General features: G+C 41.4%; 1 protein-coding gene across 2 annotated transcripts; it reads right to left on the bottom strand.

Annotated features, from left to right (window-relative positions):
- Nucleotides 1–37,289: 37,289 nt before the first annotated feature.
- On the bottom strand, nucleotides 37,290–110,227 carry SHISAL1 (shisa like 1). 2 transcript variants are annotated; one of them, XM_059472488.1, is made up of 5 exons: nucleotides 110,034–110,227; nucleotides 76,056–76,154; nucleotides 69,418–69,631; nucleotides 62,456–62,773; nucleotides 37,290–40,940 (listed from the first exon to the last, which is right to left on the bottom strand). In XM_059472488.1, coding segments are annotated over exons 2-5 (600 nt in total). In that variant the 5' UTR covers nucleotides 76,123–76,154; nucleotides 110,034–110,227; the 3' UTR covers nucleotides 37,290–40,939. The 2 variants fall into 2 exon arrangements, with proteins under 2 accessions (XP_059328471.1, XP_059328470.1); XM_059472487.1 differs by lacking the exon at nucleotides 37,290–40,940 and adding an exon at nucleotides 59,010–59,205.
- Between the last annotated feature and the right edge of the window lie 33,952 nt (nucleotides 110,228–144,179).

The following is a 144,179-nucleotide window of genomic DNA, read 5'->3' as shown; positions in this document are numbered from 1 at the left end:
GTTTGCATGAAATGCTTACCTAGGTCAAGAAGGCTTATGAGAATTTCTTCTCTGAGCATGTCTGGCATTTCCCCTGACAGGGAGAGGTGAGTATTCAAGTGCATCAGGCTGCATATTATGCAGACTGTATCTTCTGGTGTTGACAGTCCTCCTACTCCCTTCTGTCTTCTGCCCTGTCCTGTTCATGTGCTACAGCTCACTGTGGAGACAGGATGTGCTGTGAAACACCTACAGCCTTTGTGGCTTTCTCCCATGGCTCTTCTGCAGCAACTCTTCTTGTACTTCAGTAAGTGTTTCTAGGATTTTCTTCTAGTCACAAAGCCATCTGCTGCATTTTTTATGTCCTATTGTCTTTGGATTTCATTGCTTTTATGTGACAATGATGTCATTATGTTCTGGCTCTGTAGTGGAGGTGTGCTGCCTGTGGAGTGACAAATACCACTGGCCCCCAAAGAGTTTGCTTGAAAATAATAAAAATTAAAGAGCTGAGATTTGATGTGGGTCATCCCTCAAGGGACATTGAGGGATCAGGACCTATTTCTCACCTCCAGCCCAAGGTACCTTGTCAAGTCTCACAGAAGCTCTCTTCCACTGGGCTGAAGTCTGTAGGGGCCCAGTTTTTGTAACCTGCCTGGTTTGTCCTCGTTCCTACTATATCTTCACAAAAAGTCAAATTAATTTTCCTTGACAGTAGCTTTTCATTTACTCATGTGATCAGAAAATGGAACAGTGGTTGCAGTGCAATCTTCAGTCTCTGCTTCAGGTTTAACTGTGCTACTTTCCCCTCTGCTTCTCTGGGGATGCTTCCCTCTGCCTCATCTCAAAGGCACTTTTAAATATTCTTTCTTTTCCTTTATCCTTGGCTATCCTTTGCTTTTTTTATTTTTCCAAATTGACCATGGTATAGAGCCACCCGCCACTGTTGGTCTATACCCATTCATCGCCATTTAGCAATGGAAAAGTAAATGTCAAACATGATCCTTTACCAAGGCAGCAGGCTAGTGCTGTTGTCAGTGGTTGTATTTAGAAGTAGATCTGAGAATTTTTTCAAAGGAAGAAAGTGTCTCTTGAAGCTGGGCACCCTGTCTCTCCTCTGTAAATACCTGAGCCCATTAATCTATTACCACAAAATATCTTCTTGTCAGTGAATCTCTGCGCTCTTTGTTATCTGCATTTCCATGGCAAAGTCCTTCTGCCCTGTTGTGGTTAATTTGAAGCTCAGTAACAGAATTCAGGTCTTTTGGATCTAAATCTGCAGAGAACCAGTGGCCCTTAGCTTGCTGAAGCTCCTTAGCTTGCAGATTAGGAGGCATGTTTAGTCTGGCAAATACCATCAACAATAGTGATGTAGGAAAGAGAAACAAGTAGAATCACAATTGAAAATTATTCTAAATATGCTTGGGAAAAAACTCAGCAATGTGTTTTATGTGATTAAAATAAAAAGAGGAGGATGTCATGAGAGTAAGATCTGACTATACAGTCCTCCTAGGAAAAGCAGGCTCTGGTGGAAGGACAGGAGGATTTCAAATGGTGTCTGGACACCAGAGCAGTGTGACTGCACAGACTGTTTGCAGGACCTGCAGTGGGTGCTTAAAGCTGGGAACGCTATGAGTTACACAGTGGTTTCAGTGCCCACAGAGACAGGCTGCACCTTGGCTTATTCCAGACACAGCTGGGTGAGGATTGGCAGATGTAGTTTTATTGTAGTACCATCAGAACATTACAGATTTTGCAATTCTGCTGGAGCATAAATGGAGATAAGGGCTTCTGTTCTCATGATGCTCTTTGCTGTTATGTCGAATGTCTCTAATCTCGTCAGAAATCAGATTGCCTTATGATTGTGGACATTCTCTCCATGGGTTTGGGTGGTTGTTTTTTAACCTAACCTTGAATTATCATCAACCTTTTTTTTTTCCCTTATTTTTTGAGGGGGAGGGATGAGGCTGAAAATTAGCATGGATTTTGAAGCCCAGCTTCATATAAAGCTAAATTTTTCCCTGCCACCTGCTTGAACACTTACAGCTCCCATAGGGGCTTATTTTATCCAATTACCACAACTGCTGGGCAAAGCTAATTGTGAGACAGACTCTTGGACTGGGGAGAAAATGCCTCCCATTGAGTCCTTGAAAACCTCTTGGAACATCAAGACTGATAGTTCTGCCAGACCTTGTCTCAGTCCTGATTAGACCCTGCCTCGCTTTATCATCTTGTTTACAGTGAGATATTCCTTAGAAGGAAGACAAAATCAAACAGCTGCTTTTCTATCAATTCTCATTTGGAAAAGGTAGTGCTGGATACAGATATTTTCAAAATTAAGACCAGAAGATCTGCTTTCTGCTTTCAATTCCCAGTTCTGCTTTTCATTCCTTCTGAACTTAGGCAAATTACACATCCTACTTTTTTTTTTTTTACCTTTTTTTCTGGTTCAGTTTCTGATCTTATCTTTCCCCAGCTTTCTCTTTTATCTATTTAGGTGCTGTCTTAAACAGTGTGCAGTCAGTCCTGTTTTGCAGGGAAAGGGCTGAAGCACTGATGCTTCCCAAGTCAGGGATTCTAAAGCAATTCCATTCCCAGTATGATTGAGAGGTGTTTCAAGATGTGTCAAGGCAGCGGGTTCCTCGTGTAATCAGGGGAACATGTTGGTAACCTCTTCTAATGGGAGCTGAAGAATGACAGTGTGTGAATTGGGTAGAAAGATGTATTCCCAAAGCCTAATACCTCAATTCAAAATTACCTTCAAGGCAGCATGATGAATTGCCAGCAGAATTTAATCTTTAATGAGCTTTTGTCTCTGACTTCTTAAAACTCAATGTGGCTTAATAATTTTTATCATCTTTGGTTAAAGCACAGCAACCCTTTGAATGAAATTAATATTCAAGATAAGAAGCTAAGGTTTTTTAATTCAAAATGGTAAAGAAAAGCAGGGTTTTTTGTTTTGGTTTTTTTTTTAATTCACTCGAGGTGTAAAACAATACATGAAACAAATTATTCTTAAAGCCATAATTTTTATTGCAATGTACTTTCTGCAAATTTGGTTCAAATCATCCCGCAACTACCACATAAATTTCTATGACTCTTACATTTGCTGATCTACTAGATGATCAATGTTACTTAAAATCAAATGAATATGACATTCTGACCTGCTGGATTGGAAACTATTTTCCCACCTTTTAAATTCTTTCAACTTCTAGAATTTGTAGAAGGGACTTGTGCTTATGAAGGGAACAAAGAAATTGCCATCAATTAACCAGGCAATAGAGTGTTTCCCAAAATTCCTCTAAAAATGCTAATTAGCCATTTTGAAAGGTCTCTGAGAGGAGAAATATTAATCAGTGACTTAAAGGATCAGTCATATACTGCAAACTGCAAATAGCCTTCAGAATGTGATGCACCACAGCAGTGGTTCGTGAGAGTGAGGGGTGTCTGTGTGGAAATATCTAACACAAAGAAAACTAGCAAAGCCCTGTGTGACACAGATTATATTCAGCATATTCAGGACTCAGAGTATCAGTGCAGTTGTGAGGAGAGGTAATTTGTCTTGCAGACAAAGAGATATTTTTTTGAAAGCTTTGCTGCTTACAGTATGTTCAACAGCTTATATTATATTCATAAGCTGCTGTTCTAATCAGAGTACCTGGTCTGTGAGCTGTTTTGTTATGCCTAATGGAGAACTGTGACAGAAGGACAGAGAATTGTAAAGCTAACACATTTTCAATAAGTATTGTAATTAAATTCTCTTCTATCCCTGTCTTTGTAATGAGGAAATTTCACTGAAATACTTTTGCCCCTAATTAAATATTGGAATGTGCATGTTTTTTTCATTATAATTTTCTTTTAAAAGATGAGTAATATTTGGGTTTTGATGGAAATGGAAACTCTCTTCTGAAGTCCAGTCCTTTGCTCTTCAAATTTCATTAAACTTTGTCTCCTAGGGAGTGGATGACATCCTGACTGTTGCTGATGTGCTACAAGGCACAGAGACAATTTAGGTGGTGACCTTTTAGCCATTCATGCTTTGCAGGACCAGCCATTTCAGACTAACACACATTTGTCACTTTGATGCTAATTTGAATACTATCAGAGATAATTTGGGCTGATCAGTAGCTTTTTTTATAACATCTGATGGATGTTAGTCTAATGTTTCATACCCACAAACTGTTGAGTAAATTAATCTTTTAGATGGGAAAAGAAGAATGAGAGCATGTATGAACATACTAAAAAGGGAGAGAGTGCTTTTTTTGTGTGAACATACTTTGTAAACAAGTAAAGGGAAAGAGAATTAATTATTCTGCATGTCATTTCTCTCTCTAAGGCAATCTTCTTTCTGATCCAGCTTTACCAAAAGCAGCTGGTGGAAGCAGACCAGATAGGTACATCTGATTTGTATAAATATATCAGTGTGTGAATGATTCAGTTAGGGTTTTTCACTCTAATTCTCATTAGTTCTGTAAGAATGATGATCATTCCAAGTGGTTCATTAGTGCTGTGTCACTCTGCTACCAGTGCTGGTATTGTGAGGGCTTGCCTCATTGCTAGACATCTCCAGAAAAACAGAGCACGTGCAGAAAAGGCCAGGAAAAAGGAAATCACTGAGCTTTAGTGCCTCACTTGACACCTTCTGCACCAGCCCCATAGGGGCAGCTTGCCCACCTGAGCAGGTAGGGAAGGAAGCCTGCCTCCATCACCTTCTCCAATACCATTTGCAAAGAGAGTGACAGTGGTAGAGATTGTTTGCAAACTGGCAAACCTGTTGCATCACAACTACAATTTGTGATGCAAGATATTTCATGAAATGTAGTAAAATTTCCTATATGGGAGCCTAAGGGAGCAAATGATTCTTCATTAACAGTGACAGAGTAGATGCTGGTGAATTCATTTAGAGGAATTACTATGAGGTTTTTGAGATGCTGCTCTCATGCCAAAGATTTCAGAAGGCCCCATTGACACCATCCCTTTGATCAAACTCATTGTAATCCTGCTGATAATAAAATGACATAATTTACTTCACCCATTGCACCTCACAGGAGCCCAGATTTGACAAGTGTTCTGTTAAGTGCCTGCAAAGTGTGTGGTGAAGATGGATAGAACAGTTTGGTACAGAAGAAGCTATCTGTGTTTTTATTGATGTGAATGAATTTTAACTAATGAAAATTTCAATGGTGAATGTTGAGCGTATTGAAGCAATACTCAGTGTGATTAGATTTTATGTAATAAAATAAAAAGAGAGGTGTAAAATCCTGCACAGATCATGTTTCTTGAGGTGCAGTTGAGTAGTGGTCTTTTTTTCCTGCCTTAAGTTCTGATTGATATTAGCAAAATTTTTAGATAAGTTTTGCAGAAACGAGCAAATGTGCTTGAAGGTATGGGTGGTCATATCCTTGCTAGAAATGATCTGTGATAATTAAGGCTAAGATTGGCAATTATGTCCTCAAAATCTAACAACCTAGATTTCTTTATACCGTGATGTTTACAGGAGCCTGTTCTAAAAATATAAATAAATAAATGTGGACAAAGGAAATCCTAATGGTGATTCTCCAGTATTTGAATAACTGTTCTGGGATGCTTTGAGGGAAAGAACCCAAAACATCAGGAAAAGTTTGGGTTTAATAATCTTCATTTTCTATGAAGGGGAAGATGTTTGGATGGATTAGACCATATATTGGAGATTCTAGTTCTTCAAATAGATTGGGCTCACTTTCCAAACACAGCGTTTGTGGAAATATCTGCCAGGTGCTGACAACCTGTGCCCACAGCCTGGAAAGCTCCCCAGGTGGGACCTCAGCTAGGTTAGGGACCCTGAGTATGCACAGCCTTGAGCTACTCAGTGAGGACAGAAAGGACTCTTCTGCAGGAAATGCATCTCTGCCTTCTCCTGTGGGCACACAAAATTCTGCCAGGACACCCCAGACTGTAACCCCCAATTTCCCTGCATTAACTGTCTAAGGATGTGGGTGTTAGACCAGAATCCCATCTTGCCTCCCTACCCCCAGTGTGGGATGATCTGTCTGCCTTTATCTTCCGGGAAATGTAAAAGGAGATCCTTTAATTCTTTTCTTAACCTGGATGCAATTTGACAGGAGAGATTAGAGGAAGTTATTTCCCCACCCCCTCCCCACCATGACATTATTTAATCTCATCTATGATGGCTCAACACTGTAGAAATAGTAGCAAGTGTCTATAACTAATTTCTATTTGTTCATGCTGTGTTATTTTGGTTCCTGATTATGTGACCACAATGAACTCTTCTTCTTGCTCTATGTAACCTTCTGTAATTTATTGTTTTATATAAAAAAGAACCCAAACTAACTGGTCTGTTCAGTGTGGATTTGGATAACTGCTGCTTGTCTGAATATAAGGTAGAAAGGAGTGAAATAAATGTGATTTTTCAGCCCTGAACACTTGGAAAATGTTGGATGATTAAGAAACAAATATCAGGAACTCTTGATTCTTCCTCTGAGCTTTTGAATATGTGCATTATTCTAATTTTTCTTTTTGGGGTGATAATAGAGGGAAATATGAGATGCCTTTTTTTCCCATTTGAAGGAATGCAATTCTAAGACATGGCATTTAGGAAAGACATCAGATATACAAAGAGAGCTACATGAGGGTGCAGGTTTGCTCCATCACATGAAAAATGTCTGGGATCCAACCCATTTGCTCACAGCTTTGTTGCACTGTTTTTCTTCTGAGATGCTGACCATGATCAGAGCAGCCAAGAATTGCATCTCTTTTCATGGCAACTGGGTATCCTGAATGTCTTAATTTTCAGTGTGCAAGTATATATTTAATTGGTATGACAAATTCACAGTCTTTCTACTCTTTGAATTTGCCTGCAGCTGCTGTTTTCTCCCACACAAATTTGATGTGGTCCTTCACAGGAGACCTTTTCTGAAAGAAGACCAAAATAAAGCTGGAAGGGGGAAGAAGGCCAGCAGATACAGCTTTTACTTTCCTTGGCTCTAAATAATAGGGGAAGATGTGTGGAGAGGAAAGAAGTCAATATGTTGAATTAAAATGAGTGTGCTTGCACAGGGACCTGGCCACTGATATCTAAACCCCAGCACTTGAATACTTCAGACTATGGGTTTGAGTAAACACAATTACCTCCACAAGGCTTACAAATTAATAGCATTTTGCAGAGGGATTATAACACATCATTAAAGATGAAAGGTTATTTTCAGAGCTAAGTTTTAAATTGCATCCTTAGAGACCAAGAATGACCTTTTAGTAAGCTTTGGGCAGGCAATGGTATCCAAAAGGTGGATCAGCATGAGGCTGCTGAGCAATGATGCCTCTCACAGAGGGGCAATAGATCATTACAGGGGTCACTTAGAGTTCCATGTTATTCAACTTTGAAATGGTTTTCAGTACTCTCATCTTATAAGAGTATGGCTTGTTCTTCAAAAAGAAAGAAGTGCAAAAAAGCTTCTGTTATAAAATATTATGAAATTGTTAGAGACTGAATATACACACTTGTGTTAAGCTGGGTATTTGGTCTGAAGGAACCTGTGCAGCTAATTCTAAACAGTGCCCAGAGCTCTTGGTTTAATTAAATGGCATTTGCATTTCTAGCACTTGTTTTATTACTTTTTCTCCTTGGCAGGAGGAATCTCCTGCCAGTACTATTGCCGCCAGTAAATCTTTCAGCTTTTCAATTGGCAAACACCCTTTGCATAACTACGAAAATCTACAGATACCTTGCTTCTGTGTAACTACACAGCTCCCCGACTTACTCAAACACTTCAGCCCTTCCTCTACACCTTTGCCCACTGCTGCTGGCACTTCTCCTGTGTGAGAGACATGGGCTGTGTGTGGGTCCCACTGGTGCTGCTGAGCACCAAGCGTGGCTCCCAGCCACACGAAGGAGGCATGGAATTCGTGCCTTCTGACTCCTAACTTGCACTCAAAATGTTTTATCCTACCTCACAGCATCGAGTTCCTTCCAGGGAAAGCTGGGCTAACTGCATCTGTCTGTGCTGTTCTGCACTCTTCATACACCTAAAGGGTGTCAGGGTTCTGTGACCTAATAAATTCCATGTCATTTCCATCATTACAGCTGTTGGCTCACTCACCACTGTAATTCTGTTGTAGAAATATTTTGCAGGATAATGGAAATTTAGAAGATGGCTAGGAAACAGAGCTACCCTCTTCTAATATTTTGTCATGCAAGTATGATTTCCTAGGCCTTGAACTTGGAGGGATTTTCAATAACTCTTTTTCTAATTCTGCATTTATGAATGGCTAAGTTTTCTCCTGTTATAAATTGCCAGAACTTTGGAGAAGACAATGGCATACTATAAATTCTCATGAAGAGCCTATCCCTCACAATTCAGGAGCAGAATGATAAATAATTATGGGGAAAATTATGCTTTATAGGGTAAAGGTACTACAGTTTTTCTAGCTTTTCAAGCATTTTATACTGAATTTTACAAAGAAAGGGCATTTCTGGGAAGGGGAACCTCCTTACTCATGTATTAGGATGTTCTGAACTGAAAGCATTGCATTGTAAAACGTTATCTTTATTTTGTGACTTGTGGTTTTAAGATGGAAATTGTTAATGTGAACAGAATTGTTGACTTAAAAAGTCCTCACAGGTTCATTTTCAGAGCTGGTGCTCTGCACTGGCTGAGCTTTGCCTCTAGAGCTTTAGGGCAGTACCTTGACATTTTCAAAGAGGCATCATGAGTATGGTGAATACGCCTTCCCCACGTGAACTCTGCATCTATAAGCATCTCTGTGTGCAGACCACTTAGCTGGCTGTTGAACTGTCTTGTTTGTGCCCAGTAATGGTGCTTATAATTAGGAGGCATAAATAGAGATGCCCTTTGAAAATTGTGCTTTTCAAAATCAAAGCAATGTGACAAATTGATCCTTTTTTTTGCTGTTGGAGAAATGAGCCCGAATCTGGTTATGGTTCCTTATGTCATGATACTTTTTGAGTGCATGTTGCCCACCTGTGTGTGTGGCACCTGAATTCCTGGAACCGAGGAGATGTGATACATGCCAATATGCTGCAATGCTACAGGAAAATAAAGACATGGACCAAAGGTGTCTTTCCATACTGAAGTTGTATAAAATGATTCCTGAGGGGCAGTGGAGGGAGGAAGTAGTCAAATTAGAAGCAAATCAAAAAGCTGGATAGTCCTGCTTGAAGAAGGTTGCCAGGGCATCTTAACTACCCTAACTACAAGAGGACAGGATCTTGATTTTTCTGTCTTGAACAAAACGATTCCCTATCACTGTGGCCTGTACCAGAGGGATTTTTGGTTTTTTTCTCTGGTGATTACAGGCCAGGATTTAGAAATGCTGACTCTTTCTGAAAGCCTCTATATGGGTCTGTTGAATGTGAGCAGTTTCACAACATTTTACTTGCATCCACCTGATTTCAGCATCTGGTTTCTCATGGGCTCCTACAGTTAAAGATTAACCCTCTGTGTTTTTTTCCAAGGATTGGCTTTTCTTGTATTTTTCAAAAGAAAAAAGCCTTAATTTTCCATACTTAGGAAATACTAAATCCTAAAAGTGTCATAACAGAGTGTTTAGAAAGGCCTAGTACAATCAAAATAAAATTGTAAGGCTTACTATTTTTTAGGATGTCAGAACTAGAATACAAGTGGCGGCTTTTTTAAAGTGGTGATTAAATTTCTTTTTCCTTTCTGATAGATCTGAGTTTTTTCAGATATTAGGAATTTAAAGTGACCTTGTTTCTAAGATAAATATGTTAATTTTGATCTTTAACTGAACCAAATAGAGTGAGTCTCAGAATTTGGACCATTCAAGAATACAATCATATTTTTCTGGTAACTTTGATTTATGGGGCAATGTTCATGTTTTATAGAACTGTTCAAGGCTAGGCTGGATGGGGCTTGGAGCAACCTGGGATAATGGAAGGTACCCCTGCCCATGGCAGGGGGTTGGAAGGAGGCAGCCATGGTTAAATTTATTCACTCTGTGATTGAATCCTGCTTGGGAAAAGGAGGTCAGTTCCTCATTTGTAACCATCTTCATTTTTGCGTTATCCTGGGATGCGCTGTAGCTGTGCAGTCCAAGGGGTTCTGTTGCAGCCCTGCCTGGTTTCCATGATTGGAAGGGATCAAAACATTTGCTGGCATGTGTTGCTGGAAAACCATGTGAGATAGTCACCGAGGGGAGTAATTTATTCAAATACAGAACATACAAGGGAAAAGAAATTTCCAAGGTCACTTACATGTCTGCAAAAGAGAAAAATGCTCATCATCTAGTATTATGGGCCAAATTTAATTGAATAATAGAATAGGCTGAGTTGGAAGGCACCAACTCAGGATCATCAAGTTCAAATCCTGGCCCTGCCCAGGACACCCCAACAATCCCACCCTGTGCCTGAGAGCATTATCCAAAAACTCCTCGATCTCTGGCAGCCTTGGGGATATGACCATTCCTGGAGAGCCTGTTCAGTGCCCAACCACCCTCTCAGGGCAGAAAATTTCCTAAAAGCCAGCCTAATCCTCCCCTGACACTGCTCCAGCCATGATTTTTATGCTGTGGCACCAAAACTGCCCCCAGGACTGGGGGTGAGGCTGCCCCAGCCCAGAGCAGAGCGGGAGAATCCCCTCCCAGGCCTGGCTGGCCATGCTGGGTCTGGTGCCCCAGGACAGGGCTGTCCCTCCTGGCACCAGGCCACTGCTGGCCCGTGTCCAGCTGGCCACAACCTGGAACTCCCAGGTCCCTTCCCAGTCTGTCCATACAGCCAGGGGTGCCCCATCCCAGGGGCAGAATTCCCTTGGAACCTCACAGAGTGGGAACTGCCCGGCCCCATCATTTGTCCAGGGCTCTCTGCAGGGCTTCTCTGCCCGCGATGGAGTCAACAACTCCTCCCAGTTTGGTGTCATTGGCAAAATTACTTAATATTCCTTCAGATCATTAATGAGGATGTTTAGGAGCACAGGGCTGAGGATGAAGCCTTGTGGGACCCCACCAGTGACTGCTGCCAGCCTGGTGTCACCCCAGGCACTGTCACCCTGTGTGCCTGACCCCTGAGCCAGTTGCTCACCCATCACAGGATGTGTTTATCCAGCTGTGGGCCAGAAAGTTTGTCCAGAAGGATCCTGGGAAAGGCAGTACTGAAAGCTTTGCTGAGGTCCAAAAAAGTGACATCAATCAGCTTCCCTTGATCAACAGGGTTGTAGAAGAAAACCAGGTTTGCTGGTGTCTTTGCAGTAAGCTTTGCACAAGTTATGTGGGGAAAAGGTCTGTTCTGCAACTTCAAAATCCACTTCTCTTCCTTTGGTAGGTGTTGGAAGGATTGGTCCATGCTCTGAAGACTTGTCCATCAGATTCAAAAGAATTGTAGAAAAATTATTAAATATAACTCTGACAGTAATGCTTTTGCCTCACGTTTGTCCTCTTCCTTAGGTAAATGGTGGACCCATTTGTTCTCCAGATCACAGGCAGTATCTCTTCATTGTGAAAGCTGCTATTTTCTGCCTGTGCCTGACTGAACCTTTGACAGCACATCTGCCTGCATGATCTTGCTCCCTGCTTCCTAATTTCCGCCCCGTGTACAAGTTAATTTCATCCAAGTGATCTTCTGTCCTTTCCAGTTGACTTTATTTTCCATTCCTAAATCCCTTTGCCTCTTTAGACTGACACTAAATTTATCAGGTAGCTTCAAATACAGCTTAAATTTGTATCTCAGTGTTAGCCATACTGCTTTGCTTCTCACACTTGTGACTGGACTTCTACAGCCAGAGACTCTGTAGGAGTGATTAATTCATCCTTTATGCATGGTCATGCTGAGTCATTTCCAAATTAATGCTAATTCCCACTACTATTCCCACAACAATAATTAGTTGTATGATGCTGATGTGCTCCAGTTGGCTAAAAGATCTTATTTGAGAAGCAAAGCTCTAGGTTTTCTACCTCCTAATAGTTATGTTCTGTGTCTTCTTAGACCATATTTTAACATGTGCAGTTTTCCCAGCAACTGGAAAGAACAGGAGTTTTCTTGGTTGACCTTTCTTTATTCTAAGATATTAATATTTCAATATACTCCTATGAGGCCAGGGGCTGAGCCTTTGAGCAACGTTTCTGACCTCTGCATACTACAATACAGTGCTCCCCAATTTTGGTGCCTGTTTCTGGAATGTTTCAGAAGTGCACAAATAACCCTGTGACTTCCTTGGTACCCTTTCCCCTTCATCCTTTGACTGTGGAAAAAATGCCTTTATGATTTATTCATTTCATTTATTGATCTCTTTCCCTTTCTTCTACAAACGTTGTGCTAAAGTGTGTCTTTAAAAAGAAACAAAGTACATCCAGCACATTCAAGTAGAAGAATACTTGCTTTCACTGGAAAAGAAATATTTTCTGCAGGAAAGTTTACCTACTTGTCTAGTGACTAAAATAAGGTGCAGGAGATGTCACCACCTGGACAGCCAAGACAGGAGAAAGGAAAGGGAATGGAGTAGTTGCTCCCTACAGTAAACAGAACTTACACGAAGGCTGGGGCTGCTGAGAAGAGACAGCCGTATGAGGAAAGAAAAACAACTGTTTATTGGGACACCTAAAGGAAGGATAAAAGGATAAATTACAAACCCACAGTGCTTGGGAAGGGTTAGGGGAGCGACAAAATAGATTAAGATTGGCTGTGGCTCTCAGGAGAGACACTGCCATTTGTTCCTTTTACACTGAGCAACAGACTAATGCTACCTCACACAGAATTGCTGTGTAATCCTGACAGAAAAAAAATTTTCTCCAGTTTCACTAGACAAATGCTAAAAAAAAAAAAAAATGCTGCTGCCTGGCACAGAAATGCTCTGACAAGGCCTCCCTGAGTGAAACACCTGGTGCAGGGGTGAAGTCTGAAGAGCTGTAGGATCCAAGGTGCAAGGTGTAGTGCTGTGATAAAATCCAGATGCTACCACAAGGAAGTTCTTGTGTTGAAAACAAGGCAAGTCTTTTGTTGGTGTTCACAAGGCATGGTTGAACTTGAAGGCTTCAGAAGCAAAGCTGAGGATTCTTGCACCCCATGGACCGTTTAGTGTTGCCAACCAGACAATACCTGCAGGCTGTTCTCACTTGAAGCTGTGAAGGTGCTGTCCCAGCTTCTTCCCTGTCCTGGGAAACATGTTGTCACACTGTGCTCCCAACAATCCCTGTGCCAAGGGCTCTGCAGGGACAGTTCTAATGTTGTTTGGATACTGAGACTCAGCCTCCAGTCCTGGTGCTGGTACTGTTGAGTGGGGTTATGGGGAGCAAAAGAGCTTAAGAAGTGGTGCTTAGCTGTGCAATAACTTCCTGAGAGTCAGTGCTCAGATCTCCAGCAGATTAATTTTTGTACCCACCAACGTCATATTTGTTTGTGAATAAAGTTCCCAATCTAATTGCTGTCACTGGAGCTGCATTTAACTTGCACATTGGTGACCTTTTTTTGTCACCAGACAGATGGGGAAGAATAGGACAAAATATGTCTGATAAATATTTTACATGACAAAACTGATCTCAGAAAGCTGTGGTTAAACGTGGCTGTCATTGACTCAGACATTCTGGAGGTTATTTTCGTTACAAGAAAATTACAGGAGTTACAAACAGAGAGAAACTAATGAAGTAATTTTGCCCCTTCCCTGGGAGCACAATGCTCATATATCACTCTTTCCTGGTTCTCTGCACGTCCACAAGCACTTAGCCATGGGCTATTACTTAGCTAAACTTAATCCTCAGCTTTATCCAAACCTTCTGAATGAGGATAAACAACATTTACCTTTCTAATAGTTTTGGAAATAGATAGAGTCTGATATTACAGAGGGTGGAGGTAATCTGGTATCAAAAAAGGAGGGAGTTTTGCCATCACAAATGATGGAGGGAATATGGCACCATAGCAGAAGAAAGGAGTCTGGAATCAAAGAGTTTGGAGGCAATCTCACATCACAGAGGAAAGATGGAATCTAGCTTCATAGAGGATGAAGGTAATCAAAGAGGATGGAGGCAGTCTGGCATTGTTGGGGAAGGGAGAAAGGATTCTCTCCCCACAGAGGTAAGAGGGTTTCTGCCATCCTGGATGTTCAAGGGAGTGTGGCACCACAGAGGAGGAAAAGAGTCTGGCATCATAGAAGTAGTAGCAATTCTGGAATCACCAAGGAAGGAAGGAGTCTCATCACAGAAGTAAGAGGGAGGCTGGCATCATAAATGAGATGGAAATTGTAGAGTGTAATTGTTTTTTGATTTTTTGTTTTTTGGGGTTTTTTTGTGCACACATTCCCTGGAGACAGTAGGAAACTGAGCCATTATTTTGTTAAAAAAAACCAAACACCTGCAATCCTCTCCTGCAGGTGGTGGTGATCAATGGATTTTAAATGTTTTTTCTCTTCCTGAAAGGGATTGAGTGGCTATCCAGGAGGCTCTGCTGTAAGTTCCTGCCTGAATTTAGGGGAGAGAGCAGGTGAAGAAGAGGGTTGCCAGAAAGGCCAGACCTGTGCTCTAGGAGCCTAGGAGGCATCCCTGCAGCCTGGGAAGTGGAGCAGGCATGGAGGCTGTTTGAGTCCATGAAGACACAAAGACAGTCACTCACTTTGTGTTCATGCCCCATCTTTGCACAGCTGATGTCCTGTGGGACCCAGGAGTCTTTCTGCAGTGTTTTTGGATAGACAGGATGGGCTCTTCATAGGCATTGAAAAGCAGGGAGCCAGGGGAAATTTTTGTTCTCTCTCTGCCTTGCCTTCTCCTTCTCTCTGCCTCCTATTTCTCCTGTTAATTCTTTGTTTTTCCTGCTCCTAACACAGTGAAACAAAATTGGATTTCCTTTTGTTTCTGGTGGTTTTATCTCTATTCTTCTCATGAATTAGCACAATGCTGCAAAATCTGGACTGCAAATCAAGCAGGGATTGGGCTTTGTAGAAGGGAAATCAGATCAATTTTGCTTTAAAAAAGTGATAACTCTGACCTAAAAAAATTCTTAGATAAAATTCTCTGAGACTAATGCTTTTAGTAGACAGTGATTTCAACTTTCAAGAGTGCTCTTCATCCCAAGTATGGGCTAAAGTACAGATGAAAGACTTTTATAAATATATTTGAATTCATACATTCATTTCCTATTTTTTAACTGGTGCTCGCACAAAACTTGGTAAACTACTTTAGCACTAGATTTTCCAATCACTTTTTACGTAAAACCTTTACCAGGGAGTATTATTTAGCACAAACTGGCTTTACAGAACATGAGTTTAATTCTTATACGTTTGCTTTCAGTAGACAAACACAGATGACCTGTGACACAGTAATTTTTATTAACACAGTTAAATAAACAGATTTATCATTTGTAGCTTCTCCTGCATATCAGGTTGACATGAGGAAAAGAAAAAAAGCTTGAATAGAGAGAAAGCCTTAGTGAAGGAGAAGATCTGCCAGGCTTCAGGCTGGCTTGACTGAAGGATGGTGCCCATGTAGGCAACCAAAAATTGAGCCCAGCTTCATGCTGGAATGCAACTCTCCCAAGCTTGCATGGAGATGTCATCTCTGAGCTGTCAGTGCTTCAGTGGCAGGTTTGCATGGCTGCCAGGATTTGTGCTTTGCAGTCCCTCAGGACTCTTTGATGGGAGGGGAGATAAAGAGAATAATTCTGGGAGAAGTGAGCTCTGCTGAGGCAATGGTGACAACTCAGAGGTGCTGTGCTTCCCCCACCACTCACCTTGGCAGTGGCTGCTGGCTAATTAGCAAATCCTCTTGGTGCTTGTCTGCCAGCTCTTGTGCCTTTCCTACTCACCCTCACAGTTTCCTCTTAATATATGCCATTATTCCCTTTTCACATGCATACCCTCTTCCTAAAATGAGTGAGGAGCTTGTCTCCCCTTGCCAAGCTTCTATACCATGGGAGGAGCAGTGCACAACCAGCTGTGTGTCCCTGCCTTTGCAGGCCTTCCTCTGGGCAAAGTCACAGCCCCAAAGGTTTGCTTCCTCAGCCAGCCATAAGAGGATGTTTGGAATTTACTGAACCTCTCTGGTACCTACACAGCACAACAGGGGACAGTTTCTTGCTTGCTTTATAAATAGTTTCATTTAAAAAGATGATAGGATGGTGCATCTGAGTGTATTGGTTCACCAGAGGTTGATGTAGTTGATTCTACTGAAAAAGATACAGGGAACAGAAAAGTGTTGACATTTCCCTTTAGGACTGTGCTTTTTTTTTTCTGGGATAGAGTTAATATTCTTCATAGTAGCTAGTATGGGGCTTTATTTTAGATTTCTGCTGGAAACTGTGTTGACAACACAGAGATATTTCAGTTTCTGGGGTTATTATAAGAATTTCAAATTTCACCTTTTTTTTTTTTTAACATTTACAGCTGACTTTTAAGGCTTTTGGCTCCTTAGTACGCGATTGGTTAAATTTCTACTATTTGCAGTAGTCAGTCAATGAGTCATACACAGTTTTATAGCTGTGCTTGCCTCTTATGGTACTTGTACCACTTTGTTTTGATCCTCCTGATCAAGTGGTTTTGATGTGTTTTAGTTTAGGGAGTGGCTGTACTTGGGATTCTGCTGCTTGTTCCAGTTTTCTTTACTGGCCACCACCCATCTGGAATTTTAAGATTACTACAGGCTGCTGAATTTAAAAAGTAACAATTGAAGGGGGACTACTGGCATAGAAGGAACTGCTTCGATTCACACACCACCAATTTGCAGGGTGGAAGTCTCCAGCCATCTCAAAGATGAAGTTCAAGGGAGCTGGGGACACAGAACACAGCCCTGCAAATTTCAGAGGAAAAGGACTTTAAATCTATGGTAGAACTTCATAAAATTATAGAAGGGATTTTATAACACAACAGAATAATCCATGTAAATAGCAAATAGAACTTGTGGCTCATGCATTCAGTATCGTGTATTACCCATGTATCATGGGTAAGTATTTTTGAGGGGCTGCAGAAGCAGACTGGTTTGCTGTTTGCATCATATTGATATTGTCCTAATCCATGCCTTAGGCTCCAGCTGGTTGCTTGCTGAAACTAAAAAGGAATTAATTTTTCTTTGGGATATAACTTAACCCAGGAGATAGTGGTGCTTGTGTGTCCTACCCACACTGACTCAGAGTGAAAGACATCACCTCATTTGAAGACCAAAACCAGTTTCCTCAGGTGAGACTGGCAAAAACTACCCCAATTCCCTTCTGGCTTTCTGTACTAAAATGCAGTGTGGCTAGTCTAAGTTGTTCTGTGCATTAAAATCAAACATGTTCCTACTATTATAGACACTCAGGACCCTGGCAATGTTCTTGAGATCCCCTAATCTCCTTCTCTTGTTGAGATCCCCTAATTCCCCCTTCTCCTTATAGATTGGTGGCTTTAACCTTCCACTAAAGCTGGCTGTTGGCTGCCAAGTACTGGGCATGCTGTTGTGGTGTGGTGGGTTGGCCCTGGCTGCATTCCAGCATCCACCAAAGCCCCTCTCTCACTGCCTTCCACAGCTGGGCAGGGGAAAGGAAATACAACCAAGGGCTCATGAGTTAAGGACTGGAGAGAGATCTCTCATAAATACTGTCATAGGCAAAACAGGCTTGAGGTAGAGATGTTAATTGAATTTATTACACTGATGCAATCAGAGCAGAATAATGAGAAGTAAAATAAAACCTTAGAAACCCCTTCTCTCCACCCCTCCCTCCTTCCCAGCTCTATCTCCTACCCCAGTGGTACCAGGAGACAAGGAATGGGATCTGGAATACTCAGCATTAAAGATCTAGACCTACACTGAGGATTTTTGCAAGGAACAAAAAGGTGACTGTGAAAGTCCAGATTCTCTCTGCTCTCAAAACATGATGATCTTTTTTTTTATAATCATCCAATTGTATGATTTTCAAAAGGAAAACTCTACTGATCAACACAGAAACTTTCTGAAAAGCTTTGAGGCAGACACAGATGCAGAGCAAGGATTTGACAAAGGAAAAATATGCTAGTGCATAAGGTTTGTCATCTGTTGCTGATATGCAAAACAGAAGTAATTAACTCTCCATGAATAGTTAAATTTGAGGAGTTAAGAAGTGACTCTGTTCCATAGCCAGCTTAGCAAAATGACTGCATCCTGTGGGCTTTGTCATGAATTTGGAAATTTTATTTGAATTTGGAAAGCTGGTCCCATAGTTCTAGTCAAGCTGTGCAAATACTCTGAGCACATTTAATATATGTAAATTAAATTAATGGTAAATCACCGTGTCTCTGTGGTAGTGAATAATACAGAAAAAGCAAATGGGACACACAGCAAAAAGAAGTGATTCAGCTGTCAGACTGTATGTATGGATATTTCTCCAAACTCTTTGAATGGAGAGATTACAAAAGTACAATTTTGCTTTAAAGAGCAAATATTTAATAAATTTTAAAATGGTGACATTTTTGTGTCTCTGCTTAATCCTGTACTGCTCCAGATTTAGATTTAATGTTAAAACTTGATAATCTAGTTTTCTAAAATTAGCTCTCCAGGATATGCCTTACATTTTGCAATTTTATGAATACTTCTTTAGACACTCCAGGCCATAAAAATCAGCCCCCAAACTCACACTGTAAGCAAATATTGTTCCTTCATTGGGCAAATGAATTACTAATTGAGGTTGGACTATTTTGGTGCAGGAAGCTCCAAAGAGTTTCGTTTTGCAACAAGGATTATAATCTTGTATCTCCAAAGTCTTAGAGTGGCAGGCAGATATAAAACTGAGGAATTGTAAATGCTGTTATGCTGTCAAATCCCAGGTTAAGGGGAAGTGTGGCATTTCAGAAGGATAGATGGTCTCGGGTCCCTCAGAGTTTGTTGCACAGGTCAAATTGGCTGCTGGGTGGGGGCTGCAACTCTGCTCAGATTGCTGTCAGCAATAGAAAGTGGCTCAGTTTCTGTTTTTGGTTTCTGTAAAGTTTTATTTTCTGTTTTTTTCTTAAAACCAGTGGCTCCAACATTGACACTCATGGACTTTTTATAGGAGCAGGTAAAGAGACAAGACCATGAATAAAAATAATTCTCTTTTGCTGCTTCTTAGAGAAAGTACATTAAACTTGTGTTGAATGAAACAAAGAAAGTTGTGTCTAGGACAATTTTTTAAAATAATGTCTCTTACCAATATTTTACATGAGTTGGGAGGGAATTATTGAAGTGTGCAAATGTTGTTCTAACAGAAGGGCCTCAATAATCAAGCACTTCTTTCTCTAGAAGAAAGAGGGACTTTCTCTAGATACCTATTTTTGGTGGTATTCTCTGTTTTAAAGAAAAACTGACAACAAAACACCTAGATAAGAATAAAAACATTTTCAATAAATCAGGATGTTTAGTTTAAAACGTTCATTAGTAGAAAGACGTGCTGTGAAGTACAAACATTTTTTGTTAAAGGAAAAATGAGTGCCTTGTATTTCAGCACACAGAAAAGGGAAAAATGAGGGCTCTATTTTTTCTTTATTCCATCTCCCACCTTCTGCCTCCATATTGTCCTTTCTCCAGCATAAACCCTGTCCCATCTCACAATGTCTTCTCTCTGCTTGAGCTTGAACAGTATTTTCTCTTCAATCCTATCAAGTATGGAATGATTTTTTAAAATATTATCTTACAGCAGTAACTGTAGTCTGCCACAGGACACAAACCACAAACCTGAGCAGAACCATCAACCTGGGTACCAGGAGTCATTTGTTGCTTGCCAATTATTTATCAGGTACAATAATGTAATAATCAGGACCAATGTACATAAAGGAAGCACTTATGAAAACATATCCAGTCCAAATTTATGCTGCAGTGATTGATGTGACAGTAATTAACAAGGGGCTTGTATGGAGGTGGGAGCTCCCCTGAAGTCAAGTACAACCTCAAAAACTAGCAGATACCTCAGAGTGGTTTATTTAAATGGGTAAGAGATAATATATGAGGGAAGAAGAGCTAAAATAAAGTGTTTCATCTGGTAGCACAGCAGAGATTGTCAGAGGGGCTATTTTCTCTCTGGAGGTGCAGCATCAAGAAGTTCAGGTTTCTGTGGTGATGCCTTGGCCATTGTCAGCAGGAACAGAGGGACTAATTCCAATGGTTCTGCTACATTTCCCTTTAACGTGATTCCTAACAATCACCTTCTGTTCAGGAACAATCACAACAAAAACTCTTGGCATGCAACCATCAAATTACATGGAAATTTCTGTTCCCCAAGGACATTCTGTGTATTTCAAAGCTGACTCTGAAAACCAAAATAGAATCTAAAATCTTCCACCTTTTCTCTTGGATTTTGAAAGTTTTCTGCACATTGAGTTGTTGGTACAACAAAAGTATGAGCCCAGGTCTTGCAAAGATTGGTCCTTCTCATGGGAACACAAAGGCTTTGAATGCTCAGCTTTTCAGAGTGCCCATCAGTCATTGCTGATATCAGGCTGATGCACTTCTCTGTGCAAAATCTCCCTGCTCAGGTGTGCTGGGAGGCCATCCATTTCAGCAGGAAATGCCGTAACATTCTTCTGACTCTGCACAAGACATCTGCACGCGCCGAGGAAGGTGGTGTTGGCACTGCTTCTGTCATTAACCCCTCCTGAAGTTGGGAGATGGGCCTGGACCCATTTCTGGCATGGGGTAGAGGGAGAGGGGAAAAATCAGCATGTGTCACAGAAACTCTGCTGCTTCCTGGTCTTTGGTATGGGAGTGTCCAAAGTGTTGTGTGGCCTTAATAAATAAGATGGTAGGTAAATGGTGTTTGAGACTTTGAAAGTTGAAGTGAAATTTCTAGGTATTCCTTTTGATTTGCCTTTGTCTGAATAGTAAAATAATATTTTTTTTCAAGCAGTGAAAAGGTTTCCTTTTCCCTGGGGCCCAAAAGTCCATTCCTAAGTGGAGGTGCTGCGGGAGCTGTGGGGGGATCTCTTTTTCTCACCTGAGCATAAGCAGCAGACCTGGAGGCAGCTTTCTCAATGCAGACCTGATCATGTCTCAGAGGGAGAGAAGCTTGAGGCCCTTTTCCTTTCTCAGGCTTTGAGGTGAGTTTGTATGGGTGGAAAACCATTTCTTTCCATGTGCTTCCACCACCTCCTCATCAAACCCCCTCTGAGCCTCTTGCTCCAGCTCAACTCAAAGGACCAGGAAGCCCCATGGGGTGGGTTCTGCCTTCCCTGGGAGATGGTGGTGGGATACACGTGTCTCACAAATCCACTTTGTGACTGTGGAGGTGAAATCTGTGGGGCATGCAGTGCTGATCTGTCTGCTAAGGACTCTGCTTTGAACTGGTAATGGTCAGGAGACCTTGTTTTGACACTTACCTTGTTTAGGTGGAAGGGAAAATGCTCTGGGGTTTGATTATTTATTTTGTGGATTATACATAACATGAATGGGAAAGCAGTGAGGTCCCAGGAAACCCTCTTTCATGATGAATAAAGCAAAATAGACAAAATTGTAGGTGCTCTGTTACTTTTTTTTTCCTTTCAGCTACCTAAGTATATCTGCACTTGAAAGGATTGGGCGATATGAAGGCAAGCAATGAATTCTTCCTTTCAGAAATGGGGGGAGATACTTCTTTATATAGTTGGGGCCAGATTCATTCCTTTGATCATGAATTGCAGCTTGTCTGTTACCAGCATTATTTCATACTTCATCTTTTCTCATGTAGTTTCTTTTCCTTTTGATCTCACTCTGTTACTTCTGCCAGTTGTGCTACGTGAGAAGAATAAGCAAACTTAAGACCTGATTTTGCACTGGAAAAATGCATCCCTCTAGCTGGTAAATTGCTCTTGTTGGATGCCTTGCAAGTTTGACCAGGAAGCAAAAGCTTAGTGGCTGTCCTGGACAGTAAAATGAAGAGTTTGTCTGGCATCCATCTTGCACCATCTGCAGAGCATGACCCTTGCACTTGGCTCCTTGTCATGTAGTGCAAACCAGGCACAAACCCCTGCAGTTTCCAAGCTCTCAGGAGCAAATCCCACGGAAGACTGGCAAACTCAGTGGCCTTTTTTTCCATCAGGAGCTCTGGAAGGCTTGAGGCTGCAGTGTAGATTTTCTTTTAACTTAGAGGTTAGGGCAAAAAGATTAAATATACTCTTTGTGAAACCCCAGGGGCCAAGAAGCTACAGAGACTTCTCTTCCTCCAGGCTGCTGTGGCAGGTAAACCAAAATACAGTGATGTTCCATTGTTTTCCTATTTTTTACATCTGTGGCTGGCTACATTGCTGGTTCAGATCCCATCTTTTGGCTGTAATAATCTCCTTTTTAATTTTTTTCCAATAAAGATGAATTCCAGGACACAGAGATACAAAGCCTTCCCAGCTGTATATGTAAGTATACTGAACACATTGATTTTTAGAATTTTAAACCTTTTTTTTGCCTTCCCCTTTCTTTTTGTCTCAAAACCACTGAAAATCCTGTCTGGAGAGGACTTCTTTCCTTCCTACCAGTTGTATTTTACCTCTGTTTGTGACATCAGTAATTTCATTCTACCAAAGAGTCTTTGTTTTGGTCAGCTCATTGAAATGCAGCAGTTACCCTGTGTCTGTTGTGAACTTCTGTCCCCTGACTGTGTCCCTTTGCTTTTACAGCTGTGTGATGCCCCATGGCTGCTGGTAATCTTGTGTGACAATATTTTGTAACAGAACATTGGGAAAACACTGACTGTCATTGCAGCTGCAGGTGACCCTGAGGAGGCACCAGACTGTGACCAAAGTGTTCCAAGGGCCCTTGAGGGAAGCCTTCAAGAAATTTTCTCGCTGGCATTTGGCCCTTTTTTGTCTTCAAACTTCAGGTTAGGCTTAGCTTCCAAGCAACTTATTCCCAGCTTCGTAGTTTTGCACCTTTGAGAAAAATTCTGTATATCTTGCCCATTCTCGTGTATGTTTCAGCTTCATGGCTGTCTCTTCTCTCTGTGATAGTGGCTTTCAAGAGGCATCTCCTCCCCCGTAATGAGAATTTATGGACAGCACCAGGTCTGGGCAGCACAGTGGGGATATGAGGAGCTGTTGGGAAGAGTAGAGCAGGTTGGCAGATACAGCATCAGCCACCTGCAAACACAAATGGGTTTTCTGAAAATAGCAGGGCATTTGAATTGAGGCTCCTCTTTAATGTGAATTTATACTTCTAGACAAAGCCAGTATGGGATGACATTTCCCGACGATTCCATTGATTATTTGGCTTGGCACAGATGTTGTTTGGTGTCTGCTGGGGGAAACTTCCATCCCCTATGCTGAACGTTTCCCTCCTGTTTTGTGAATGGCTGATAAACATGGATGGGTGGGTGGATTCTCTGCACCTGGGCAGAGGGATTAAGTGGTGTGGAAAGATGGGATGTGCCAGGATTTCACTTCTCGAAAAGTGAGTCCTGGGTGGTGGCTGCTCAGTGATATTGAAAAGCTATTTAGTGAGACTACATAAAGAGCCAGTGTTAGATATGTAATATCTTATATATGTAGACTATTGTTCTCTTTTTTCTGCATAAGCCTTGTGAACATCCTGAGTGAAAACGCAATCATTTCCTTGATGGTGAGGTGTCAGGCAGTGGGGATTGTATCATCCCCAGCTGGCAGGGGATCAGCTGAGTGATGTTGTATAAAAAAAGGAATAAGTTAGCCATCCTTTCTTATCCCAGGTACTGAGCTGGGCAGTGGTAAATGATGTTCTGAAGAATCTCACAGTCTCTAAAGAACATCCCTGGGCAGTGTGTGCTGGGCTGGGGGAGCACAGGAGCAGCTGCCCTTGGGAGACAGAGGCTTCTCCCTGGCTGGGGTTTGGTCTGTATGGGTCAGGCCAGTCTATTGGGCTGGCCTGGTCCAGTTGTGTGCCCTGGGCGTAGATGAGGTGACCCACCAAGATTCCTGCCATCACTGTGGCTCTGGAACTGCCTGCATTTACACTTCAACTTGTCTGCTGCATGGGGAAGTATTTCAGTCCAAGCCACTGGCTTTATCTGTTCTGTTTTGCTTTCTGTACACTGGTGGAAAACTGTAAGAAGGGCTTTTTTTTTTGTTTGTTTGCTTTTTTGTTCTTGTATTTATTTCCCTTTGGAAGTGAAATGCTATTTAAAGGTGATATGCTGCTTTCCACAAGTACTATACTTGCATTAAACTTTGGAAAGTAAGGGCAGAAGTGTGTTTGACTTTGAGCTGTATTTAATAAATTCCTCCATAGCCCTCATGAAGTTATGCTATTTCAGCAAGACCTGAGCTGACAACTCACTAATGCTCCAGGTAATCTGGGTATGCATAGTGGATGGACAGAGGGACTGAGCAGAGGGTTTTGTCTGTGGCCCTTTGGGTACACAAGCTTGTTGGGCTCTGTGTTACAGTGGAAACAGAAGAAAGCAAACAGGCTGCAATGGGGACAAGAAATTCTCCTTTAATGCTGGTAGAGGAAAAACCCATTCTTTTTTTGGAAAATGTTTTAGAAGCTGCAGCTGATCTGTATTTTACTGTTATCGTGAGGCAACAGTAATTGATATATCTTTAACCTGCTGCCTTGCTTTTCTTTATATAATTTAATCTTAAAGGAGCTTTAAGTATTGATGCAGTTACACAGTTGAGAAAAGAAGGCAATAAAAGGAAGAAGAAAAAGACTAAGTAAAAATAAATCAAAGTAAGTGTAAAATGCAGTGGGTAGCAAATAGAGATTAACATTTCCTAATATTGTCAGCAATCTGTTATGAAAAGATGAAGAAGCTAAGAAGGTAGCCATGATAATGAGTCTGTCTCAAATGGAAATCCTGGAGCCACAGGAAGCATGCTGGACAGCAGCAGACTGCCGGGCATCTCTGCATCAATCCCAGGTTTTGGGAATCCCACTGGACGGGGGTGCTGCTTCCCACCCAAGTGATTCCAGTGTACTTCCATGCCACCAGTAGCCCCTTAATGGGTAGACATGATGGAACCATACGCTGTCAGCTCTGAAGATGTGGACAGTCTCAACCCCTTACTTGCTTGCCCGCATCTTATTTTCATGATTTGTTGTTTTAACTGTGCAAGTGAGCCACAGAAGGCTCTGTATGTTGCTGGGAAAAAAGCCTGATAAAATGAGACAGATACTGTCAAAAATAATAAAGCAGGAAGTCTGTTCAATAGAATTTCCCTTGAAGAAAAGGCGAGTATCTCATGCAGCATATATTGAATTTTCTGTGGTTTATTGTGTTTATTTTGACCAGTGAAGCTGCTGGAGCCTCATCTGGGTGTGCATTTGCCATGATGTCACATGTTAACCCAACGCTGAGAAACAGCAGAAGCTGAATTTTTGAAGCAATACCTCAACATCTGCGCTCTGACTTTTCAGAGGAGCCAGTTATTGAGTTTTCCATGCAAAGAAAAACAGTTGAGGAGTATTTTCTTGAACTCAAAGGACCCCAACTATTTTTTTACATGCATGTGTTTTAGGAGAACAAGTCTAGTTCTTGCAGTCTGCTTCTTTGCAGAAAACCTGCCAAGACAAAATTGCTAGAAGATGTTGTGAGGAGTAGGCCAGTTGCAGGGGAGGGTGCTGCAGTGGAAATCCCACAGCTTCAGAGTAGGCTCAGATTTCTGGAAGTAAGAAAAGATGAACCATCAGCCTGGAATCCTTCCTGAGGATAAATTTTACAGCGCTTCAGAGGGTGCAGAAGAGCCTTGACAGATTTGGGAGCAGTGTCTTGAGGGAGGCTAGAAGATCGTGAATACCTGTTTATTAGTAGTCTTCTGATAGTTGGCCAGACTTTGGCATTACTGAAAGGACATTCAGTGATTTAACCCATATAAAACCCTCAGGTTTTTGGATACACATCAGATATGTCTGATATGTTTCTGAATTTCTGCTCTTAATAGTTGCTGTTGCTTTTGCACTCTCAAGCAAAAGCAACAGCAACTATTAAGAGCAGCAAAGGAGGAAGTAGAAGTGGTATTGTAGGAGTGATCCAGGAATAGCACCAATATCTGAGCCTCTTTTTAACCTGGGTGTCTGTGAGAAAGGGCTTTTTTATGTTTGCTTTTTGTTTCTTGTATTTACTTCCCTTTAGAAGTGAAATGCTATTTAGAGGTGACATGCTGCTTTCCACATGCACTGTACCTTCATTGAAATTCAAACAATAACATGTCATTACTAGTTTTGACTATATTGACATGTTATTTTGTCCAAGACATTTACATTTTAAAGTCCTTTACTCTATTGTTGTTTTTTTTTTAAATTGGATTTTTTGGTGTAGTCTAAAACACATCTGTTATCACTTAGCCCTGGTACCTTTACCAGGCCATTTGGAGGATATTGCAGTGCCCTGGCGCATTTGGGAATGTTTCCCTACAATTTTTCAATTGTTCCTTAGGGCTGTTGGTTTGGATTTGGCAAGGCTTGTGCTTTCAGAGGAAAACACCACCAGGCCCCCAAAAAAGTACACAGATTCATATTTTCGGGTTCCTCTTATAACTGTTTTTACACAGTAGGGGAATATTTCCACAGCTTCTATGAAGTTTGAATTTCCTGTTCCTTGTCAGCCTTTACATGTCTTTAGAATGGATCATCCTGAAGAATTTTCCTTGTAAGTTGATGTCGAAAAAAAATATCAATCTTTATTTAGAAAAAACACTAGTAAAAGTTTTGTGTGTGGTAACATTTAAGACTGATCTTTTTACAGCCCCACAAAGGAAGGTGGTGGAAAGCACTCATTCATCCCAGCACTAGCTGCTGACATGAGGAACACCCAGCCTGAAAACTAGAGCTTCTTCTGCTCCAATTAAACTTCCCTTTTGCTGTAACAGATGCACATTTTCTGTGGATCACCAGACAAGGAGTTGAGTAGTATCTAAAGTTATATATCCTCTAGCAGTGCTCATCAGAGAACAGCTTGGTTTAATCTGAAAAAAAGCTGAGATCTGGGGAGAGCTCCTGCTCCTCACACCAAGTTCAGTATTTGCACAGACTGTGTGCAAGAATCTATTTTCTTTCCATTTTAAGCTCTAGAGGAAAATTTAATGTGCTGCATACAGCCTGAAAGATTCGAGGCTTTTTTAAAAAAATCCATTTTGGAATGTGTCTTTCTGAAACATTTGTGATAGAACAAGGCCCAGTTTCATTTTCATGAGATTTTTTTCCTTCCAATTTTGGTAGAATTGGAGCAGTATTTTTCTCTGAAAAAACTCAGTTAAAAAGTTTCATTCCCTTTTGTCCCTATTGGCTTGACTTTATCCCTACTACTCAGGCTGGCCAGCATTTCTGCACAGCCTTCATTTAACCTCTCACCACATCACAGACTTTCTGCATTATTCTGTGGTGCTCTTCTGGAAAGTTAACCTTGCCTCTGGTTGTATTTTTCCAAAGAGTTGGAAACAAGTCCTTCATAATCTCAGAAAGAAAAACATCCCAGGGCCTCTTGTTGGTGGTTAATTAAACATAGAGCAACAGTTATTATTATTATTATTATTATTATTATTATTATTGTTATTGTTATTGTTATTGTTATTGTTATTGTTATTGTTATTGTTATTGTTATTGTTATTGTTATTAATATTGTGTTGTTTGGTTTGGTTTGGTTTTCTGGGTTTTTTTTTTGTTTTTGTTTTGTTTTTTTTTAAGGAAGGGTGATAGTCACAGTGTCAGCTGTGAAATGACAAAATGACAGCAACTTAGCCCTGAATAAAATTCCATATGATGACTAAGTAAATGGAAAGCTACAAGTAAAAAATAGTAAGCCAAATACACACAGGCTGTATTTGACAGTGAATCAAGGAATCCAGCAGGGCTTGAAAGGTACCTTAAAAACTGGCATGTTGAGGCCAGATCAAGGTATGCTCATTGGTGCAGTTTGGTCAGCTGTTTGTCTCTGCTCTGGTTACAGATGTTCATGCTGAACTTCTCAGCTTTGAAAGTTCCATGATGTTTTATTTTTTGTTCTGAGGTGTTTTGGTGAAGCAATTCTTTAGCAAAACTGGCTGCTAAGGGGGTCATAATCCATCAATGACTCCCAAAGCACCCCCTAGACCGATTCCTGAGGCCTTGCAGCAGGAGACTGCACACGATGCAAAGTGATGCAACAGATCCAGAGTCGTGCAAGACAGTGTCAAACCTGACTCCCCAGGGGAGGTATCTGGGTCTTCCCACCTGGCCCAAATGTATATTAATCCATGAACTCTATGGTTTTTTTGGGGGACCCTCACCACTAAGAAGACAAGATGGAGAGGATCAATGGGATGCCACAGAGTGGTGATATTTTCTGCTTAATCTGTCTCTGTCACTATCTCTCTCTCCCCCTACTCTTTTCTATTTCTCTCTCTCAGGCTTACTGTTAAATAAAATCCATACTATTGACTTTGGCATATAGTCTTATTTGCACTAATTCAGGCAGAGGCATCTCCAAAAATTTTAATAACCGGATCTTAACAGCTACATGAGGGCAAACAGTTGCCTAATTAACATCCTATGCAGGAGAACAGGAATTGGCTGGGGCAACAAGGAGTGATTGAGCACATTGAAGTGAAGTTTGTGTTCTCCTGCAGAAGGTTTTAAGGGGTTTGCTGGTATGAGGTAAAGCCATTGTGGCATTGGTAGCCCCAGTTTCCCCACTGGCAGTATCTCCACACGTACCATGCAGGCAACCAGCAATTTTATACTCCCAGCTCTTAAACCTTTTAATCTCCTTATCTTCTGAGCAATGCTATAAATTAGCAGAGTACCTTTTTACACCCCATCTCAATTTTTTTTCCTTTAGAAAACAAATTCAATTGGCTTTATTCTTTCAGAGTGAAAGGCAATGTTGTAGGAATTAATTGGAATGTTCTTTTTCTTGTTAATATGTTATTGCCAGTATTTGTTTGTTTGTTTGCTGTGTGTTAATTTTTGGATAGAACAGAAAAATCCAGAGACAGCTGGATATACATTAATCTTAGCTAAAAGCTTTTCAGCAGATTAACCCTGGGGGGCAAAAAGGATGTGAACACAGCTGAAATAAATAATTGTTTTCTATTTCAAAGAATAAAGCTCTTTATTTTGGGGATTCACACTGAGAATTACAAAATTATCTCCTCCTGCTTTTTTTCAGACTTGCCTTTATAAGTGTCATGAGAGTAACTTTATACCTCTATTTCTGTCGAACTGATGAAATATATTGCCCAAATCCCTCCTGTCCCTCTCCTGGACTACCATTGGTAGCTCTGATTTCTTAGGGATTTTATCTGTTTATGGCAAATTTGCTGGGAATTCATTAGACCTAAGACAATCAAGGAGTGTGGGATGTTTGTATAGTTTGGTGTTTGTGCCACACAATGTTCTTGCTGTGTCCTGTAGATTCCATCTATTACTGTTCGATCCTGGAGCGCAGCCAAAACCCTCATGGAGATATGAGGGGTAACTACTGAGCATCCAGCACGTAAAGAACGAGAAATAAAGAGTCAGAGTTTCATTTTTGAGGCAGAAACTGAAAACTTGAAGAGTAAAATGTGTAAAAAACCTTTTAATTTAGGACTCAAAACAGTCTTTTGCTCTCATGGTGTTGTGCGGGTGTGCCAGTAGTTCATCTGCCACAGAAGAGCTATTTTGGGCACAAATCCTTTGAGCATTTCACACTGCTGACTCTGGCACAGAAACTTGCAGCATGGCCAGGGCTAATAATGAGCAGAGCCCAGTGTGGGACAGGTGAACAACTTGCTCGAGTAAAATCCATGGGCAAAAAGGAGTTTGCAGCTCTGCCATGACTGCCACGTGCTCTGACCGCCCCCTCTCCTGGCACTTGGGACCTTTGCCAACTCTTTTGCTTTTGAACCACGTTGGACAGACCCCACTGTCCCTGTGCTGCTCAAAAACCACTGCAAAACAAAACAAAACCCCAAGGACAGCCCCCAACTCTAAACTTAAAATCAAACAACCCCCCTCCGCCCATTGCTTTGATCCAGTGTTTCCACCTCCTCTTTTATATATTTGTGACTTCACTTCAGACAGCCTCGTTGCAGAGGAGGCTGCTACAGCAATTCCAGCTGTCTAGAGAAGGCAGTTTTCACATGCCAGCTAAGGATTCCATGTTCCAGCTGCTGTGGTGCAAGCAAGGAGCAGTGTCCACAGTGACTGATGGATGCAGCACAGGAATGTCTCAGCTGGGCTTGGGGGATTTTGCCTGTGGAAAGGAAGCTGACACTCAAAAAGGACACATCAAATACAGAGATGACTTAATGACTCCTCTCAAAACTTCCTGATGTGGTGCAAGGGGGAGATTTGTATCCATAGTGTGTGGAAGAGAGGTCTGGACAAACATATTTAAATTACTGCAATCTTTTTGTCTGTTTTTAAACCAGTGTCTGACTGCAAATCCATATGCACTCTGTCTTTGTCATCTTCATCAGAGCACTTGAAAACTTCATAAAGGTTTCCAGGTTGTTTCCTTGCAATGTCAGACTTGGACATATGCCTGTTTTTAGGGACCAGTTAGTTTCCTTCCCAGGGGCTAGAATAGGGCTGTGGTTTGGATCTGTGCTGCACACAGGGCTGATAACACAGAGGTGTTGTTGTTATTGCTGAGCAGGGATTGCACAGGGCCAAGGCCTTTCCTGCCCCTCAAAGGCCATGCTGGGGAGGGGCTGGGGTGTCTGGGAGTTTGGGAGGAGACGCAGCCAGGACAGGTGACCCTGACTGACCCAAGGGATGCTCCAGGCCCTGTGACATCATGCTCAGAATGTAAAGGGGGAGGAAGAAGGAGGAAGATCAGGGATATTTGGGGTGATGGTGTTTGCCTTCCCAAGTCACCATTCCACGGGACAGGGCCCTGCTTTCCTGGAGGTGCTGAACACCTGCCTGCCCATGGGAAGCAGGGAATTAACTCCTTGTTTTGCTTTGGGTTTGTGTCTGGCTTTTGCTTTCCCTATTAAACTGCCCTTATTTCCACCCACGAGTATCCTGGCTTTTATCCTTCCTATTCTCTCCCTCATCCCACTGGTGGGAGTGACTCTGTGGTGTTCGGTTGCTGTCTGGGGCTAGACCATAACAAGACCTGAGATGGTGAGAGCTGAACTGTGCAGCCCAAGGGCACAGAGAAAGCTTCTGGCAGCCAAAAACCCACACGACCTCCAGTTGTGGTCTGGCGCTGAGGTCGTAACATGTGTCTGGCACATTCTCGATGACAGATTGATTCCTCAGAATATATTGCCAAGGAGATTTGGAGAGAGGATATTTTAGGTAAAAGAAGAATTCCAAGAACATCCAGGAGTCTTCTGTAGCTTGTTTTCCAACAGTTTATTGAAACACAAAGGATAATGAAAAGAAATTAAAACTTTTACTGCCCATATGACATTGTATTTCCTGTTGAGCTAAATGTTTTGGGGAGAAATATTACAACTGAATTTTAGCAAATTCTTTAGCATGTTTTGGTAGGGACTAACTGCTGCTGCTAACTGAGGCTTCATGTGCCTGAGCTCCCACTGCTTTCTGTTGGAGCTGCAGCCACAGAGACCGGCAGGGGAGGAAATCTTCCTCTGCTTGACAGACAGTTTATAAAAACTGGATAAGTCTCCACTGGTTTAGAAGTCTTCCCCATTGTTCCTCTATCACCATTATAAGAAATCACTTGAGCTCCCTGGGGAGGGGCATCTCAAGACATTCCTGTAATAACATAAGCTCACAGCAAAATTTTGGCTTTGGTTTCACCATAGGCATTTATTTCCTTTGTATTTTTCAGTTTATGGGAAACAGAGAAGAAAAATTTAGACCATCCATTTTATTCTTTCCTGGAGTTTATTAATCACCAGACAGCAAGCAATACTTCCTGTAGAGAGTGGTTGTTATTGCTTTGTTCTTGCCTCTAATATAAATATTTTTTAGATGTCCTTCTAACTGAATATGTTTGCGTTAAATCAGCAGTTCTGTTCTGTTTATTAAAACCAAACTTTTCCTTATTGAGTATTGTTGTAGAATTAGAATTAATTACCAGCCTGTTGCTGAGCTCCTTTCTTTTCCAACAAGAGAGGATTAAAGCAGCAGATGCTGGGAATACGTCAGCCACAGCAGTTTTCATAAAGCTTTCCTCAAAGACTTGAACTTGCTGTTCTGTTATGTACGTGTCTTGACGTGGAGATCAAATGAGACATTAGAAGAAACTCGTTGTATTTACACCCAAGAAGTCCCTACTAGGAGGGCCAGAAGGGAAGACTCTGCAATATTCTGCAGGCAGGGCAATTTTCTTGGTGTTCTCTCTTTGATACAGTCCATGGTGAGAAATAGCCCAACTTTCTGCTTCATACCCTCTTCTCTGAATGCCCTACAAGCTCCAGGTGTGATAGTGAACTGCTAAGACCTGGCTGCCACCAAATGTATCCCACTCAACCTCTCTAATCTGTACCTTGGAGCTACAAAGCACATGGAAACCCATGAGTAGTTCAGCTAAAACCAATGGCTTTGGGTATGCCAAGGTAGGTTTTCTTGGATGAGAAACTTTTGGCTGAAATGGGAAGAAAAAAAAACACTAAGAAAATCCTGCCGTAGCTTTGGCAAAAGCTTCATGTTTTGCAGAGGCCCCCTGCCACCCAGTTTTATATTTTCCTGTTAGTTCTGAAGTTTTCTGTGTGTCTTCCGGGTAGCCATTTTGTAGTGCTCGTTTTCCTGTAGCAGCACTGGAGGAATTAATGATCTAAGTTAGACAGGCTTGAAGGGGATGGCCAAGCCAGTGACTCGAGACAGGACACGGCACAGAGGAGGAGAGAGTCTCTCAGCCAAGCAGACTGAAACTTTCTGGGTCTGGGCCAGACCATTCTTCATGCTTGCAGACACATCCTTGGTATGTGCTCACATGCCCTGGGCAAGTGGCGGCTCCCTTTGATCGGGGGTGATCTCTGGGTGTTTGACTTAGCCCGGGAAAGGAGCCTGGCTGAGGTATGAGCCTGCTGCTTGGGTATGTGCAAACAGGGGGGAGAGGGTTCCCTCTGGCTCAAGGGCTCACAGTAACCAGGCACACAGCTTGGCCTTCTTTGGACCCTGCTGGTTTTACCCTACTCTGCTCCAAATTTATTTGCTGCTTGCCAGCTCCCCAAGGTTTGTCTCCTCATTTCACCTCAGCAGCAAAGCCAAAGTCCAACCCTGTGGTGCAAACTGGGTAGCACTCCGGCAGCAGAGTGTGGATGTGAATCACAGATCCAAAGCTCACACTTAAAAGTGTTTTTAAAAACTGCTTCCTTCCCTTAGGGCATGCAGATGTTCCTGGCTCCCTGAAAAACAGAAGGAAGTGCCTCTGTTGCCTGGTGATGGAATGAGGCAGAGAGTGATGGGGCTGGAAAACCACTCCTGCGACATGGGGAGACCTGGCAAAGGGAAGAGCAGTGTTCCGTGGATTGTGCCCTCTAGGAGAGGATAGCACAAGGGACCCTGGGTTAAACCTTGGGAAGTGGCCATGTAACAATCTGCCCATAGCATCAGGTTGCAAGTTTTACACAGCTCTGACAGAGTCTATTTCAGGAACAAGACTTGGTCCAGAGCACGCTGGACCTCCAGTGTGGGCTGGTGTCAGAATTGCATTTGGGAGCCTCTAGTGACTACACAGGTTTGGGCTGCAGCAGGCAGAGAATGGCATTTTGCAGCTGGTTAGGAAAGAGCACAGTCCAGCCAAAATATTCTTTAAGTGTTGAGAAGAAGTGAAACAGAAAACTGGATTTGACCAAACTGTCCATTCCTGCCAGCAAGGAATGTGTGTCTCTGCAAAAGGCTGTTGGAAGCCTTAGTGCATACAATCTTACAGCTGAGAAGAAAGAAGATTTCTTAATAGCAGTGGTTCTCCCATGGCCTGCTTTCCTGTTGTCTGAACACTGGAGATTGGGAGCAGAAGTTGAAAGTGTGTTCAAGTAGTCCAAGTATTCCTGTTTTATTTCTGTCCTGAATCAGTTCCACTTCTGTGCACTTTTTCCAGACAATTGTGGTTCCCCTTTTCCGGTGCAATGCTGAAGGACCTGAGGCAGAGGAGCAGGTCCCCAGCCAAAGCAGCAGTCACAGATGCCTTGGGTGAGCAGAGACCTCCCTGCACAGACTGGGAGGGACAATGGTTTAGGAGGTGAAGCTGTTGGTCCTTGCAGAGAAGTCTTTGCTTGCTGAGGGCCCTGTGTGGCCACAACTCTCTTCACAGAGAGCAGCAGGCACAACACTCTCCCAGGAATTTTCCTGGGGAAGGCAGTGAGAAGCTTAGAGAAGAAGAGAAAACAATTCTTATCTCCATTCACTGCTCCTGTTGTTCTGCAGATGTGGAATGTGTTATGGAGATTGTTTAATTTACCCAGAGTGATTTGTTGATTGGACACCGGTGAAGGTTGTTTTGATTCCTTTACCAGTTGGGTCAAAGCTGTGTCCTGGCTGTCTCCAGACAGTCATGGGTTTTTCTTTTACATTCTTTAGTATAGTATCTTTTTAGTATGTAATTTAGTATAGTATTAGTGTAATATAGTATAGCTTAATAAAGCAGCTGTTCAGCCCCCTGAATCATGGAGTCAGAGCACTTTATTCCCCGGCTGGGGCATTGCCTGTTTCTACTACAGGCCATGACACATGGCTGGGTCTCAGGGTGGGTGGGAGCACCTCCAGTAGTGCAAAAGCATTGCCTGTCATGCTTAGAGTGCTCCTTGTTTATGGGCAGTGTGGGGAGAAGATGTGAAAGGAGAAATGCAGAGCACTAACAGAAGTCACATCCTGTGCTACTGAGCTACAGCCTAGAAACTCCATAAAAATGCAACTGGGGCTTAAGCAGTGCCTTTTATTTATGTGGCATTTCTGTGGGTATTATAAAAACCTAAATTTGTGAGACGCACAGTATTGCATGATTTCTTTCCTTAGAGTTTAGGGCTTTTAACGTTTATTAGCTGGAGATGATTTCTTTAACAAACATCCATGCAGCTAGCAAAGAGAAGAGGGAGAGGTTGTGAAATGTCTTGAGCTCCTCTATCTGCATAATAATAGCAGATCCAGCACAAGGATGCTGTGTCTCCTTGCTAGGTAAATTCCCAACTGGCTTTTTCTGGTGGCTGCTGAGAGCACAATCATTCAGGGAAATAGGAGGACTGTGTGGTTAAAATGATAATAGAGTTTATACAGCAAACCCCAGCTATCACAAGCTCACTGAAGGTGGCACTTCCTACTGCGCTCCCACCCACCCCAGCAGCATTTTGCAACATAAATTCTTCCAGCAAAAGCCAGGAATGCTTGATGGAGGTGGCTTTGCAGGGAACAGTTTGATACTGCATAGTAATAGTAGTAATGATGCAATATTCTTAATTCTCAGGACAGCAAATACTGGACAGCAGAGGAGGTAGGCCTTATCCTGGGGAGCAAAAGCCTGGAGGTAAAATGGAACACAGCTTTTCAGATGTTTCAAAGGTTTCAACTGTTTTCAGTAGCCTTACCTGATAAAACAGCATTTTTAAGCAGTAACTATGAGGCAGTCAAAACAAACAAAACCCATGTAATTCTCAAAAACGCCTTAAATTAAATCTCTGTAGCTGGCTAAGGGGAGACTATTCTCAAATGTTCCCTAGATCAAACTTTGTTTAGTTTGTGTATTGTCAACACCAAGGATTTAAACCTGATTTTCACTGCTAATTCTCACTACAGCAAAGCAGCAGCAGTAGCTACTCATACCTAATGTATTGGTATGTTCCCCCCCCCTACCCCCCAAGTAACGTTTTTTCATTTTCCAAATTAAACTAATTGTTTAGAATAGCTTGAGTGAGTGACAGTTTTGTTTTCTTGGAAACAAAAATTAAATCTTAGCTCTCTTTTCTCTCCTTGTCCTTCTGTATGTGTAAGCAACCAGCAAATCAATGAAGTCTCTGCTTTCTAGTAAGAATTAACAGTTTAAAGGAACTGGCTGTGATGCTCCTGTTTGTTTTGACTTGGTGATAATGGCAGTCTGCAAGTCAATATCAGCATTTTAACATCTCCCATGGAAATTCCAGGGGTATTTAATTTGCTCCTTGGTATATAAAAGCTGTTCCTGGTGAGCATAATGTGCTGAATATAACCCTTACTCAATTACTAGAAGCACATAATAAAAATTGTTGAAACTTGGTGAGGGAGCTATAACACACCCAATCCATTGATTTATGTCCTTTGTCTCATCTATTTAACTGTTTTCACAATTGTTGGTGCAGTTTGAGAAGGGGACTGGGTTGCAATTACATGTAATTTTACACATTTATGTATTTTTAAAGCTGTTTTTTGTCCTCTTTCTTTCTACAATACCTTCCATAAATTTTAGCACAGTGGAGTGCAATTGTAGTCTCTTACAGTTGTAAAACCCCTAAGAATTACTGAAGTGTTGCTTTAATGAAAACGATCCTTTTCTACTTTAGAGTTCATGTGCTTTGTTATAGAAGCTCCAGAAATGCACTCTGGCACATGAAGTAAGTGACATTACAAGGGATTTCTCATCCTTCCTTTTAAATTTGGCTATAAAATCTATTTTTGACGGTTTAGGTATATTTCCACAGCACAGTCTCTAGTCTGAGGCTAGTGATCTGATGCTGAAAGGATAATTTCTAATGGGAAAAGGTACTGCTGTGTATAAATGCCAGGACTTCAGTCAGATACCAAGGATTTGGGATGGGCCAAGGAGGACAGCAAGGAGGACAGGAAAACAGCTGAGGAGAACTCAAGCTTGGGGGCAGCAGGACAGAGGAAGAATTCTTTCTGTAAAAGGAAGCAATCTGTTCCAAGAGGTGATGTTGTCAAAAATACTCCTTTTTACTAATGGGAGAGCTGAAATTTCAGCTCAAAGCTCTCAGTATTTTGGGAACATTGTCAATGATGCCTCCTAAACAACAGGTGACAAGGAGACTTGAGAGAGTGTTTAGAAAATCTAAAACTTCCTGGGGAAACTGTCCAAATCCTTCAGTCTGGAAGCAAAGAACAAATTAAATCTCTTTTCCCTGAGAGTTGTTGGTCCTGCCTTTTTGTACAAAGCAAACTAAACTGTGTTTGCCTCAGCAGGAGAGATGAGCCATGTGGGACAGACTACTTTAGTGTGAAAGTCAAAATGTTGCTTTCTTTCTACTCAGTTGCAGTTTGGCCTTCTCAGCTTGCCTCGAGTAGTGGAAAGATTATTTTTATTTCTTAGCAATCTCTCTTCAGTGTGCCGCACTTCCATCTTAAATATCTGGTATCAGCAACTGCTGGAAATGTGAAGCAGACTAAATGGAATATGTATTGATTAATGCAACGGCCTTATGGGTTTTTTTCTTTGTGGTGTGGTTTGGCTTCTTGGGGCCCCTTCCCCCCACCTCTAAGTCTATTCTTTGGGTTCAATACATTGTCTTCATTTTACCCTTGTACAGACCATGGAGTTCTGGTATCTGGGGATTTCCTGCAGAGGGAAAGGAAGCCACAAATTTTGAAGCTATTGAAATACTCAGAAGCTCAAATCTCTACAGCTATTCCAGACAGCCTTTGAAACACTAAAGCAAGTTTTATTACAGAGATTAGTTTACGTTACACTCATTTATTAAAACCTAAGGACATCTTTATAAAAACTACTGTATATAAAGACGAGAGCAGTGCAATAGCAGTGTAAAACACATTTTTGGTTTGCTTGGCAATCACTTTAGAAAGACATGATTCATAATATGAAGTTAGAGAATGCTGCAAAAAAATAGGACAGGATCAGACCAGAAACTAGATTAGCAAATCACTGGACCCTGGCACGTGTTGATTTCAAACACCAAGTGATATGGAAACAGTATTATCATCAATGTATCAATAAAGAGAAATCACTGCAACCCTACAATTTCTAGTTAGCTTAATTAGCCTAAAATAGTCTGCTGACTATCAAAATAGACTATTGTACTGTATATATATAATTTTCTTAGTAATTTACTACTTTTGTAAAAGGAGGACTAGAAGAAATGCCTGTCTTACAGAAGAGAACTTTTGAAGCTGAGAAAAGGTGTTTCTTCCCAGCAGTGGTTGAGGTTTTGTTTTTGTTGCTTTACTATTTATACACAGTCACAGGTAGTGGAATAGAACAGACTTTAAAAAATCATTTTGATGTGTTAACTTCATTGCTTCTTCAAGTGGGCAGTCCTCATACAGAAATTACAGCTGTAGTAAAACTATAAAAAAAAAGGTGTCTAAAATAGCTGCTACAATATGCTGAATTATACATTAAGAGGCCAGATTATTTTCACTCTGTTTTTTGTAAAATCCATAACCAGGCATGAAAGATGGTTAAATTACAACACCAAGTCCTGCACAACCTTTATAACCTAACTTTTTATGTCCTACATTATACACAGCAATTACTAAGAAGTTGGACACAGCTCTCAGTGAAACAGAAGAGAGGAAATTATTTGGGCAGGGGAAGGGGCTTCTGGAGCAGGAAGCTCCCTAACAGCCACTGAGATAGACAGCTGCCATTGTCACATGTGAGGTATAATGTATGCACTTTTAAAAGTGTTAATTTCAGAACCCTTATTTTTCCAAACGTATCAGAATGGGCATAGAGAAAAATACAATAATTTTAGTCCAGATAATTTCTTTTAGAGAAGGATTGCATTTGAACCAATCTCTCTGCAGAAATAACTGAAAAATTCATTGCAGTTTATCTGATCCACCATAGTTTTGATCAAGTAAATGTAGAGGGATATCAGAGCACAGCTACAGAGGTGGATGAGGTGTTCAGGTGGCTATTTGTGTATCCAGTGCTCTTCTCCAGTGTCCCAACAGCAAGGAAGAAGGGCTGATAGAAATGATGGTAGGGAAATATGTAGTGCACAATTTCCCTTTAATTTAAGGCCAAATTAGCAATAGTCTTATTCAGGATCTTTTATTCTGCTGAAGTAGAGAGACTATCAGGTGATTATAACAACACAATTGATGAAAAATTATTCACCAACTACAACATGGATTTATCCATAAATAATTGGTAGGCAAAATCAGAATTTCAGCCAGAGAGTATCTACCTTATATTTACTGGCTCTGTGTAGAGAATAAAAGAAAACAAACTAACAAAAAGCACATCCATTACAAGGTATACGTGTACTAGAAGTAAAGCATAAAACTGCTCATTAATAACGCACAATTCCCAAAGGGAAAAAAACCCTTACAAAATACAGTAAGTCACACAAACCAGTATCTAATACAAATTCCTCTATGAACATAAGCTTTTTCCAAAGCTCTCTGTGGCAGTCATCACCTCACAATGAAAGTAGGTGCTGGGAGAAGTAAAAGGACCAAACAGTTACTGCAGAGTGCCACACTGGTTATTGTGGATACTTTTTTGGTTGTCTGCAGGGGTTATGGATCTTGGAGCCAATGGGGAAGTGTGGAGGAGCATGATGTTGGCATGGATGGCATCACCACCAGCCACTCGGTTTGCTTTGCTTTTCTTGCAGAGTTCCTGAGGTGTAACACAGGTGTAACACCCCAGGTGCACTGTGGCAGCTCCCTCAGGTCTCTCCAAGCTGGGGGCATGTGCAGGATCTTCTGTGATAAGTGAGAGTGGGCCAGGCTTCGAGCTTTCCTGGGACAGGATGGAGTTTCATCCCTGCAGGGTAGCACTCCCACCTGTGAATTTGTTCTTTTAGGCAATGCCTGCCCCTACTCAGTGATACCTGGCACGTTTAGTTGTTGGTTTACAGAGAAAAGGGGCATGTGCATGTTGGCATGCTACTCAGACTGGGCTGTATTTGAAGACTGGGTTTCCACTCCTGTGGTGTCCAGTCTTGTTGGGCCCTCCAACACTATTTATTCCTTCATGGTTTTAGTCACATACCATCCTGAACTCCAGTAGCCAAGAACTGACTCAAATCACTGAGAAGAGTGTCCCCGTTGAGTTCAATAGAAAACTAAAATTAATTCAGCCAAAGAGGTACAAAGGGAACACTTGATTATTCATTAACAAGGTGTTCCTCATGTTGTGGTTAAATGGTAAAATGTAAGGTTATTTTAAACTTACTGAGATTTGCAGGACAAAATAGTAGACATGAAGGATTAAACTGGCATTATCATGGCTTTGTGTTATGATTTCCAGATGAACTCCTCTGTTTGCTTGTCACTACCAGGTTCTCCATGCAAATATCTTAAATAATTGAATCTCACAGGATTTGCTCATGTAATTGGTACTGTATGATTTTAAAATAACCCTGCCCTGTAGAAAGTTGTCAACCTACTGCAACCCAGTGATCAAGTGCTCCACATACCTCTGTGGCAAAGTCATTGCCCTTCTGGCTTACAAATGGATTCTGAGACTTGTGTGGGGTAAACTCTGCAGTCAGGCAGTGGCTGAGGGAATTTGACTATTGCCTTAGAAAGGAGGGGGACAATGGTATTATTGCTTTTGAAATAAATAATTTGTTGGGTTTTTTTCTGTTTTGCTTTCAGCTTCCAGGAGTATGGGGGTGGAATGGTGTTACATCCTAATAAAGGATGCCCTCTTCAAGAACCTAAATTTAAGATGGGCTCGGATAGTCTTAGCAGAGTCATTGCCAGTGATCTAAAAATGTGCATTATGGTTGAAGTTAACCTGCAGTCTGACTCAATGAAAGGGCTCTGCTTACCTTTGCAATGCATAGGACCATATGGTTAACAGTGATGTGGATTACCAGCATCTACCCTATTGTGACAAAATGTTAACCAGAGAACTTTGGAAAAACTCACATTCAGGATTCTGACACTTAGGACGAGATTAGGCTCAAATGGCAATTGATGGATGGGGAGGCAAAGAAAAGTTATCTACCAAAGGTTTGTCTTGTGGTCATTTCCCACCTTTGTGTGGATTTGCCAGAGCAACATAATTTTCTTCCTACTGAGCATTTTCACAAATATGATGCTTCCTTTCAGAGATAACAGTGTCAGTCTAGAATTAAAATATTGCTTACAGACTGCTTTCTCCTGGAGACTCTTTCTATATCATTTGCCTGTAGAAGCTGTTTGAATGGTGTCTGTCTTCAGGTGACTTGCTCAATATTCTTCTTGTAGTCTTTCTCTCTCCTACTTATCCATAATTTTTTCAGCTCTTGTAATTTAGTTGATTTTCTTGAAAGCTGCTCCTTGAAGTCTGGTCTTACCTCTCCCATCTTGAGGCACATCAATATAATTTTCTGGAAGACATAAAGCACAAATGGTTTCCATCATGTTTCAGGAACGCCTAACACAAAAGTATTTCCTGTAAAGAAAAACTTGTAGTATTTCCAGCTGCAGATTTAATCTTGGGAGGCAAGAAAGAAGAAGGAAAAGCATGAGGAAGAAAGAGGAGGTGTTAAGAGGCTTCTACCTTCCTTTGTTAGTTCTGTTCGGTGTGGTATGACCTTGTGTGTGCTATTGATAGCTGCATTCTCCTTCTCTTGTTTGATTCTGCATAGCCAGAGTGGGAGGCTAAGCTTGTTTCTCCCTGTTCATATTAAACTGGTCCTGGCTGCTTACTCTGATCCCTATTCCTCTAATAGATGAGAAAATGTACTTCTATTTCCACACATATACGTGGGTAAATAATATATTTATGTGCTTTCCTTACAGAAGTGTTGCAAGTATTACTAAGCTTTTTGCTTGCAGCACTTTCTGGACACTACAGCTGCTTTAAATCTGCTGCTTTAATCTTGTGAAGGGTGTGCAGGCTGTGGGGTCCATCCACAGACAACTATGGCAGGGTGCAGGGGGCTGCGCTGAAAGTCCAGCTAGGGAATGTTTTGAGGCAGACTAAGATCACTAATCATAGTAACAAATTAAAGAAATACATCTGTTTGCTCAAGCAGGTAACGAGTGCAAGATGCTGGACACTGCAAGGTTGGGTACACAGCCACCAGAGCCACAGCACAACAGTGTTATTTTAATTCACACTGAGGCATTTTTCACAGTACTGTCAGCCAGGGAGGACCTCCAGATAGAAATCTGAGATTTTCTTACAACTCTGAGGGTTTAAGCCTTCACCCAAAACTCAGTCACATGAGACCTCCCAAGGTTTGACAGCTAATTCCTTTCTAATAATCAAGTAGCCTACACAGCATTTTTCATGTTAGAAATACAAAACCAAAAAAATTGTTTTGTTCTGTCACTTGTCCTTTTTTGATATAGGTAGAAATGCATAGTAACACAACATGCAAACCTGCCTCATGTAAGGTCTGCACGCAGATGAAATTTAAAATTAGTTGTTCATATCTAGGAGAGAGTCTCAGGAGACTCAGCTATAACTAATTAAAAAAAACACCTGGGGAGAAAGAAACTGCACACTATGAGTGCATATTATGGCTGGCAGGCACCTCTGTCCTTCCCAGCACCTCCAGTTGTTTCACCTCTTTTGTAGATCGCCACATGTGCTTCCCCTCCTGTGAAATCCTTTATTAATCGGCTATCTACATAGTTTAAATCACTAGACTGTTTGACAGGATACAGTTTCTTTTATTTATCTATCTTTGCTTTTAAATAAATGTTTAGAGATGAAGCAGATAGAGCAGGCATGTGTGTCCCAGGACAGACTGTAATTTTAAACATGTCAGACCTATCAGCCAGTTACTCTTTACCTTTGTGTCCCCAAGTTGCTGCTGGCCAAGTCCTTCTTCAGGTTAAGGTAAAATCAAGAGTGTCACCAAAGTGAGAGTTACTGGAGTTCTTGGACCCAGATGCTGGACAATGCAAGGTTGGGTATGCAGCCACCAGAGCCATAGCACAACAGTATTATCTTAATTCACATTGAGGCATTTTTTACAGTACTGTTAGCCGGGGAGGACCATAGCAAAGTTCATGAATATTTGTCTTCAGCACAGAAGCTAAAATACCACTCCTGTGAGTAGCTCTGATTTCTTGCCAATTCTTCTCCTCTGTCTAAAGCCATGGGAGGATGAGTGGGAGGATGTGGACAGCAGAGCCAGATCCCACTCAGCTCTGGAAGCCTCTTTCAGCAAGTAGGGAGTATTTACCCTGCATTTTCCAAGCTGGATGAGTCTGGGCCAAACCCACAGCTTCTCCATGAAACCAAACCCTCACAGGACAGTTGCTAAGCTAAAAGGTCCTCTTCCCCTACAATAAATGAAGTGAGATATGTGACTGATTGATTGATTGATTGATTGATTGGTTCACAGGGGGCTGGACCAGTAAGGTTGCGAGGTACTTCTTCGCATCATTTTGCAATAGCAGGATCCCATAAAAATACCTACATTCTCCAAAGAGAGATGAATGCTAATTTCCATGTGCAAGAGTGTTATATTCCAGTCCCCCAACACAGTGTGCTTGGCAACAGAAACCCTGTGTTTGTAACTTATGGTCACTTCTGCAGGGTTTTAATGCACTTAGAGCTGAAGCCTGTACTCTGGAGGTGGCTCAGGTTGCTCCTTTTCCCTGTCAGAGATTATGGTCACTGTACAGCACCCCAGACTGCTCAATGTAAAGCACTCAGGAAAGCCATATCAGCAGAGGGGACCTTCAGATCAGATATTGGGAAGAAATTCTTTACCATGAGGGTGGTGGGGCCCTGGCACAGGTTGCCCAGAGAAGCTGTGGCTTCCCCATCCCTGGAAGTGTCCAAGGCCAGGTTGGACAGGGCTTGGAGCAGCCTGGTCTAGTGGAAGGTGTCCCTGCCCATGCAAGGGGTGGAACTGGATAAGCTCTAATGTCTCTTCCCACCCAAATCATTCTGTGATTCTGTGATTCTCATTGCTTGACAAGGCAGCAGACAACTAAAAGATTGCCTCCTCTTTGACAGCGGTAATTGCTTGGTAGCTCAGTTCTGCTGGAATGAAATGCCATCCGTTAGTAATGAAGGAATGATTCAGAGCCTCTGAAGGCAAGTTTTTCCAGAGATTTCTGCCATTTTTCTAACAAATGAGGTAAACAGCTGCCACATTCACCATTACAAGGTCTCTGGTTAAAAAGTGCCATGGATCACCACAGTCCCCTCAGACCGCAGATGCACCCTGGACCAAGACTTAGACGAGTTGTGGCTCATACTTCACACAAAAGCAAACAGCCTCTGCAACTGTTCAGGTTTTACTCTGGCATAAAATGGCACTACACTGATCTGAGCAGGCCTGCTGTGATCTGCATCTGCCTTCCAGCCTGCTCACTGTGATGGGAGAAAAGCTTTTGCTGTCTCTGGCACAGATAGAGCTGGGATGCCAGGCTAACAAACAGCTTTCTGCAACAGGAAGCCCTTGGTGGCTACACCTGTTGTTACAGGAAATAGGAATGTGCCCTCCTTGCCCAGAAATGGAAGGACAAGGGAGGACAAAGCATGATGCACAAGACTTTGTAAAAGCCTCACCAGCTTGAAAGGGAGGACATGAGAAATTAATTGCAGGACAAGCACTAAATGTCTAAATATATCTCAAACCAGAAAGAAATAGAAATAGAATATAATCGAATCCCTCTGCCTGCGGGTCTGCCAAAGAGCAGGGAAATAATTTTCATCGTTTGGAATCTGTAGACTCCTATGGCTATATTATACCGAGCATGTAACATTATATCCAAAGTATATAGTGAAAGGTTCCTTGCATTACCAATACTAATTCTTGAAAGTTACAAAATTCCAGAGTGAATGCCACTCGTTCAATCTCAATTTGGCCATCTTGTTTGCATGAAAGAAAGTGGAAAGTCACAGACTTGACTTTTTAGGTGGGGCTCCTCATCTTTTTTTTTTGGGGAGAACATCAAAATAGCTGAATGATTCAGGTTTTTCCAATGCAGAGGAAACTTCAACAAGAAGAAAAATTTGCATCAGGTTGGCTCAATACCAAAGAATTGAATTGAATGTTCAGGACTTTTTGGACTGACAAGGAACAACTGAGCATTAAGCAACGGTCCTGGGTGCTGCCATCTTGCCATAAAGGAGCATTGGATTTGCCTCTATTTTCATCCCTAGGCTGAATTACCTCACTTTTGATGGATCACAAATTCTCCTATGGTCTAGCTGTGAAATTCATCCCAGCACCTGCATGAGGTTCAGATGGGAGGAGGACCTTAAGTGGTGGCAAATCAATTTTGTCACAGCCACTGCTAAAAATGACCACCATCACTGACAGCCTCTGCTAATATTTCTAAATAATAGCTGGCTCAGGGAAGACAGACATCTGGTGCTTAAGAATTTACACAAAAGTCAGGCACTGGACATATTCAACTTGGAAAACAGCCTGAAATTTCAACTCAAGTGTTCCTCCTGTAGCTGACAATTCTGCAAAAATGGAGAGAAATGTCAAAATATGTTTGAAAGCAAATACTTCAGGATGGCGTTAAGGTTTAAATGGAATAAACGTGCAATGCATGTGTGATTCACCAGAGTTAAACAATGTTGCTTTGCAGGTGGGAAGAAAGCATTTGGATTATTTAAATTTCCCTTGCATTATGCTTAGGGCAGTGTGTTTGCTCACGCTGCAACGAGCTAACATCAGCACAGTGTCTGTGAGTTCAGACAAAAGGTGTGAATGTCACCTGTCAGGCTGTTCTCCCTTCCACCTAGGAAATGCAGCTGGGGACCAGGCATGTGCTTACTTTCACAGCTGAATCGCTTGTCTGTGTAATGGGAGCTAATTATCACCTAAGGGCATCCTGTGTAAAAAGGTGATTGCTGTCAGCTGTCTCAGACGTTCCATCATTGACTGTTTACAATTGATTACTAGAAAGACTTATTAGAAAAAAACAACTTGTGAAGCAGTTTTAAAGAAGTTTCCATCTGAATAGTTTGTTATGAGTGCTGGTAAGTCTGTTTTTCAAGTTGTTCACCACAATTATTATCGATGCCTTACTTGAAGGGATGGGACTACTGTCAGGCTAAAAACGATTTATTACTCAGATAAACATCAACCTCAAAGACTGTGAGATTTTAGAGGCGTAAGAAGTCAGCCATAGCTCAAGGTAGTCACAAGTTTTTTCATTATAAGGCAATATATAACCTTCCAATCCAATAGAAAATTGCCACAATGTTTATTTTGTTTTGATAGCCTATCACCTTAATTCTGCTGCACTGCAGATACTTTTATCCAATGGGCTGTTGTTACACGTACACACATATATGTCTATGATAACATCTACACCCAGCTTACTCTGTACAATTACATTGCTACACTATAAAGCCCTTCACCGTCTTACCCAATACCATTTCTTACTTACTTAAGGTATATTCTTACTTACAACTAGAGAAATGGAAGTTTATAATTTTTCTGTTTAATGTCTGTGTAATTTTTTTTACATCAATCCAAGCTTCTTCCAAGGCTGTAAATCAAACCCTTCAGTATCAATGGAAGTTTCTAGCTTTCCGTTTCCTACAACCACATTTCTTAAGAATCTCACCTTTTACAGACCAGTCTACGCTTGTGCAACTCCCATAAGGGCTCAGGGGATATAACCTGAACTGCACATGGCATCACATCACTTCTGAGAGCTCCTCCCTGGTTTTGGAGGAACTTTAGACACTTTGGGAAGCTCTCGTGCTCCCACGGGAGAGGCTGGCTTGGGCAGAGAGAGCTGCTGGCAGATGTCAGGCAGGTGCCTGCTGCCCTGCAGAGGAAGGCTGGTGGATCAGGGGAGGTGCAGGGCTGCTCTCTGTGTCAGAGGGACAGACAAGCACTCGACAGATTTAAACTCCACTGCTGCTTATTTTCCAGATAAATCTGATAACAATACTAAGACCTTCTAATTACCAATAGCTGTGTACCCCCACTGGAGTGCACTCATCCATGAGATTGGGATATCACACCACTGGAGGGGCTTTCTTTGCCTTTTTAAATTACTTCTAAATTTGATTCCATAACTTTTTGCTGCTAATATTGAGTTCAGAGATGGTTTTCAGAGGAACACTTTGCCTATACTATGTGTTTGAGCTTCACACTGGTAGACTTACTGGTTTGCTCTTGAGTCTAGGGCAGTGCTGTGATCTGGAAGCCAAGAGCTGGGAAACAAATTGCAACCAGTCAGGAACTGGTTTTGGTACAGCACTATGGTCACACTGCCAAAGATCTGGCTGCCCTTTTGGGAAGTGAGGCTTAGGATCTGCTTGGCTCCAAGGCCTGTCCTACAAAGGGATGCAGGAGGAGGTTTGGCACTTGCAGTGAGCCTGGAGAGCTGCAGCAGGCAAGGACTGGCCTCATCCAGCTCCTTCCCCTGAACTGCGGGCGTTCAAACAGCAGCTGGCTTAACTTCTGCCATTAGTGTGGCTGCCTGGCCAACAGAGCAAAGCTAGGAGGGAAAACTGGTTTCCTGTAGAGAGAGTCTCTGGAATATCTATAATTGTACAAATTAAATACATATTTTGTCCCATCAGCTGGGTTGGGTGGGAGAGGAATGAAACCACACAGGATACAATTTTCTCTATTTTTTTTCTAATGGCCATATTTTACCATACTCACTTGCAAAGAGTAGTGATTTGAAACCATTTGGGTTGCTAACATAAATAAACATTACCTACTGTAAATAATGGTTTCTGAAGTAATCCTGTGCTCATGAAAGTCAAGTATTTTTCAATTAGTAGCAGTGTTTTTCATTTGGTAGTTCCTGACTTGGTTGATACTCCTGAACACTGTTCTGGGAAGTAAAAACATCCAGGAGAATTTTTGAGGTTTGTTTTTATTTTAAAAGGAAATATGAAGCATTCAAAGTTTTATTTATAAGTTTTGAATGGAGGAACAGATGAAGGTTTGAGCACATAAACTGAATGATGATCACTGAAAAGCTGTGTTTTTCCTCACTGAAGAGCTGCAGTCTGACTTTTCATGATCTGAAATGTTTTCTTCCTCTTCTTAAGGTTATTTCAGAAAAATACTCAAAACACCCCTTCCAAAATGTCTTACAAGAGTGGATGGCCCATTACTAGTAAAACTGAAAATTAGTTGGGCTTACTAATTCTCCAGATATTTATGAAACTCTTGTGTCACTGCCAGGCTGCCTGAAACAGACATGGCTTGAGGCTGAAATTCATCTGGTTGATTGTTGATGAATTTTCCTGCTAATATGTGGCAGTCCTTAAACAGCTGATACGCCTGAACCAAAATTTCTTTGTATGAGTCAAAAAAACCTGCAACCCTGGTTTTGCTATGTAAACAGTCTGAGCTGCTTTCAAGTTTTTTCAAGACCCCAAGGCATCATAATGCCAAGCTGAATGTGGGTATCATGTGAAGAACTCTAGATTATTATTATTTCACTTGGGACTATTCTCATTTTCACATCTTTTTCATGTAACTGGAGTGACCAAATAGCTTTAATTGCACTCCTATCATAGAGTAAGATATTTAAAAACTGGAGGAACTATTGCTGGAGGCAAGAGAGTATTTTTGTCTGCTTCTTTAAGGTCCAAGTATGTTGCTTTGGAAAGGAGACTTATTGCTGTGTGTAGTGTAATTTAATGGCATAGATACTCTAAGTGGGCTTAATCCCACCTAAATGCAGACATCAGAATGCTAAAATGGTTAATTTCTAGAGAGTTACCTCAGGGTCCTTTATTGTCAACAGAAAACTCTGAAGAGCTACTCTACACCTGCAGAGCTACTCTACTCCTCCTCAGACGGGCTCCAAATGAAACTGATAGTGCAGGAACCTCAGAGTCCCAAGCCTAACTTAGGAAATGAGAAGCCCCACTGGCCCCAAAAACGGAATTACAAAAATGTGCAGCAGTAGTGCAGATTTCTCTTAACACCATCTTCACTCTCACACTGCCACATGCAAATATACAAATTTCTACATAAATATATGAAACTCTGTTTTACAATCCAGTACCACTAAGTGGAAGGGTTTCTGCAGTCTCCATGTTCTGGTTAGAAAACTTCCCTCAAGTTTATTCACGACCAGATTTGATGAACACATATAACAGACCCCTAACATCCTAGAAGATTCTGATGGAAAACCCAAGGCCTGTAGGTATTTCCTCAAACACAGCTACCTCTAAAAAAGGAAGCAGATTCTTATCCCCCATCTGCATGTGCAGTCCTAGATTTTTTTCCCCATCTCACAAATTCAGTTCCAGGAAATGTGAATCCCTGAGGCTCATGACATGCCAAGAGGTGCTGCATGTTCCTGTGGGTGGGGTAATAGATGAGCACTCTCTGGAGCAGGGCTTGATCCTCAATTTGTTCTTGGTAGTGCTGTAAAAGCTCTTAAAAAAGCTGTGAACTTGGACTATTTCTGCATCAATGGTAAGGACTGAGCTATCTCTGATTCCAGCTCTTCCCAATTTTCCAAAAGCTGATGTCACCAGCTTTCAAAATCTGTTCCTAGAGAGTGGCTATGACATCCCTCAGACACTCAAATATTCTCCATTTGTGCTGAGTTCTTATACAGCAGTGCCAAACCATTCATCTTAGATCCAGGCGAGCACAGTGGAAATACAGGAGGCTTTACAAGAGCATGCCCTTCTGTGTTAAAATTCAGGTACATGATGGGAGAAAAAAGCCTCCTTTCGTGCTGACTGACAATCTGAATTTAACGGATCCTCTAGAAAGTGAGGTTTAAAAAAAAAAACCAGTAAAACTTGGCATGTGATTTAGAATGTAGCTCATTAGGACACTGCCTTTCCCCACTTACATAGTCTCCTAATGCACTGAAAATACTGACAGGGATTTTTAAAACTTACAAGCAACAAAACTTTGGTTCAACAATATTGCTTGAATCAGAAAGAAGAGCACTTATAGAGCAATCTGGTAATTTTTAATTTTTTTAATCTATTTATTTATAAACGAAGGACAATTTAAAAGGCTGCCTGTGCAAGCTATACTCAGTATAGCTCACAGTATCTTTACCTATGGGGATGGTCAATTCTCAGTGTTGTAACAGGTTTTTGCAAGTTACAGCTGAGGGTAAATGCAGCTCAGTTATACAGGACAATGTGAAAAATGTGGCCAGATGTAAGGAAAGCATGTGTTTATTCATGTATCTATTTATCTGGCCTGCAATTCCTGTATATAATCTCTGACATTTTTTATATAGGTACAGCTTTGTTTCTGTGTAAAATTAAAGAATAATCTACTGAGCTAAACAACAGCTCAGGCCAGCCTACATCAGGTGAATATCCTGCTCTTTTTGCCCAAACATCTTGGCATCAGCAAAATTCAATCTCTTAAAATTGCTGCCTAGCATGTCTTGATGTCCAACAGAGGCTAAAACCCAACCACTTGCATGGAAATTGAACTGCTGAAACATGCTGCAAGGAAAAAGGCGTCAGCCAAACATTAGACTGGAATGTTCTGGTACCATTTGCAGAGCTTTGAGGAGCTGACTTCTTCAAAGCCCACAGAAGTCAAGAAAACTGAAAGCCACTGAGATTTCAGGGGACTTATGTTAGAAGCAGGACAAGAACTTGTCCCAGATTGAAGGAATGTGGCAGTGTTGGTTTACAAAGCAGGTCAAATGAGTATATTGCTTGAACTGGATCCCAGCTGGATCACTAAGAAATACTCCAGGCTCTTGTTCCCCTGCTAGGAGGGTGGGTGCTGCATAGAAAGGGGGCAGGACAGTGGAGGAGGAGGAAGGTGCCCAATTGCTGTGCTGGCCTCCAACAACCAGGGAACCCCTCTGGCTGCTGGAACTGCTCCTCAGCCTCTGCACTTCATTTGGCTCAGGAAGCTACCTCCCCTTTCTTATTTCCATTTCCCTCTCCTGAGCATGAGCAATCTTCTGAGACAAGATGCATGTGCTGCTTCCCTCTGCCTTGCCAGAGGTTCAAATTGCTCCAGCTGCACAACCATCTATTTAGGAGGGAGGAATCTGTTTCAGCACTCAAGTTTTGAGCACCAAACCTGTGATTTAGCCCAGAGCTGCGTATTTAGTGCAAGTTAAATTAGCTTTTTTAGTTACCTCTGTACAATACAGGAGATTCTGTCATTTCTGAAAATAAAATGCATATTAATGACATGTGAGAAAAAGTATTTTTTGAAATAGTTATTACTTTTACCAAGAGCTTTATTTTCTGCTCTCACTTTTCAGTATGAAGAGGGCTAGTCTTCTGAGTCAGAGCTCAAGAGAAAATATGTAGTAATTACTGTGTTGAGAGCTTTCATTGTAGGATGAAAACAGTCATGTTTCCTGCAACTGTTCTTTCTATGTATGTTTTTCTTTTCTTTTCACAACTGAATTTGTGTGACTTTTCTAGCAGCAGGAAAATATAAACTATTTGTTTTAAAATAAGTTTCTGAAGATACTTCTATAAACAACACAGAACTGCTTTTTAACCTTAACAAAAGTATCAACAGCTAAAATCAATAGGAGTAATAGAGCCTTTGAAATTTAATATGCTTCCTGTTTGGCTTCCTGTTGTAGATCCAGTCTATGTTTATTTGCACATAATCATCCAAGCAATAAAAAACTTTTAAGTTCGTTTCTTTGCAGTTGGGAGCAGAAGGGCAACCAACACCCACAACACCATCATTGGTTACAGCATTACACACTGGAAGCAATGTTAGAAAGGCAATTTTATGCAGAAATGCTTCTTCCCTCTTTCCTCCCCACCTTTCCCATGTAAAAAAGTGATAGGAGAAATTGAGGTGTGCTGTGATGTGGAAAGAGAAGAGGCCAAGGACCCTGGGCAATTTTAGCAGAGTACAAAAGGCAAGAAAACAATTTTTCTTCTGTGGTTATCTGAGCTGTATGGCTGGTTTTACACAGAAACATGCTTTGACACCAGTGCTGGAACTGTGACTGGTTTATTGCTTTTAAATTGTCTCACAGCTGCATCTAGATATGGGTGTGCTGGGGCATCGAATGTCCTTTGGCTGCAACAGGAACTTTGGGCATGGCTCAGTGGCCGTGTATGATCCCTGCAGAGCAGACTTACTTCAGTCACAGAGAAAGAAAAACAGTGCTTGGCTGGTGTCACAGAACTGAGGAATTCCACTTGGTATGGCATGGTTTGAATGATAATTTACAAAGCATGGAAATTTTTTGTTGCATACCATTATGACTGCCAGTTGGTGGGTTATTCTTATTTTGTCCTAGGTTACTTTTCATTATTTGCCCCCCCTTTTTCTTTTTTTTTTTTTTTTTTTTGCATCTGTGTGCACATTTCATATTGTGGATCTATTATATGCTCATTTTTTTATGACAGAAATTTAAGCTTCTAAGAGGTGCCCAGTGATAACTGCAGCTATCACATGAGCACCTTAACATTAGAGGAGAAGCAGAAAGGCTGTAAGAATTCAGGATGATTAATTCCACAACAGCTTTTACAAGCACACACTGTAACAGAGCCCATTGCTGGATGCTCTCTTGTCCGCTATAATCTCACAGCACTTCCACAGAAAAAGTTGGAAGCCTGTTACATACAAAAATAATTTTCACCTCTTCAGTGCTGCTACCAGCACTGGCTCTCTGAGCCCACAGAACCTGAGAGATGAGGACTGGGCAGGTGGTGCTGGGATGAGGCTTTGCCCAGAGATTCCCATTCTCTGGAGTGATTATGCACTCACTGCACAGTTCCACTGGCATCAGCAGCTATTATGCAGCAGCTGTATAATCAGGCATTTATTGGAAGAGGTAGGGAAGGAAGAAGGCCACATGTTTGTCCCCTGCAGTCCTGAATGGCAGAGGGTGATATAACTGGAGAAAAGCATCGTGTGAGTTTTGATGTGCAGCTGTTGGTTTGTGTTTTCTGACTGCTCAGTGAGCATGATCAGCTTGCCATGCTGGGATAATGTGATGCTTGCATCATTCCAACCCCCTGCAGCTCCAGGCTGGGGCAGAGGGGCTGGAAAGATGGGAAAGGCCCTGGGGGTGCTGGGGACAGCGGCTGGACAGGAGCCAGGCGTGCCCAGGGGGCAGGAGGCCAATGGCACCTGGGCTGTGCCAGCCATGGTGTGGCAGCAGGGCCAGGGCAGTGACTGTCCCCTGGGCTGGCACTGCTGGGGCCGCAACTTGAATCTTGTGTCCAGTTCTGGGCCCTCACAAGACAGACATTGAGGGGCTGGAGCAGCAGGAGGGGCTGAGGGAGCTGGGGGAAATTCAGCCTGGAGTAAAAGAGGCTCAGGGGGGACCTTGTTGCTCTTTATCTGTATCTGGAAAGAGACTGAAAACAGGTGGAGGTCGATTTCTGCTCCCAGATAACAAGCAATAGGGTAAGAGGAAGCAGGCTCAAGTGGGACCAGGGGAGGTTTACGTTGGATATTAGGAGAAATTTCTTCACTGAAAGAGCTGCCAAGCACTGGCAGAGGGTACCCAGGGCAGTGGTGAAGTCTCCATCCCTGGAGGGATTTCAGAGCTGTGTGGATGTGGCACTTGGGGACATGAGTTGACAGTGCTAGTGGAATGATTGGACTCCGTGACCTTAAGAGTTTTTTCCAGCCTAATGTTTCTAAGAAAACTGATGTTGGTGTAAATCTTCTGGGACTGCAGCCTCACCTGTTTCCCAGATAAATCAGATTTTTGAAGATTTTTGTTCTCTTAGGGTTCTCAGTTTGGCCAGCTGTGCAGACCTAGCTTCCCATTCTTCCCACTGTTGCTTATGTTCCACAAGCTCCCTTGCTGATTTTAAAATCACAAGTAATGGGTGTTCTGCTGCATCTCAAGACATTTCCTTGATCAACTGCCAACTTAAAAAAAAAAACAAATTTGGAGGAGATAAATCCCACTGGCAAATTTCAGCTGGATAAATGACTTCTGTAAACTCATCTTCCAGCATAATGTCAAAAAAATTAATCAAGCCAGGCTTCCAAGCAGTTTCATCCATCTTAAGATAGGTGGAATGAATAACCACCTGGAAATGCCTCTTTCAATGTGTTAGTGAGGATAACTAGTAGATACAGGATTTTTAGATAGCTAAATTGACTAAGTTTAATCCTGCTCTTTATCACCAGTAAAGATTTGTATAATTAGATCTTCCAGGTATTGGATATTTTTCTGTCTGTGTACAGTCCTCTACTATCTGAAATCTCTGGGCCATGAAGAATTTACAGACCAAGCTCGAATTGCCTTTTAATGTTCTTTTAGCCTTGAGCTTCCTTAACTCCATAGTCTGACAAACTTTCCAGAAGTCCAGTAAGTTCTGCAGCTCTCCCTGAATGCTTTCCCATCTGTCACAAGGAGTTTTCCTGCTGCAGGCCCTAGGGAAGGTGGTGTTTCCCTCTAGCAATCTCACACTACTCGTGAGACAGTTGCCTACTTCTAATTGGTATCTCCTCTCCATGAACTCCAGAATTCCAAATTGTTTAGCTATCATCCCACAATACTCTCAAAAATGCATCCCCAATTTTGTCTTATTTTTGTTGTTCATGCAAACACTCATGGCGCTCTTTTTAATTGGGATGCCTATTTTTGTTATGCTGTAAGAGGTTTCAGTGAATATTAAAAAAAATAAATTGAGTCAACTGTCATTCCATCATGTAATTTTCTTTAAAATGCCTTAAAATGCAAATTAGGCTGATGTTCTTCTGGCTGCTGGTAACTTCAGCAGCATGAGAGAAGTTTGGGAGGTTTTTGGTGAGTGAAAGGCTGATCTGTGGCTGCCTTCCATTCCAGTCACAATTTATTCAGAATGTTTTTGGTGAAGCTGTACTGGGGATGAGCAGGTAACAGGTTCTGGCTTCAGCAGCTCCTGTGACTCACCACTTTCCAAAGACTGTGAATGCAACTGAAAATTACTTTGCCTCCATCCTCTGTGTGAGTGACCGAAATCTGTAACAGTAATCAACACAGAATATACCTAGTGGCTGTTTAATTAATTTACTGTAATTCCTGATGAAGCTCACTGCAGTTCCTTTTCTGTGTGACAGCCAGCAGTGATTTCCAGCAGACAGGAGGCAGCCTGTGTGGTGTGTGCTCAGCAGGGCTCAGCTCAGGGATATGATCAGGTCGTTAATACACACAATTCCTGTAACTAGGACAGCTCCTTTGTGCATAAACTCCTCCCTGATGTACCAGAGCACCAGTTCTTCAGGAAGGAAAATTGTGGGTGGAGCTCATTCCCTTCCAGATTTGAGTCCCAGAGTAATTTTTCTGCTGTGAGCTGCTGTGCAAACACCTTTCCATCTCTGCCTTTAACATTTACTGTCAATAGGTCTGTCTCCCAAGCCATTCCACCTCCAAGATTCTTGGAGCCTAAGTAAAGGTTCCCACTATTCAGAAACACCAGGAAACAGATAACCCTATTGGGAAGTGAAGTGAGGTAGCTTATTTCCACACATAACCACCTTTTACACACCTTTTTTGTGTTCCTGTATATTATGATGGGTGCCAAGCTCCAACAATTACTCCTCTGCTGCTGGTCTGTGCAGGCTACATAGTGTTGTGCTGATTAAACTCATCTCCAAGTTCTTTGAAGCAATGTGTCTCACTTGTTCTGTTTTAGGATCATGTTGTCACCTGAGGTGGGACTAACATTAGCAGCATTTCTAATTGCTTTCCAGTGACATGTCATATTCCTGCCATTTCATGTCTTAAGTTGGTTTTATCTCCTCAGCATTGCAAATTTCCAAGAAACTTTCTATGTGGATTTCAAACTCTCCTCAGAGGTATGTTTTTTTCCTGCAGTGAATTGTAGGTGTCTGTGCATATTATTTATGACAGTGTTGATCATGTAACTTTCCCAAAAGCTTTCAAGTGCCTGAAAATTGTTTGCTGATTGACATCAGTGTTCTCTCATGTCTCAGTGAAGAGTATAATGACACAGATTTCAGTGCTTCTTGATCTATTTCTCTTTTGAGACTTAACAGCCAAGATATGTCTGATACCTTGCTAATAATGAAAATCTGTGTCTAACTTCTGGTTCTTTTAAGTTCTTTTTTTGAACTGTTCAGTGAAACATAATTATAAAAACAAGGTCATACAGACAAGTTTTAGCACTTCTCTGATGAAATGACTACTGTGGTTGTTTTCATTATAATCTCATCAGGGGACAGGGACAATAAAAGTAATGATATGGTAGATTCCTGACCTCAGCTCTCACAGAAAATAATTGTCTGACATTGTTACCATTTACAGTCCCGCCTTCAGCATTATCATATAAGTTTCTGATTATTCCATTAATGTCTGATATCCCATAATACACCATCATTTCACACAGAAATTTTAGCTTACTTAAAAGATCTTCTGCTACCCCATAGAAGGATTATTTATTATATATAGCTTTTTGCTTAATAGTAACTCTGAAAATATTAAATAGGTCAACACATGATCTTCAGTACTCCTTGAGTTTAGGGAGTTACTTGTTTTTTGACATTCAAAATATACTTTGGGAGTTCCTTTTCCAAGGTGAAAGCAGTGGCATCTTACTTTAGAGACTCTTACCTTGTTTGTTCTTCCTTCTCACTTCTGTTAAAAGCACCATAGATAGTTGTTCTGGAGGTATTTTAAGTAGTTTCTGCAGAAGATGGGCAGTATCCTGTCTATATTTTTTTTTCTGTTTTATTTTTGAAATGTGTTTTCTTTCAGTTCAGAACAATGAATTACACTAAATCTCCTACTTAAAAATCCCATTGCCACTTGGCATAAAGTAAGGACTGTCTGTTTAAATCATTAACTCCAGCTTCTCAGCATCTCCTGTTTTATTCTTTCTATCCCTGGAAAGATCTTTGGTTCATGCTAAAGTTTTTCTGTTGTACTTCAGAACCCAAGTGAGGATGCTATTTTATTTTTCTGTGCATATTTAAAATGTGTAAAACATTACTCAATTACTGTTGAACATCTAGCACTTAAGAGGATGCCAGGGGTAGGACTTCTGTAACTATGAAAATATTTGTAGAGTCTTTTAAAGTTTAGTTTACTGGTTCCTATTGTGACAGAGGAGATGGAATAGGTCGATACAGTTTGGGATGTCAAACTCCTTCCTGTGTGATGCTACAGTGTTGTGACATTATGCAGTAAAACTGTGGGCTTAATTGGAGTGTTCTGATTTCACATAAATTTTATACTGCTATCTGCTACTTCAGTAGTGTCATTCCATATCTGTATCATGGGATTGAGGTAATGATCTCACTGCAAAAAATTCTATCCAGAAATAGATGATGAAATTTAAATATGGAAGATTTTCAGCTCTGATTTCCAATAATTTTACTAGATATCATTTCTCAGTATGAAGAGTTCATTCAGCAATAGTACTCAGATAACCTTTTAACCACTCACTTTTGAGTGAGTTACTAATTACTGTTTTCTCATACTTCATTATCATATTTAAGTTAAAGTGATTCAACTGTACAGTCCCTTTAAAAGAAAGATTTTCTTGAAGCTGATAAATGCAACAGCCCCAACTCAATGAAAAGGCTGAGAAACAGCTGTAATAGGGAATATCAATAAGCCCACATGCCATGAATTTGAAGTTAAGAATGTAGAGAAATCAGTATGGGGTCTATAATTTACTGAGCCAGAGGAAAAGGAGAGTATGGAATGAAATGAACAATGTGTACTACATATGTATCAACAAAAGATGCATTTTGGGCATATCTAGTACACAAAGACTTAGATTGAACTGGACAAAAACCTTGCACGTTGGCTTAACTTCACATGCTAACAGTCAATTTCTGAACACAAGGAAGAATGGAAGCAGGCACTCAGTAACTTTAATTATTTAAATGGAAATGAAAAAACCAAAATCTCCCAATTTTTTGCATGTTGTATCGAGGCAAGCAAATAAGACTTGGAACACTGCAGATTTTGAGGTGTTTGGTTCCAAGCCCACCGTGTCTTTGTGCTTTTGGCTTCCTGCCCTGATGTGCTGGCTTGGGCTGGGGTAGAGCTAATTTCTATTTTAGCAGTTATGCAGTTCTCAGCAAGCAAGGTAAGAATATTTAGAAGAAAATTCATTCAGCATTATCTGTTATTCTAACCCAATATATTCCAAAGGCATTGGAGGCCCACAGATAATGGTAGATGTAGCCTTACACACTTACCTAATCTCTGTAACCAAACAGATTTTCTAGGTGATGTCAATTTCTAGAGAGTTCTTTCAAAAAAGCACAATATAAGTTTTAAATTTTTTTTCATCTTTTTAAAAAACCCAAATTACTCATGCTCTGACTTGCTAAATTTAGTCTAACATAAAAGTCCAGGTAGGGGGTCTAAATAAAAAACTATGCTTGGTCCTATGATGCAAAATTCTGCATCTTTAAAACAGCATCATCCTATTGCTATTCAGTGAAGTAATTCTGCAAATGTGAAGCTGAGATCTTATTTACCTAGAATCGAAGGAGGCAGTTTTTTTCCCTTGTCACTGTAAATAATTATATCAAGAGCAGCTTCTGCACTAACTCCTCTGTCACCACAATGGCTCATGATTTTCGTGGACTGTGTGCACAGTGACCCACTGCAGCACCAATGTCTCATCACACAGGCAAGATTGCAGCTCCTACAAGTCACTGAAGGAAGCACTGTAGTGATAGCCTACATCCTGTTTCAAAATCTGCTATCAAAGCAAATTCTTTCACAAGATCTTTTTAGCCACCAGCAAAATATTCATGCGGTTTTGTATAGTTGCTGAGGACATGCTCAGTTACCTGCTGGCTCCCAAACTCTGCCAGTATTTTTATAGGCTTTATTCTCTCTGGTGTTTTGGTAGTCATCTGAAGAGGTGTCAAGTAGCAGGTGAATAGCATCGGGCTAGAACCTATTCTATTTGTTGTCCGAAAGACAAAGTGCCCCAGAGGAATTCACAGCAAAAGCAGATTCCAACATTTAATAAGGGAAAGTAAAAGAGACTTGCCTTTGCCTAATCCATTCCAGCTGTGTGAAGGAAATACAGGGGCTAACCCTGCTGGGCTGCTTCTTTCCTGATTCTAGCCAAGCAGCAGGTTTCTGAAACAGAGTCACAGAGCACATGTGTGATCACAGGCAGTGCCTCTGCCTGCTGTTGTGCAGAAAGGCAAAGAACACAGAAGCAAACGTTGGACTTCAGGACAGTATTTATTCCCTGTGATTTGCATCCTTGATGGAGGTGAGGAGGAGTTTAACATCAGCAGTGCAAGGCTGAAGGATCAGGTCTTCCTCTCACATCCAGAACAAAACACAGCCACAGAGGACCTGGACAAATTCTGCCAGGCTGCCCTGGCCCATGCTTCTTAATGTGATCTTCCTCTTTAGTCTGTTTTAATTATTATTAATTAACAATATTCCCACAGTTGTGAGAACAAGTTGTTTCAGCAGTCAGGATTTCGATTCCCCAACTGGCAATATTCCATTTTATCGTCTCCCTGGCTTTTACTTTGCTGAGCAGTAGAAATAATTTGCCTGCTGCTTGTTGCAGTTCCATTTCCAGGTGTAAAAGCTTGCTCAGGTAAGCAGAGTGTAGGTTCTGCCTCGGGCCAGGGAGCGTGGAGGGCGCGGCTGATGCTCTGCAGGATCACCACGGGACAAGGCTTGGCTCTGTGAGCTGTGTGAGCTCAGTCACTGTGGGCTGTGCCGGGCTGGGGCTGCACAAGGTGCATCCACCCTGACCTTCCGCCCACACGGGCCCTGGGCAGCCCTCAGGTGGTTTTCATACTAAAGAAGAAATCAACATTAGTTGGGCTGCAAAATCCACACACTACAGGATGCTTCATCCATTTAGTCCAAATGGGGTTGGATGCTCTTGAGATTAATGATTTTCCTTCCTATCCTGGCACGACACTGCAAGAGCAGCCAGAAGCTTGCCTAATGGATTCCAGACCTCTTTACTTATAATAATATTATGGCTATACATGGTTCTCTTTGTCTCAAGTAAACAATGAAGTGATCCACTGTGACAAATGTTTAAACATTATAGGGATGGGTTCTACCCACTCTATATTATAACTTGCTTGATTTTTCCCTCTGACATACCCAATTCATTGCCAATTCATAGGCACTTAAACTAGGGCAAGGAAAGAAATGCTGAAATAAAAACCAATTACATAAATTTTTTGATCCAGGAAGATACAAAAACTACTTTACAAGCTATAGGTTAATCCTGACATCCTTCTTGGGACAGTTCCTTACACTGTCAGTTCTCTGCAGTACTGGGATTTGCATGTCATCATGTAGTGTCTTCTAGAATGGGCATATTTGTAGCTGTGCTCAGATGAATGTAGTACAGGACGTTAACAACTTGAACAACATCTGTCATCACAAAAACTTGAAAACTTGTTTGCAAAATGTTTTAAACTGTATTTAAGTTTTTTATGCCTGGGGGTATATCCATACCTGTCAGGATTCAAAGGTCTATTCTGATCTATTCTCCATTTTTAAAATGCTTATCTGTACACAGGAACCATTCTTACAGTAGGATAACACACACACACACACACACACACATATATACACACACACACACACACAGGGTGTTTGTGAAGTGCTAAAGAAAAACACTTGTTTTCCCTGCAGACAGAAAAGCTGGGATAAGTTTAGGACACATTAAAATGGCAACATAAACTGAAAAGTTGATTTTTTTAGACTGGAAACCTGGTGTGTTACCAAAGCAGGTGTCATAATCTAGAATAATGGAAATTCAGGTAAAAAATGTAAAACAGGTCTTTTAATAGACTCAGTGATTTTAAAAATGGGGATGGAAATTACAAATCCAGTAAGTGTTCACTTCTTCACAGATAGTATGGTTACATTTTGAGAAGACAGTACTGAGGTCATTCATCAAATATAGACTGCAGCAGAAAATCAGACTCTGAAACTAAGCCTAATTTCTGTAGGTCAAAATTATCATATTTTCATCTATGTAACCTGCAGATTATCTAAAAGAGAAATAAATAGCCAGGCAACCCACTCCCCACTGTTTTAGCAATTGCTATAGTACACAAATCTGTCATTTTCTGAGGGAGCTGTTTACTCAAAATCCTCTTTTGCATGCTAAACATCTTGCCTGTGATCACCAGTGCCTATTGCTATTTTTTCTGTATCCAACTCACACTGAATCATCTGTGCTCTTGGTTCAAAGGCTCTAAGTTCCAAAAGCTGCAGGTTACAAGAATGAAAATATAGAAGCTAGTATGCTAAAATACAGGGGATAAATAGGGTTTTGAAAAGGAAGCATCTACTCATTTCTTCCACTGACCAAGGAAAGGACTAGGGGAAAGAACAATTTTGTGGAAACTGAGGGGAGCACAAACAGCTCACTGGGGAAGGAGTGTTACTGGAGGGGCTTATCAATGCTCATCTCCTGCCAACACAGGACAAGGAGCATATGGGATGTGCTCACCTGATCCTAACATACATGGCCTGCTTAACGCTTTGGGAAAAGCAAAGAAACAGAACAGGGGTCAGTCATGAGAAGTGATCAGGAATCAAGCCTTCAAGAATATTGCATTGTTCCAACTTATAATGTTAGAGCAAACTAATAGTACATAAATTAGCAGATTAATTCATTTTTGTACATGTACACACACGTATTAAGCCAGGATACCATTACTGTACTACAACAGTGTTCTTAAATTACATGGCAATTTTAACTGGAGACTGAAAAAATCAATGTGCAAAAAAGCTGGAAGAATTAGAGCAAGGAAAAAGGAAAGAGGAAGTGAAAAGGAGAACGCTCACAACAAAGCACAAGGAATTCTCTCTCTTAAGTAGCAGCCTCAGCCTCTTCTGTTTGAGCAAGTGCTGCTGGAATGGTCCTTCAGCCTGATCTGCACTAGATACATCCAGGACTGGCTCCAGTGGCAAGCAACCTCCTCTATCACTGAATTAACCATCACTTCTTTCCCTATTGCAACAAATCTTTAGCTCTATTTGCTCTCTATTTACACTTAAAGGGCAAATGATGAAATCAAAGGAACATTACTGTTACCATCCCATCTGCAACCCAGCGATACCCAAAGGTTTCAGACTGACATCAGTGCTGAGGCTTCATGTACTCCACAGCTCCAGGAACTGCTGTCATCTTTTTCACCCTACACATTTTGCCAAAACTCAACACTCAGCCTTCTGGAACTCTTCTAAAACACAGTGGTGACTCGGTACTCACTCTGCATCCTTCCAAGTACTAATGCTTTCTTGGTAAGAAGAAAAGTCCCTGCCTTTCTTGACACCTTTTTCAGAGTAATGTCTTACTCAGCTCTCTCCCTTTGCTTTCATCTTCCTTGCAAAACGAGTCCAAAATAAGTCAACGTCATTTTGTCCCGTGGCTGTGTTTAATTTTTTCTATTTATACTGCAAGTTCTGCTTGCTCCCTTAGATCTGCCTCCCTTTTGGTCTGAGGGGTTTTGTTGGAGGTTTTGTCTTGGTTTCATAGCATTTAACCTTACAATAGCCTACTTGTGTCACTCTGTCAAATGAGATCAAGCAAAGCTTTTGTGGCTGTGCATATAAAAAACTAACCTGGTTTTAATGTTGTTTCTGTGTCTCATGCCACAAATAGAGAGGATTTGTGACATCTCACATGGAAGCTATCCCAACGTCACTATAAATAAAGTCTCTTAAAACCAGAGCAACAGATACACATAGCAATTAGTCTTTGGGACCAGAACTACTTTTATAGTTGATGCAGATTTGTAGTTTGTTTGCATGACATAGTAGTAAAACTGTTCAGCACAGAAAGATGGCAGCACCTGTTTCTCCAAGAAAAGGAATAAAAGATGACTTAATATATTTTAGAGTGAGACATTACTCCTAAGCAGTAATTCAACAAGACAGGTCATGATGTAAATAATTATGTGCTAGAAGTGGTGCTGTTCAGCCTGAATTCACAGGTGCTTCCAAACACAGGGGACTGTTCACACTTCAAAACAGCAAAAGAATATATCTCAGTATGGCTTTACTTACTTACCAGGCAGATGTACTCTGAAAAGACACCAGGGGTGGGCTTAAAGCATCTCCTTTTAAGGTGTGTACTGTCTGTGATGTTCGAGGCTGGGGCTGAGTTTGAGGCTGTGTCTCTGGCTGAGGCTGTGTCTGTCTTGGGTCCTGAGCAGGGTTAATCCATCGACTCTGGCCCGGTGTCATCCACTTTCCATTGATTCCCCAGCGGGCCAGGTAAAATTTGCAAATATCATAGTTCATTGAAGAGTAATATAAAAGGTCCAGTATCAGTAAGATCACCACAAAAAAGCCATAGATCCACACTCCCAACAGTGCACTGTAGTTGCTGTGAAAGGAAGAAAAGGGACAACAACTATCTCTCAGTAGTGGTCACTGCGTTAGTTCATCAAGGTTGCTTGTTTCATTAATTATTTATTGATGTCTGAAACAAAATATTTTTCCAAAGCATGTGTCTTTAAAATTAAGCTATTTTTTCCAATATGAATACTGCTATAAGCATGGTTTTTAGAAACTAAATCCACCTGTCTTAAAAAAATTTTTGTCCTTCTCATCTGTCCATAGGCTATCCAGAGTGGCTGCTAAAGAGACCTCTTAATATGGCTGGCAATAAATTTTAGGAAGAAAGAACATTGGCAAAATAATGTCAGACAATGCACTTCACAGGAAGGAAAGTATGTACAACACTGAGATGTATATGTTGGTGTATTTATAATGTGTATATATAGATAAAGGCCATGGCAATTATATGGTGCAGAGAGCTGTAAATCTGTGACAGATGACTAATGGTATTAAAAGAAAGGGGGGGAAAAACAGGAGGAAAAATTGTAAAGGGTCAAAAATATGGAGATCAAAAAGGGGAAGAAGTGCTAATGCCCTGCTGGAGATGAAATATTATTAAAAGAAAAATGACTGTCAGGTGTAAATGCAGTTTGGATTGGAAACTGTGTGAGTGGGGAGAATGAGATCAGAACTGAGATAGAAAGAAATGTATAAAAATGAGATTGTTAAGTAGAAAGCAAAAGAAACGCTGATCTAGATCCATAAGCTAATGTGGAAGTACATGTACTGGAGACTATAAAACCGAGAGGAAGCTGAAGGGATGTTAGTAAAAAATGTCATTAGGAAGGCAGTCTCAGAAAATTTATATCCAAGTCATGGGTGGGTAACCCACATCTGCATCGGGCTGAACTCAAAGCTGAACACACACTCAACTGTGCTCTCCTTTCACAGCCAGTCAGAAAAACTTGGAGGAAATCATATTTTTTTAGGACATTGATCAAAATGGAAGAGCTTTAAGAAGAAAAAAAAGGATGAGAAGATATGCAAAACAGAAGGGTATTTGGTATTTTAAAAATATGTCCTCCAGCCTTTCTGGATCAAAATATTTCAAGTCTCTGCTTTGAACTTTCATTTCCATTTAAACTATTGTATGACTCTTCCATTTATACTTTAAAAAAATTAGGATTTGAAACAAGAAATCAGAATTTTACTGTCTGTCAGCACTTCAAGAGAGTGATTCTTCCTTTCAGGGAATGATTTTTCCACTACACAGCTATAATGCCCTTAGATTAAATGAAGTTTCATTTTAAATAACTAACAGGAGGAAGGTCCAAGCTGTTAATGGCTCACTTCCCGTCTAACTTTAGGATTACAAGCCTAGAATTAAAATTTAAAAAATAGAAAGAAAACAGAACATTTCCAGAAGGATTAGAAGTAGGCAAAGTTTAATATTCTGAAAACCCTTAACTCCAGAGTATTTACCTCTGCTAAACTTACACATGCAAGCCTAACTTCACACAACAGAGGGTAGATCTTAGTAATGCACTAAAATCTGCAGTTCAGGCCCTTAAAAGTAAAACAGGACCTGGTTAATCCAGGCTTCTCAGCAGTGCTGTTCTTGACTTCCAGTAGATTTAGTCCTACTGGGGGTAAATTCTTCTATTTTCTGTTAAAAATAATAAAATGCAAGCAAAAGCTGGAAAAGTCAGGAAGAAATGCACTTGGATAAATCCCATTCTTGTTCATCATTACTTCCAATAGGACCCATTTTGCATACAGGTGAGCTGTATTTGACCCACACTTAAAAAAGCATATTTGTTTTGGCAACAATGTGAGAAGCAAAAATATTCCTTCTAGTTAACTCAAAAGAATTTTTTTTGTATTTTGGGTATTTAATTTTATCCACCAAAATTTTGACTAGTGAAAATTAGAGCTATTTTGAGTGTTTCAATTTAAAGCAGTACTTTAATAATCATGTCAATATGTAAGCTATTCATCTGCTCCTCCTAAAAAACATCTGTTTCTCACAAGTACAAAAAATGAAAGGCTGCTGCTTTACATTAATTAACAGACAATGGGACAACAGCACTATCAAAAGAGCCTTGTGAAAAATCACAAGTAAAAACAGTAAGTAGTATGTTTAGTATGCAGAAGGATATTCCATACATTGATACCTTCTGTTTCTCCAACGATTAAGGTGGAAGAAAATGGCAGTTTTTCTGATGGCTACTAATAAAAATTAAAACTGACCTGCAAATCAAGATGTCCTCATTAGAAAATAAACAATCTTATTTACATGGATTAACAGTAAGGCCAGAAACACAGAAGAGAACTCAGAATCCAAAAACTTCTAGGACTTGCTCTTTCACTGACCTGAATGATTTAATTGTCAGTTTACTCTTGCAATCTGATTTTCCTGGTCTTTGTTTTCATTTTTACTAAAACTGAAGTGTGAACAGATTCTAAAAGTGCTGAGATTGAAATTATAGATTTGTTCCATTACAGGGTGTATCAAGTTGCATCCATCTCATTCATTCACTTTTTGAGACAGATAACAAGCTGGTTATGACTAGCCTATATCTTTTTAGTAGATTTTCTTGAGTTTTATGTGCAGAACAGGAACAAAAAATAACTCATTTGGGAATTCAGGTTTGAAAAAGCCAGCAAATCTGAACAAATTGCAGGCTGAATTCTACAGCTGCAGAGTTTAAATGTGGGCAGATGGTCATGGAAATAGTTCCCTCCTGCTCCACTTAAAAGGGGCAGTTCCTTGGATTAGTAACAATAAGGGCTGCCCCTAGGAAATGCAAGGTTACGGCTTTGGTGCTGAGGAAGCCAGAGCACTTTTTGCATCTACACTTTAAATGAGATTTCCCCCCCATTTTGCTTTATAATTATCTCCAGGCTTTGTCCAATCCTGGGTTTTCCTGAGGAATCTGTTTCTGCCGTACATGAGAGGTCTTTCCTGCCAAATATTTTTGCAACAGCTGTTAGTAGGATTGCTGATTTTTTTTTTCTTTCGTGTAAAGATGACTCTCTGAGTGCTATTTAAGCAAATACCATTTCTGCAGGGGACGCTCAGTACCTGGAGAAAGATGGTGCTGTTCTGTTCTCACACTGCTTTGGGTGCTAGTGTTGGAATGAGGTGTGCAAAAGCCATTCCATGCTGACAAATCAAACTAAGAGATAAGCAAAACCATGGATACACTACAGACTGCCAGACCAATGCTGCAGTAGCAGATTAAGGACCCCTATCGTAGTGGTACTACTGATAATCTACCAAAATACACACAACAAAAAACCTGACTATGAAAACTAGACAAACTAGGTTCAAGTGAATACTATTTTTAAGAATAGCTAAACAATTTCTTAGATGGTTTTAAGGGAAAATAGTTTGGATCAAAGAGCTTTTCCTGTCTGTTAGACATAATTTTTATTTCTATATTTAATACTAAATGAGTTATTCACATTCAAAAATATTATAGACTGATTAATTTGCATGATTACAAAGATCAATACTCCTATATTTTCCTTTTATAAAAAACATATAAATATCGTGTTATAGTAATGGAAAAATGTAAATAAATGTGACTATAGTTGCATTGTGGGACTGGTGAAGACAAATGTGCCTTTTGAGCTGTGCCATATCAAAGAAGTCTCAAGTCACTTCATTAACTTTTTCCCTCAACTGTATTATAAAACAAGAAATTTGTTTTGGTGATCACAAAAATGGCTAAGGGGAAAAATAAACCAAATAATAATATTGAAATAAACCAAGCAATACTGTTGAATCACTCTTCCCTGAAAACTATAATCCATTTTTTTAAAGTTCATTGCTTTTCCCATATCTTAAATTATTCTCCCTTGCCACAGTACAATAGGTTTCATTAGATTTTTTTTCAGTGGTGTGTGAAATTAGATCTAAACAAAAAGCTGACTTTGTCACTGTAAACTGAAGCCTGGAAGCATTAGAATCCAAATTATTGTGTACGATAGATAAAGTCAGAGTATTACTTAAGAAGCTATTTGCAATGTTTTTAATGTAGGCACATATGGTTTTCTTCTTTCTGCTCCTTCTAAAAATACCAGGGAGTTTTCTACCAAAATCACTGAGCTCAGGGTGAGGAGATCTCTCCTGTCTGTCTTACTCCATGGATGGAGTTTTACATAGAAAGCAGCATTTCTTCATTTTGCTGTTCCTGAGAGATTTATCTGAAGTGATGTTTGAGGAACAAGGCAACACCAGTTCCATTCCTGCACTTATCTACACTACAGCTCCAGAGGCTTTTTACTGTATCCAGTAGGATGTCACATACCTTTGCAAAAGTTCTCACACAGCTGATGCTCCTAGGAAGTCCTGGACTGGATGGTAAATAGTCTGCAGGTGGTTCTCAACCACAAATCTTACCAACAAAAACCTAGACGGGTACCTCTTTCTGCACCACAATTGAACAAGATGACTTTTGAAAAATAGTTCTACATAAAAACTAATATAATACTTTTGCTCTAAATATTTTTATCAAAATAAACGCTGTAGTTCACAGAATACCAAACTAATTTTTTTTCCAAACTGCTTGCATACACAACAGCCCTGTGATATGAAGACCCCTGGATTTATTTTTTTGGGAATGTGTGCACATATGCAGATGTGAGCAAGCAAACAACACTGGAGGCAGAGAAATGCTCTGTGTCCCAGGGCATCTTTTGCAATCAGCCTGGACCTGTTCCTCTGCCTTGGAAAGGCTGGTTGCCCTCTACATTCCAGTTTGCTGGTGAAAGAAAGGGCAGAAGAGCCTTCCCTGAGTAAGCTCTGGTCATGACTACACAGAGGAGCTGCTGAGACACTGGGAAAAGCCTGAAGCATTGGCTTAGTGCTTGTCAGAACTGCCTTTGATGACCTCTCTGAGACAGGGTGGTCAGCAGTGCTGATGCAGGGTTTACAGAACAACACAGCAAGAAATAAAACAAAGTTGCTGTGTGCAGGACAAAGACCTGGAAAAGCATGGGGGCAACATCCTCGTGAGCCCATTCTTGAGGCTCATTTTACCACTCTAAGTGTGCAGCAGATTCTAGCACTGTCTGTGACTGCCTGCAGAGCCCTTCTGTTCTGAGAGTCTGGTGAGGACCTCTCTGACATCCAGGGCTGCTGAGGGAGCAGGGCCACCCCAGTACACAGAGGGGCAGCACACCCTGGTTTTTTAGCATGTGTAGAGCACACACATGTGTGTGGGCTGGTTTTTTAGCATGTGTAGGAGCACTGGGGCTATAAACTCCACCTGGTGGCCTGGGACTATTTATGTTGCCAGATTTGGGGAGCTCCAGGTGAAAGCTGCTGGATTGTCTGGGCTGCACAAAAGGTGGAGAACATGGATGGTCTTTAACAGGCTTGGTACTACAGTGTCTTCCCAGCATTCTGTGTGATCTGTTCTCATGATCCCAGATGCACTACAAAGCCAAGGCGAGAAAATTTCACCTGAAGGATGTAACTGCACATAAAGTAACACAACAGTATAGATCCACATTGATTTAAAGATATCTTATACGGGTAGAGTCTATTTTTGTCTGTCTTTGCAGGTGATTGACACATTAACAACCGGTAAATTTAGAGAATGCAACTTTATGTCTGTGCAAGACTGAAATTTCTCTGGGCAGCTCTGTATGAGTGGTGGGTGTTAAGGAAGGCAATGCTTTGCTGACTCCTCAAGCTGAGCACAGCTGCACACAATGAATTAGACCAGCCAGCATCTGTATTCCGGCACCATTATCATCTCCTAACAGCCCTGCACTTGCTCCCATTGGGGTGAATACAACAGACCAATTGACTGGCACCACAGAAAACACCAAAATCCTCTTGTGAACAACAGTCCATACACTGGGATTCCACCTGTCTTTAATCTGCTCCTTCCTTGTCCTGCAGAGGCTGGATACCAGAATAAAATGGCAGAGAAAGCAGATTGATCAGATTTCGATCTTGGGGATTACACCAAGGGAAATCACAGCCGATCAGTGTGGCCAGAATGTCAACACTAAATAGCAAACTGACCACAAGGGAAGATTTTGTTCCTGTAAATAGATATTCAGTAACAAAGATCTATTTGCTACTTCCTATTTCTTTATAAATAAAAAACTTACTGACATTCATTCTGGGGGACAGCCCTCAGCAGAACATGGAAGTATCCCAGGTAACAGGCAAGGAGACCACACAATATTGGTATAAAAGCAAATACATTCTGTTCCCCAAGGCTAGTGATTTGTTACAAGAGATTAAGATTCAAAAACATCAGGGATTCCAAAAAGGGCATTTGGGTTGATATGGAAAATGTCAGCTCACTTCCTCTCTCACCTATGAACAGCTTTGGGGTTTATTTTTACTGATGCACATTTAAACATAGTTTGGATCAAATTAGGGTCAGGGCAAAGACTTTTCTAACTTTTATATGTAACTTTTTATTTGTCACATTTATATGGAACTTTTACTCTCCTTGCAATGTTTATAGCCCATGTCAAAGCGAAGAAAGCAAAGCTGAAATATTCTTTCTTTTAGGAGCTCTGCAACAACAAAAAACCTTTTAGTAATGGTTTTCTGTATATGCAATTATTCTAATTGCTTCCATCATTAAGTGCACCTCAGACTCTGTTATTAGACCAGGAACAGTTTGGTGAGGAGTACTTTAGAACTCATTTACTTACTTATGCATATATCCATCTGCATTCCCTGTTAAGTTCATCTGCATAACAGTCTGAAATTCTGTCTCATTGCAGCAATATTTAAACACTGTGTTGTTATGGTGACAGCAAAAGATGTAAGATTTATTGTCAGAAAGACGGGGGCAGTGAAAACCAAAGTGGTAGCGACCTTTGTAGTCCGTGTATGGCTCGCAGACCCGAAAATGTGCGGACAACACTGGAAAACAAAAACAACATTGGTTTTGTCAGTCACTTGTGTTATCTGCATCATATCAACTCTCATTTTTCAAGGCTAAACAACTGTTGCTTGATTTCTGGAAAACGTCAGTAGTACAGAACTTAAATGTTTTAACATTTAGTACTTAAAGGTAACAATGTTCAGACTTCTGTTATATCTTGAGTTCTGTTGCTTCTATGTTCGATTATCATTGTTTGTTTTAAGGAAAGGGAGTAATGCCCTCCATGTTAAGAGGCACAAAAGTGTTTAGGGAAATTGTTTCACACTACTGTTCTAGTTATAGTGATATCCATAACCCACAACAATGTTCATGCTTGATTCTCCTGGAACGACTTAATAAAAACAAAACGTCTGTGTAGAAACTGCAATGAAAGTTTGATGGCACTTGGTTTACTGTTCCTGATTTCTTTTCTTCTTCTCTAAAGGTCAGTCTTTGATAAGGAATAGTGTATCAGAAACAGTCATTACAAACAGTATAACAAATCTGAGCAACTTTGAATTTGCAAATAGACAGAACTAATAAAATACAGGTTGTTCCTGGGAGTTTTTACGTTTCTTCTTTAACAAGTTCTCACGTAAAGTGTTTATTACAGCTCTGAGAACATTTTTCTTTTTTGCAGTCCTGTGTCACACTGATTTCACCATCACTTTTACTGGGGTAAAAAAGAAGCTGTCCACTGATACCCTTTTCTCATCTTGGTTTCCCTGAGTTTCTGAGTTTTTCAGTTGTGCAGAGGGACAGGGTAGAAATGCCTTCCAAAATGGTCGTAAGCAAACATATGCAGCTTCCTGAAATACTTTTATATTGTATTTGCAGGGAATGCCCCAACAAAGGCAGGGATGATAAATCTGACTCTATGTTCTCAGAAGGCTAATTTATTACTTTATGGTACTATATTATATTAAAGAATACTATACTAAAGAATACAGAATGGATACTTACCAATGCTAAAAAGATAATAATGAAAACTCGTGACTCTTTCCAGAGTCTCGACACAGCTGGGCCCTGATTAGCCAATGTGTCAAAACAACTCACACCAAAATCCAATGAAACAATCACCTGTGGGTAAACAATCCCCAAAGACATTCCACACGAGCACAACACAGGAGAAGCAAATGAGATAAGAATTGTTTTCCTTTTCTCAGAGGCGTCTCATCTTCCCAGGAGAAAAATCCTGGGCGAAGGAATTTTTTCAGAGAATGTGAATGCCACACTTTTAGGAGTCAATGTTTGTTTCCACATTCACAGTTTGTGTTATGGTAGGCCTCACAAGATCATTTAAGAGTGCATGTACACAGACACCCCAAAGGACTTAAGCTCTAAGGAATGTGAAATGTGGAAGCTGAGTCTGAATCCTCTCAGCAGTGAAATGTTTGTTCTTTGGAGAACTGAGGCTCAGCAATGAAGTGGGCAGCTGCAGTTCATAACGTTACACCAATTAATAAATGATACATTCACTTTGGACTGACTGAATTAACTCTTTTAATTTGGTGCATGAGTTTTCTGTCAGTTTACCAGTACAAGAGGTTACACATAATGACTTGCATGGATTTAGCTGAATGGCACTACCCCTCTGCACAGAGCCCCTCTTGATCTGAAACTGCATCTGTGCACCTTGCCTGTCTGATCCTCATTTTTTTCTACTTTGCCTAAAAAAAAAAAATAGCCTATTCCTAATACTCTTGTTTGTCAATTTTATAAAATATATTAATTTTAAGACAAATTTTAGGGATTGTGACATTGGAGATCACTTTATTTGTGTGTGGAGAGGGGGAGCCTAGAACAAAAACCAGAGTACTAGGCTGATGACAAGGTAATCTTGTACTGCAGTCTGAGTCAAGAAAGCCCACTCCAAATATTTATGTATGCACACATATACCTGGCATCATTACTTGCATGAAAGATGAAATCATTTTTGTAGATTAATTCAGCCAGAAACTGAAAGTGCTGGAAGAAAGTAATTTCTAAAAGAATACAGATATTGAGAACACTAATTACCTACCTGTTCTTGCTCTACCTCGGAAAAAAATATGTGTTCCAAATGTGAGGATGCTATCATCAGTAAAGAAACTTTCTTTACACTTAGGTTTTCAATACCCTCTGAAACTCTTGTAACAAATCTGCATGTTCAAATTCTGTCACAAAATCCACACAGCATGTAATTGCATGGGAATGAGTTTGTTTGAACAAGTACTTTGCTGCACACCCCTCCTTAATTAACAAAGCAGTAATAAAAGTGTGCCAGGATAGATTATGTTGTGAAAAACCTCCATGTTTGCAGCTGGAAGGGACCTCTGGAGGTCATCTCATGCAAATCCACTGCTCAGGCAGGGCCACCTGATACCCAGCACCATGTCCAAATGGCTTTTGAGTATCGCCAAGGAGAGAGACTCCACATCCTCCACAAGCAACTTGTGGCATTGCTCAGTCCCCCTCACAGAGGAAAAGCATTTCTTGACATTGGAGGGAGCCTCTGAGTCAGTTTGTGCCCCATGGTCTCTGGTCTCGTCCCTACCACTCAGGGGTTAAGCCTGCTCATCACTGCCAAGAGTTTGGTTTAACTGCACATCTGGAAGTGTCCCCTGATCCCTACATGGCTCCTTTGCACATTTTAAAAAGACAAGAATCCCCAAACTTCTCTGAGAATGAAAACCGAGGAAAGCATGATTATAGAAGAAAGAGAGAAATAAGACAACATCAGGTCCTAGGAGGACGGATGTCTGCAAAGAAACAGTCCTAAGCAAATCCTTGAAATAGCAAAATGTGTTGGTGATTAAATAAAGGCACGATGTGAGACTGAATGCCATTCAGAGCTGGGCAGTCAGTGTGGGGTGGGTTACCCCTGCTGGGCAGCTGAACACCACACAGCACCTTGCTCACTTCCCCCTCCCAGTGGGATGGGCCAGGGAATCAGGAAGCAAAGAGAAAATTCATGGTTGAGATAAACACTGTATAACAAATAAGAAAAAACCCCATAACACCATCAACAACAAAAAACAAAGCAATCACTTATTACCAGCAGACTGATGTCCAGACAGTCTCTGAGCAATTTTTCAGTAAACTCCCACCCTAATTTCATTGCTGAGCATCCATCCCATGGAATAGAAACCACCTTGGTCAGTCTGGGTCAGCAGTGCCAGCCTGTCACCGGCCACAGTTCTGTGATACCAGCACTGCTTTGGTCACCAGCCTAAAACACAGCCTTGACCCCACTCTAGCCAGACCTAGCACACAGAGAAAACACTTCCTCAATTTATTATAATTTGTGTAATTTCAGTTGCTGTCTGTTCTTCTCTGTGGATACAATAAACAAAGAGAGACAATAAACAAAATGGGATTTATTTTCTTCCAAGTTTTTTTTTTGTTTGTTTCTTTTCTGAAAATAACTTCACTTAAATCCTCAGGTTTAAAGGACCTTATTTCTAAAGAAATACTTCAGATAAAGGCATTGTACATGTAAAGGCCTTAAATTGTCTGTTGCAAAGGTGCGGCTGTGTCTGGAGTTGTGAATGCAAATTCTCAGGCTATTTTTGAAAACAGTTGCCACAGATGCTTCTCTCTCTGTTCCAACTGATTTCAAGAGGATAATCTGTCATGCTTCATCACCACAAGACTTACCTACTTTACCTTAAAAAATACACTGCCAGCAAATGTCAAACTGTTACTTCTCTATCTAGTCACAGCTAGAGATCTGCCTAATGTACATTTTTAATTTAGATACTAAATTTTTAAAGCCCCAAGAGTCTTTGGATGGCTGGTGTTTATCAGCCTTCCATATGGAACCACAGAAATATCCATATGTATGCATTTTACCACATATTAACTTGCTGTGTGGATGTTCATTTCCTACTTCAAAGAAAAAATGCTGTAACGTGTAAATAATCTGATGATTTTTGCTTGTTAATATAAGTCTTGCTGTCAGCACTGATTTTATAAATGTGTTTCAATCCTTTAAACGAAACGGTTTAGATTTGCAAAGCCAATCTAAGAGTTAGTGGTCAGAAAGTCATCCTTCCAGAATGACTGCATGGTGCTCCTCCCTTTATTATACATTCCTTGTGTGCTCAGTAAAACCAGTGAGTGCTCACCACCCCTGAAACGTCACTGTGATCTTGCTAGCACTGAAATACAATACCTCAAGTTTCAGTATTCTCAACCCAGAAACTGATTACTGAGATTGTTAATCTTATTATACCAAAGACCTGGAAGTGAAGCAATATGTTACAGATGGAAGTCTGTAAATCTAGGGCACTCAAAGGGAATCTTGCCATTAGATTTTCATTTCAGCTCAGGTTAAAAATGAGGTTTATATTCCAGTGAGAGTAGTATCCTTTCTCCCCCACACCCCCTATCATTCACTGCATAAAGACAGTAGTTTTCCTTTATGGAAACTGATCTGTCTTGGACAAAAAAAAAATTACACTGGCTGGCTGAAAAATAATAAAAAATTTCCTCCTGTAAAATGTGTTGTGAGTTACCAATGACCTAAACCCCTTCCTGCAGATCACAGTGGCAAAATTCCACAAGGCAGGAGCAGTTTGGCTGTCACGAATGACTTGTGATGATTTCAAATTAAGCCTGGACTCTACATACTAATATAGGACATGAGATAATAAAACACCAATAATCCAAGGAGCAACAAAATTATAAGAAACACATTTACAAAGCCAATAGTTATCAAGGATAATAGATAAATTATGCAAGAAGTAAAAGCTGTGTGTAATTGGTTTCAAATAAAAACATTGCACTTCACAGGCAGTACTTCTAAGAGAGGGAAAAAAAAAGTCTGGGTTTGAGGGAACAAGGGTTTGAGGGAATACACCAGTGGCTGAATACAGGTATTTGCATAGTGCATTGCACAGTGCAACCACAGTGTCCCACTCAACTCCAACACAGGAATTTGTATCAGCTTGAGGAAATTGGTGGGAGGAGTGAGATCTCAGGACAGCTCTAGCAGAAGTCCCCTATAAAGAGTGGCAAAGGTGTAAAAACTTAAAAATTGACAGAAGAGCCTGGAGCAGCTGGAACAGTTTTGTGATGTTTGATCCCTCTTGGATCACTTCATTGAAGACTTCTCGATAACCAAGTTCATTGCTACACCAGGGAGGTAGATTTTTGAAATTTCTTTAGGCTAGAGGAAGACAAAGAAATAGCTCCAGGCCCTGTGCCTGATCCCAGTCCATCAGAGGAGGAGGACAGTTGCACACTTAGGAAGTTCCATACATGGGGATTCCAGGGGAAGGGCTCTAAATGAAAACAATGATTTAAGATGAGCAGAGGAGTGCTCTAATTGATAATATTGTAACATTGTTAGCAAAACGGCTGTGTCAGAGCTAAATAATAAACTATCATTAGCAAGAATCAACTTGAACACTGCAAACAAGCAATGAGACTGTGGTCAACAAAACTCATGCCTGAACTGACTGGTGAGGATATGAGTATTAATATTTTATGAATGTTAAAGACACAGACTCAGTAGTAACAATTTTGACTGGAGCACAAGGATAGTTTAGGAAACATGGTGCCTGGGAAAATTTTAACTCTGGTGGCTGGGGATGTGATGTACTACAAGAGAATAAGAAGCAGTGATTGAAAAAACTCATCTTTTTGTATTAAAAACTGCCTCAAGAGTGGAGGACAAAAGATATTGAACTAAAAACATGTAAGGTCAAATCTATTTGGACTGACAACGTTTGAAAATTTTATTTTAAATATTCACTCATGATTACAAAAAAACCCTAATGCCATAAATTACTTCTGATGAACAAATACAGATAGTAATCAGAGCACTCCACTAATTCTCAGTCTAAGAGCACATTTCCACACAAACCCTTTCTGTGTGCTAATTGCAAACATCTAGAGCAGAACTACCAAGCATCAGGAGAAACACCTCTGGTCCAGTCAATTCTTTAGATTCAGGAAAATTACACAGATTCCAAGTTCAACCCTTCAGGTAGTTCACATTCTCTGGTGTGCACATAGAAAAACACACACCTGGAACCTGACTTGCTCTGCTTCCAGTAGATGGTTATTTAGCAAAATGGGTGTGTTTTATGGTGGTATAGAAATTATTCTTTTCTTTTAGGTGAACTGAAAAAGTAGCATATCCAAAAAAATAAAGCTACTATTTCAACTTCTTAGTCTGCTTTGTTCTTACAGTGAATTTTCAATTCCATTTCAAATTCCAGTTTCCAGTTCTTAAATACAAAGAGGCTTCATTTATGTTGGACCTAGATGATCCTGAAGGTCCCTTCCAGCCCTAACCATTCTATGATTCTATGACTGATTTATTAGACAATTAACAATTATTTAGTCTTGTTTATTTTGTAGAAACCCTGTATTAAATTGCAATTATTTTTTTGCTGTGGCACACATCGGTAAAAGATAAATTATAAAAGTTACCTGCTGACAAGAGTAATGAAAGCAGAACCATCAGCACATTCAAGGACTGTTGACCACAACTTGTCATCGTTGGCTTTCATTGGTCCATTAGAGAATTATCTGTTGGACAAGATGCAACATCATGAATAAATGTCTGTTTCATCTCCTTTCATTGTTCAAATGTTCACTTCCCCACATAGCTTTGGTAAAATGACATGGCTTCGCACATTAGGGGAAAAAAAATCAATTTTTTTTCTGGAATTTTTTTTCACTTTTTTAAAGGGAAATCAATTCTCCTTTCTATGATTAAAATTCCTTTCTCATTTCACCATGGAGATATACAGCTGTTTACATACTTTTCATTAACCCAGAGTAGAGATGAATCATATGAAGTTTTTACTGAATATTCATATGTCCCCTATAATCTACATCCAGCAGAACTCTGTTTGTTTTACTGTCACGAGAACAGGCTGTTGTATTATATGTGTAAGGGCCAGAAAGGAATAAACAATAGAAAAATAAGCTGACTGCTTTGAAAGTCAATCTGTTTTACCCCATTAGAGGGTGCAGTCGCTCAGAAAGTGGGTCAGCATCTGAGATGGTTGGAAACATTTCAAAAAGTGTCTTTTCATTAGCATCAGAGCCTTTCGTGGGATTATTATTTATTGTTTTCCTGGGACAGAGAGTGAGAAGTGATGCAGTTTGATCTGACTGGCAGCCCTCGTTGGTGTTTCCCAGACAGGGTGAGACCAAACTCCTCCTCTCTTCACCTTGATTCAGCAACAGCAGCTGCAGCAGGGACTGTCCCACCAGGAGGACTGGTGGCACCTGTCATCGCCATCACTGATACATCCAACTAACTCTGCGTCTCAGAGGTTTCCAGCATCCTGGACTCACACAGGCATCAGGACACAACAGCAGAGGTCAGTTCTGCCTTTGTGCATGAACCCTGTGTGCACTGGGGCCACAGACAGGATGGCCCAGGAGGTGCTGCAGCAACCTGGTGCAGGGAATCCAACTCCTGCGCTGCTAAAAGTGTTCTCAGTTGTTTACAATGGAGCAGCCTGGGGAAAAAAGAAAGGGAATGGCAATTTCTGTAAAAATTACACTGCTCTTGACACCTCAAGAGACACATTTTGCCAAATGCCTATAAAATAAGCTGTATATGAATATGCTGTATTCTATAAATACTACATGGTTTACTAGTTGGTGTCTGCTCCAACCTACTGAATCAAATTAAAATCTCCAAACAATTGAACCTGCTCGTAACAAAAGGGGGAGGGGGTGAAAATTAACACACCACGAGCAACTGAATTCTGAGTAACAGATGTGGGCACCAGAGGGGAAACATTGTGCTACCTACAAAGTGTTGGGAGGCAAAAGATTCCTCACTAACATAAAATGCTGTGTGTGGTACAAGCAGATTCACCAAGAGCTATCTTAGCATATAGATCACAAATCTAAAAATCGGTGTAACTTCGTGTGGTGGTTTCAGTTCAAAACTGGGCAGAAGCACCATTGTAGGCCTTGAAACACAAGTCCTTTAGAAACATAGTACCCCTAAAAAGATTAAATCAAACAACTGAACTCAGTTCAAAAACAACCTTATCAATACCTGGGCTAGGGAACATGTCATTAAATAAGTATACTATATCCCCAATCACACACCAACTACAAACAAAATAAAGAAGTATATTAGACTATTAACCACCTTAAAAACATTAAGTAAAAAACATTTCAAAAATTAGAAACAACATCTAACAAAAACCACCTAATTAATTAACACCCGTGACTCTACCAACCAAATAAACCCTACCCAATCTAAACTTCTACATACAATAAACAGAAACAAAACCCCAGCAGTACATATCAAAGGCTTATTAAGGAAAACAGTTTAAATCAATTCTACCTCGAATACAGACAAACTCATTTCATAGCGTTGTCTTTACTCAGGGACCGAATTACACACAGTCGATAATGCAGAAAAATAAAACAACACAATTTATACCTCAAGAAGATCTGATTATTAAGTAAAAACTATATATAAATATCACTATTTACTAAATATTACTACCATTATCTGTGTATAACTATATATTTTATGTATAATATATCTACACTTCTGTTCAGGAAATCACACCAGTTTACACTGTTTGGTGCAAGCATGATTAACACCCAAACCACTGTATTTCTACCTTTAAAATAAGCCAGTTCCTCCAGAGGAAAACAATTTGAAGCTTTAACACTGTAAAAAAAAAAAAAATAAAAGTGCAATAAACTAAGAATGTTAAGTAAAAGTATTTCTCATGAATACTGAAAAATGCCTTCCTCCTTTTCCAGAGGGAATATCATATTAATTAGAAAACTAAGCAGACTTAAAGTTGGAACTGTTTTTTTATAAAAAGAATAATAATGAATACAAGCCAGAGGTTGAGAATGTAGGCTTTTAGCACATGAAAAACAGCTACAAAGAACAAGCTATTGCCAGTATTGATAGGAATAAAAGGAATTTGATATTTTCTTGAGTAAACCAAAGCTGCAGGAATGCTGGTAGTGATGCATTAATAAGGGAAATCTTGGCCTTCTTAACAGCTAATTAAAAAGAGATCAATAAGCACTCCTGTTGTGTATCTGGGATGACAAAGATGTTTGGTATAGCTGAGCCTATTAAATATTTCCATATCAAGAATAATTCAGGATTACATTAATGAGTTGATACTAAGGTCTGCAATTTGATATTTGCATTTCTATGCAATTTGTACCTAGTTATTTCAGCAGAGCTGGCTGGGACACATATATCATTTTTTCAGTTTGTTGGAAAACAATGACAAGTTTCAGAGGATCTGTAGAAATGTAAGAAGATTTTTAGAAGTAAATGAGATAATTCAGGTAATCAAAAGCTTGTGAGTGTGATGTCGATCCAGAGAAAATTAATGGCATGGTTAACATGCATTCCTATTAACAATTAATTAGGGAGATAAATATAAGTAACATGATCACTATGCGATTTTGGCAAAGTTAATTTTATTTCTTTCAGGGCTCTTGACTAAAGTAGCTTAAAGATAGTTATAATGTAGGATACACCTGTAAAATATCATGCAACTTGAGCAGGCAGTAAGAATGATGAAAACAAGCTTCTTATCAGTTGTGGAAGAATAACTCAGTCTGGAAATCAGGTGCATGTCTTGGAAAGTACAATCCTGTTAGTAACTGAGTACAGCCTCACTGCTAATCTCTTAAACAGGTATGAATCTAAAAGCTTTTTAGGGAGGGAAAATTTATTGAATTATATCCAACAGAATGGGCAACAATGAAATTGGCATTTTAATCCAACTCATGCAATGGTTGTATTTTATAGAGTATCAGCTGGGAGGATCAGAGAGGGGGACTAGATAGAGATGCATATCAAGAGCCAGCAGAGTGACAGAATCTGTGTCAGTGAATACATACATCTAGGTAAATTTTTGTGGTGGTAGTGAAATGCTCCAATTTTATAACTTAATAAGCAATAATTTATTGCTTCAGTGATCATTACACAGAACAAGACCATTTTTGGAGGACAGAAATACAAGTAACTGTTAATTCCTTGACTATTCTGAATTTCTTACATGCTGCTGTCCAGCTAAAGCCATCGTATTTGAGCATTACCACAATGACATCTCTGAGGTATTAGAGGTCCACTCAGCCACTGGAAGAGATGTGCAGGACAACAGGTGATGTGCTGTAAGGAAGAGCTTAAGTCATACACAGTATTTCCTGATGTCAGGCCACAGAATAGGGAGGGCACAAACATGGTAATTAGCAGTGGTCTAGATAAATAAATTATTATTTATTATTGTTGTTATTAATTAAAGACTGATGGCATTTTAAAGCAAGAGCATTACATCTGAAGGATGGAGGAAAGGAAGATTTAGTTGTAGTCTCTTTTTTTTTATTTGTTTTTTTTAGTAGAATTTGAGGGTTTGGAGGCTATGTGATTGTTTTCCTTTTAGTCCAGCAAACCAGCAAATAGAAGGGTGATCTAATGCATCAGTTTTCATTTTTAATGCAGCATCCTAAGCTTATTTGTGGTCACTGTGGAGGTAAGGATGATGCCCATCCTTTTCCTCCTGCTTTAAGATTCATACCCTCACACCACCTCCTCCCTTCTGCTGGCAATCACAATTTCAGCTACCCCAGAAAGCAGACTAAAGAAGTGTCTGAAGAATCACATTTTAGAGGCCTTTTTTCAATGTTTGTCCACATCTTATCCTTGTTCCCCTCTCTCACTATTTTTTACTATTATTATTAAGCAGCTGCATGGCAGTTAGTTGCAGGCTGGGGTTAAACCATGACAAAGATCTAATCAGGAACAGAAGAAATGGTCCTCACTCATGATTTTTGCTATCTTCTCATGAATAAGGATTCTGTCCAGAATCTTGTTTTCCCTCGCAAAAAATGCAGCCATGCACCACTCAAAGGAAAGGTGCTGGTAATGTTATGATCAAGGGGACCATAGAAATGCATGAGCTCATTATGCCAGATTTTACTTTCCTGTGACATTTTAGCTCTCACTCTGTTCCTACCTACACTGCTTTGGTTATCCTCATAGTTTTATCTAGCTGTCTTTTCTTGAAGGGAATCAGTGAATCACTGCAAAGAAAAGCTGCCAAGAGAAACAACCATTTCATGAGGGAAGATTCTGATGAAGGAATTATTTTCCCCTGACTTTGAAGGAAAGTTATGTTTAGAAGAGATGCCTGAAAAACAATACACATTTTGCATTTTTTTTGGTTATTAGGAAGAACAAAAGGAGCTAGAGCAAGAGAATTTATTAAACACATCAGCACTGCCTCACAAGCTTTCTCTCTGCCTAGAACAGAAAATAGGGCAATTCAGGAGATCATTTAATTCCTTTTTCCTGCCATAGGATTAAGACCATCTAAACCATTCTTAGCAGAAGTTCACAGGATTCCCACCACCAGTGGTTTTCTAACCTTCTCAGTCAATTCCCTAGAGAGTTTCTCTACCCTAGAAAGGTTTCCCTATACCAAATTTGCAGCCCCTTTGCTTTGCTTTAAGCCTTATGTCTCGTGGAGCTGGAAAATTATTTACCTACAGACACACTGGTTTCACCTCTCTGCATCAATCTTTTAGTTAATACATACAAGAAATGCTATCATATCTTCACTCAGCCTTTTCTAAGGCTAACAGCTTACACCTCTTGCAATCTTTCTTTTAAAAACATCCTTGTTATACCTTCTATGCCCCCTCTTTGATCTGCCTCTATCCTTTATAGCAAGGTTGTGCAAGTAACTTCAGCATCATTTTGTATTCAGTGGTTTTGCATTTTCTTAGTGCCCTGAAAGTCCTAACAAACACCCCAAGAGCTGCTGGCTCTTCCAGGAGAAATAAAAACACAGCATTACCAAAGTGCAGAAAGTCACGGAGCTTCTGCTAATTCTCGGTTACTGCAAGGGCACACAGGTAAATCCCTCTGAAATGAAGAGAGGCACATCTGCACTCAGACAAAACCACATGGGTAAAAATGCATCAGGACTACATGAGAGACAATGCTGGTGCACTGTGGCAGCAGTAAGGGGATGAGTAACACAACCAGAGCATGACAGTGGTTGAGAAAGCTGTTTAAAATTAGAAGGAAAAGGCTGTGATCCAAACCTAACTCCTAGTCTGGCTCTGTTCACTTCTCACATTAAAGAGGGCTTAAAAATGCATCCAGTATGTGCTCATGAATGCCATTGCAATGAAATTACAAGCTTACTACAAAGGACGCAATATAAGTGGCATGAAAGATTTCTGATTATTAAGAAAACATGTGGTTTCCCACTGCAGCAACCTCAACAAAATGTTTATGACAAACAGATACTAGATTTCAATTGACAGTTGCCTTACTTGAAACAACCTATGAAAAGGAGCTGCTGGTAGAAAACCTTCTGGATTGTGATGCAGCACTAACATTTCTCAGTGCCTCTTCCCTAAAAACATCTCACTACACAAATGCTGGAAGTTAAGCACGTGTGAGTCTCTACCCAGCTGCAGACAAAGCCTTTCCAGTCAGAGCTTTAGTACTGCTAAAGGTGAGCAAATGTATATCACACCACCTAGGCCACAAAATTCTTCCTCTTTATTTCATGAATTTTATAATTTAAAATATAGACTGCTGTGTTTTATTCCACCCTCCCATGTTTATTATTTAATACAGCTGTTCTCCAAACAGTTATGAAGAGACAACATTCATGAATCCTAAAAAATAAAGCTCTGAAGTACAACCTGAAGGCCAACTTGTGAACTTCAAGCTGTTATTAGCAGGATGGGGTCAAGAAACCTCCACATGCCACAAGTGTCATCTGTCACAGCCATTCATTCCTCTCCTTTTACCTTTATTTTTCCCCTTTTCACTAACACATTTAGTTGGTCATTGGGAACTGTCCCACAGCCACATCATAAACATCCAAGTTGGAATAGGATTTTAGCAGTTCCCACAGTAGAGTCTGATACAGAAGTTAAAAGGTCCCTTTATTACAAGAGTATTAATTTTAGAGAGTCAGTGGTGCATTCAGACCTTATAATCACAAAATTTAAGTGATGAGAAAGTTCCACAACAGAGCACAAACTCTCTATTCACAGACAAATTCTAAACTGTCTCCATAGCAGATGTAAAGATATTAAAGACAATACCATAATGTAGCTGCATGCAAATAAGTGATTCATTACATACTTGCATGTGGTAAAATAAATATTTAATTTCCTAGATTTATTTCTGATAAAGGTCAGAAAATCTTAGACTGTTGTCTGTTCTACAACTGGCCTTACACTGTATACATTAGACCTCATTTTGGGGAAAAATACCCAAATTAATTTTTGGAGACAGTCGGCTTTGTAAAAATAACAGCTGCAGTTGTGATGATTTACTGACAACTAACTTCAGCTACAAGTTAGGGGCAACTTTCTCACTTGTCATTAAGCAGGATTCATTCTGCAGCTAAGAGCTGCAACCTTCCCTAATGCTCTGATGCCACTGAGAAAATATTTATATTTTCTCATTTGCATGTATTTTATTAGCCTGAGCATAGGCAGCTGATAAAGGTTTGCTGTAGTCATCCAGAACCCTTATTTTTAGTGAAATAACTCGTTTCAGATGTACACCTGGACTACTGAGTCAGCTGATCTACAATCTTGGGAGCTCAACTGAGTGCTTTGCTAATGAATTCATAAATCTGCCAGGGTGAGACAACCAAACTATGCATGAAACAAAGCAATCTGAGAAAACTGAATTTTCACCCTAAAATTATGAATGGTCTTGATCTCCCATGAGGCAGGAATGATAAGGAAGTATACACAGTTGTGTAATAATATTCTAAGAGAGTTTAAGAAAGGGATAGGATACATTTTTAATGATTACAAATCTCTAATCTCTACTGTTAATCAAATTTCAGTTTTTAAAGAAATGCAAGGCTCTTCTCTAGGGAAACTTCTGCTTGGGCTTTTTGAGTTACTTTCAGTGCAGAACCAAAGCAAATGTGCTTTAATTTAAAATATTACCATGTTTTAAACTAATATTACAATTTCTACTAGTTTATGTGAAACAGTTTGTTCAAGTAATTCTAAGGATGTTACTAAGAAATAAAATGAGTTTTTATAGTAAGATTAGAGGTTTTATAACAGCCAGGTTTTATAAAACTCCCAGATCTAATCCCTCATTCTGCTTTAGAGTATAGCTCTAAAACTTGTGAATGTGTATACCTGTAAAAAGGGCAGTAAACCTGGCTTGTGTATTTTTAATATCCATTTGAGAAAAAAGTAATATATCAGCAGTTTATCTAGTGAAAAATGTGAGCACATTTTTGGTTTCCCCAATATGCTCTCAGCTGTATATACACAGAAAGCAAAACTACCTACAGTCTCTCTGGGAACATATTTTGACACATTTTCCTTTCAAAATGGCCTCTTCTGAAAAATAAACCTTCCAGTGCAAAGTCTGGGACATCTAAATTTTATTTAATTCTCACATTCTTCAACATCAATTATCAACATCTGTATTTAATCAGATGGGTTTCTAACATTCTGTCACTCTGTGTCTGTAGACATTTTCAAATGTTATTTTGTTCAAAAGTGAAAAAATAGAAGCAGCAAGTTAAACAAAAATTGAAGTCAACTCAGAAAAGCATTCATTTGTTCATAGCCAATACAAAGGAAATCAAAATTCTCATAAAGACTTTTTCCTCTTTCCATCAGCTTTAGAAAGAATGTTTCCTTTTACAAATACAAATTATTACTCCATTCCTTTACAATCTAATTAAACATTTCAAAATGCGAAAGACCCCATTTTTTCCCCTCTAATAAGGATCATTTAATCATACCAACACAAGGTGTAGCTTCTCTGACCTAGCTGGATCTGCACTACAAGTATTTTGACAGCATTATTCCAACTTTCCTAAGGATAATACCTCTATGTGCAAAAGGCAGGTCTTTTTTTTTTTTTTTTAAGCCTGATACTAGTCCTTTAGGAAGAAAATAACTCTGAATTCCTGCAAACATTTTGGTCAAAGCTTCCTCACCCTGTTGTTAAAGAAAAGGATGAAAAACATCCACTGGAGTAAACTGAGAAATCAGAGAATCAAGATGAAAGGGATCCACAACGATCAGCAAGTTCAAAAGAATTTGCCTCTCCTCTTAAAACATCTGCAAATATTTCACATACTGAAATGTTTCTCAGTAACATCACAAATGAAGGTTGTTCCTAAAGCAGACTCCAGCTAAGGAAAAAGGAAACTGTGTGGGAGCCTTAACCAAGGACTGTAGGCAAGAAAAAAAATGCACCATAGAAGGTGGGAGTAACTTCCTTTTCACCTGTCCTTTCCCCTCATTCTGACTGAACAACCAGCCTCACACTGCAGGAGAAAATGCCATTTTTCACTTCTGCACACATAAATACCTTAAAAAGCTGGTTTAAAGGGCAGTACATGCAACTGTCCTAGCTCACAGCTATTCTAATTAAAACCCCTGAATTTTCAACCCCAAGAACACTGGATTGTTAACAAAAGCTTAATTTTGAAAGTAACAAGGCACAGAAACCAAGGAAAATGCTAGTGAATCCTTTGTCCTCTCCTCTTAAGCAGAAATACCTGCAGGACAAAAGAAAGGACAATTTTTAGTAGTCAGAACAGCAGGTGTGGAGGTTGCCAAGCAGAAGCAGATAAAGCATGCAGAGCAACAGAAAAGTGGCTTTCAACAATTTATCCTTTTCTTCTTTTTTTGAGCGTGCAGTTTTTGGAACTGAAAAACCAGGTAAAACAAAGCTCTGCTGCTGATGGCGACATCACATGGCCCCAAGCTTTATTTCACACCCTCTGTTTCACAAGATGTTAAAACTGCTTATTTTATGCCTAGCTTGGGGTGTCTGCAAATTTTATGCTGTGCACAGAGGTGGGTGCAAGAGGAACTGCCTCCAAAGGCTTGTACAGAATTCCACAGAAATTCAGATTCTTGGCCTCCCATGGATCAAGCATCAAACACGCCTCTCCTCACTGAGCCCAGTGCAGCTGAGCAAAATGGAAAGTACCAGAAGCATCAGCTGCAGAACGAAGCCACAGTTGTTTAATATTTATCTCAGTGGGCAGGTTTACATCCCTCACACAGAACATAATCCAGGATGTTCCAGCTACTACAATCAACACCACATTTTGGCTCCAAACAGCCCCATGCCTAAAAGTGGCCTCCATCTGAAACATTTCCCATTAATAGGTGCACAACTACAGCAACACACAGAGAACAGTTTGCCAGAACTTTCTGAAATGGTTCTTCTGAAAGTGAAAAGTGACATGCGTTTCCCACTTTCCTTAGAGACCAAGAGAACCACTCAAATCCAAATATTTGGTAAGTAAGGATAAAAGTACAGCATTCAATCCAGCAAAGCTATTTGCCAGTAAGCAATACTGCAGTCATGCAGTCTGTTCCTTCTCACAGATATTTTGGAGTCCAAACAAATGGAAAAAAAAAAAAAAACAAAAAAAGACAAGTGCAGGGGCCGCACTATTTCTAGTTTACAGAAAGGATGCTGATGCTCAGAGCACTCACAGCCATAAAGGAGGAATACAACAGACTTGAGGTCTGTACATCAAGTTTGTAGACCTAATGCTTTAAACAGGAAACACTGATTTAAAAAGCCATGTGGAAAACAATCAGGGTAGGAAAATAGAACTTCACCTATGAGAATACAAAGTCACTTGATGTTTAAAAGATTTTCATTAAGTTTATGTACAGAAGAGAGCATAGTTTAGGAATTCTCCTGCGCCCAATTTAGTAATGGTCAACTCTCAAGTCATGTGCAGTGATGGCTCCTGGACTGGTAAAACTGAGATGTGGTGGTCACAAGTTGAATACAACTTTCTGATAGGAACCAGATGCTAGCCACTGCATCTTTGAGATGCACTTACGAAGCCTCTGACCCAAAGAACTGAAAATTTAATTAAGCCTCTGTATAATTAAATACACACCTCAACTTAATGAAAGATTGTGATGAAAGGATACAGGGATACCAAGATCACTTTAAACCATCCTTGCTGATAACAAGTGTAGGTATTTAAAGGATCACACCTAATTTCCACATTCAGATAGTGAAAAACAGCTCAAAATTATGCAAAGATGCAAAATCAGAATATAGAGTTCTAAACAACAAGAAGTATTTTAAAAATCAGATGCTTTGTTTCTGGAAATTTTAGCTGAACAACTGCTTTTCCTCTGCAATAATACTACATTACATACATTGCCTCATAAAAGTTGACATGAAAAAGTCCTTTCTCATAAAGGGAACAGTTTCTCACATTCTCCTAATGACCCATTCTTTAGGGTATTTTAGCAACATGAAATTAGTTACATTTGGTAAGCAGCAATTTTATAACCATATAATACAGATAGTTTTAGCTATTTCCCTTAAATAGGGGACACAGAAAGCTGATCATAAAACATATTTAAAAAACCCCAAAACAACAACAACAAAAGCTGGAATTACAGGCTCCAAGGCAGGGAGTACCAACATGCTTGCAAATTTTATGAGCAGAATGTAATTTTAATGCTGGTATCTCAAGGAATTTTCAAGGTCTGTTCCCAAACTGTTATGCCTATGGTAGCAATACTTCTTGTCTAATAAAAATCTCATCCTTTTGGCAGCTGCCACAGATGCTCATTCTGCAATCATTTTCTTTTCACCAACCATAAGGCCTTTGATGCCCACTTTGTAATACACTTATCAGTATGGATGGAGTCACACAGCCCAGACAATCCATTTTGTGTCTTGGCACAGTAAACTACATCCAAAATATATTGAATGGTGGAATCCTTAGACCTTCAATATAACTGAACTGAATCTAATGGAGTCTGTGAAGAGCAGAGAGGCTTTTCATACTTAAAATTAACCCATTTCAGTTACAGGTAACAAACCAGAATTCCCCACATAAAGAGGCCTGATATGGAGAAAAGATTGAGAACTGCCTTCCTTATTTTACTTGGAATGACAACTCACAGAGACATCTCTGAACAACTCTGGGGGAAAGACAGCTATTCTTTTAAGAAGCAAATTATAGAAATATTTAATTTCTAGCTCATATAAATGAGACAGAAACTGAATGACAGCATAATGAGAAACAGAGTTGTCCAAGTAAGGGAATGGTAGCCAGATAACCTGATTCTATTCCTTCTCATCTTCTACTTCTTTCAGCTGCTTAAATCATTATTTATTCCCTCCAGCAAAACTGCTGAATACAAATTATCAGATCTAAAAATCTCTTTCTGTTTTTTAATATTTTTCTGAATTATTATTTTACTAAAAATCAAAGTCAGCAGTCCATTCCTCAGCTTCCTTGGTAATCAACTGTCTTCTACTTCTAAACATATTGCTGTGGTTTGTGGCATTTCAGCAAAGGTCATATGTCATTCTCTTTTCTCCTCGTCCTATTTTTTTTCCTCTTCAAACAAATCCTTATATTGGGTAAACTATTTATCCAAGAATCCTCATGTTTTAATATATGGGCTTCATCAGTTAAAAGGGTAGGCACAGACTACAGCATGGTTTTGTAAAATTTCTATCATGTAATCACCGTCTAGGATTACTGTCCTGTTTCAGGAACCGTAACACTGGCAAAAGAGGCTTTTCCAAGGGCTCCTGAGGAGTCAGTGCCTCAGCTGCTGGAGCTACTGTAGATCCTAAGTGTAACCTCAAGTCAAACAAACTTCTGGATACATACTAAGTTTGTCTTAGATATAAATTTCTTCTATATTCCCCTAACAAGGCTAAAAATGTTATGAAAGAAAAACTGATTACGGAAAAATCTTCATGCAATTATCATAGCAATAAATTACTTCATTGCTTATATAAATGTCTGCTTTTCTCCAGAGCTCTTATCAGCATGGACATCTTTTACTTCAATTACTTCTATTGATCAGCTGTAAATAAATAGTAAATGCTACTGGACCAGATTAACATTCTCTTATTCTTGCTTTACAAAAGGGCTGATTTGCCCTCACAGTATCACTACTTTTGCATCCCACTTCCCAAAAAAGTTTCATTTCTCAGTATACTCCCTCTTTGGGACAAGTTCTGTGTCACTTGTCCTGTGAGAAATATGGGAGAAACTCAATAGTCTTCGATAAGGAAAGCAAGCTCGGATCATAATCCTTATTTCAAAGAAGCACTTAGAAAATGAAATATTGAAACATCAATTAATTAAAGAAGTAGGGAAATATTTTACATTAGACTGATATTTACACATAGTTAAAAAATAGTATTTTCTTTGAGAAGGAACATCACACTAGGTCAGAAACCTTATCAACGGGAAACACATCCAGTGAGTAAGCAATTCCATTAAAAGGAGGCCTTGTTCTTAACCTGATCTATTTCTAGCTAGGAAATCTCACATGATGCTTCTCTGACATACCCTCTTTTTCCTGAAAATGCCAAACCATAGGGTAAACCTGCAATTTCATCATTCTTGTAAGCTCTAAGCATAGCAGCTTCTGAAGGCCATTTTGAACAATGAATTTCCAAATCAAGTAACGCAATTAATCATCTTCTTTGTATGACAAGGTAATTAACAATAATTGGGAAGGCCGTTCTAAATTACAGAAATATCTCTCAGTCTAAGAAAACTCACCTTGAAGCACAGCACTGATTAAAAAAGAAAACAAGGAAAATCACACTTAGGGAAGCACTTCTCAGTTAATCAGGCCTTTAGTGTGAAACTGCAACATTGTGGGCACCAACTTCCACTCACCCTTCCCAGCAAGACTCATAACCAGGCTTGGCATCTGCACTGTGCCTGCCTTCCAAACTCCTTCCTTGTCAAAAAGAGGCTCTTCAAATGAAGAAGGATGTAAAATGTGCTCAGAGAGGAGGGCACGATTCATGTGGAGAAGTGGTAACTTTCCTCAGGGAAGTCAAGAGGTGGCAACCAGAGCTGAAACATCACAGCATGCTAAGAGTCCCTGCTGCATATTAAAGAGTGAGCACATTTGTTTCTCTAGCATGAAAACACCTGGAATCTTCAAACAGATTGTCCTGGTTTGAAAAGGAATTGAGTTTTTTTGGGATGCTGTGGTCAAACCAATAGGCACTCAGATTTGGATACTGGCACCTGGTGTGGCCACTGAGGACATGGATACGCCTCTGAGAACACAGGGGGTTAAAAGCAGAGCACTCCCAGCGGGGGAAGCTCTCTTGGGTTCCCTTGGTGAAAGAGGTCAGAGCTGCCCTGGTGGCTGCGGCCTGGGCGGGGAGGGGAAGCCATGGGCTGGGTGAGGTAGGCCGGGCCTGGGGCAGAGAGGGGAGGTGAAGGCCCCGGCAGGATGGAAGGGTGGAGGAGCACCCAGAGGCATCGGGCAGTCACACCCCACCCCAGGAGAGAGAGAGAGAGAGAGAGAGAGAGACCGTGCCTGTGCCACCTTGAAATTTGATAGTACGGCCGGCCAAGGAGGAGAAGGGGGGATGCGGTGAGAAGGTGCCCAGCAGGGCATCGTGGGAGTTCTGGACAGGCAGAGCCTGAGATTTTTAACCCTTTTCTTGAATGATGGAAACCTTACAAATGAGGATCCTCCTGGAGTTGAATGAGAAGAGAGATAAAGATGAGATAAGAGGAAATGGGCCACGAGAGAAGTTGAGAAGAATCTTGGGTGGGCGGAGGTGATGGAGCGGCCTTTGGCTGGACTTTTCTTGTATAGCCATGGACAGAACCATTTTTCCTGTGACACAGAGACTGCATTTAGGGGGAGGCAATGGCTTGGAGCCAAGAGAGTGCAGTGATGTGATGTGAAGGAGTGCATGAACAGAGATGACGGGTGAGGAGGGTGCTGGTGCCCTCCGTCTTTAGGGAAGGAGAAGATCTCTGTTCTCAAGACCCCTCGACCCCAGGGAGTGAATTTGGGGGGAACTGGTGTCCCGAAAGTGAGAGACTGTGGAAAGTGGAACTGGGCAAAGCATCCTTAAAAGGGGAACCCTAGAAGCAGCTCTGGTCCATGCACAGTGGTGAGAGCACTGGGCACGGAAGGAAGATGTCACGATGGCAGATGATCTCCGGGCGGTGCCACGGTGTGACATGGAAACACAAGAGGTCTCAACTGTGTTTCCAGGGGAAGCCTGTGGCACAAGAGGGACTCCTCTCTCCTTGATGAACTGAGAATTGATTATCTAAGGGGTGGTGATGGACTCAGAGTTGATGATCTGAGAGGCGGATGTTTTGGAAATTTGGTGGAGGGAGGAGGAATGTTTTTGGAAGGTTTTCATTCTGAGTTCTGTGTGTGTTTCTTTTTATACATAGTTGTAGGTTAATAAAGTTTTTCTTCTTTATTCCTAAGCTGGAGCCTGCTTTGCTCTATTCCTGGTCACATCTCACAGTAGACATCACTGAGAATGTATTTTCATGGGGGCACTGGCATTGCACCAGTGTCAAACCGTGACACAGATGAAGCAAGCCATGAAGAAACCCAGAAGGCCTTGTTTCTTAAAGCAAGCAGGAAGCAAAATTGGCTAGGAATGAAGACAGATAATACAATTAAAGGTGACTTGGTTGATGCTGCAGGGCAAGGCTGGCATAGCATCCAACATTTCCCCAGCCATGGGCTGGGGGTGGGCAAGGTCCCACTAGGGGACACAGCCAGGCCAGTGACCCAAACTGACCAAAGAGATACTCCAGACCATGTGACATTGATTCAGACAAAACCGAAGAAAAGGAGGAGGAAGGGGGAGCATTGATTATTTACTATGTTTGCTTTCCAGAGCCACACTAGAACTCTGCTTCCCTTGGATGTTGCTTGCTGATGGGAAGTAGAGAATAAAATGTTTGGACATTTTCCTTTGCTTGTGCAAATCCAATCTTGGCTTCTGCTTTAATAAACTGCTTTATCTCATCCTCCTTGTTTTCCATCACATTTTCTCTACTCTGTCCAGCTGAGGAGTGATAGAGCAGCTTGGTGAGCATCCGCCATACAGATACTGGGGTTAGCCTGGCAAGGTTCTGGTGGTGGAGGGAGAGCTACAGGGGTGGCTTCTGTGAGAAGCTCCCAGAAGCATCCCCCATGTCCAGCAGAGCCAATGCCAGCCCAGGCTCCAGGACAGACCTGCCACTGGTAAAGGTCAAGCCTAGCAGAGAAGGTGGTGACACCTAGGGAATAATGGATTTAAGAACAAAAAAAAAACTTCATGCACAGCTGTAATTGGGTACAGAGAAGAGTGGGGTGAGATGTGATGAACTGCCCTTAACCCCCCTCCCCACCTCCCTGTGGTGCTGGGAGGGGAGGAGCGAGAGAATTGGGATTAATCCTGGGAAGGGGGGAGTGGTGGGGGGACAGGCATTTTCAATATTGGTTTTACGTCTCATTATCTTGTTCTTTGTTAATAAATTCAATCCATTTCCCCAAGTAGAATCTCGTTTTCCCATGACAGTGATGGGGGAGGGATCCCTCCCGGGAGGGATCCCTCCCTGCCCATACCTGACCTCCAGAGCCTTTCCCCTTCTCTGTCCAGCTAAGAGAGGCAGTGATAGAGAGACTTTGATGGGTGCCTGGCATCCAGACAAGTAAAAGCGACCACACAACTGATAGCAATATACTGACTTTTTAAGGTCTCTGACTGGCTGCTAAATGCCTGAAATACAAGACAAAGAGATGCCCTTAAGAAGAGGACTGTGGGGATATCAGCCCAATGAACTAGAAACAAGCAGCTTCAATTGAACCGTCTCAATTGCAACTGTGTAAGGCAGTCAGTTCAGGAGAATATCCATGTAAAGGACAAACAAAGCATCTGCAACCAAAACAGTAATTTTAAAAATTCAGGGCAGTCCTATTGGTCTGACCACCCACAGACATTTTCAAACTTCTGTGGGAAAGAGGGATCAGTATGTTTTTGAAAGCAAATATTGCTATTAAAAAGGGAGATCTCTCACAGGAGAGGTTTCAGAGCGCACCAGTGCTTGAAAAGTGGCGCCTGCCTCAGCTAACCTGAGTAAAGTGGTTATTTTGTTGCTTGTCTTAGAGATGGAACAAGAGCCAACTGAGTTCAGCCTTCCTCCAACCAGGAGCACATCAGTGGCTCTTTGAGGCTACTCAAACGGAGCACCACCAGGAACACTTTAGTGGAAGCTTCCATTTTGATCTCACAACCAGCATCTAGATTATCCAGCTTTTCTCCAGTCAGGAAAGCAACAGCATTGTACTTCAATTTGCTTTTGTATTTGGAGCACGAAAAGCGTTCTGGAGAGGTTTGTTGTGCCCAAAGGGGAAGAAATAATCACAAACATTAAGTATTTATATTGCACTATATATGTATTAATGTCACCTATTTTCACCACTAAAAGCCAGACTAAAGCTTTTTTGCTTTTAATAAGATTTTTTATTGAAAATAAAAACTCTTTGTACATTCTGTGTAGTTCATATCGTTCTACCATGCAAACATATGGCTCAGATTGCTCATTCGCATGAAGATAAATATGTTTCTTTTCCCACTGACTCAGTGCTATGAAAACTTAATTTACTCATAAGTTACCCCTAACATAACTAAAAAAAAGAGTATTTAAATCCTTCAGAGCCTTCTTACTGGGAAGAGGTAATCCAATAATTAAAGAGAGCAGCTTTTCATCAGGAAAATCAGCAATTTTACGACAAAAAATAGCTACTGAGGTAAACATTAGTATTTATTCACTGTTACAAACATGATTCAATTTGAACATGTGCATACAGGTAATTTTCATATATTTAAACCTAGTCTGCAGACAGCACCCAATAGCCTGTAGTGGTACTTTATTTTTCAGCCATGCACTGCCTAAAAATTCTATCCAGCTGCTCAGCACTCCAAAAGCAACCAACAATTTGGGTCTAAAGTGTGCCAATCAGTGTAATACATTTTTTTAAATAACCACCAGAGTGCTGGCATGCCACTGCAGGCACATCCTTCTCCCCTGGACAAGCACAGCTCTGGCACAGGACTGCAATCCCTGAGCATCAATGCAATCCCCTCTGTTCTTTGCAGAGTAAGAGCCAGAAAAAAAAAATCAAAGATCCTCCTTCTCTTAATGGACTTGGACCTCTTTGATGTCTCACTCTTCTAAGGTGAAGATTTTTAAATATAAAAATTACTCTGTTAATAATTTCAAATAGTATGAATTGCGCTTAAACACAAGTTTCACTTCAGGAGAACAAGTGATGCCAAAGTGATTTCCTTCATTACTAGAAGATTTCTGTAGTGTTTCCAGATAATGTATTTTCAGGCATTCATCTTAAGCAACAAGAAATGTTCTTGGATATTCTTTTTTCTTGGAAGTATTTCTAAAGGGCTTTAAAAACTGTCAGGTAAATTCAGAGTGCCTTAATAAAAAGACTCCTTGTGTACAGCAGCTTGACTTTCACCCTTCAGATTTTGCAAAGTTATCACTGTCCTTTTGGTCAAACCAGAAGGATTCTGTATTGGACAAAGGCAGAATACTTCATGGGAGCAACACTTGGGAACAGAAACTGATTCCAAAGACTTTGAAATATTGCTGGGTTTAACTGAATTAGAGAAAACTTGCCTTTTGAAAGTTTCTTTCTGCATTGTACTTCCCACTAAAATAGAAATGGGATTTTAGACCTTTCTGCTTTACCTGTCCTCAGTTGTTTGGGAAAAACTGATTGAAAAGGATTTGATACACGTGATAAATGTGACACAATACATAGGATTTGATATCACATGACACATAGAACATCATATCATATGACATGTGAACCATGACATCTTATGACAATATGATTACAAAAATCATATTATACAATCATTCATGACAAATACAATAGGTGACACCTATACAATATATGTGATAAATATGAAACATTATTATTAATGGCATATATATTATATATCTGAGCTATGACATAACAGGTTTGGGTTTGGTTTTTTTTGAGAAATTCTCATAAGAACAGATTAAGCTCACTTGTTTTCTAGATTTTTTGTGTATTTGAAGAAGGGGCAGGTTTAGAAAAAATAGATGAGTCACAACCTTGTGCAGTCCTGAACCATCAGGAAAACAATAATTTTTATTATCACAATACCTACTTCATGTTCAGTGAAAACTTTAAATATTGTATATATTCTCCACTTAATAGCAGGATTTTCTGCAATCTCTATGGATTAAGCTACATTGTCTCAAGACATTAAGTGTAACAAATCTCATTTTCAAACCTACTATAATATGTTTTAAAAGCTAATCCAAAAGCCCTTTTACTGCCTTTCAGTAAAAATCCCTTATTAACTATGCTGAATCATGGCACACTATATAAATGGAAGCAAGACTCTAATAAAAGATGTGATATTAATAAAAATGAGGAGTGGGAAGACGGATCAACAACTGAGAAAGCCGCTTAGCAACGATAAGGGTGCAGAATTAAAAAGGATGATGCACACAGGAAGCAAATTTATGCAAAACACAGGCTGGAGTACAATTGAACAAGTATCTGCCTTGAGTAATAAAAAAGCTTTTCTTTCACATGTTTAGGAAAACATATTTAGTTAAAAAGCATTAGCACTTACTACTGGTAACTGGACTACCAGGTATGGGGCAGGTATTTTTGTCACAGTTAAAAAGAGTCTTCTGCCTTAAATGCACTTTGAAATTAAAACCAGTCCTACAGAATGAAAATTCAAAGCCTGTTACAATTAGATGAAGACTCAATGTAGCTAAGGAAGAACGTAACTGAAAACAGGAGGAAGGGTGGTATTTTTATGATGATTTCCATTGTAATCATAATATAATACTTCATAATTGAGAAAAGTTTTAAATCACTTTACAAATGCCTTGGAAAGAATTCCTTGAGCACTTGGAACAGTGCCAGTTTTGCTGCCCAGAGTCTCAGATCCCATCAACTGATGTCTGCTTTGTTTTAGCCCACAGCTGCTCAATTGGTACCACACAACGGGCATCCTTGTGTGATTTTTACCAAAATATCCCCTCCGCCCAATCTCTCATCTCCAGAGAATCCAAAGGTGAAACAACCATGACCAATCAACTGCAACAAGTTACAGATTTTAAGAAACTTAAAATAAAGAAACAAACTATTAATATATGTAACGAATTACTAGTTAAACAATGCTGCAGATACCTGTGAAGGGCCTTATTTGAAATGTCAGCCTTGCTATTGTTAGGCAGCAGTGAATACACAAGGCTCAAGTAGTATTCTGGCAGTAGAACTCTGCTGTCTCATTTTCTTTCCTTCTCCAAGATCAGCTTCATCAAAAGGGTGGGCTGAGTATTGATCCAATAATTGACACTAATAAGAGAGGTATGGTGGAAACAAGACTTCTGGATAAGCTCACATTATCTAAACCAGGAGCTGCCTACTGGCCCTTGCTGACGGATTGGTCACATGTGGTCCCTCTTGTTTCCCATCTCTAGGCACAGCCCTGTGAAGGGCCCAGCTCTGCAGGACAGACTGCTGTGCCCCATGCTTCTCTTCCAAAATCAAGCACAGAATGGTATTCTAGGAAGAGAAACAAAGCTAACCAAACCACACCAAAATTACACCAGGACAAGGAATCTGCTGTCCACTAAAGGTCTCTTGCAGAAAAGGGGTGAGTTAAGGGTCCCTAAGCAAAACTCCCCAGGCAGATATTCAGACATTCCTGGGACACCTCTCGCCTATCTTTAGAAACTTCTTACAGCACACAGATGTGTATCTATACTGAGTTCAGTGGAGAGGGGCTTTCCACATGCAAATCAATATGAACATCTTCATTTGGAAGACAAAGAAGGTGCTGCTTACTCCACGGTGAAGAGAACTCCATTGTGCATGAATACACCAAGTCCTAAGAGTCACATCTTAGCTACCAGCACTGGGCACCAGCAAATGGTGAGACAGCTTTAGGAAACCTCATTTCTGGCAGCAGTTGATTGTCTTTTAGTCAAATGTGACAGAGAGGGCCAACTATGGGTTGGCCTCATCATTAGAAAGAAATAAGGAATACTGCACCAACATGAGACCAGGGAAACACAGGAAGACCACTGGAAGATGCAGCCTTGAACTTTCTTGAGGAAATGAGAATGTGCCAAGTGAAGAAAACCCAACTATCCACAGTGGATAGCAACTATGCAAGCTGCAAAGAACCCAGACTGTTACAAGCAAAAAATATCTGATGCTGAAAGTTGCCTGTGGACTTCTGGCAAACTGAGAGCACAACTTCCTGCCATGTGAAGGACAGATGCAGGGACTACAAGAAGATTACTTCACTTAATAAGAGCACGTAAGAACCAGAGCTTGCATAACACATCACTGAGAACCATGTCAGTAGGAGAATTAATTCAAAAGTATTCTGCTTCAGAGTTAAGTACAAGGTTTTAGGAGAAGATAAGCAAGACTATCAGCCTGAAATTAAACAGGCTGCTTATTACATTTGTTTTTGGCATACCAAAGTCAGCATAGTTAGCCAAATAATGACCTCCAAACTTAAGGATAAAGCACTTCACAGAAAGAAGTTAAACTGAGGTGCAAGAGCTCTTTGCTTTTGCCACAGCAGAATACAGAATAAAATGCTTCAGTAAATGAACTGAGAGAGGTGCAGGACATAATGGAGGAAGAATTACCCATCACTGAGATTAACTGGTTGCTCATTAACCAGGCCATTCCTGCATATATCAAATTGCTACCCCAGGGTCCAAGGGCAATATTAACATGGTAAGAGAACAGATCTCAAAAATTCAAGCACTCAGCAGTCTGTGCCTTAAGACACAGAGCAGAGGTGTTTCTCTCATACACCTGTTGGAATAACCTGTACAAGCAGAGCATGAATGCCCCTACAGCACAAAAGAAGGTAGAACTTAGATACTGACTGAAATGAACCGATCAATACATAAAAAGAGAATGAGAGGGAAAAACCTGGAGAGATAAATGACTCCATGTATTCCCTGTATCTTAAGACCGCACAAGGTTATGTATAAAGCTGTTGGAAACTCAGAATACCTTTATGGTACCCATTAAAGAAATGTATTCTGTAGATTACTTTTCCAGCAAAGAAGGCAAATAAAGGAAAAGCAGAGATATTTTGATGATATAAAAGGTTAATGCTAGTAAAGCTTAAGTCTTAACCTAAAAGAAATAGCATGACTACACATGAGTCTGAACAGCTCTAGAAGGAACTAGAATTCACAGAGTAAAGCAAAGAAAGGTAAATTCCCTAAGAATAAAAACAACATTAATACCACATTTGCAAATGGAGGCACCTTAGACTGTTCAGCTGACCACAAATATGCTACAACAGAGGGCTATTGCAAAAGCAACTCAATTTCCTGCAATATCCGATCTGAGTTGCTGTTTGTTGTTTATAATGTTCAGTGATTGCTGTCTACTTGAGACAAACTCACATGAGGACTATTACCTAGACAGCAGTCTTCATAAGTACTTTGGGTAAGCATACTCTGTGACTCCACAACAAACCAAATTCTATTGCCACAACACTAACTGCAACTTGCCTTCCCAAAGATGTGCTGATTACCTTGGCTAGAGGACAGGTAGGAAAATCCCTCAACATATGGTGGCTCATTGAAAACACGGCTAGTTTCCACATGGATAAAACTTATACTTTATAGGGGAAAGAAGATTTGACAACCTCAGGGGATTTTCTTCTTGTTTGGTGAGGAGACACATCTTAAGAATCCTTTATATGAGGAACTGTATCCCTGAGAACACATAGTTTTAAAGCAATCTGAATAAACACTGATCATGTTGCAGGTCTCTTCTCTCACCACCAAAGAGTCCAACTCCTACTGCTAACCAAAACACTGCACAGGGAGCAAAACCAAGAGCCATTTCTGTCACAGAAACTATAAATCTGTGCAAGAAACACAGCACAATGCCATAGTGGAAAAGAGCTTTAGCGCTGTCACCTGAGAAAAGCCAAATATCTACAGAGCTCTGATGATCAGAGTGCATGCAGGCATCAATGTCTCTGCTCTCAGTGGATCATCTACCACTGCTGTCATCCAGCCATCAAGATGCTGTGTCTAAGTTAAGGGACTTCCAGTGAAGATCAGCCTCTATCTCTTTTGTTTTTTTGTGATTCCAGGTCTCTTTTCCTCTCCCACTGCTGCCCCTGATGCTGAAAACTAGTAAAGCAGGGCTTCCACATTTCCAGTGTTACTCTGTCAAGCTTTGCCCATTCAGTCCTTCAAAGACTGTGCAGAAGGCAAAGAACTGCACAGGCTTAACAGAATTTCTTGACCAAATTTATTTCAGAGAATTTAGGAGTTCCAATTCCTCAAAACTACAACAAATCCCAAGACACAATTCCCCTTACACAGAGCTGACTCCCTCCTCAAAGCTTCCACAGCTCAGAGAACACTTCCTTGCCTTCAACCAGAAATCATTCTATCAGGATCCATCACTCACTGAGGAACGGGGGGGATAAAATGGTAAATGAAATTCATGCTGGTAAATGCAAAGTAATGCAGGGAGGAAATCCCTTTCTCTCAGCACTGGGCAGGCTACTGCATCTTAGAGAGACAGGAAAGCTATAATGAAATTATGCACATCAGTTCTATGCAGATAGTGATTTAGTACTCAGTAGCAGATAGAATTTCAGAAGCTGATGAGAAAAAAAAAGGGGGAGAAACAAAATCTCATTACAACATGGTATGGTTTTTCTACATCTCCATCTAGAGCTGGAAAAGGACCAGGAATGACAAGGATAGTAAGAGCTGTAAAATGTTTTCTGTATGCAAAGCATTTGAACAGACTAGGAAGATTCAGCTGGGAAGGAATTTGATAAAAGTCTACAAAAATTTACAAGAAGCGTTGACAAACTGAATAGACAGCAATCCTGCATCACTTCTCATAATACAAGAATTATCAGACAGCACTTTGAAAAACAACAAAAGGAGGTGGTTTTCCCACACAGCATGCAGTTTAATTGTTCTCTTTATGACAAAAGCTTGCTTATCTTTCAAGAACAATTCGGCAAATTCTATGGATAAAAACTCCCACCAACAGCTATTAAACACCAAACTGACTCTGCTGCCAGACAGAATGTACCTGTGAGGCAGCCAGCCAGAAGCTGAGAGGGTATATCTGGAGAAATACAATTTCCCTATACTTAGATAATAAAATATCTAGCCCAGGCAATAGTAACAAGCTAGAAAGATGCTTAACCTGATCCAAACATTCACTCCTACACCCTTCTCCTGTGTCATGCGCCCAATGCAAGAGTCACACCAGTTATTGTTTCTAGGAAAGCAGCTATTCCCTTTTGCTGTCACAATGAAACAGAAAAGAGATCTCACTTTTCTTTTCAAGGAACCTAATATTGTATAGATATTTATGCCTTACTGCATCCCGCTGATCACTTGTGTTTTGATAGCTTTATTTTCTGTTGTAGTGTCCTTTATATGGTGCAGAACCATGGAGGGTTTGTGTTTCTGGTGACCTTCAGCTTTGACCAAAAGCTGACACATCACACCACTAAAAACCAAAACAGACCATGCAGAAGAATTTATTTTTAAAATTTTAAGTGTCAGTTTACTACTTCTGTCTTAAAGCAATACATTCTCCAGACATTATTTCATCCTTCTGATAGGCCAGAACTGCTCCCAACTAGTCATATCATTACATTTGCAGAGATCATTCACTCTTGTCACAGAACAAACTTCAGGTTTAGGTGCTGGTTTATGTATGTTAAGGCCTTTCTGTTTAGCCTTGTTGGAAATTCTGGTTCCCATTCACAGGGGAAGAAAGGCCAGAGAAACTGCAATCCCAATTAATTCCCATTGCATCCCTTGTCATTTGAGAAAAATTCAAAAATTCAGGCTCTGAATTTTTGAATTCTTGCTATGAATACTTGTTTTTGGCGCATCATTACATTTGTCAGCAGTAGCAAGCAGTTGAACACAGAGCTCACTTCATTGGGTCTGTTTTGCTACTCATAGCTACAAAACTCAATTTGCGTTACATCCTTCTTCCTGCTCCCCCAGATGAATAAAACCATCATTCTGATGGATTGCACTCAGCTTGGATACAGAAACAACATGCGAGATAATTCGACCTTACAACCCAAGAGGTATTTGTCACAAAATACTCTCTGCACTTACTGAAAGAGGATTTTAAAAATTGTGATTCTATCATAAACAGAGCGATTATGGGCCTAAGAACTGAAGATACCAAGTTCCTTGGGGACCATGTCTTAGCTTTGTTTTCAAGAAAAGGACATAGGTGATCTCCCTTCAACAAAGCTTTGGGGATTTTTTAGTGGTTTCCTAAACTCCTCAAACTCTAAGTCTCTGGCTGTTTAATCATGGAAAATGCTCTTGTGGAAGAGGATAGGATTTCTGAGGGCTTGCAATGATGATGGCTCTGGAAACAAACTGATCATATCTGTGCTCAGCATCTCAATTCACAGGAAAAACCACGTTCTTGTGGAGGGCCCCTCTGTGCCAGATACCAATTATCCATAAGGGTCATGCAACTAACAGGCATTTTTTGTTGTTTTGGCAGCTGAATTGGAAGAAAATGAGAAAAGAAATTAATGTTTAAATGGGCTAAACATTTGTTTGGTTTTGATGCTTGAAACTAAAACACCAGAACAGCTACTTCATACCAGGCAGAAAGGAAAAGGAAAGGAAAAAGCATAGGAATCTGGAAAATGATTTTCCAAGTTCTCATCAGCACTGCCTGAAACAAAACCATTGCTACTGGCCACTTCCCATGGAAGATACAAGGAGGAAGAAGACTGCAACAAATACTTTTGAGATAGAAGCCTGGTTCATTTTGGAAGTTTGTTGGCAGCTGCAAAATGGAAAATACAGTCAATCCCACCCTTGGTAACTAAAACAAATTACAAGATTTCCACTTGCCTGCCTAAGCCCATCTGAAAAAGGATACAGGGCTGACAACACAGAACAGGGAAGGTAGAGCAAATTTAGAAACTAATGAGAAATCTTAGCTTTGATGGTGAGGGATCACATTACAGTTTTATTTACATTATTTATTTTATACAGAGTTTTTAATTGTTGAAATATGCAGGAGGTAGTAAAAACATTGCTTGCCTTCTGTGCCTAATTATCAAAAAAGACAGTAATATAAACACTTAAGTAATAAATCCTCCTTAAGAAAAGTGTTGACTTCCTTGAGAATATTGCTTCTCTTTTATCTTTCCTTGAAAAGCAACTGGTACCAAGATCTGGGGCATTCTATGACACAGGCACAGTACAGGGTGCTCCTGAAAACCATGCTGGGAGCTCTGGCTTGAGGCTTTAAGGTTGCTCTATAACAACCATTGATTTAAGACTACTGGATTAAATTTTAGTCATCAAAAGAGAAAAATAATGCCTTAAATGTTTCAAACTGTGAAGTCTTGTGAACATGCTTATTCTGTATTTAATTTCCATCACTGCAGTAAGTTTGGAGCAATGTTATTTATATTCAACAAAAAGGAATAAATTGCATTATTAATAGTTCTCAGTCACTTGAACTCATGCTCATGCTACTGAAAATTTCCCACTGCAGTCCAAACTCAGAAGGTTTAGGGAGAAGCTAGGTGGAGTTAGGGGATAGTAATCAAGGTTAAAAACTGAACCAAAATTTGCTATAAGCATTAACCTGCTTGCAGTTCTCATCACAGAGAGCAGACCAACAGAGAAGCACAAAATGAACACATGTAATGCAAATTAATTTTAAGAAGAGCTATGTGTGCATGTACATCCATATTAACTTCTCTCTTGTCCAATAGATTTTAGAAAAGAAAAAAAAAAAAAAAGGCAGCAAACTTCAGATTCTGGCCTTAGGGCTTAAATAAGTAATGATGGATAGAACTTTCCCTGCCATTAACATGTCACTATGAGAAAGAAGAGACTGTCTAACAAAGACTGAATTAATGGACTGTGTGACACAGAAGTGTGGAAATGTAATGACAGAAACAGGGAATGGATGGGGCTGGCAGGGACCTCTGGAGATCATCCAGCCCAATCCCCCTGCCCAAGGATCACCTGGAGCAAGTTCCACAGGATTGCGTCCAGGTGGGTTTGGAGTCTCTCCAGACAGGGAGACTGCACAGCCTCTCTGTGAAGCTAGTTCCAGTGCTCTGTCACCCTCATACACACACACAAGCTCTTGACTCCTTCATCACCCACTCCTTGGCAGAGCTCAGCACATTCCAGTCACTCTCTCCCATAAACAGCAGCTCCACCACCTTGCCTTGCCCCCCCTGGCTTTCCTAGAAGGAATGTAGCCATCCCTGACTCTATTTCCACCATTTCTCTGTGGCTGCAATGAGATCGTGGCCCGGTGATAAAGAGCAGAAAGGCAAAAGTAGTACCACAGCTGCCAATTTCCTTCCTCATTAATTTCTCATTGTTATATTTAGCTTATTGCCCACGAGTGCATCCCAGTTCCAGCAGAGTGGACTCAGCAAGGGTCCACTTTCACAACAGCAGCCCTCAGGCACATGGGGCTTGACCCTACTCCCATTCAAATAAACAGGAATTTGGCCATGGACTTGCAAAAGTAGGATACCCATCTTGAAAACAGTTATTTCCTACTGAAGAAAACCCTGTTCAATAACTCTTCACGTGTGCCCTTCTACTCTAAAATAAAGGTGACTTGTTGCAAGACAAGCTCATAATTTATAAACATAGTTCTGTGTATGAGGGTCCTAAAGAGCAATTACCACCAGCAATATACAATATGAGCTGGTTTCTTATGTAAAATTTGTTTCTGAGGTAAACAAACCCTCTGGAATTTCAAGGAGCTGCCTTTGACCCACCCTAGCTGGAAGATGAACAGTGAAAAGAAGGAAGGGAAATGGGAAGAAGAGGGACAGGGCCTGATCTCTGCAGCAGAGGTGAGCATAGTGATTTGTGCATCCTGATGATCTTCCAGCAGAAGAACTACTTGTCAAAAAACACAGGGTAGAAACAGAACAGCACCAAGGCCATGGGACCCTTTCCATTCACCACCTGCCCTGAAGGGGCTGTGGGACAGGATGTGGCTCCGTGCCACTGCCCTGGCCAATGTCCCTGCACTACAGCAATCCCTCTGCCAGCCCCTTACACGATTTCCCACAAGAATTCACAGATTTGCCCAAGCAGGGATGAGAGGGGCTGCAGCACAAAGTAATAATTAACAAATCTCCAATGTGTGTGTATAGAATCCCCCTACAGAGCTGGCTCCAGTGATTGTTCACTTCCTGGCTGGAGCCCAGGTTTCTAAATCCCTGCCAATAGTATTTCTAAAAATGAATTTCCAGCAATATCTGAATCAACAAAATGTTGCCACATCACAACACTTCACAGAGAATCACAATGAATTTCTCTTAAACACCACACAATTAAAAAGGGTAATGAGCATTAAACTGAACTTGCCTCAGAGAAGTGGTTTCAGTACTCAGAGCAGCCACTCACTGATTTCTGTCATGACTTCTGCATTCCAGCCCAAGAAGCCAGTGTTTTATTAAACACTGAACATGTTTTATTCAGGTCAAGGCTCCTTTACCACTAAGGGGAATTTAACTGACAATATGAATGTTCAAAGAATCAATGTCTTGTTTTCACGACAAAATAGAAATGAAACCCCACCTTGTGAAGATGTTCAGTTTCCATTCATTTCCATTCACACACACTTGACAACTCCCTGCTTTGGGGTAAAATGTTCTTTAGGACTATGAAATTTTGGGCTGCAGCTTTCAGGTAAACCATTCAAACAGATTTGTGTTCAAGCTCTGCATTTTGGGATATTTGTACCTTTAGAAATAGAAATGTTTTGTATCTTGAGGATAGGAAGCTTGGTCTATTATCTTGGCAACTTTCTGTCTAGTGATATGTAATGGTCATACTGAAACAAGATATGAACAAAGAACCCTAATTTAACTCTGGAGTTTAATGCATATTGAACGCTTACATTTGCCATTCAAGAAAAAGTGTCTGAAGTGGATGCAATTTCCTTGGAAAAGTTAATCTCTCTAGACTTCTGTCTATATTTTCAAATGTTAAAAAAGTAATTACCTGAAAAGTGACATAAGGGAAAAGTACGTATGCTACATGCTTTACAAGACAAAGCTTTTAAAATTTTAATAAGTATACTAACTATTGGGCAGTAAGTAAAGAAGAATTTAACAAATGTTGATGCTGTTAAGACATCGTGGGGAAAAATGCATTTCGCCAAATGTTCACCACAAAAACAAACCAGTCCAAGATGGGAGATAACCAGAGAAAATTATACTCTGACTACCATAAGCTGAAAATTGTGTGAAAAAGCAGCCTGGAGGCTCTCAAGTATGGGAATGCAACACAAATGGCAAAAGTACTAATCTATATCTTCCCACCACTTCCTTGCAGCCGGCAGCTCTATTTGGCAGAACAGTGCCTTTCTAGTGGCAAAATTGATGGAAGACATGGATTCGGGAAAGAAAGGAATCACAGATATCTAAGAGTTACATTTGGAAATCCTTGCCTCCAACAGCCTTTAGGTGATTCATTTGAACCTCTCTTAAAGAAAAAGCCTGTAACTGGAAAGGATTCATTGCTGTGAAACAGCAACACGGGAATGTCAGTAAAATGAGAGCTGGAACATCTCCACCTTAAAAAAACCCTCATCCAAATAAAGAAGAAGAACAAAAGTTTTAGTTAGGAACCAGTCTGGCTAGAGTAGGACAACTCAGAGCAGAAGAATTGCATTCCAAAGTTTTCCTTAGTAACTTCCAAGAGTCTCCCACACCAGCGTGGAGGAGAGAGGGCATTTTGCTTCTTCAGGTAAATTGAAATCCCACTGCCTTTTCTGCTTGATATAGCAAATCCTTTGTGCAGCAGCTACTACATCACACCTCACTGCTCACTCCTGATATCACCTAAGGGGCTCAAAAGGCATCCATTAGAATAAATAAGATTTTATCAGTAACCTGCTGAAGCCTCAGTTGTTTCTCTGGGCAGGACAAGAGTGGATAATCCTTAACGGTGCTGCCAGGAATGCTCTGAGATTTGCTGCTTGCAGTGCTTGGTCTGCAGACCTGTTCCTGCTAAGAGCTCTGAAGTGAAGCTCAGAACAATGTTTCATGTTCTGTGTTATGTGAGCCTGGTTCTTTATTAGGAAGTTTCTTTCTAGCTACTGAAGTATGTTTAGGAACACATCTTGTTCCTATGGAAATCTGTGAGAATTCTGCCCTTGCCTCCAAATAGAGCAGGAACAGACTCCCTGTCTGCAACATCAGACATCTTGGCATAAAGTGAGAAAATTGGGAGGGCCTGCTAAACTTCACTGGTGTGGAAAGGTCAGCCTACAAATGAAGGGACTCCCACAGGAGAAGCAGGAGGGCTGCAGCACATGCCAACAGGAGGCCTCTCCCTGCCTTATCCCCAGGGAAAATCCCAATTTCAGTCCCTGGCTCCTTCCCCCGCCAGCCCGTCCTGGCAGCTGAAAAGGCAGAGCAGCAGCAGCATCTCATGGCTGAGGTGCTGCTGAACCCATCACTGAGCAATACAGGTATGGGAGAGAGTTGAATTTCGAAGTAATTTGAGCTGACATCTCTATTTTACAAGTAGCAAATACACCAAGGTCCAAAACTTCCAAAACTACTTGGGAGTTTGAGGATGTGAATAATCAGGCATCTCAGAGATGGGGGAGAGACATCCCTCCAGAATGCATTTTTTAAAACACAGATTTCTTTGGGTTGTTTCAAACTTGTGCCTTAAAAGCCTAAGTAATTTTGAAATTATTATATATGGTTCATTAAAAATATGGTGAGTAAGTGAAAGGCCAGAAAGGAGCTTTTTTACATCTTCACATTTAAAAAGGTTCATTTTTTAAAAGAATAAAATGACAGAAACAGGAGAGTTTTACATTACCACTGGTATGTAAAAATACAGTCTTTGTTTTAAGTTTGGCCATTAAATTCTGATGAAAAGCAGAATTTAGTCTACCATATATAAGAGATATCACTTTAAAAGTCAGGTTTTCATCAGCAAACCTTTCATACTAAACAATCCTGCCTCAATCTAAAAGACTGGTTTATCTGAAGTATTGATTACTAAGGTGATTCTGAAATGAAGACCAAACTAAAAACCCTATAGCTAAATCAAGTACACCACCATTTGAAGTATAAACACTTTACAGAAGTGTACAAAGAATACATCTGAGCTCCTAACTGGAATTACAGAAACATTTCTGATACCTTCCTAACACCATTACTCACTCCTGTCAAATGAGGTTGTGCATTTTATAAGCTCAAAAAGTATACCTAGAAACTCACCGGCCCAATCCTCTCCTAAAAGCCAAAAACCAAACACACATACACAAAAAAAAAAAAATTCACTTTGGATATTTAGTGCTGGTTTCTGCCCTTCACAAGCCCCTTGCTGCCAATATGCCTATTTTAAATTCATAATGGCTTTATTTTTCCATCCAGAAAACCAGCACATCCAACCTGACAGCAAACAGGAAAAGCAGTGGTTTGTTGTCACATCTTTGGAGTACAGATCTGTGAACTTTTTCTCTGAAATCTGTTTCCTTCAAATATATTCAGCAAAATGAATGTTAAGGAACCAGCACTGAAAGTAATTCCTCACAACATCTTCATACTGATCTCACTGGTGTGCAGATGCCAGTGACCAAGGCCTGAGACAGGAAAAATGTCAACTACCATTAGTTATTGTGCTGCACTAACATTTTGCTACTTCCCCAGAGATCTCTCTGGGCACAATATATGCACATGGCACAAGTCTACAGTCCAAATAAGCAGCCCTGAATGATGACGAGTGACTTGGCCAGAGCAGATCAGTTACCAAGAAAGGAGCTCAACTGCCTCCTCTAAATAATGGTCCAGTACTTATTCATCCCAGGTGTGGGACTACCAACACCAGAGAAACAAAGAATATTAACTCTATTTCCACATGACAGCAAAGTTTGAGCAATAGGCTGGTTGAGCAATTTGCAATATCTTGAATATGAACACCATAAGAAGCATTTTTGTTTATAAAAAACAGTGTACATTATATCCAAGTTACTTTGATATAATGTTGAGTAAAACACTAATGCAAACTAATATCATTATCCATATTTATAGACTTAGCCTTCATATCTATTTACTTTTATCCCACTCCCTGAAACAAAACCCCTTTATCAGTGACAGCTTTACATACTCAGATGCCTTCTCACAACCTTAAGTGATTATTGTTCTGAAAATATCTATAAAAGCAATAAGGGCTTGTTACAAATTATCTTTCTTGCTGCCTGTTATCAGTCTTAAAAACTAAAATTAAGATTTTTTTTTTCTCCCTCCTCATGGCACTTAGAGTCTGAGAAATGAACTGGAATATCTGTTGCTCTTACTACTACCAATAATAAAAGGCTGAGCTTCAGAGATGTGAAGCACACAGTAAAACCTAAATCACTTTCCCTCTTCTTGTATTGACTGTGCAGCACTAAGTAGTAAAAATGTAATTATTCAGCATGGAAATTTAAGTCAATGACATCCAAAGGAGACAAGATGACAACTAAGATTTTTGTTCTTTTCTTTCTTTCTATTAATGAGATTGTCATTAAGTTACTTTACTGGTAACTAGGGGCTGGTGATGGCCCTCCAAGAAATATTTTCAGAGAGGTATCTCACTACTGAGTTGCTAAAAAACAAAATACAAAAGCCAAGAAGTATTTCAGTAACAATACCTTTAAGGTATTTCAGTAAAAGTTTGAAACTTTTTTCAAAAAGTGGTTTGCCTACTCTAATGCATTTGGAATGAGGCAGATGTTTTAGCACTTTGCTGGACTGAGCTGAGGACAGACTCTTTCTCACAACATGATAGAGACAGTTATTTTATAACAGTTTATTCACTGAGAAGGAGTGTTTCGAGACAGGAGAAAGAATGTATGCTTCATACAGAAGTTCCCCTACTATTATAACTTCCTACTCCTGTAATCTGAAACAGTCACAACTGAATGTCTCTCGGGCAGTATTTCAGAACTGAGTATTCTAAAATATTCCTTACACACTCCCAATGCTTCTCAACATAACACTATATTAAACTGTCTCTTGCAAAACTATGAAAATTTGCAGGAGAGCTTCAGATGTTTAACCTATCATATAGTTAAGTTAAAAGTGTGTGCTTGCTCATTCTCTCTAAAAAAAATATTTTAAGTCCCTTCTCAGGTTGCAATGCTAAGGCAAGTGATCAAGACTGTCATTCAGTTTCACAGCATTTTCCTTCCTTACTCTTGCATCTTCTCACTGGAGGTACACTCTTTGTAACAGTGGATATTCCTACAAATTTCAAAATGCTAAAGACCCTAGTTTTTACCTGATTCTGAAGATGTTAACCCAGGAAAGCATTTTAAAACATGGCATTAGAACCACTGTTTTCAGCTGGATGGTAACAGTTCACATCTTTTGAGGAGCAGGGGGACTGTGATATGTTAAATAAAGACTAGAGTTAAAAAGGAGGATTTTTACCTCTACCATTAGGGAAAAGGAACATATAACGTATGTTCACTCCTTGTAACTGAGGACAATACACTCATATACTCGGTTTTAACACTACTCCATTTTAGATAAAGCGCTTTACTTGATTAGCTCGGAGCAGAAGTGCAAGTGAACGACATTTCCTTTTGCTGAGCAGAGTGGGGTAGGAAGAAGTTAAAGAGACCTGTCAAGGTCACACCACAGCATGATGAAAAAGTTACAGAAGAAGTCACCACTGATTCCCAGCTCAGCTGTAGCAGAGACTGCAACATGAAGCTCCTCAAAGGGTTCTGTTCTGCCAAATGACACACAAGCAGAAAGATAAGTAACATCAACAGTTTTTAGCACTAACATGTCTCAGGAGTACTTTGAACACGAGACAAGTCAGACCACGGCTCAGTTTGAGCTTTACAGCTGAACGAGGTAATGCAGCAGAACAAATACTAAGAAACCTTGTATAACTCTCACACTTGCTCAATCACATCCACGTATCGTTAATTAAGTGGGGGGAAATTGTGGAGCGTTGGAGAAAAAGCAAAGAGGGGCCACAGGATCACTCAGGGTTTATTTGCTTGTTTCTGTCCCCGATGACAAAACACGGTACTAGTACGAATAAGAAAAGAGAGAAAATCGGGCAAACAGATAACCCCGAAGGCTCCGAGGGGTCCCGTTGTCATGGAAACAAGTCGCCGCTAATGAGCTTTCCACGGCATGAGTGATTAATACCCGAGCCTTGTAAATAAATATTGACGCCAAGCGCAGCCAGACGCGCAGGCGGCCACTGGCTCGGGGCGAGCAGCAGCGCAGCGCGCACACGCCGCGGCTCCCCGCGCACAAAGGGGACCGCACAAAGTTTCCCGAGCGCTGCTGCCACCGCGCTGCGCGGGGGAGCGACGGCACAACGCGGGCCGGGCCGGGCCGAGCCGGACCGGGCGCTCTGCCCCGCTCCTGCAGCCGGGCACGGTGCTCGCCCACCTCCGGCAGCGCACGGAGCAGCGCAGCCCGCGACCGCCGCCCGCCCGGCCCTGCACAGACAGACACACAGACACGCCAACCCTCACCTTGCGCTAAGTCGCTGCCCGCGCACAGCCACTTTTCCCGATAGTTGCACGGCGAATCCACAAAGGAGAGAGCGGCTCCGGCGTGTGGCCGGGGACGGCAGCGCCGGCACCTCCGACCTCGGGGAGCAGAGCGCGGTGCTTCAGCCGGCGAGCGGGGGGACGAGACACCGATGCACAGAAACTGCTGCCACCTCCCTCCCCGGCTCCCCCATCCCCTCCTGTCCCCGCCCGCTTCTCCACCTTCTCTCTTCCTCCCCCCACCCCCGCTCGAACCAGCTGCTCTCACTCCACCTGGGGCGGCTCTCCAGGTGCCTCCCCGCTCCCACACGCGTCCCCTGCCGCAGCTGGAGCTCCGGGGCGGCTGCTCCGCCTCTCGCCGCGTTGGCTCCGCTGTCCCGCAGGGAAACTTCCCCAGCCCCCGGCGCTCATGTCCTGCACGGAGCGGGCTCCTCGCCGCGGGCGGGAACATCGCAGCGCGGAGCCCTGTCCCAGCTCGGGGGCAGGCAGAGCTGCCCGGAGGTGACCACTCACCTCAGCAAAGCCCGGCGGTACCCTCCCGGCATGGGGGCGGACGCGGCGCTGGCGGCATCGCCGATGGAGGTGAAACCTGGCGGGGGCGCGGGGCGCTCCCCCTGCCCTGCAGCTCCTGCGGGGCTCCCCGGGGAGGGACGGGATGCGCCGCCCGGGCCCTGCCGGGGCGCTCTGCGGTGCCGCCGCCCTCCCGCCTGAGCTGGGGCGAGGATGGATGAGGGAGGGGGCGCTGGCAGGGCGGGTGCGGCCGGAGCGGAGCCGTGCGGTGCCGCTCTGCGGTGCACAAGGATCGGCTTGCTCCGGGCAGACTGGGCTCTGTCACCAGCGAGCGGGTGGCTGGGCCAGAGGCGACAGTGCGGCGGCTTCCCCAGGGCTCCCAGCCGGCCGCTGGTCCCTGCCCGTCTCAGACCAGGGCCCGCTCCCCTCTTCTTCCCCTTCCCGTACGCCGCCCTCCCCTCCCAGTCGTTACGAGGGCACCGGGGATTAAGTGTACGTTCAATTTTAAGAGCATTATATTAATAAATAGCGATTCGGTGATTTTAAATTACTCTGCGAGCATCCATCCGGCAGCCTGTTAAGAAGCAATCCCCTCCAGGCACGGCTTAATCGGAGGGATCAGAGCGCGGGCGCCGCGTCCTCCGGTGCCTCCAGCGGGGCTTGCCCAGGGAGCTGCGGCCGAACGCGCACCTGCTGCGGGGTTCCTTAGGAAAATTCCTTACGGGAGAGCCCTGCCCGGCCCAGGAAGGCGGTGCTGCCGGCGGGAGGGACGGAGGGAGCACCGGGAGAACCCCTGCCTCCGCCTGGGAACGGCCCTTGAGTTTGCCCCACGTCTCACTAGAGACTAAACCAGCCCGGTCTAGGCAGGTCTTGGCGGTGCAGCCGGAGTTTGGACGCTGCAGAAAGTGCATATCCTTAGAGCAGTGGAAATCTGGCTGTTATACTGCGTGAAGCAGCGGACGCGCGGAGAGGCAGCGCCGTGCGAGCCCCTCCCGGCTCCTCAGAGCGATTCCCGAGCTCACCTGCGCACCCCGCGGCCCCTCGCTGCTGCAACTGCAGCCCGCGGCTCCAAGACGAAGGCTAAGGCAGCTCCGAGAGGGCAAGAGGAGCACAGACACTGATTTGAGGGCTCAGCCCTCAGAAGATGGCTAAAGCCTCCCTTTCTCCCCCTCCTTCCTTTTGCATCACACCTCCAGAGCCCAACAGGTGGTTGTGACCTCAGAGAGTTCTAAGCTAATCTCAGTGATGTCTGTAAATGACCTCTCGCATTAATTCACATTATAAGAAAAAAGGATTTTTCATTTACATTTTAATGCATAAATCATGCAAAGTAGGGAGCTCCAGACACTGTTGCAAGAGTGATGACTCATGCCCACCACATGTACATTATTTATTGTCTGAGGATGGAACCGTGTTTAAATTAGGCTGCTTGATAACCTAATCTGAATGTTCTGAACTGCTTCCCTATAATTATGTTCTGGAGAAAGTAAAGCATAATTTCTTAACCCTAGTCTCTCTCCCTGACACATTTTAATTCAGAGACTTCTATAGAACTACATGTTTTGAATTTCCTAGCAGGTGGAGTGCTCTTTCTGCAGAGGCACTGCACGTGGAAAGGAACAATCACAAATGTACTTCTCAGATCAGGAAGGAATGTAAACTATGGCTTTCTGCACATTAGCAGATAAAAACTGTTAAGTTCAACAATTTCAAACAGGAATGAAGATACCCTGCCAGCTTGTGCCAGTTTCTCATACTGGGATGTCTCATTACACGGCTGTGTTAAACTAGGCTTCACCATCCCATTGGGACTAATTCTCTTCCAGACACCAAAACCAAACTCCTTATGGCTAAGTGGGCTCTGTTATTTTTTCATAGAATAATTACAGAGCAAATAAATGGTGGACCACCAGTTCATCTCTTTGTTTCCTTCTTACAGTCCTGTACAATTGCTGATTCCTCCATTTTACTAAACCTTGAGAGTACAAGGGCAAAAAGCTGTTCTGTTCCCTGTTCTTCATTTGTTTTTCCTCTTTCTTTTCAAGCAGATGGTATCAAGGAAGCTCTTCCCACACATACACAAATATTCAAAGCCATTCCTGTGAGGAACTCAGGCTTCAACTACTCCTTTTGTTCTGTTCTTCTCTTTCTGTGAGAGTGACACACTCTCACCCTCACCCATTTCATAGTTGTGAGTGACCAAGGGAAAAGCTATGGCCTGAGTCTCCTCTAAATATGAAATGAACAATTCTGTGGTACTCATGCCTATTTTGTGAGGAGCAGATGTTTTCCACTGGATAAACGTGTGAGGAGAAAGATCAGGATGGAGAGTGTTTATTTTTGCTTAATATTTTGGAGGAAAGAGAGAAATACTGAACTTCTAATGGTTTGAGCTTTCAACTGGCTGTTCGTCAGGTCCCAAACCCACAGGGCTGAAACGCTGCAAACAGTAATAGGGAAATGCAAATTAGGACAAGAAATTAAAATTAAATCCTGATCAATGATTCTGTCATCCCATGCTAGTGCCAGATGCAGCAACCAAATGCTTGTGTTCCAACAACCTCATCATCATCTGCTTGATGTTGTGTGGCTCTTCTTTGCAGTAAATATAAAATAAAACTGATCTTATATTTTAGCGAGTTGGTAGACACTTTCTATTTTCTAAAATATCTACAAGTCTTCCCGCTCTAACACTCCTGTCTCATCAAATAAAAACTGTTTAAAATCACGATTTCTGCTATGGTGTAAACTTCAAGTACCTGTCTCAGTGTGGAGGGTGACACCAAACAGAAGATGGGTGATTTAACTATCACTCTTGCCCAAACCTCTGTTGGAATTGGTGTTAGGATTCAATGCCACTAAGTGTGGCACTGTTCCCAGTCAAGCCTGTACTGCTTCAAGGTTTCGAAGTTAAAGCTGTATATAAAAATACAAAAGATGGTTAGAATCCAAGAAGTGATCATTTGCTTAATGTGGTATAAAGAAGCCTAAAATGGTAACCTCGTTTGGGCTTTATTTGGGACAATAACACAGTAAATAGTAAAATAATGAAAAATAGGATAAAGCTGTTATTCAAAGAATCTTTTTTTCTGTCTTCTGAAGTTACAGAAAGGCACTACTTTAAAGTACACAACATATGAGCAGTTCATTTTCTATTTTAGCCCTTACAGGCCAGCTCTGCTGGCTCACATAAGCTCCCAGGGAACGTCCCACTGACTGCAGCAAGGACAAGTTCACATCCCAGGCTTTACAGTACAGATTCTGTGCTGAAACAAGTGTGTCAGGGGCCAAATGCTGCAGTGACCGGCAGGCATGAGTTATACATGAAGATAAGCATGTGTCAAGCCCTTGTGGGTCTGACCCCAAATTTCTTAGTTATTCATCACTGAAGATGAAAAGCCAAAAGCCCTATTGTTTCATCCTGGGAATTCCATGCAGTTTCATCCTCTCTATGAGGATGAAAAACTTCATGTTTAACGTAAAGTTTTTCCTTGGCAACATCAAGAAATCTTGATAATGCATTATATGCACAGAAGTGCAGCATGTCATATCGGATTCATTTTTGAAAAGGATAATTCATCTTCTGGCATTCTTAATAGTTTTTATTGGACTATTATGACATGAAATGCACAGCTTCCGTGCAGTGTTTGGAAAATACTATGAGTAAGACAGTGTTTTAAATATTGTTTCAGTCATCTTTCATAACTCATCTTTAAAGGTCACCTAGGGGGAACCTGCATGGGTTTTCTTTCGTGAGGGACTTGCATGCAGACAAGGTGCATTAGATCCTTCCAGATGAGAAGTGTTGGCATCTGGAGTGAATTAACAATCAAAGTGTGAATGCAAAAAGGGCAGTCCAAACTCAGGTGGTTTGGACATGGCCCTGGCTACCACATGGTCATTGATGATTGCCAAAGATGGTTTTTCAAATCTAAGTGTCAAAGAAATTACTCAGGGACAGGGCTTACTTTACTGTCCAGGCTGTATGTGTGTATAAATATATGTATGTTTCATTTTCAAGAAAAAAATTGTATTTAAAAAGTGGATCAGAACCAAGAACCCTGGCATAAACATTCTTGAAGCTGTGAATTTGGAAAGACCTACCTATAACATAAATACTTGGATATTGTTTCAATTAGCTGAGGTTTCCAAAAAGAAAAAAAGAAGGAAAATAACAGACACACAACAATAATTAATTATAGTAGTGTAAGGACATTTGTCTGTGTGATTTGTGTACACATATAGGCACATATACATAAATATACATTTTCAAGCCCACATTCAGGGAAGTAGAGTGGGTCACAACATTACACAGTGCAGATGCCACTCCATGCCATCTGATGGTAAGGGGTAGGTCCACCCCAGAACACACACAAATGTGTGGGATTGGCATTAATCCTGTTATCCCAGAGGGAAGGACGTTCACTCTTCCTCCCAAAGAGCAGCCCACCGTGAATTCACCAAGCCCTTTCCTCCACCTGATTCCTAAGCAAGCCAGGCTGCAGCACCTCTCTCCTCCTCATATGCGCTCCAGGCAGCGGCTGCTCAGAAGAGCAAGAGGGGAAGGGAGCTGCTTTTGTGTCAGCAAATCAAAAACACTGCTTGCTTCTGTGTGTAGACAGTGGGTTCTGCTACAGCGGCTGACATTTAAAACACATTCACACTTGTCACAGAAATAATACACAGTGTGTGGATTGTCCCTCCCGAGCACAGCAAGGCCATCACTCTCCCATCTCTCCTTTAGATGCTTTTTGCTTTTTCCCTGTGTCTGATTGCTGAGGAAAAAATGTGTGTCTGCTCCCAAAAGGTTGGTAACCTGCCTGTACTGTTAGGCTGTGCTACCATGCATGTGTAAAGAGAGAGGAGAGAGCTGGAGTGGCCTTGCAGTCTGGCATTAAAAGCAAAGGTGCCCCCACAGTTCTCTGCAAAAGGACAAACCATCCCTCCGAGTCATTCTACACCCAGCAGAGGAGTTATCAGTTCCAAAAGAGTCTAAGCTGGATGGGACAGGGTAATTTTGTGTTGGAAAGGAAAGGAAAGGGAAGTTCTGGGAAGGGAAGTTCTGGGAAGGGAAGTTCTGGGAAAGGAAGGGAAGTACTGGGAAGTTCTGGGAAGTTCCAGGAAGGGAAATTCTGGGAAGGGAAGTTCTGGGAAGTTCTGGGAAGGGAAGTTCTGGGAAGGGAAGGGAAGTTCTGGGAAGTTCTGGGAAGTTCCGGGAAGGGAAATTCTGGGAAGGGAAGTTCTGTGAAGGGAAGGGAAGTTCTGGGAAGGGAAGTTCTGGGAAGGGAAGTTCTGGGAAGTTCTGGGAAGGGAAGTTCTGGGAAGGGAAGGGAAGTTCTGGGAAGTTCTGGGAAGGGAAGTTCTGGGAAGGGAAGGGAAGTTCTGGGAAGGGAAGTTCTGGGAAGGGAAGGGAAGTTCTGGGAAGGGAAGGGAAGTTCTGGGAAGGGAAGTTCTGGGAAGGGAAGTTCTGGGAAGGGAAGGGAAGGGAAGTTCTGGGAAGGGAAGTTCTGGGAAGGGAAGGGAAGTTCTGGGAAGTTCTGGGAAGTTCTGGGAAGTTCTGGGAAGTTCTGGGAAGTTCTGGGAAGTTCTGGGAAGGGAAGGGAAGGGAAGGGAAGGGAAGGGAAGGGAAGGGAAGGGATGGGAAGGGAAGGGAAGGGAAGGGAAGGGAAGGGAAGGGAAGGGAAGGGAAGGGAAGGGAAGGGAAGGGAAGGGAAGGGAAGGGAAGGGAAGGGAAGGGAAGGGAAGGGAAGGGAAGGGAAGGGAAAGGAAGGGAAGGGAAGGGAGTGTCAGAAAGAAGTGTCAGAAGGAAATGTCGGAAGGAAGTGTCGGAAGGAAGGAAGTGTCAGAAGGAAGTGTCGGAAGGAAGGAAGGAAGTGTCGGAAGGAAGTGTCGGAAGGAAGTGTCGGAAGGAAGTGTCGGAAGGAAGTGTCGGAATGAAGGAAGGAAGGAAGTGTCGGAAGGAAGTGTCGGAAGGAAGTGTCGGAATGAAGGAAGGAAGGAAGTGTCGGAAGGAAGTCTCGGAAGGAAGGAAGGAAGGAAGGAAGGAAGGAAGGAAGGAAGGAAGGAAGGAAGGAAGGATGGAAGGAAGGAAGGATGGAAGGAAGGAAAGGGAAGGAAGTGTCGGAAGGAAGTGTCGGAAGGAAGGAAGGAAGTGTCGGAAGGAAGTGTCGGAAGGAAGTGTCGGAATGAAGGAAGGAAGGAAGTGTCGGAAGGAAGGAAGGAAGGAAGGAAGGAAGGAAGGAAGGAAGGGTCAAAAGGAAGGAAGTGTCGGAAGGAAGTGTCGGAAGGAAGTGTCGGAAGGAAGGAAGGAAGTGTCGGAATGAAGTGTCGGAAGGAAGGAAGGAAGTGTCGGAAAGAAAGTGTCGGAAGGAAGGAAGTAAGGAAGGAAGGAAGGAAGGAAGGAAGGAAGGAAGGAAGGAAGGAAGTGTCGGAGGGAAGGAAGGAAGTGTCGGAAGGAAGGAAGTGTCGGAAGGAAGGAAGGAAGGAAGGAAGGAAGGAAGGAAGGAAGGAAGGAAGGAAGTGTCGGAAGGAAGTGTCGGAAAGAAGGAAGGAAGTGTCGGAAGGAAGTGTCGGAAGGAAGTGTCGGAAGGAAGTGTCGGAAGGAAGTGTCGGAAGGAAGGAAGGAAGGAAGGAAGGAAGGAAGGAAGGAAGGAAGGAAGGAAGGAAGTGTCGGAAGGAAGTGTCGGAAGGAAGTGTCGGAAGCAAGTGTCGGAAGGAGGGAAGGAAGGAAGGAAGGAAGGAAGGAAGGAAGGAAGGAAGGAAGGAAGGAAGGAAGGAAGGAAGGAAGGAAGGAAGGAAGGAAGGAAGGAAGGAAGGAAGGAAGGAAGTGTCGGAAGGAAGGAAGGAAGGAAGGAAGGAAGGAAGGAAGGAAGGAAGGAAGGAAGGAAGGAAAGGGAAGGAAGTGTCGGAAGGAAGTGTCGGAAGGAAGTGTCGGAAGGAAGTGTCGGAAGGAAGGAAGGAAGGAAGGAAGGAAGGAAGGAAGGAAGGAAGGAAGGAAGGAAGGAAGGAAGGAAGGAAGGAAGGAAGGAAGGAAGGAAGTGTCGGAAGGAAGGAAGGAAGGAAGGAAGGAAGGAAGGAAGGAAGGAAGGAAGGAAGGAAGGAAGGAAGGAAGGAAGGAAGTGTCGGAAGCAAGTGTCGGAAGGAGGGAAGGAAGGAAGGAAGGAAGGAAGGAAGGAAGGAAGGAAGGAAGGAAGGAAGGAAGGAAGGAAGGAAGGAAGGAAGGAAGGAAGGAAGGAAGGAAGTGTCGGAAGGAGGGAAGGAAGTGTCGGAAGGAAGTGTCGGAAGGAAGTGTCGGAAGGAAGGAAGTGTCGGAAGGAAGTGTCAAAAGGAAGGAAGTGTCGGAAAGAAATGTCGGAAGGAAGTGTCGGAAGGAAGTGTCGGAAGGAAGTAAGGACGGAAGGAAGGAGGGAAGGAAGGAAGGAAGGAAGGAAGGAAGGAAGGAAGGAAGGAAGGAAGGAAGGAAGGAAGGAAGGAAGGAAGGAAGGAAGGAAGGAAGGAAGGAAGGAAGTGTCGGAGGGAAGGAAAGAAGTGTGGGAAGGAAGGAAGTGTCGGAAGGAAGGAAGGAAGGAAGGAAGGAAGGAAGGAAGGAAGGAAGGAAGTGTCGGAAGGAAGGAAGGAAGTGTCGGAAGGAAGTGTCGGAAGGAAGTGTCGGAAGGAAGTGTCGGAAGGAAGTGTCGGAAGGAAGGAAGGAAGTGTCGGAAGGAAGTGTCGGAAGGAAGGAAGGAAGTGTCGGAAGGAAGTGTCGGAAGGAAGTGTCGGAAGGAAGGTAGTGTCGGAAGGAAGTGTCGGAAGGAAGTGTCGGAAGGAAGGAAGGAAGGAAGGAAGGAAGGAAGGAAGGAAGGAAGTGTCGGAGGGAAGGAAGGAAGTGTCGGAAGGAAGGAAGTGTCGGAAGGAAGGAAGGAAGGAAGGGTCGGAAGGAAGTGTCGGAAGGAAGGAAGGAACTGTCGGAAGGAAGTGTCGGAAGGAAGTGTCAGAAGGAAGTGTCGGAAGGAAGTGTCGGAAGGAAGTGTCGGAAGGAAGTGTCGGAAGGAAGGAAGTGTCGGAAGGAAGGAAGGAAGGAAGGAAGGAAGGAAGGAAGGAAGGAAAGGGAAGGAAGTGTCGGAAGGAAGTGTCGGAAGGAAGGAAGGAAGTGTCGGAAGGAAGTGTCGGAAGGAAGTGTCGGAAGGAAGTGTCGGAAGGAAGTGTCGGAAGGAAGGAAGGAAGGAAGGAAGGAAGGAAGGAAGGAAGGAAGGAAGGAAGTGTCGGAGGGAAGGAAGGAAGTGTCGGAAGGAAGGAAGTGTCGGAAGGAAGGAAGGAAGGAAGGAAGGGTCGGAAGGAAGTGTCGGAAGGAAGGAAGGAACTGTCGGAAGGAAGTGTCGGAAGGAAGTGTCAGAAGGAAGTGTCGGAAGGAAGTGTCGGAAGGAAGTGTCGGAAGGAAGTGTCGGAAGGAAGGAAGTGTCGGAAGGAAGGAAGGAAGGAAGGAAGGAAGGAAGGAAGGAAGGAAGGAAGGAAGGAAGGAAAGGGAAGGAAGTGTCGGAAGGAAGTGTCGGAAGGAAGGAAGGAAGTGTCGGAAGGAAGTGTCGGAAGGAAGTGTCGGAAGGAAGTGTCGGAAGGAAGTGTCGGAAGGAAGGAAGGAAGGAAGGAAGGAAGGAAGGAAGGAAGGAAGGAAGTGTCGGAGGGAAGGAAGGAAGTGTCGGAAGGAGGGAAGGAAGTGTCGGAAGGAAGTGTCGGAAGGAAGTGTCGGAAGGAAGGAAGTGTCGGAAGGAAGTGTCGGAAGGAAGGAAGGAAGTGTCGGAAGGAAGTGTCGGAAGGAAGTGTCGGAAGGAAGTGTCAGAAGGAAGGAAGTGTCGGAAGGAAGGAAGGAAGGAAGGACGGAAGGAAGGAAGGAAGGAAGGAAGGAAGGAAGGAAGGAAGGAAGGAAGGAAGGAAGGAAGGAAGGAAGGAAGGAAGGAAGGAAGTGTCGGAAGGAAGTGTCGGAAGGAAGGAAGGAAGGAAGGAAGGAAGGAAGGAAGGAAGGAAGGAAGGAAGGAAGGAAGGAAGGAAGGAAGGAAGTGTCGGAAGGAAGCAAGTGTCGGAAGGAAGTGTCGGAAGGAAGTGTCGGAAGGAAGGAAGGAAGGAATGAAGGAAGGAAGGAAGGAAGTGTCGGAAGGAAGTGTCGGAAGGAAGTGTCGGAAGGAAGTGTCGGAAGGAAGTGTCGGAAGGAAGTGTCGGAAGGAAGTGTCGGAAGGAAGGAAGGAAGGAAGGAAGGAAGGAAGGAAGGAAGGAAGGAAGGAAGTGTCAGAGGGAAGGAAGGAAGTGTCGGAAGGAGGGAAGGAAGTGTCGGAAGGAAGTGTCGGAAGGAAGTGTCGGAAGGAAGGAAGTGTCGGAAGGAAGTGTCGGAAGTGTCGGAAGGAAGTGTCGGAAGGAAGTGTCGGAAGGAAGTGTCGGAAGGAAGTGTCAGAAGGAAGGAAGTGTCGGAAGGAAGGAAGGAAGGAAGGACGGAAGGAAGGAAGAAAGGAAGGAAGGAAGGAAGGAAGGAAGGAAGGAAGGAAGGAAGGAAGGAAGGAAGGAAGGAAGGAAGGAAGGAAGGAAGGAAGGAAGGAAGGAAGGAAGGAAGGAAGGAAGTGTTGGAAGGAAGGAAGTGTCGGAAGGAAGTGTCGGAAGGAAGTGTCGGAAGGAAGTGTCGGAAGGAAGGAATGAAGGAAGGAAGGAAGGAAGGAAGGAAGGAAGGAAGGAAGGAAGGAAGGAAGGAAGGAAGGAAGGAAGGAAGGAAGGAAGGAAGGAAGGAAGTGTCGGCAGGAAGTGTCGGAAGGAAGTGTCGGAAGGAAGGAAGTGTCGGAAGGAAGGAAGTGTCGGAAGGAAGGAAGGAAGGAAGTGTCGGAAGGAAGTGTCGGAAGGAAGGAAGGAAGGAAGGAAGTGTCGGATGGAAGGAAGGAAGTGTCGGAAGGAAGTGTCGGAAGGAAGTGTCAGAAGGAAGTTTCGGAAGGAAGTGTCGGAAGGAAGGAAAGAAGGAAGGAGGGAAGGAAGGAAGGAAGGAAGGAAGGAAGGAAGGAAGGAAGGAAGGAAGGAAGGAAGGAAGGAAGGAAGGAAGGAAGGAAGGAAGGAAGGAAGGAAGGAAGGAAGGAAGGAAGGAAGGAAGTGTCAAAAGGAAGGAAGTGTCGGAAGGAAGTGTCGGAAGGAAGTGTCGGAAAGAAGGAAGGAAGTGTCGGAAGGAAGTGTCGGAAGGAAGGAAGTGTCGGAAGGAAGTGTCGGAAGGAAGTGTCGGAAGGAAGGAAGGAAGGAAGGAAGGAAGGAAGGAAGGAAGGAAGTGTCGGAAGGAAGTGTCGGAAAGAAGGAAGGAAGTGTCGGAAGGAAGTGTCGGAAGGAAGTGTCGGAAGGAAGTGTCGGAAGGAAGGAAGGAAGTGTCGGAAGGAAGTGTCGGAAGGAAGTGTCGGAAGGAAGTGTCGGAAGGAAGTGTCGGAAGGAAGTGTCGGAAGGAAGTGTCGGAAGGAAGGAAGGAAGGAAGGAAGGAAAGGGAAGGAAGTGTCGGAAGGAAGTGTCGGAAGGAAGGAAGGAAGTGTCGGAAGGAAGTGTCGGAAGGAAGTGTCGGAATGAAGGAAGGAAGGAAGTGTCGGAAGGAAGTGTCGGAAGGAAGTGTCGGAAGGAAGTGTCGGAAGGAAGGAAGGAAGGAAGGAAGAAAGGAAGGAAGGAAGGAAGGAAGGAAGTGTCGGAAGGAAGTGTCGGAAGGAAGCGTCGGAAGGAAGTGTCGGAAATGTCGGAAGGAAGTGTCGGAAGGAAGTGTCGGAAGGAAGGAAGTGTCGGAAGGAAGTGTCGGAAGGAAGGAAGGAGGGAAGGAAGGAAGGAAGGAAGGAAGGAAGGAAGGAAGGAAGGAAGGAAGGAAGGAAGGAAGGAAGGAAGGAAGGAAGTGTCGGAAGGAAGTGTCGGAAGGAAGTGTCGGAAGGAAGTGTCGGAAGGAAGGAAGGAGGGAAGGAAGGAAGGAAGGAAGGAAGGAAGGAAGGAAGGAAGGAAGGAAGGAAGGAAGGAAGGAAGGAAGGAAGGAAGGAAGGAAGGAAGGAAGGAAGGAAGGAAGGAAGGAAGGAAGTGTCGGAAGGAAGGAAGGAAGTGTCGGAAGGAAGTGTCGGAAGGAAGTGTCGGAAGGAAGTGTCGGAAGGAAGGAAGGAAGGAAGGAAGGAAGGAAGGAAGGAAGGAAGGAAGGAAGGAAGGAAGGAAGGAAGGAAGGAAGGAAGGAAGGAAGGAAGGAAGTGTCGGAAGGAAGGAAGGAAGTGTCGGAAGGAAGTGTCGGAAGGAAGTGTCGGAAGGAAGTGTCGGAAGGAAGGAAGTGTCAGAAGGAAGGAAGTGTCGGAAGGAAGGAAGGAAGTGTCGGAAGGAAGGAAGGAAGGAAGGAAGGAAGGAAGGAAGGAAGGAAGGAAGGAAGGAAGGAAGGAAGGAAGGAAGGAAGATTTTGCTCTTCAAAATGCAAGTAGATCTTTGTGGCCACGGTGTCCAACCAAAGCCTCCAGTTATGAAAGTAAGAGATGCAGCTCAATGCAGTGTTTGGACTTGGATGTGGAATCCTTTATAAGAGAAAAAATGGTGGAAGAATAATTACTATGTAAGTAGATTTATGCAAACCAAATGGGAAGTGTGAAGAGAAAAAAGTGCAAATTCTGGGACATGTTTTATGTTCTCCACAATTTACAGTTTAAATTATTGTAAAAATACATATCAGCTAATAGTTTTTCCATAAGTTCTTTTTTGTCACTGTTCACTTTCTGTCAGGGATTATTACACAGGGTTGGATTGTTGAACAGTGGCTACATTCATTCCAAATATGGCTGCACACTTCAGGGGAGGGATTGCTGAATTTTGTCAATTTTTGAAGGAATCTGAAATCCTTGACATGGAAAAAATTATGCAGATGTGCAATGACTGTATTTTACTGGAAGATATTAACCAAAGCAGGGAGGAGAGCCAACAGGGTGGTCTTTCATGTACTTACACTGCAAGGTTCTTGGGAATCCTTTTTTTTCCCCTTCCTGGATCTCTGACAAGTGGAGCATGTTTTGGTTTAGCTATCCCCAACATAAATACAAAAATATCTGGTCTCCCAGATGTGCTGCAGAACATATGGTTTGTCAAGTATTTTAAGGTTCTACAAATGAGCAGGAATTTGTATTGTTGTGTTTTGCTTGCTAGAAACCAGCAGGAACTTTTCCACTCTGTCACCCCTGGCTCACATTGGGGGGTTTTTTGCAGGGTGGTACATGAGAGACACATGGGGCTGACTCATATTCTTGTTTGTCAGCATAAATTACCTTTCCAGCATAGATTGGTTGGAAGTTTGCTGGGAATACAGGTTAGCTTTGGGTTCTCTGGTCTCTTTGAGTCCTCTTACAGGATATTTAAGGATCTGGTGCAATGAGGGAGGAAGGCTGCTCTTCAATGAGTTGGAAAAGCTTTTATTTTGATGGGTGCATGAAATGAGATTTCTCACTAATCTTCTGTGTAATTCATTGGCGTAATCTCTTTGTAGGCACATCGTAATAATCCTTGTTATTAGAGAGAGGACCTCAAACATGGAAAGTTTCAAAACATGCTACTGTATGGAAAAGGCCAAGATGCTGGATCTCCCTACTCTTTGTACTATAATTAAGATTTACATTGTTTATGCCTCAGCAGTTCACTGAAAATAGTCCTTGAAGTAAGTGTGCACAGAGAAAAAAAGGAAAAAAGAATAAAAGTGAGAGAAAGTATTTGAATTGAGAAACACGTCGTGTAACATTGAGCCATACCAGCAAAGGGATTTTTCTCCTGTGTGGGAATGCAGAGCAGAAGTTCAGCGAAAGGGGTTTTAATGCCAGTGGAATCCAGAGATTGAAGCATAGTTTGAAGAGTTGTTTATGATTTCCTTTATATTCAACTCCATGGGTGCTGTCAGTGCAGAACAGACACACAAGAGAAAATAACCTATAAAGCCACAATGTAAATAGGTTTCTCTTGCACAATATTCTGTGGCCACAGGTTTTAGATTGCCATCCTTGGGCTAGGATTTGCAGAGTAAATGTGCCTTTATTGTTGCATGGGCATGGCTTATAATCAAAATCCTCTCTATATTAATAAGTGATTACATCCAGAGCAGTATTTCATCCTCCTGCTTAGGATTTCTCCCTGATGGACTGGAAAATGAAATTTTTAACTCCGCTGGAAGATTTTTCTCCTGCCTGAAATGGGAGCTGGGACAGCCACTTCCCCCATGATGGCATGTTCCTCCCTCACTGTACCACTGTATCCTCCCTTCTGCACTTCACTTGTGTATTTTCTTCTTTGCAAAGCTGACACACCAACCATAGGCAGATTGGAGGACACAAATTTACATGTCCTGCTAAACCATCTCTGTCCATACCCATTAAGTTATTTAAGCATCAGAGTAACACTGCTCCATATCCTTGAGGGTCTGGGTCAGAGATGTATTAGAAAATGTTATCCTTTACTTTGAAGTCCAGCTTCAATACAAATCTGCTTGCTTCCTGCTTCTCCTTCTCTTCCTGTTTATTTATACCAGAAACCTTTTTGTTAGTGAAACAGAAATAGGTTACTTGGTATCTCACTCCCTTAACCACGAATTTTTGGGCCACTCTTTATCCTGGGAAAAATAATATCTTTTTAGGGGTGGCACACCTATGTTAAGACACCACAAATCACTGACAGAAAATGAAGGGATTGTACTTCTAAAATGAAGGTATTTTTCTGTTCAACACAAACCTAATAGGGTGTTGTGGTTCTGCTAAATAATGGTTGCAAACCTATGGTGTTCTGTGAGCTGGTGAAATTCCTTTTCGAGATTAAATACATTTAATAGTATCACTGTCTGCAAGTAGTAGCCACCAGCCATTTGATGTCATAATATTAAACTTGCAATTCCATAATCTTCATAAAAGTGGAAGACTGTTCTGCATTGTAGGGGCCTGAATATATGTATTAGGTATGGAATCCCCCGGACAGCCGAGAGCTGTGGCAGCCTGGGAGCTGGGACAGATATGGATATTGTAACTGTGTAATGGAGAAATTGTTAAAAGAAAAGGGGGGAAATGTAGGGGCCTGAATATATGTATTGTTATAAAGGAGTCCTTGTGAATATATATATGTAGTGAGAGTCCTATGTATTAGATAGGTGGGTCCTGTTGCTCTGGATGAGCTACAGCTGTGGGATCCTTGGTTGGGTAGCAGCTGTAGCTCATGAAGGCCTCTGGGATAAAAGGGGGTTGGGTCGAGAGCCCAGAAGGAGCCCCTATGGAAGCCATGAGGAACTGTGCTGCAGAGAGGAGCTGCATAATAGGACCAGCAAGAAGGTATGGACTTTAAGATGGGACTCCAGAAATATGAAATACAATAAGATAACAACAATAATTGGTGACCCCGACGTGATGGAGGTATGCAGCCTGAAGAGCTGTGGAAAATAGGACAGCCTGAGAGCTGTAGCAGCCTGAAGAGCTGTGGAAGATAGGTGTAGCAGCCTGAAGAGCTGTGGAAGATAGGTGTAGCAGCCTGAAGAGCTGTGGAAGATAGGTGTAGCAGCCTGAAGAGCTGTGGAAGATAGGACAGCTGAGAGCTGTGGCAGCCGGAGAGCTGGGACAGTGGAAGATAGGACAGCCGAGAGCTGTGGCAGCCTGAGAGCTGGGACAGATATGGATATTGTAACTGTGTAATTGAGAAATTGTTAAAAGAAAAGGGGGGAAATGTAGGGGCCTGAATATATGTATTAGGTATGGAATCCCCCGGACAGCCGAGAGCTGTGGCAGCCTGGGAGCTGGGACAGATATGGATATTGTAACTGTGTAATTGAGAAATTGTTAAAAGAAAAGGGGGGAAATGTAGGGGCCTGAATATATGTATTGTTATAAAGGAGTCCTTGTGAATATATATATGTAGTGAGAGTCCTATGTATTAGATAGGTGGGTCCTGTTGCTCTGGATGAGCTACAGCTGTGGGATCCTTGGTTGGGTAGCAGCTGTAGCTCATGAAGGGCTCTGGGATAAAAGGGGGTTGGGTCGAGAGCCCAGAAGGAGCCCCTGTGGAAGCCATGAGGAACTGTGCTGCAGAGAGGAGCCCCTGTGGAAGCCATGAGGAACTGCACAGCAGAGAGGAGCTGCATAATAGGACCAGCAAGAAGGTATGGACTTTAAGATGGGACTCCAGAAATATGAAATACAATAAGATAACAACAATAATTGGTTTCCCCGACGTGATAAAGAACATGCAGCCAAGGAGAAGGTATGGAATCCCCCGGACAGCCGAGAGCTGTGGCAGCCGGAGAGCTGGGACAGTGGAAGATAGGACAGCTGAGAGCTGTGGCAGCCTGAGAGCTGGGACAGATATGGATATTGTAACTGTGTAATGGAGAAATTGTTAAAAGAAAAGGGGGGAAATGTAGGGGCCTGAATATATGTATTAGGTATGGAATCCCCCGGACAGCCGAGAGCTGTGGCAGCCTGGGAGCTGGGACAGATATGGATATTGTAACTGTGTAATTGAGAAATTGTTAAAAGAAAAGGGGGGAAATGTAGGGGCCTGAATATATGTATTAGGTATGGAATCCCCCGGACAGCCGAGAGCTGTGGCAGCCTGGGAGCTGGGACAGATATGGATATTGTAACTGTGTAATGGAGAAATTGTTAAAAGAAAAGGGGGGAAATGTAGGGGCCTGAATATATGTATTGTTATAAAGGAGTCCTTGTGAATATATATATGTAGTGAGAGTCCTATGTATTAGATAGGTGGGTCCTGTTGCTCTGGATGAGCTACAGCTGTGGGATCCTTGGTTGGGTAGCAGCTGTAGCTCATGAAGGGCTCTGGGATAAAAGGGGGTTGGGTCGAGAGCCCAGAAGGAGCCCCTATGGAAGCCATGAGGAACTGTGCTGCAGAGAGGAGCTGCATAATAGGACCAGCAAGAAGGTATGGACTTTAAGATGGGACTCCAGAAATATGAAATACAATAAGATAACAACAACACTGCATGCTGCTTCTTGGGAAAATTTTGCTTTCTCTTGGATAAAGTATTTATTTTTCCTTTTCAACAAATAACACACATGGAATGTTAAGGGATGAAACAGAAACCAGTGGTTCATGGAATCACAGGATCATTTAAGTTGGAAAAGACCTCAAAGATCATTGGGTCCAACTTTGAGCCATCACCCCCTAGTGTCATTTGAAAGGGGATATTTCCTGGATCCTTGGTGTTTAATTTGTTTGCCCAGGAAAGCTGAGACCCTTTGTGCCTGACCAGTCCCGTCCCATTTTGGGGACCTTTTCCCTGAACAGTCCTGCTGGATTAAAGGGTGCTTGAATGGATTTATTCAAGGATCAGAAATTAAAGTGCGAGGAATTGCAGAGAGTCCAGGTAGAACATAATATTAATATTATTGACTACTACTACCACCACCACCACCACCACTTATTGTTATTATTAACATTATTATTATTTTTGTCTTTATTTTACACAGTTCCAATAATTTTTCTGACTCCTGTATTTTTCTAGTACTCCTGTGTTTAAAAGGATATTGTTTAATCAGAAGCTGTCACTGCTTTCATTACAATAGGAATATTTGCTCTACAAAGCTATGTAAATAAAGCACACTCACCTTCTAATCTAGTGTTTCCACATCCCCTTTATTTGCCATATTCTTAAGAATCTTGTAAGAGCTGTTTAAACTGTCTCTGGTCTCCTCTGCAGAAGAACCACATTTGGCTGGATTTCTGCTGCAGTGGAAGCCAGCCTGGCCACCTTCTCATGGGCTCTTTGTTTGGAGACAAGAACTGTATCTACCTGTTCGTTTTTGTTTCACAATGGTAGGTTAGAAAAATAAACACACATAATTTTTTTGCTTTTTCCTTCATGGCCAAGAATTTAGGGGATGTGCATAGACATTCTAACTTTCCCAAAGTTTGAATGGAGAGGGCAGAGCTGCTAATACAGTCTGAAATACAGACCGGCTTAAGAATGCCTCCTGAGGTTGGAATCAACCAGTGAAGGGCCTGAATTTGTTCAAGTGGCAAGCAAGAAAAGTTTTAATAGCAGATTCTAAGAAACCTGCACATGACCAGACTCCACATATCCAATTGTTGCCATCTTTTCAGCACATGCAGTCAGGGCAAATCTTGCAGTCTTCACACAGAGAAAATTCCCACTAGAATTAACAGGAATTTGTGTGAACAAGGATTAAATAAGTGCGGAGTCACAGCCCAGCCCGACAAGTCTTTTCTCATGACAGCATCCAATTAAAATTAATGAAGTAACTTGTTCAAGGATCACCCAGGGAAATGATGGGAGAGGCAAGGGTAGAACACAGATTATATGAGTCACTGCCAAGTTCCCTGATGTTAAAAAGTCAAAAATACTTAGAGGACAGAAATGCTGAAGAATAGTGAGAAATGAGAACCATTAATTGAAGTGGCTTCTAGGCAATCTGTCCGGGGTGATCAATTTACATATTTATCCCTACCAAGATATAAACCCTGCGATATTTCTTGCCTCTCTCCCATCTAATTGGGTATTATGGTGAAAATGTGACAGTATCTTATTTTTTGTAAAGGAAAATAATTATGTTTTAACATCCCCAGTGGACTTCATCTCTATTTTCCTCAATTACCCAAATTGCAGCTCACTCTTGACTTTTCAGAGCAGCCCAGACATTTCAAATGCAGCTGGCTGGGCCTGATTTTGCCCCTTACCCAGCTCAAAACAGAAAATTGTATTCTGCCTGTGACCACCCCTCCTCCTTTCTCTAGCTTACCCTGTTCACTGGAGGAAGCTGAAGGGAGGTAACATCCCTTTGCAGGCTGGCTGAGAAAGCAGCTCTTAAATAAATTTATCATCACCTGTGATGTTAGATTGGCATTAGGGGAAGGGGAAGGGTGTAAGGATTTGGCCTGCTACTTATAAAATAAACAAGTTTGCTTGCTCGTGTTGCAAGTGCCACATGGGAGCCAGTAGAATCAGGAAGAGTTTCAGAAATCTAATTTGCTTTTCATTGTGTATGCTGTTTGATTACCTTGTACCGTTCTTTCTGTTTGCAATAAAAACAGTGACTTCCCAGTCATTTTCATTTTAGATCTCTCTCTGGCATTCACACACCAATAAAACATTTGAATTGCAAATACTGGAAGAATTTATTAAAGATAGTCACTTCCTCTGGATTTTATGTGTATATGTGTCTATATCTTCCTAATGTTTTCAGTTGCTGTGAGAGCTTATTCTGTTTTTCAGGTGCCTTTTAACTAGCTCTGTGTCCATGAGTGAGGAAGAAAGGAGGGAGCAGTACATTTAAAGTACTTCCTTGGAAAACTATTCATTCACAGTTTTTGAAAGAAACATCTGAATACTGTGCAAGAACTCCAGAGTGTTCTCAAAGAAAGTTCCCCTTGACTGGGCACTCAAAGCAACCTTGTCTGACACCCACGCGATTTAAATTATTAAATGAATTCAAGAGGAAGGTCCTGAAATGAAATTGCATCCTCTCCTATTTTTCCAGCTGCCTGCCCTTCTCCCAGCACACCTAACTCAAAATACCTGCTGTGGTCCATTACACTCCAAAAAGAACAAGAAAGAGTGTCTGAATGAAAAGTATAAACCATATCAACACAAGCTGACAAACCCCATCCAAGTCCCCGAACCCTAGAATGCAATATCCTTTCTCCAGCATCCAGCTGCTCATGGGAATGGTACAAAATGAACAACAACAACAACAAAAAAATACCCTCCCCAATAAGTAGAGAACAAATTCACACATGCCACTGAAAAAGGTGAAAAACGGGTAAGTCCCACATGGGAAAAAGAGTTTTCCCAAGCTTTTTCCAGGGAGAGTGTGAAGCATTTTCCCATTGGTGCAAGCACTGTTAACCTTTCTGGAAAAGGAGCAAAGGCCACATTGGGATTTCAGTCTCTTGAGCTGAAGTTGCAGAAACCTGGATGGCTGTACAGGCGCTAAAGATGGAAAAGGTACCCTTAATCATTTTGGAACTTCATATTACAGAAATAAGACCTAACAGTCTTTGCTTTCTGCTCAGCTTTATGACCAGCATTTCAAAACAACCTGATACCAGCATAAATAACTGGAATAATGTCCTTGAATTACTTTCCACTTCTGCGTTTTCCCTCTACTCCTTTGACAAAAAAGGAGGTTCCAGCTACTTTTTTTCCCTTAAGTTAGTAGATATAATATTGGTACCTTGTGCTTGGTGATCTCTAAACTTAAAATAGAAGGCATCAAGAAACCAGATTTTGTTTTAGTATGTCTAGATCTGTGTGTCTGAGTGACATAACATGACCAAAGCTGCAGCCTAAAGTGAGCAGATTATGCTGTTGTCATAAAGTCAATGCATGCAGCACATGCCACATCGCCACTTTGATTGCATCTGGATGTATTTAGGGGATGTGGCATGACAGTGCATAGATCATGAAGCCAAACCAAATGTCAGGTTTCTCCATTTCCTGACAAGTGGTATTTGAGCAGTAGGATTCTCCCACTCCCTCACTGCATTTGTAATCTGAAATCAGTATTTTGATTTCAGACTAAATTATGATAGATTTTTTAATTTTGAGGTTTCTGTATTGAATTTAGTCATTAGTAGGATTTTTTATATTCTTTGTCTCCCCTAAATGATGTTCCTGTTTTCCTTTCATGATAAGTTTTCTTAACTACATTTTCAATACTACCAGAAAGAAGGAGGTTTCTATCCCTTATTACAGAATATATTTTTAAGGTTAATTTCTTTCCTTTTTATAGAAGATACACATACAAAGCTTTTTTGGAGCAGCACCAGTTGAAATACTATTTGAGTTTGGAAAGATCCAATTACTAATGTGGAAACAGCAGGAAGACCTAGAGGCTACAAAATCATTATTTTTTACAAGTCATACTCATAGTTCAGTGAGTCTGGTGTTTATCTCCAGTGGAGACTTACACCATGTGCTTCATCTAGAGGCAAATCTTATTACTGATCTCATTCCTTTTGCTCGTAGCAGTAGCTTAAATTGGCATTACAATGAACACTCAGATGGGAATTCAACAAAAAGACATGGCTAGTGCTGGACATTTCATTCTCTGAATAATGTCCATGCTGTTCATGTTAAATTCAAGTTTGTAGTTCTCTTGGACTACCCATGACAAAAAGCTGCTACAGTGTCCAATTCCTTCCTTCATCAGGAAAAAAATAGTTGCTTTTCCAAAATGTCAAACCTAGTACCGACTAGATGAAAAGTATTGGCAGACAAACATAAACCTCAGTGGCAGTCAAAAGAGAGGGAACAGAGAGATGTGGGTTTTGTTGAGATCACAAGGTGGGCAGGCGGTATTTCAAATAACTCCATTTTCATTGTCCCACATTGCACTGCTCAGCGAGGAGAGAGAGGGACAATGGTAGGCCGGGTTGGTGATGCTCTAGTGTGCATGGAGTGACCTCCCTTCCACCTACAGAGGCAAAAATAACCTCATTCCCTTTCATTTATGTAAGATGGAGGTGCACAGTCGTTCAGACTCTGTCAGCAAGAGGATGGTTTATGCTGAGAGAGCATCTTTGGTGTGTCATTGTCACAGCACAGGGGGACATTACCTTGAGGCACACAAAATGAGGCCTTTGTGCCTGCCTGGGAAATCAGGCACCAGGAAGGTCTCCTGAGAGAATTATTCCTCTGGCTTTACTCCCTCTTCTGCAACCTTCCTTCAGTTTCTGCTGACCAGCATTCAGTCCGGTCTCCTCCCTGAGGATCAGTACATTGAAACATGTGGGATCTGTTTGGCAGTAGAAATGGTTCACTTCTGGGCAAAAGTGAACGAAGTCTGCTAATTTTGCTTCTATGACCTGAAACACCAGGCGCTGTCAAAAATAATTAATGACTCAGAAAGTGAAGTACTAAATAAAATAGGAACGTGAAAATATCCTGGTATTACCACATTCTCTTTTTATAAGAAACATGACACCATGATAAATGATAGTCCGATCCATCTTTGACACAAAAGAAAAAAAGAAAGTTGAAAGCCTTCACTGAGTCAGAAAAGTAGACAGTAACACAGCTCCTTATACTCCTTGGGACACCCTGTTTTTTATTTGAGAAAATTGACTCTGTTCTTGACATTTGCTCTTATATTCATGGCACTAAAGTTCTGAAAATCTGGAGAGACAGTTTCTTAGTAGTTTGGCTTATGAAAAAAACCCATGGATATTCAGCCAGCTGTACAGTCCAACCAAGAAGAAAATGCCAAGTTTATTGCTAATTGCCTGTTCTAAGCCAGATGAACTCAATATCTGCTACCTCACATTTTCACTGGGATAAACTCAACTTTTGTTTTCAGTAGCACAGGTTATAAGTGGAATAAATCAGAATTATTTAATGTTTTAGTTGACCAGAAGAGAAGTGCTATCTTTAATTCTTTAATCGCCTCTATTAAAAAAATATGTTGGCAACTTCACACTGATTTTGAAGGCAAGAGTTGAAAAATCTTGTTTGAATTGAGCATTTTTATATTTATAATATCATTTCCATTTTTGAACCATCAGCCATATCAATGAATAATTCTGACTGTCCAACAAATGCGACTGTCCAACAAATGCCTATTTTTGGTAAATAAGTAATTAGTAAAATGTATGAGTATGATTCACTCCACTCTAGATATTGTTTGTCACAATTTTCTAAGATCATTCTTTGTTTAGAAATCTGGCTGACTTTTATCTGTTTGTAAAACCCTGGTGCATGTTTAACCTTGAATTACATGAGCAATTGATGAATAGTCACTAATATTTCCAGAATTGCTGCTACAGTACATCCCCACTGATATGAGGCTCCCACTGGAATAAATTTTGGGCACATAAAGCTAATCTCCCTGTTTAGGATCCCTCATAATAGGAGTGCTTTAAAAAGATGAGTGTAAAAGAAGGAAACACCAAAACCTGCTTTGTCAGAAGTTTAGTGCTGAAAAAAGGCAGAGCGAAATATTTTCTCACATTTTGCAAGAAATGTGTAAAGATCAGAAACTGAATCAGCACCTCCCAAAGGCCTCTGCAGTGCCTTTCTATCAGGACAATCCTTCCTGGCAAGGAAAGGCAAACCACTCTTGTTATTCCATCCTTTCCCGGCTCCCAGGGTGGGGAAGCTGCTGAGCCAAGGATCACCCCTGTCCCCATGGGTGCTGATTTTGGAGGCTGCTGCAAGACAGAGAAGAACAGCCCAAATGAAACAGCATGTTGAGGAAAGAGTTCATGATTTAGGCACTGCTGGTACCTCCCTGGAGTGCCTAAATTGCAGTTGAAATCAGGAGTGTATAGCAATGACACATCATTATTTTTATAAATAATGATGGGCTCAGAGGCACATGAGGATCTGTGTTATAATATTCTGATGAAAGGGTCTGTATTCACATTCTCATAAAAAAAGAAATATCTTTGGAAGGCATTTATCATAATAAGTTCTTTTTTTCTTCTTTCCTATTTGGAATGTTATGTTCTTTGGGAGATTTCAAGTATTGATGCACAATAAAAATTCCCGGGAGAAAGTCACAAAGGGAGAAAAAAAAATTTCAAAAAGAGGAATTACATGGAAATATGAGAGAAAGATAGTTAATTTTTCTTCTAGCTGTCATGCAAATAGAATGGATATCATTGTTTTTAAGAATACTTATTTGATAAAAGTAATCCAGCACTTTATGAGGAAAGAAAAAGTGAGAGATCATGAAGAAAAGAGAAAGGGAAGGAGATTTAGCTAAACTCTTACCTTTCATTTTAATCAACAAGAAAATAATCTGGTGAGATAATGATCTTTGAGTTGCAGATCCAAGAACTGTGCCCCCCTCCCTCTAAAATGTATCTGAAATGTCTGCAACGACTGTGTATAAATAAGTTTTAACTACAACAGGTTTCTCTCTTTCTTAAGCAAGCTTTTACTCTCTATGCTAACTTTTGCTCTCTATTTATGGTCTTTGGTTGATGATAATGAGCTGAGCCATATCACATATAGAGTGACACAGAGAAAGTGTGTGAAAAGCTGTTTCAAGGAGACAGATACTGCTCTTTTAGGCAGCATCTCATGCCTTATGCAGCAACTTGCTCATGCACCTCACTAACAAAACCAGACCTGCAGTATGAGACCCATTTCAGTCACCAAGAGACTTTTCCCAGTAAGAAGCAGGAGTCTGGTCTGGTTAATTATATTTGACATTACTCATCAATTTTACTTCTAGTATTTTCAATGCTTTGTGCAAAGTTTTGTACTCAGTGAGCATTACAATGGCAGTGGAACATAAGGAAATAGGAAACCCCCTTCCCTTCCCTTTCCCTTCCCTTCCCTTCCCTTCCCTTCCCTTCCCTTCCCTTCCCTTCCCTTCCCTTCCCTTCCCTTCCCTTCCCTTCCCTTCCCTTCCCTTCCCTTCCCTTCCCTTCCCTTCCCTTCCCTTCCCTTCCCTTCCCTTCCCTTCCCTTCCCTTCCCTTCCCTTCCCTTCCCTTCCCCAAAGACTGGTTTCTTTTCCATGGAATTTTTCTCAGCTGTTTACAACAGACCACAAAGGTTTCTAAAGAAGAGAACAAAGTTGGGTGAGAGAGGAGCTTCAGCCAGGGTCTGAAAGAGATTTTTCAAGATCCTTCCAGCTTCTAGTAAAATCCCTGATTTTGGTAATTCTAAAACATAAATGTGTGACCACCAGTTTTTGTAGGAAGACCTGTGGTAGTTGGTGTTTTGTGACCATCTCAAGAGAAAGGGACAATAACTGCTGAATAAACAGGGATGAGCCTCAGTGTGGACATTTGAGAATGCTCAGACAGAAATGTTCTCATCTGTGAAATGATGATACCTGACCCTTCCAGACAAAGGAAGCATGAAAGCCTCACTCAGAGAAATCCCTTTTGGATAAACCCCCTCTGAAAACATGAAGTACATATGAATCATCCCTTCATCAGATGAAAGCTGAACTGTAAAATCTTGAGAGATGACATTTAACTCTCACACTGTTTGTGTGGATACTGCCAAAACTGAAGACTCAAAACTGCTCTTGCTCATCTAATGAAATTCTTGAGGAGAAAACTAAAAATCATAGCAATGTTTTGTAGAGTTTTGCTGCCTGTGGTAGAATAATTTTGTAAGTTCTTTCATGCTTCCAGAAGGAAAGCTGAGGTAACCATAGCAGTACTCTGTATTACAAATAAGAATTGTTAAGTGCTCATTTTTAGGAATCTCATTCCATTAGATTTCTTACAGAAAACATCATTTATGCATCTGCTTTTTTTTTTTTCCCTAGGAAAATGTAAAATTAAGTCATCATGACAACATTTCATTGTGTGCAAAATTAGCTCAATTACTTAATCAGACAAGAATTCCAATACAAACAGATATAACAATAGCTTGGCAAATAAAATCCTGATGGCTCCTTCTTCCCCTACTTAGAAAATGAAGATTGGTCACATGTTGTGGCAGATCCTGCATTGTTGGCTGTAGAGTGCAAAATTGTGGATTTTAAGGGGAATTAAATATCTCCATTCTGCCAATAATCTTGATCTGTTTTAACCCTGACAATGTTCCTTGTCTATGAAAAGTATCTGGAAATGGAGGATCCCAAGCATCTATGCTTTATTTTTATTTATCATATAGTTTGATTTTATACTCATGTGACAGCAGCTGTGCCATGGTTTATGGATTAGAAATTGGAAAGAGCTGATAGCTTTCAGGACAAATGAGAATATTAAATCTCTGAAAGGACAGAAGATATGAGGGTAGTAAATTCGGTTCCTATCTAACTTGAGGCCCTGACAATTTATACACCTAGCTAATGTTCTTAAATTAGAAACAAGGTCAGGTTAGGTTTCCCACATAGTGAATTCATGTTTCCTGAGGGAGGTGCAGACCACCTCAGAAATGAATCACCCACTGGAGGTTCACTGACTGCAAGGACACCCTCCAAGTGACCTCGATCCAGGTATAGATTCTTCAGCCAGATACTTGAAGTTAGTTTAAAGGGATCCAGGACTCTCTAGGTAGAGAGATAAGTTTAGATTAGAGAAGAAAAAGAGGTAAGATGAAATGGGAAGTCATGCTGTGTTTAAAGAACCCAAGCACACTTGGTGTTTGAAGTTTTGATAAGAAGAAAAACCAAACACCTCAAAGAAGAGCCTCGGTCCCTCATTCTATGTGTCCCATTTTGGCCTCTGACCTTCTATTCTAGAAAAGAACCCAAGCCAAAAGTAAACCTCCCACCCTCCAACTCTGCTTAGGGTGGTTACTTGCTCAGGAATGTAAGAATATCTCTCCTGGGTCAGACCAAAGGTCTTCAACAACAGCCAGAATTACTTCCCTGTGGGGGAGCACAAGTATGGAAAATTCTGCAATATTCTCCTGATGTCTGACAGTCTGAGGCTCATGAGCATCCTTTGTAGTTAACACCCTACAACTGTATTTCTCTTACATTCATCTTCCAAATGCCCTCTTTAAACTCTGTCCACTCTTGTCACTCATGCTGTCCTGGGCTGAGAAACTGCACTGCTGAGCTGCACATTTAGCCTTCCCTTTGCTTCTTCTTATTTTGTGGTGTTTTCTGTCCCTGATCCTTCTGCCATCATCACCAGGAAGCCTTTATGGCCCTTTCCTCCTTCGAAACCTCTGAAGGGTGCAGAGGTAACTCTTTGGGGCAAACTCCAGAGTGACTGAAAGGCTTTGGGAATGGTGCCACCTTTTTTGGGAATGGTGCCACTTTCTTTCCAGGCTCAAGAGGACACAAGCCTGACTGGGAGGAGCTACTGAAACACAAAAGGCTCATAAACACCAGTACCAGGGAAGAATGACATGGAAGGGAGAAGAACACAGACGATGGATTTTTGTAGGCAAGATCTTTGTAGGCAGCTGAAAATTTAAATTTGTTTTTGATTTGTTAAATACAACATACTGGACAACTTCAAAAGAGATTGTTCTGCAACTGCCAGAGTTCCTGAGAGGCCAGACAAAGGCAGCCTCTCAAACTGCACCTCTCCACACTGCCTGAGGAAGTTTTTACCCCATTTGATAAAAATGGAAATAATTTTGATGTGTTACTGTCTTCTAAACCAACAGTCAACTGTAAACCTCCCGAAATGATTGGAACATTTTTCAAATTCCCCTTAAAAAAAAAAAGAGAACACAGTTAGTTTGTGTTAAAAAAAGAAATTATGTTAGGGAACACAGTGTATTAAGACAATTATTTTTAAAAATTTAGGCCCAAGACAAGCAAGAAAACAGCTCAGATTTTCTAGGAGATATGCTAAGCAGGAAAGACTATGTTTCTCGATGAACTTTTGAGCCCAGCTGCAATTCCAACTCAGTTACAACGTGCATCCTTTGCAGAAACCAGAAAAAAAAACCTTTAATATTTCTACTGGTTTGTTTGTTTGCTTGTTTCCCACCTAGCTCCTTTTAGTTGTTTCAGTTGCCTACTCCACTTGTATATAAAAGCTTAACCAGTGGTCATGACTAACACACCTAAAAACCTTCTCCCCTCCAAGCACACACTTTATTATCTCCTGGAATGTGTATAGCAAGCTGGGATGTGAAAGGGCCCAGGAAGAGAGAAAAGGCAAATTCCTCAGGGTTCTTCTTGAGGGAATGAGATTGTGGCCAGAAGGATGCATTGAAATTGTGTTATTGGGTTTCAGGTTCCTCTAGCCCTGACAGAGAGTTAATGACATGTTGGCAGGCGCACCTAACTGGGCAAATCAACAGAGATAATTTGTTTGCAGATAGTGCACTCTTATCTCCACACTAAAGTGCACCAAATAGATGGTTTTCCTACAGGGAAGCACTCACTTTGCTTTAGAAGAGGAGTGCCTGCAGAAAACCCTGCTGTCTCACCTTGTCTGCTTCCTCGGAGTCCACAGGGGCTGCTGAATCCATGTTCTGGGCTCATCAAAGCAAACTGCTCTTGCAGAATGGCACCAGGTGATGCATGAATAACCTGAGTGATGCACTGATGGGAGAGCTGAAAGGAAATAAAGATAAAAAAGGCTGCTGAGCTATGGGGTACTGTGATTTCGACCCATTACAATTTTTCTTTTTCTTTATTTTATTAGCTTTTATTGCAGTCTCAGATGCTCCCATTTTGCTCCTGTCCCTCCCCTCTTTTTCACAGGCCCAGTCCCTTCCCTTGTTTTCCCACTTCCTTTCACCTAGAATCTGAGATTCTCTGTCCCTTATTTTGTAGTCAAAAACCCTCAGACATTGAGTATAACAACACGGCACAAGACAGGAGTCTCAGTATGAAAGTTCACTATTCATGGCAATAGGCTTCTTTAAATTCAGTCATTTCTCTGTGCCTTTCTGATGGGAAAGGAAATAATCTCTGCATGTGAAGTGTCTTTGTGAGGATACAAAACTCCCACAGTTTCAAATGCCTGTCTCTGTTAAAAGCACTTATGTGCTGCATTTGGTAAACTTATTAAAGCAATAATAGATGGGAATAATTTGACAGCAGCTAAAACCCACCAAGCTTTCTAAGTTTCCATTTCCCAGGTCACTCCTAAGTACTTGCTCTCCTAGGAGAAATACCAAATGATCAGGGAAGGTACTGGGAGTTGGAAAACCTCCTGACGAGGATATCACAACTGCTCACCATATCCCAGCCCTGTCTCTATCTCAAATAATGAGTAAAAAACCCAAAAAACCACCAAAACCCAAAACAAACAAACAAACAAACAAACAAAACCAAAAGAACCCCCCCACACACATTTATGATGTATAGGCTTTTCTAGTGTTTTCCCTTTTTAATTGACTTTTTAAATACCTGTACCTTAAATGACATACATGCCTATTGTGATTGCTTTAGTGCTTTGATTCCTTTCTGGCCGCATCTGACCCCAAAGCCATATACCAGTTAAAACTACAACTGTGCTAGAATTATGTTGCAAGACGTACAGGTGAGTAATACCTGGAAGTCCATATATCCTGTCCATGTAGATTATCTGTCCTTTTCCCGTTTTTTGGGTTCTGTGCATGTACAGATTTCCTTCTGCTTTGCTGTGCCTTGTTAATTTTCTCTGACTCCTGTGTTGCCATGACTGTTCCCTGTGATTGAGCATCTGTAACCCTCTGAATGGAAACACATGCAAGGAACAGACACTGGGGATTTTATATTTCTGCTAGACACATACTTCAAAAATTTTACTGAGGAAAGATAACTTGCCAATGAAAACGAAAGAAGCATTATTCCCCCCCATTCTTTCAACATATAACACAGAAACTACTAGATATATCCTAGTAAAAAGTTAAGTTATCACAGAAAAATTTTAGGAGTCCTTCAGAAATAAAAGCAAATTACTTTTCTATCTGGCATTGCAGGCTCTATTTCCAGATATGTAGCAAGCTCTGGCTAATAGCAATATGATTTCAAGAAGTACATTCATGTCAGGCTCAATTCCTCCTTTATGGACTGGCATTATTTCTGGGAATTAGCTGGAAAAGCAGGCATTTCTCATCTGATTATGGCTGAAAGACCTGATTAAGCAGCCCTTTTGGGTAGAACAGTAGTCCTCTATAATAAGACATGGTAAATTATGAACATCATCCAAAGATTTCTGAGGAAATGGAAGAATTTTTTTCAGTTCTCAGAACACAAGGACCTGCTGGATAGGAGCACACTGCCATGGGGGGGCTGCTTACTGAGAAATTGCCAGGAGCTGTGGTAGCGCAGCACAGGCACTTCCATCATCAGATGAGAAGACAGTTAAGAATTTGAAAGCAGGGGAAGCCTGGAGGACATTTCCTGTCATAGGAATCCACATAGCATTCCTTAAACTTATTTTTATAATAGGTGTTTGGATTTATTTTTGAAGAGTGAGGCTGAGGAAAACCCTGGGTGGAGGAGGGATGCTGTGCTGTGACTTCAGACTCGGATCTCTTCTCAGCAGTGCTGGCAGGCAGCTGGTTAGAAACTGATATAGACACCATGAGTCTGAAAATGCTTTTGAGCTTCATTTTGCTTCCAAGTCCAATTAGATTTGTTCAAAACATCCACAACCATTGGAACTTATTTGCACCACTGCATGCAATCCAGTGATCAACGTGGCTTGCACAGGGAAAAGAGGGTTTATCCTCCACCATCTACAAACTTCAGTGTTTCAGCCTGTGCTTAATTCCAGCATTCAGGTCCTGTACTCTCTCACCAACTTCTCTCATCATGAGCTAAAGAGTCTCTGACACTTCCATTATCTTCAGAGGCATTAAGCCATCATCACATTATTCTTTTTTATTTGCTGCTGAAGCACAAACTTTGAGAATTCCCCTAGAGAGCAGGCATTTCAGTCACCCAATGGGAAATAAATTAATGTTTATACTATACTATACATGTATATCCAGCTCTACAAATCAGAAATTCAGTCTTATTGTCACTTCAGTCCCAAAACAAGTCAATATTTGAGTCTGAAATTAATGGGGGAAACCGTGAATTGTTGGAAATCTTCCAGCAGTTATGCGATGGAGAATCTCTGTCAAAGGAATTTCCACAGGGAAATTAATGTAATTAAGGACCAAGGTAATAAACTGCCAAGAAATTTTAACAAGTTATAAAAGCCTTATTTAAACCCTGAGTTCTCCCAGTGAGGTGAACAGGGAGTGTCATCTGCCTTTGAGTTGCTGTAGAAGGAATTTTAAGTAAAAAAATTAATATTCGGCATAATTACCTCTGTATTTTCTGTTGCCTCTCCATATATACCATCCTACCATATTAAAAATAAATTATTAGCATTTGTAGAGGTCTCCTGTGCAGTTCTGGTTCGCACACTGTCTATTGTTCAAAGAAATCCAAATTATTACAGGAAAAGTAGAATGTGTTCTCCTTTCCCCAGGGCTAAACACTGCTCTGAATTTCTGCCTTTACTCTTGTAGCAATAATTAAAATGAAGAAATTAGATCAGATACCCCTGGACAGTCACAGGGCCCAGAAAGCCCTACAACACTTTGCTAATGAAGAAAGAGCCTGAGGCTCTTTGTGGAAGGAGGTCACCCCATGAAAGGGTCCTGGTAGTAGAGCATTCTGTAATAAGAGGTGTTTTTGTGGCTCCTTGATGGCTTTGCACAAAAATATAAATACCAATTTTATCAGACACACTCTGGAGTTTGAGCTGGCAGAGTCCTTTTTCTCCAGTGCCTGAGAGCGCCATAATAAAGGAAATAGAGCAGTGGTTAAGTGTTGCCTGGGACTGTCCAGCAGTCAGGCAGCTGGAGGAGCAGAGAGGCACAAGAATGAAAATGGTCTTTAGGAGGAAAATATCTGTGAACAAATCCCATTTGCTTTGTTTATTTGCTGAACTGTATTACATCAGACTCTGGATTTTAAGAGCTGCAGGGATCATGCCTGCGTGAAGAGGATGATTTTACAAGAAACATAAATAAGCCTGAGCCCAGAATAGGAAAATGGGGTGTTTGTCTGGGGAAGGAACAGGACAGAAGGAGCAGCTTTCCACCCTAGAGAGTAATGAGACAAATTCAAACCCACTTGGAGCGTGCAGCTCCCTACAATTGTTTAAGAACCGCTGAAGCTGAGGAAGGAATTTGAGCCCTTCATTTCCCCCTCTGCCCTCAGTCACTCCTTTTCCTATTATGCACATCTCATCTTACTTTATAACTGGAACACTCACTCTAATTGTGTTATGTCTATGCTGCATTGTCTGGCCTCATATTGTCTGCTTTGACAAGCTTTAAAATTGCCTAATTGCAAAGTTCTAGCTGAGATCCTGGGAATCATGCAGCATTTGGGAACGTGGGGGGAAAAAATTGGTACTTCTTATTTGTCTCTCTGAAACAATTTAAAAGGCTTCCCCAAATATGCTAGAATAAAAATTCTTCAAAGAGAATGGAATAAACCTTGTTTATCAGTAAAAAAAAAAACCCAGTGTATGATTTTACACTGCCATCACACAGGAATTCTTTGCTTCTGCTGAAAGTGATGGGAACAGCAGCATAAAAAGGCAAGGGCTGGGGCTGGAGCAGACAGGGGAGCTCAGCTCAGATTCAGAAGGAGAAACTGTACCAGGAAGGAGCTGTATTTGCAGGAACAAGAGGAGGAATACTCTGAAAAGCAAAAGGGAAAGACAAGGAAAAGATGTATGTGCCTGGAAGCAGTGGGATAAGTGCCAGGTGGAGACAAAAGACAATAGTAGGAACTGAGAAGCTGCTAGCTTGAAAATAGGGTCACAGGAGACGGGAGTTTTTGGGAAGACAATGCTCTGGAAAATGTGGGACTGGATGAAGGCTGGGAGTGTGGCAGCCAGGACCATGCAGAGAATGATACACAAAGCCCCTGTGTAAAAATAGATGGGTTTGGGGAACAGAAATAGAATAGATGCTTTGCATGAAAGATGAAGTCAGGCCAAAATGCAGTTATGGAATTCATAAAAGATTTTGCCAACCCAACGGGTTATAAATCTGAGGCTGAAAAAAAAGTCTTTCTACATACTCAAAAGTTTATTGTCAAATTAACCATGGAAACAGTTTCTCAAGCAGGAGTTCCTAAGTCTGCTGCTCAGTAAAGCCTCTCAACTATCTGAATTTCTTGTGGGTCACCATCTGAATAAAAAATATACTTTATTTGAAAATTGAATTATTTCCTAGACTATTTAGCATTACCTCATTGACCAATAGCTTGAAAATCAAACCATTTTTAGAGACATTTCTAGAGGACACAAGACTGAAAGAAAAGGTGGCAGCAGGAGCTTGGCAGGAACTTCCTTATCTTGGGGGTTCTGACAGATCTCCCTTTGGTCTGTAACTTCTGTCTTCTTTGTGTCCTGGACCTTCTTCTTCCCAAGCTTTGTCTGTCTCTGCCTGGGCTAGAATCATTGAAGCATGTCCAGCCCCAAACCTTAACAAGGCAGCTCTATCCACAAATGATTTATTTTTTTAACACCTGGGAATCACATGCAGCTTGCTGGCACTCTCTGTGTTTCACTGATTAAATCTCCACTCTTGTTGATTAGGCTTGAAAGTCTCAAAAAACAAAGAACATCTTTTCTTAAGATAATTTTACATGTTCAGCACTGTTAGAGGAAAGTTAAGACCTGGGACAAGACACATAGGGAAGGAAAATGAAAAGAGGACAATATTTGGATTTGAGAGACTGAGCTGATAGGAAAAAAATATGTACAAAAGACAGGGAATAAGGGATGAGGAAGGCTGAGTCTAGGTGAGAAAGAGGCAGAAAAACACCAAAACTAAGAGAGGGCTGTCTCCAGGGGATATAGTGGTCTGAATCTCCATGCTGATGCCAACAAACTCCTGGTCACATTCCTTCAGTTTATGGATAGTTTATTGAAGATAACTGTACCAGTACAGGTTGAAAGTACTTGCAGAAAATCCAATGCTAATTATTACCTGGCTGGGGACCTGCAGCAACAGTTCCTTTCAGTGCCTACAGAAAACCAGAAAACTCAGAACGACAAAGAAGAGTCCGCTACAGGCAAATAATTTCTCCCATACCATAGAAAATATTCGAGCCTATTTGTTAGGCTCTGGCACTGGGAAATCTGGTATTGGTCTGCAGTGTAGGTAGGAAATAATGAGCATGTACAAAATTAATGCTGTTAGATGTATACATTATTCCAGGTCAAATGGGTGTGAAAGGCTACACCACTACTATTTTCTCATGATCCTACTGAGTTTCTGAGTGCTGTGCAGGACATGTGATGGGGATGAGCACAACACCAACAGAAGCGTGACTGTAGCTGGAATTGTCTTTGCCTATTGGCCAGGGGAAGTCTGCAGGGAGCAGCAATAGCTTTTATCAGAATAACAGCCGTATTTTGGGGGAAATAAAAGTCTAGACAAAGCCATAGACACACATTTGGTTTTTTATGTATATGTTTGTCATGGCTGTCGATTTGTGATTTTCAGATAAGACATTAGGAATTGGGGTTGTTCAAGTCTGAACTTTTTCTTTCTTGCTGCCCTTTAAAGGTACTCACTAAAATTAGTGACCTAGAGAAGAAATGCCATCAATTCTGGAAATATTGGTTCACTAAGCAATAAATACATATACAAGGATGATTTTTCTTTACACAGTTTCCAGAAGTACAAAAAGTGGGAGCTTTATTTAGAACTAATGTTTTTTAATGAGGAACAAACTGAAGATCACTGTCATTAGAAGCCATAAATTCATGGCAGCACCAATTTCCTAGATACAAAGGAAACCCTACCAGGACACCCTGGCAAAACAATACATGGACAATTTTTCTGACTGAATTTATAGTTTTCCTTGCTTGTATCCGTAAATCAAACTGAAAGCCCAGGCTATTTCATTAAGAACGTAACTGCTGATGTGAGGAGCCCATGCAACTACTGACAGCACAAAAAAATTGGGTGAAATCCTGTTTGGATTAAGTTAATCAGCTTATTTTACAACATAAAAATCCCAACCATTTGGGAAGATAAATGCATGGGTTAAATCTCACTGAGGGAGAAACATGGCTGCATGCAAAAAAAAAAACTTAGTCAAAATAACAAGACCAAGAATTCCGGTTGATGTTCAGCACTTCAGTTCTGCTTGCTATTCAATACCTTTGCCAGAGGAGTTCTAGCTCCATATAAATTAACATAATATAGGTTTTGCCTGCAAAGGAAAATTGCAGTGGTTTCAGTTGGATTTTTTTCTTTTAGATCAGTTTCATTAAACATCAAGCAAATCCATGTA

The sequence above is a fragment of the Ammospiza nelsoni genome, chromosome 5 (assembly GCF_027579445.1).
Source record: "Ammospiza nelsoni isolate bAmmNel1 chromosome 5, bAmmNel1.pri, whole genome shotgun sequence".
Classification (NCBI taxonomy): domain Eukaryota; kingdom Metazoa; phylum Chordata; class Aves; order Passeriformes; family Passerellidae; genus Ammospiza; species Ammospiza nelsoni.
Note: the sequence above shows the minus strand (reverse complement) of the source record. Positions and strands in the feature narration are given on the sequence as shown.

Excerpts from the sequence above, each read along its gene's own strand:
- SHISAL1 (XM_059472487.1), bottom strand. The coding sequence starts at position 76,122 with ATGACAAGTTGTGGTCAACAGTCCTTGAATGTGCTGATGGTTCTGCTT. Across the intron at positions 69,632-76,055 it reads TTCATTACTCTTGTCAGCAG|TGTTGTCCGCACATTTTCGG; the intron begins GTAACTTTTATA and ends TTTGTTTTCCAG. Across the intron at positions 62,774-69,417 it reads GCAGATGGATATATGCATAA|CAACTACAGTGCACTGTTGG; the intron begins GTAAGTAAATGA and ends TTCCTTTCACAG.